The 141883-nt window shown below is 44.9% G+C and overlaps 5 protein-coding genes, 1 long non-coding RNA gene and 1 other non-coding gene across 17 annotated transcripts in view; 4 read left to right on the plus strand and 3 right to left on the minus strand.

Annotated features, from left to right (window-relative positions):
- Positions 1 to 8357, plus strand: part of KIF4A (kinesin family member 4A) — a 126524-nt gene extending 118167 nt beyond the window's left edge. For both annotated transcript variants that reach the window (XM_032255854.1, XM_032255855.1), the window contains 3 exons: positions 5693 to 5809; positions 7147 to 7269; positions 7546 to 8357. In XM_032255854.1, coding sequence (XP_032111745.1) covers positions 5693 to 5809; positions 7147 to 7269; positions 7546 to 7749 — 444 coding nt within the window. In that variant the 3' untranslated portion in view covers positions 7750 to 8357. The remainder of the gene's footprint in view (positions 1 to 5692; positions 5810 to 7146; positions 7270 to 7545) is intronic.
- Positions 8358 to 10516: 2159 nt separating this feature from the next.
- On the plus strand, positions 10517 to 21603 carry GDPD2 (glycerophosphodiester phosphodiesterase domain containing 2). Of its 5 annotated transcripts, XM_032255866.1 has the most exons (16): positions 10517 to 10868; positions 12467 to 12580; positions 12844 to 12947; positions 13223 to 13316; positions 13512 to 13571; positions 13832 to 13930; positions 14109 to 14202; positions 14326 to 14471; positions 14596 to 14678; positions 14773 to 14923; positions 17045 to 17266; positions 17468 to 17616; positions 20206 to 20353; positions 20474 to 20556; positions 20805 to 20833; positions 20927 to 21284. In XM_032255866.1, exons 2-16 carry the CDS (start codon positions 12476 to 12478, stop codon positions 20977 to 20979), a joined length of 1620 nt encoding a protein of 539 aa, XP_032111757.1. In that variant the 5' UTR covers positions 10517 to 10868; positions 12467 to 12475; the 3' UTR covers positions 20980 to 21284. The 5 variants fall into 5 exon arrangements, 4 of the variants coding, with proteins under 4 accessions (XP_032111757.1, XP_032111756.1, XP_032111758.1 ...); XM_032255865.1 differs by having other exon boundaries at positions 17045 to 17616; positions 20927 to 21603; XM_032255867.1 differs by lacking the exon at positions 12467 to 12580 and having other exon boundaries at positions 17045 to 17616; positions 20927 to 21603.
- A 32-nt stretch (positions 21604 to 21635) lies between these two features.
- On the minus strand, positions 21636 to 23246 carry LOC116535070. The gene is made up of 2 exons (XM_032255870.1): positions 22566 to 23246; positions 21636 to 22154 (listed from the first exon to the last, which is right to left on the minus strand). The coding sequence occupies exons 1-2, from the start codon at positions 22764 to 22766 to the stop codon at positions 21804 to 21806; spliced, it is 552 nt and encodes a 183-aa protein (XP_032111761.1). The 5' UTR covers positions 22767 to 23246; the 3' UTR covers positions 21636 to 21803.
- Positions 23247 to 32755: 9509 nt separating this feature from the next.
- DLG3 (discs large MAGUK scaffold protein 3) lies at positions 32756 to 92546 on the plus strand. Of its 6 annotated transcripts, none has more exons than XM_032255871.1 (20): positions 32764 to 33481; positions 36820 to 36870; positions 37259 to 37383; positions 37583 to 37752; positions 38063 to 38199; positions 38538 to 38682; positions 39450 to 39609; positions 41211 to 41367; positions 41698 to 41800; positions 66254 to 66368; positions 79148 to 79324; positions 79560 to 79635; positions 80391 to 80490; positions 84230 to 84271; positions 85572 to 85622; positions 86226 to 86327; positions 86917 to 87089; positions 87498 to 87607; positions 87941 to 88032; positions 89192 to 92546. In XM_032255871.1, the coding sequence occupies exons 1-20, from the start codon at positions 33125 to 33127 to the stop codon at positions 89296 to 89298; spliced, it is 2550 nt and encodes an 849-aa protein (XP_032111762.1). In that variant the 5' UTR covers positions 32764 to 33124; the 3' UTR covers positions 89299 to 92546. The 6 variants fall into 6 exon arrangements, with proteins under 6 accessions (XP_032111764.1, XP_032111762.1, XP_032111763.1 ...); XM_032255872.1 differs by lacking the exon at positions 80391 to 80490 and adding an exon at positions 82425 to 82470 and having other exon boundaries at positions 32765 to 33481; XM_032255873.1 differs by lacking the exons at positions 80391 to 80490; positions 84230 to 84271 and adding an exon at positions 82425 to 82470 and having other exon boundaries at positions 32756 to 33481.
- LOC116535107 lies at positions 38777 to 38919 on the plus strand. The gene has a single exon (XR_004262044.1). It is a non-coding gene; the product is annotated as a U4 spliceosomal RNA (small nuclear RNA).
- LOC116535072 lies at positions 40321 to 43539 on the minus strand. Its single transcript, XR_004262028.1, has 3 exons — positions 43436 to 43539; positions 41850 to 42054; positions 40321 to 40879 (listed from the first exon to the last, which is right to left on the minus strand). It is a non-coding gene; the product is annotated as an uncharacterized LOC116535072 (long non-coding RNA).
- Positions 92547 to 108421: 15875 nt separating the features above from the next.
- TEX11 (testis expressed 11) overlaps positions 108422 to 141883 on the minus strand; it is a 325387-nt gene continuing 291925 nt past the window's right edge. The window contains exons 26-30 of the mRNA XM_032255765.1: positions 141666 to 141815; positions 140308 to 140416; positions 139130 to 139250; positions 109250 to 109414; positions 108422 to 108662 (exon numbers count right to left, since the gene is read on the minus strand). Of these exons, the coding sequence (XP_032111656.1) occupies positions 108570 to 108662; positions 109250 to 109414; positions 139130 to 139250; positions 140308 to 140416; positions 141666 to 141815 (638 nt within the window). The 3' untranslated portion in view covers positions 108422 to 108569. The remainder of the gene's footprint in view (positions 108663 to 109249; positions 109415 to 139129; positions 139251 to 140307; positions 140417 to 141665; positions 141816 to 141883) is intronic.

Raw genomic sequence — 141883 nt, forward strand, 5'->3', positions numbered from 1 at the left:
GTGTTTGATTTTCTGTTCTTGTGTCAGTTTGCTGAGAATGATGGTTTCCTGGTTCATCCATGTCCCTACAAAGGACATGAACTCATCATTTTTGATGGCTGCATAGTATTCCATGGTGTATATGTGCCACATTTTCCCTGTCCAGTCTATCATTGATGGGCATTTGGGTTGGTTCCAGGTCTTTGCTATTGTAAACAGTGCTGCAATGAACATCCATGTGCATATGTCCTTATAGTAGAACGATTTATAATCCTTTGGCTATATACCCAGTAATGGGATTGCATGTAAATGAGTTTTAATAATAATGCTTTTATATGGTGTTATATGGTATCTGAGAAGTTAGGAGGAATATATGCAAAAGCACCTTGTGAAGGATATAATATTATGCAGGTATTGTTGTTAAAGCACTGTAAGCATTTTATAAATATTCTCATTTGTCATGTTTGGCAGAAAAGAGGGAGAGCAGGTATTCTTGCCTCTATGTTACTGATGAAGGAATGGCCTGGGCACGGTGGCTCATACCTGTAATCCTAATACTTTGGGAAGCCAAGGTGGGAGCATCACTTGAGCCCAGAGTTTGAGGCTGCAGTGAACTATGATTGTGCCCCTGCACTCCAGCCTTAGTGACAGAGTGAGACCCCATCTCTAAATTAAAAAAATTTTTTTAAAAAAAAGAATGGAGGTGAACTTGGATAAGTGACTTGTCCAAGGTCATGCCAAGCATTAAATATAGGACTAGAGTCTGAGTCTCCTAATCCCTGCACTCCAGCCTCGGTGACAGAGCGAGACCCCATCTGTAAATTTAAAAATTAAAAAAGAAAAAAAAGAATGGAGATGACCTTGGATGAAGTAATTTGTCCAAGGTCATGCCAAGCATGACACACACACACACACACTGCCCCACATACATGTATTAAATACATTTGTAGTTATGTCTGTGGTAAGGGCACTTTCTACCTTTGACATTCTAATCTGCTTCCTGGTGTGAGAGAGAATAGGGTGAAGTTACAGCTCATGTACCTGGCATTCATGTGACTGCATCTGTCATGTATGTCATGACTGTTCTGTAATACCACTGCCAGGTGTCTATCTAACCTCTTCTTGCTTGAAGACTTCTAGTAGGGGGAGGCTCACAGTCTTACAGGAGAACTCATGTTCTATCCTTTGACCCAGTAATTATACACATAGGAATTTATACTAAGGAAATAGACATTGATATGTAAATGTATTAATTCATTCAACAAATTTTTTTCTGAGCACCTATGTGCCAGGCACTGTTTCTAGATGCTGAGAAGACAAGAAACGAGATAGGTGAGATTCTTTGCCCTCATGAAACTGATATTCCTGTGGGAAAGACGCACAGTAACCAGAAAAATAAAATAATTTTAGATAGTGATGAGTGAAAAAGAAAAGAAAATACAGTGAAGTCATAGAGAATGTGGGATGGGAAAGAGCACTTTAGAAGAGTGCTTGCAGCCAGGTACGGTGGCTCATGCCTGTTATCCCAGCACTTTGGGAGGCTGAGGCAGGTGGATCACTTGAGGCCAGGATTTCAATACCAGCCTGGCCAATGTGGTAAAACCCCATCTCTACTAAAAATATAAGCCAGGCATGATGGTGCATGCCTGTAATCCCAACTACTCGGGAGGCTGAGGCACAAGAATTGCTTAAATCTGGGAGGCAGAGGTTCCAGTGAGCCAAGATGGTACCACTGCACTCCAGCCTGGGAGACAGAGCAAGACTCTGTCTTAAAAAGAGAGAGAGAGAGAGTGCTTGGGGAGGCCAGGCACAGTGGCTTGTCCCTGTAATCCCAACACTTTGGGAGGCTGAGGTAGGAGGATTGCTTGATGTCAAGAGCTAAATACTAGCCTTGGCAACTAGCCCATCTCATTTTTTAAATTAAGGAAGAGTGCTTGGGGAGGTCTCTCTGAGAAGGAAATATCTAAGCTGAAGGTCTGAACAGTGAAGAGCAAGTTAGGAAAAAAAGAATCAGAACATTTCAGGAAAGGTGAACAGAAAATGCAAAACCTCAGGGCAGGAATGAGCTTAGTATCTCAAGGAACAACTAAAATGGCCAGTGTAGCTAGAATGTATTGAGAAGTGGGAAAGTATAGCATAAGCTACAGACAGGGGATGGGTAGTCAAGGGCCAGATCATGGAGGGCCTTGTCAGTCATGGTACAGTTTAGATTGTATTTCTATACAAGGATATCCACTGCAACATGATTTATAATAGTGAACAATTTCTTTCAAAACAATCTTAATATTTAACGTTAGGGGACTGGTTAAATAAATCAACATTATCCCCATGATGAACTATTATACACAACTATTAAAAGTCAAGTTTTATGATTTTTCAGATTTTGTAAAGGGATATATATATTATTCTGCTAATCAGGAAAAAAACATTATTGTGGTTTCTACAGAGTAAAGGTGATGGTTCTTATATGAAAAAAACTTAAGGGCTTGAATTTGACTACAAGCTCAGTATGAATCCACAAAGATGTAATAAGAAAAAAAGCAACTGTGATTTTAGGCCTCATTAACAGGACTGTTGGTTCCATAACAAGGGAGGTGTTTGTCACAGTCCACTTCACAGTGGTCACACCACATTCAGAAAGTTGTACTCATTTCTGGATCTCACAATTAAAGATAACTTTGACAAACGGGTGTATAGTCAAGGTGGTGAGGATACGAGAGAACCATGTCATGTGGTGAATCATTGAGAGAACTAGGTATATTTAACTTTAAGAGAATTTGGGCAGAAGGGGACTAGGGAGTAAAAATTATGTTCAGGGTTTGAACAGTTATGCTATAAAAGTGGGGTTAAACTGATTCCATGTCATTTTAGATGACAGAATTGGGTCCTATGGTGAGAAGTTATATAGAAACTATTATCACCTCAGGACAAATAGAGCTTCAGATCATTAGACCAGGGATGCTAAGAGGGGCTTCATACATCAGATCAGTCTTTAGATGGTTGCTGAGGTCTCTTCTTACTCTTCCTTCATCCTGTGAGCTCGGCCACCTCTGTCTTTTCCAAGCCAAACTATCCCACTTTCTTCTACCGTTTTTCTTATAGCATGGCTTCCTATAATTCTGGTCACCCACCTCTTTTTTGTTTAACATCCTCTTTACACACTGAATTCCTGAATGTGTATACAAGAAAACATGCTTATTGATTATATTGATTTAATAAATGGTAAGTCCTTATAACAGTGCCTGGCACACATTAATGTTAGCTGTCACTATTGCAGCCTTATTTAAAAGAGTGGAAAATGGCACTATGAGGAGAATGGGCAAACTGTGGCAAGTTCATAGAGTGAAAATGAATGGAATTGAAGCTATATGTATCAACATATAATAAGATGTCATTTATACAAAGTTTAAAAATGTTTAAGACAATTTCTTGTTTGTTTTTGTTTTTGTTTTTGTTTTACAAAAACTCATATGTGTGGCCAGGCACTGTTCCTCTCACCTGTAATCTCAGTACTTCGGGAGGCTGAGGCAAGAGGATTGCTTGAGGCCAGGAGTTCAAGACCAGCCTCGGCAACATGGCGAGACCCTGTCTCTACAAAAACAAAAACAAAAAATTAGCCAGGCACGGTGGCATGTGCCCGTGGTCCCAACTACTCTGGAGCCTGAGGCAGGAGGATCACTTGTCCAAGAGGCTGAGGCTGCAGTAAGCTATGATTGTGCCACTGCACCCCAGCCTGGGTGACAGAGCAAGACCCTGTCTCAAAAAAAAAAAAACCTCATGTAATAAGATACATACACAGGAATGGCAAATACCTAATTCAGGAAACTGTATGTCCCTGGAAAGGGGGAGTCAAATGAGATCAGGAAGGAGTACATAGGAGACCTCGGTTATATCTGCATTTTACTTATTAAGGGTGGTTAGTGGGGGCATGAGTGAGGTTTTTTTATTACTAATGTCTATGCTTTTGTATGCATTAACAAAATTATGGTACCCTAAAATAGGATGTATTATTTCAAATGGGATCCAACCAAGCCAGGGTACAGTGAAATAATTACTCCCCATCTTTTCTGAACTCCAAATTTCTACCTGACTGCATTTGCTTTGGGACAGCCATTTCATGCTGTTGATTCACAGAGCTTGCTTACACCTCAAATCCCTAGGCCCTTTTCTGCACAGTCTTTTTTAAATTTTTTCTTTTGAGACGAGGTCTCACTCTGTCACCCAGGCTGGAGTGCAGTGGCATGCTCTGCCTCCCAGGCTCAAGTGATCCTCCCACCTCAGCCTCCCAAGTAACTGGAACCACAGGCACACACCACCAGGCCCAGCTAATTTTTGGCATTTTTGGTGGAGACAGGGTTTCACCATGTTGCCCAGGCTCGTCTCAAACTCCTGAGCTCAAGCAATCCACCCACCTTGACCTCCCAAAGTGCTGGGATTACTGGCATGAGCTACCTCACAGTCTACTTTTAAGCTAGGTCACTCCCCATGTTGTATTTATGTGGCTGATTTGGGGGTAACCTAAATACCAACCTTACAAACTTTCTTTCTTTCTACTTTCAGCCCTTAAGTCCAGCCTGTCAAAATATTTTTGAATTGTGATTCTTTTATCTTACATTTTACTGATCCTTCTAGCTAGAGCTGATAAATATGCCTACCTTATAGACTAGTTATGAGATTCAAATGAGATTTTGTATTTATGTACATGAAAGTAATCTGAAAAATGTAAAGTGCTATCAAATATAAATGATTTTATTTCATATCATCAGTGATTTATCAAAATGTGGTAAGGACAAAGCCCAGGCTAACACTGGACAAAATGTAGAAATGTGAGCTAGATGAAAGTACAGTTTGGTAATTATAAAAATACTGAGCAACTACACTCAGTTTTTAAATATACCTAACTATACCACCATCTAACTCACAGTTCTTCACTTTGCCCATAAAATGATCATAACACTCTTCGTCAGTTGCCTTGCATTATCATGCTAGCCCTCTGATCTGTTCTTCATGTATACTGTCCAAAAGAAAATGGATTTTTCAGCCAGGCACAGTGGCTCACGCTTGTAATCCCAGCACTTTGGGAAGCTGAGGCGGGCAGATCACCTGAGGTCAGGAGTTCAAGACCAGCCTGGGCAACATGGTGAAAACCTGTCTCTACTAAAAATACAAAAATTAGCTGAGCGTGGTGGCAGGCACCTGTAATCCCAGCTACTTGGGAAGCTGAGGTAGGAGAATCGCTTGAACCTAGAAGGTGGAAGTTGCAGTGAGCCGAGATCACGCCATTGCATTCCAGCCTAGACAACAGAGCAAGGCTGCATCTGAAAAACAAAAAAAAATTAGCCAGGTGTGGTGGCATGCACCAGTAATCCCAGCTACTCGGGAGGCTGAGGCAGGAGAATCACTTGAACCTGGGAGGCAGAGGTTGCAGTGAACTGAGATCGCGCCAGTACAGTCCAGCCTGGGCGACATAATACAACTCCGTCTCAAAAAGAAAAAGAAAATGAATTTGTCTGGCAAGACTTGTTCTCAATAAACCTATGATGGCTCTTGGTGATTACTATTTCACTAAAGAAGAGAGGACTAAGGAGATTGAAGCTTGGTATATAATAGTACTTTCCATTTTTCTAGAAAAGCTTGTGAATGAAGGGAAGTCATTGTAAACTAGTCTTCTAACCCTTTCAGTAATGTGTCTTTCTGCAAACGTGTTTTGCAGTGTTCCTGCAAGGGCTGGTGTGGAAACAAGCAGTGTGGGTGCAGGAAACAAAAGTCAGACTGTGGTGTGGACTGTAGCTGTGACCCTGCAAAGTGTCGGAACCGCCAGCAAGGCAAGGTAGGATCAGTACTGTTTCCTCTCCCCATCCTTTCAGACCTCCACTAGTTTCCACCCTCTTTTTCTGCATTCTGTCCTGAAACCTGGAGTCTCCTGCACAGTTCTTCCTACCCTTCTCCTTCCCTCCGCACCCAGAAAAAGAGATAGTTCACTTCTCAATCCTTTTTCCTTGCTGCTTGCCTGTTCACATACCCCTTTCAGAAACCACTGCACTTCCCAGGAGATTCCCAGGTATAGAGCTCCCTACCCCAAGCCTTGGCTGTAAAGTTTCTGTACTGTTGATGAGACAACAAGGACAAGAAAGCAGGCATTCACAGGCATATAGACATGTAGGATCAAACTAGTCCAGAGGTTTAACTGGAACTGTAAGAGCCACGTACTGAGGTAGCAGCTTCCAAGAAGTTAATCCTTCTGACATCTTGAGACATTCGTTACTTAGATTCTCTCCATGGGAACCAGCTAGCTATTTCTTAGCTCTAGGAAAAGATCCACAGGAACCAGGCCTTTCTAATAGTCATTGTTGTAAACTAAGTTAACCTAAATGTCCTCTTAATATTGCTCCCAGGAATAGCAAACTCAGGAAAATCAAATGTGCCCTGAGAAAAGCAGCACCAAGCAAGTCAGATCCCTATAACTGCCTTACACCTACCTGTGCCATAGCAAAAATGCATTACTCCAGCTCTCTGTGTGATACACAGTAATTCTAGCAAGCACAATCTAATGATGATTCATCATGCATTTCTTGAACATCTACATGTGAAGAGTTTCAGCCTGCGTGTTCTATTACAAAGTCTTCTAACATAGATAGGCAAGCCAGAGGCCAGGCTAAGACCTATAAAAGTAGCAGAGACCTTAAGGATTCTCTATCCCTGTGGTTTTTCAATTTGGGTTCAAGAGTCATGTAGTAGCTCCGTGAAAGGGCCTCCAGGCAGAGAGGCAGTCCTTCCCTCCTCACCTATCTCTATCTCTCTTGGACTCAGTTTCCTTAACTGAAAGGAATACTAATACAGGCAACACCCTATATGGATGCTAAAAGGGATATTGCAAATTATAGAGGGGGAGTTTAGTCAAACAAATGACCAAGGCTTGTCTTTGCTTTAAACCTGGCCTTGTGAGATGTCCCATGCCACTGCCTAGTCTTCGCCTTCAGAGGCTACATACAAGCATTGCTCCATTCCTTCAGGGACAGAGCATGTCAAATACTAAGACCTCCCCAAGCAGGGCCTCCCTAAGACTTGCTTCGACTGACTAATCAGGCACTTACCTCTTTGGTTGAATGGAAACAGACTGATTTTGTAACCTTAGTAGCCAAATTTATAATATGCCTGTATTTTCAGGATAGCTTGAGCACAATTGAACGGACCCAGGATTCCGAAGGCTCCTTCAAACTGGAGGATCCTACTGAGGTGACTCCAGGATTGAGCTTCTTTAACCCTGTCTGTGCCACCCCCAATAGCAAGGTAGGTGGGTTAAAAGGCAGACATTGGAAAACAGGATTAGCATCCTTCTCTGTATTATCTATGATAGACCAGTAGGAGAGAGGCAGATGGAGTAAACATATAATCAGCTTGCTGGGAACTAGGGATTGGGCATAAACTAGAGTCTAGTTTTTCCGCAGAACAATCTTAAAGAACACCTTATACTACTGGGAGTATGTCAAGCATCTATAGCAGCTCAGCTGGGCTGAGCTTCTGCCCTTTCTAAAGTCTATTCATACCTGTCTCTGTCCCTCCTAGATCCTGAAAGAGATGTGTGACGTGAAGCAAGTACTGTCAAAGAAGACTTCCCCACCTCCCTCCCCTTTTGACCTCCCAGAGTTGAAACCTGTAGCAGCAGAATACCAAGAAAATAAGGCTCCAGGGAAGAAAAAGAAACGAGCTCTGGCCAGCAACACCAGCTTCTTCTCTGGCTGCTCCCCTATTGAAGAAGAGGCCCGCTGAAGTTGGAGTCATCTTCTCTACCCCCAATCTGGCCTGGGAGATGCTTTCAGGTTGCAGCCAGAAGGGGTTTTTTAAATGACTTCTCTGGATTTCAGGTTTCTTGTTGTTGTAAAAAGGAACAAAGCATTACTGAAAAGAAGGTAACCTTTGTTGGATGTTGGCCCTCAGCCTCCAGCCCCAGACTACTGTTCTCTGTTCTCCAGAAGGGTACTAAGCCACCTACTAAAGAGAGAACCAACTGACTTTCCTAATGACTCATCAGGAACCAGCCCTTAGTATGGTCAAGTTCTTTCTTATTTGTGAGCAGTTCAGGCTATCTCCTGATGGCTTTCCTATCTTTTGGTTGTCTCTGTTTAATGGAGGAGCCTGGCCTAGGATGGAGGCCTGGCTTAGATCTTTCACTCCACCTCAGGAATGGGGTTGTGATCTTTTCTGTCCTGACCCTCTCTGAATTGTGTTTCAATAGTACTCTTGACTGTCTGCCATGTTGTTGAAGTAAATGAACTATTTTTAAATGTTAACTAAGTAAATAAACCTTAGCTCATCTACTGTTTGGGAAGATCCTTCTGTGCTCGAGGGAGAAATAAAATTTCAACCTGTGTTCCTCAGCCCCTGGGGTAGCTATTAAGGAGATTCATTTCAAGTACCTGAGCCTCCTTGCCTTATTGTAGCTGCCCTCTTTCCCAGAGGGTAGTGTGGAGTGTGACGGGTCTTTAAGTTGCTCTGCTACCCTAGGAAATTGGAATCGCGTTAGCAAGGCCAGTGGCCTGACCGCTGTAGAAACTGCCTGGCTTCCAGATTTGAGAGGAAGAAACCACATTTACTAACCATCTCCATGTTCTTGCCACAGTTTTATTTGTTTTTCACACACACAAAAAAAGTCAACACAGATAGATGTCCTTATTTTGCAGATGAGGAAACTAGTGTGCACAGAAGTTAAGTAACTTACCCAGAGTCACAAAGTTAGTGAGTAAAAGAGCTATCACCTGAACGCAGAGCCACCATCCAAGCTTCTTCATTCTAGCCAACTCTCTAGTAGAGTGCCAGCAGCGGCCACTTCTAATGCCCTACAGCCTGATTTCTTAGTGTAGGAGAAGCATTGCACTACACTGCTGTCCAGTCCCAGGACAGAACAGCACTGACTCCTTGCTTTTTCCTTTGAAAGATGCTTACACCTTACAATGCATCAGGATTCTCCATCTCTGCTTAAAGCTAAAAGGGGGCCAGCCCTGGAATGCCATGCACAGGCTACTGACCAGCCTTGTAGCCTTCTGAGGAGTTCAAAAGCCCTGGGCTTCATGTCCATGCATTCTGAATCCCAGAACCTTTCTCCCCAAAAAAGCTCCCAGATCATCCCCAAAAACTCAAAAGCCAAGACTCCTAGAATCCACCAGAGCCCAAGCAAAAGAATTGAGCAACAGTCTGCCTAGAATGAAGCCTGCAATGTACTAGGTGACCTGCTAGCCTTCCCTGGCATCCTGCCAGCAAGCAGCCCTGCTTCTCTTTGCATTTTAATGCCGAGGGAGCAAGGGAGCCTCTGCCATTGCCAACTAGAGCCTCTGGATACAATGGGAAGGCTAAGAGGGAGGGGGGCCGGCTCTTGGCATAAGAGAGCCAGTCTTCCTTCTCACTGTTTGAAATCCAGTGTGTGTGGGGGGAGGGGCAAGCAGGCTTATCCACAGAGAAAACATCCTTTCCCACCAACACTGCACTAATAACCCCCAGACCTCAAGTCACTGCATCAGGCGTAATGTAGAGGGAGAGGTCAATCAAGCCAGCCCCTGGCCCCCATCCCACCCAGACCCCTGTACTTTAAGCACTAAGCAAACCCTATAGCATGCTAGCCAGCCCTTCCCTGCTGATGCTGATGCTATAGTAACAGCATCTTTTGTATGTGTTGTTCATCTTCCAAAAGCCTGTGACCCCAGTATACTCTACACTCCTCAAAGGATTCTTGGAAAGAGACTCAGATGCCTTAGGGACAAGGCAGCAGAAATGACACAAGTCTCAGCAGCTCCTGAATGAGCATCTCCTGTCTGGGGTAATGAGGGAAAGGGAGAACTGCTAGTGTCACCCAGGATCCACAAGGCTCATGGGGACCTCCGGTCCAGAAAACGGCAACTTGCTGTCCAGAGTTCAGGAAGTAGCTTATAGCTTCTGTTGCCCAAGCTGGAGTGTAGTGGCACGATCTCAACTCACTACATCCTTGACCCCCTGGGCTCAAGCAATCTTCCCACATCAGCCTCCCAAGTAGCTGGGACTACAAGTCCACACCACCACGACTGGCTAATTTTTCTATTTTTTGTAGAGATGGGGTTTCATCAAGTTGGCCAGGCTGGTCTCAATCTCCTGACCTCAGGTGATCCGCCCACCTCCGCCTCCCAGAGTGCTGGGATTACAGGCGTGAGTTGCCGCGCCGGGCTGCAGCTTCTTATAGATGCACCTTACCTTACTGAATTAGAAGTAGAAGCTCAAGAGGGGAGGGAGCCTAATGAATAAAGGCTGTACTCCCAAGGAGCTTGAGATGAAGTTAGACACTCTCTCCCTCCCTCTCTCTCTCTCTCTCTCTCTCTCTCTCTCTCTCTCTCTCTCTCTCTCTTCTCTCTCTCTCTCTCTCTCTCTCACACACACACACACACACACACGCTTTTCCAGTGGGCTGGCTGGGCCCCTTCTCCTCACTGCCAAGTTGCAAAGTTGTGTGGTCACCTCCCCCCCAGCTTCCCGCCTGCCTGTGCCCTCAGCTCTCACCTCCCTGAGCCAGGACAAAGCTCCGGCAGTGACTGGGAGGGGAATAGGAGGAGGGATAGAGGGATGGGAAAAGCTGCACAAAGGAATTCCTCACCCCAAGCCCCCTGACCGCCAGCGAGTAAAGAAGCAGATTTGTTCTCCCTCCCCTTTCCTCCCTCCCATCTTCCCACCCGGGCTGTGCCCAGGCCACAGAGCAGCTGCAGGCCTTGGGAGAGGACCCACACAGCCTCCTGTAGGTGGCAACAGTGCCACCTGTTTGACTCAGAGGGCTGAACCGAAGACTGAAAAAGGGAGGAGGCAGACCACTCGGAGACGAGCTGGGAAGCAGTACAGAGAGCAGAGCGGAGTGGAGCTGCCGCTGAGCAAAGGTGTGAGGGTTTGGGAAGGCTGGGGGGGCTACAGGCGGGAGCTGTGGAGCAGAGACCAGCTCCATCTCGCAGGGATTAGGCCTGGGGATTGAATGGCACCTCTGTCAGCTCCCCTACTTGGGGTTTTCAGGCTGCTCAGACCCTGATCCCATCCTACAGACAGCTCCTGAAGGGAGGGGGACTCTGGAAGGCAGTGTCTGGGGTGCAGGGGTAGGACCCCAGGGGAGGCAAGAGCTTAGGGCAGGCTGTCAAAGTAGCTCCAAGATGGGCAGAGGCAAGGGCTTCCCTTTGGGTTGGCTTTTTACCGGGAAGGGTCTCGGAAGGGGAGAGGTTTCCTTCCCCCAGCTCCAGCTCCTCACCCCTACCCTAACCCTCCTTTCCCAAGGCAGCATAAAGAGGGCAGTTCAGAAGCAGCTACACCTTTCTCCTTACCAGACCCAGCCACTGTGCACCCCTGTAAGATTCCACAGCCTCGGGGGAGCTCTGAGGACAAGTGGTCCTGTCCCTCAGCCCACACACACAGAAGCTCACACACTTTGGATGTACCCAGGGGCTCCTTTACATACTTAAAGCCACCTAAAATCGTATTGTAATGAAAGCCAGTTGTGCAAACACACAAATGCTGACACAAATCACACACCCTCTCGTGTAGAATCAGTCACATATCCAGCCAAGTCTGGGATCAGCTCAGTCAGCCAAACCCAGAAGCATAAGGTACAGGGGTCCGCTGCCCTAAGGCAACCACACCCCGCATACACACCTTTGCCCTATGTTGGTTGTACTTTCACCAAAGCTAACTTAGAGGGTGGGGCTCCTGAAGGCGATTCTGGGCTTCTGGTTGGGGTGGGGGGGGTGACTGGGCAGGAAAGGGCAGGACTTGAGGGGGAGACTTTGTATTCTGAAAATTCAAAGATTCCTTTAGAAGGCTGGGAGTGACCCAGGCAACATATTCACCTAAAGTCTTCCTCTTTTTGGCAGTGCCCTCTGTCCCCTGGGAGGTGGGCACAGAGAATCTTTCAGTCAGGGATTTGTGATCTGAACAATCTCCATATCCATAGCAACTGGCCAAGTAGCTGGGTCTTCCATAGCCCCAGGTCAGAACTGGAAACTTTGCTTCAGGTTACTCCTGCTTCCTGGGCTGGAAAGCAATTCAACATGGGGCTGCCTCCAGCTTGGCCAAACCTGCTTTAACTTGCTGAACTTAGTTTGCCCCACCCTGAGCAGTTTCTCTTGAGTGCCTAACTCCAGGGCAAGCACTCCATCCCCAGAGGTGTGTGCTGTTAACTGGGGAGGAGCTGGAGAGTGTGGGTATGCAGCCTGCCCCAAAAGAGGCTGGACCTCTTGGGTGTCCCATGGACTCTCCAGATACCAAGATTACAGGGAAAGGAAGGCTCTGGAGATTGTCTCCCATTGCCAGGCTTGCAGCTAAGGCTGCTCGGCCTCATCCAGTCTGGCACTCTGGGCCTGCCCCGTGACCTCCGTTGCTGAGCAGCAGCCCAGGCCTCTGCCCCTCCCCCAGGCCCCTCAGATACACTGGGAGGGAGGCTGGGATCTGCCCTCTGCCAGGGTCCCTGATGGCCGAGTGTCCCTTCCCCCAGGCCTTCACCATGGCCGAGTCCCTCGGCTGCTGCTCCGTCTGGGCCCGCTGCCTCCACTGCCTGTATAGCTGCCACTGGAGGAAATGCCCCAGAGAGAGGATGCAAACCAGCAAGGTGGAGTAGGGGTGGAAGGGGGAGGCTGAAAGTCAGAAGGCAGACGCCCACTGGAGGGGATGAGAAGGCCAACTGTGCTCATAGACAGCTTGGGGGAAGGGGCTCTCTCTCCCAGGAAGAAAATCTCCCTCAAATATGGAAAGAGCTGCCCCCGAGCAGAGCAGCCCAACATGAGGCAGGCAGCTCGCTTCAGCTGCCACCCGTTGGGGACTCTGAGCTTGAAGTAGGTATTGGTTGTGAGCTTCTCTCCTGCCCCTTTACAGTGCGACTGTATCTGGTTTGGCCTGCTCTTCCTCACCTTCCTGCTCTCCCTGAGCTGGCTGTACATCGGGCTCGTCCTTCTCAATGACCTGCACAACTTCAATGAGTGTGTCATGGATTCCCTCCTGCTTCCCCAGCCTAGCTCTCAACCTGCTCCCCACCCTGGGACCCCTGGGTGCCCCATTGTCAGTCATCCCCCAGCCCTGCTTCTCCTTGGAAAATCCCTCTACAAAATCTCCTCAATCCTCGGAGCCCCTGGCCCCGTGAGGGGCTTTCTCCTCACTCCGTTCTAGTCCTCCTGGATCCACCCATCCCAACTCCCCTCAGGCCACTATTGATACCGCTTCCCCTGCTTGGACACCTCCCTCTCCCCTCCCACAGATTCCTCTTCCACCACTGGGGACACTGGTTGGACTGGTCCCTGGCATTCCTGCTGGTCATCTCTTTACTGGTCACATATGCATCCTTGCTATTGGTGGGTCCAGAGGCCACTGGCCTAACCCCCACCTCAGCCTTCCTTCCTGCTTAGTTCTAGCTCCCTATTCTCATCCTGGCTACTGAGGGGGGCGCTAATTCTTGCATAGGAGGGAGGTACCAGCCTGGGAAGCCCACCTCAGTAAACTTGCTCCCCTCTTGACACCCCTTAAGCCCCACCACCCTCTGCCTCCAGGTCCTGGCCCTGCTTCTGCAGCTTTGTAGACAGCCCCTGCATCTGCACAGCCTCCACAAGGTACAGTAGGGATGGGAGTGCATGGGAGAGGGAGCCACTGGGCCCAGCACTTGGCTATTTGCTGAGGACCTCACTTTTATACCCCCAGGGGGTCAAACCCAGGACCTGAAGCTCAGTAAATATTTATTGAGTGAAAGGAGGAAAGCAGATGTGTCAGGGGAAGGGAAGGGTCGGGTCCCGTCTCCATAGAGTGAAGGAGCAGCCCAGGCAACCATGAGCCCAGGTTGACCAAGAGGCCCTATTCATCCCTGGCCCCCCAGGTGCTGCTGCTCCTCATTATGCTTCTTGTGGCCGCTGGCCTTGTGGGATTGGACATCCAATGGCAGCAGGAGTGGCATAGTTTGCGTGTATCACTGCAGGTGAGTGGCCAATCTCCAGTGTCTAGGCGGGAGCCTTGGCTTGCAGCCAACCCTAGAACATATCTTGCTCCTGTTCCCCCAAGACTGCAGGTAGCTCTAAATTCCAATAGTCAGGCCCTAAGAGGAAAGCGGGGAGGGGCCTTGGAGAAGAGCCCACCTCACCAGCTCTTGTCCACAGGCCACAGCCCCATTCCTTCATGTTGGAGCAGTCGCTGGAATCACCCTCCTGGCCTGGCCTGTGGCTGATACCTTCTACCGTATCCACCGAAGAGGTGCCAACGCCGCCGCCTCACTCATCCTTGCTGGCCACTCATGCTCTGCCACCTGCACTCTGCCTCTGTCCCCAGAACTCTCCCCTTGTCCATTCTTAAAAGCCTGTCCCTCACTCCCCACAGGTCCCAAGATTCTGCTACTGCTCCTATTTTTTGGAGTGGTCCTGGTCATCTACTTGGCCCCCCTATGCATCTCCTCACCCTGCATCATGGAACCCAGGGACTTACCACCCAAGCCTGGGCTGGTGGGACACCGAGGGGCCCCCATGGTGAGTGTTGGACAGAAAGCTGGAAGGGTGGGAGGGTCTGCTCCCCCATGCTATAGAGGCCAGGCCTGTGAGTTCCCAGGCTCCCACCCTCCCCTGCTACCTCATCACTGATTCCCCTTCCCAGCTGGCTCCCGAGAACACCCTGATGTCCTTGAGGAAGACAGCTGAATGCGGAGCTACTGTGTTTGAGACTGATGTGATGATCAGGTGAGGGAAGCTGGGGCTTAGGGGACCAGGGGGAGCTGAAGGATATGATGATCAGCCCCAGAGCTTGGCCCTTTGACACCCCTTGTACCCTCAGCTCCGACGGTATCCCCTTCCTCATGCATGATGAGCACCTGAGCAGGACCACGAATGTAGCCTCTGTGTTCCCAACCCGAATCACAGCCCACAGCAGTGACTTCTCCTGGGCTGAACTGAAGAGACTCAATGCTGGGGCCTGGTTCCTAGAGGTGAGGACAGCCTCTGCAAAGAGGCAGTCACCTGCAGGGACACTCAGAGAGGGTAGAGTTCATTCTGTTGATAAGTGTTTGCTCAGCCCCATGCTAGGCAATGAGAACATAGTCTGTGCTCTCAAGTCCCTCCCACCTAGTAGAGAGTCTAGGCAGCAGACGATTCAGCAAACCTAGAGCAATAAAAACATTTTCCTGCCTGGGAGAGAATCAGGAGTGGATTCATACAGTAGAGGATGCATTGTGTGAGCAGCATGTGACATGAGAGTCTCCTCCTAAGATGCACAAAGCAGGGAATGGGAACTCGATCAGAGGGAAGAGGACATGTAAAGCCCAGAAGTCTGAAAAAGGGTGTTTCCAGGAACAAAATGTGGCCGAATGTAACTGACAGAGACAATTCATGAGAGTGGTAGGGAGCAGAAGCTTGGCCTTGAAGAGCTTCGAATGCCTGGCCCAAAAGTGTCAACTTCGATCCTGTAAGTGGTAGAAAATATTCAAAAGGATATCAAATTTTTTCAGTTCCTCTTTTCCTGATTGTAAAAGTAATACATGTTCATTGTAAAAAGTAAAATGTCAGAGAAATAAGAGAAATAACATAGAAATTAAGTCACCCATAATCCAATCCCTCTGAAATATTCACTGTTAACAGCTGGATACACCCCCCCCCCCCACACACACACACAGTTCCGACTTATGATGTTCCACTTAATGATTTTTTGACTTTATGATGATTTGAGATTCATACACATTCAGTAGAAACTACACTTCAAGTACCCATACACAAATGTTTTTCATTTTCAGTACAATATTCAATAAATCACATGAGATATTCAACACTTCATTATAAAACAGGCTTTGTTTAGATGAGTTTTGCCTAACTGCAGGCTAATGTAAGTTCTGAGCAAACTTAGGGTAGGCTAGACTAAACTAAGATTTCAGTAGGCTAGGTATATTAAATACATTTTTGACTTCCAATCTTTTCAGCTTAAAATGGGTTTATCAAGACATAACCCCATCATGTCAAGCTGCATCTGTATACATACATACACACATACACACACACACACACTCTCTCTCTCTCTATTTTGCACAATAGAATCATTATGCAGACTGTTTTGCAATTTGCTTTTTTTCCATTTAACTCTTTACATCATATTATACCAGAGTGATTAAGAGCAAAGGATGTCTGGGTTTGAACCCTGGCTCCACCACTTCCTGGCTGTGTGACCCCAGGCAGCATTTCTTAGTCTCTCTGTGCCTCAATTTTCTCATTTGTACAATGGGAATAATAACAGTACCTACCTTGTAGAATTATTGGGAGGATTATATCAGTTCATGCATATAAAGTACTTAGAACAGTACCCGGCACATAGTAAGTACTTAATAAGTGTTAGATAGCTAACTTTATCCATGTCAGCAATTAGGAAGTGAGGTCACTCATTGAGAATAAGGAGAGGAGAGTGGCAGGGGCTTGGAATAACACTAGGGGGAATGGAAGAGGGAGCAAATCAAGAGCAAGTAGAAGGATTGCTAAGCAGTGCTGAGAGCAAAAAATAAGGACTCCAGTGCCAACAGCCCACATTGTGTACTCTGCCCTTGGCGGTGCTCAGCCCCCAGTTCTACAGGTAGAAGAGGCAGAAAATTGTAGAACTGAATCAGAGTCTGGGAGATATAGGGCAAGTGGAACAAAAAGGAAGCTGAGAATGCTATGGAAAAGTCGTTCAAGCTGTGGATAGACCATGGGTAGGGGACGTAGGTGCAGCTAGAAAGGGGCTGATGAACTGGAAAGAAACCAAAGGGTCAAGATTGCAGAGGTCTCCTCAAGACCAAAGAGAAGGTGTAGTGAGAAGGAGGCGGAGGAGAAAAAAAAAGAAAAAAAAAATTAAGAAAAGAAAGGAGGTGTGGTGAAAGAGAGGAAGTTAGAAAACTGGAAGGGTAGGAGGTTGAGGTCCCAGAGTAAGATGTTAGATGGTCTGGAAGAAGGTCACAGTTTGGAGAAAGATGCTGGCTCAGAGGGGAAAGAAGCCGGACATCAAGTGGAAGATATGAGTGAAGATAATGAGGATGGGGGCAAAGCCTGGAGGCCTCTTCTGGTCTTGAAATAATTGTCTTTTCTTATAGAGGCGACCCTTCTGGGGGGCCAAACCGCTGGCAGGCCCTGATCAGAAAGAGGCTGAGAGTCAGACAGTACCAGCATTAGAAGAGCTATTGGAGGAAGCCGCAGCCCTCAACCTTTCCATCATGTTCGACTTGCGCCGACCCCCACAGAACCACACATACTATGACACTTTTGTGATTCAGACATTGGAGACTGTGCTGAATGCAAGGGTGCCCCAAGCCATGGTGATGTTGACAGGACACCCTCTCCCTACCCTGCCTTCCCTAGGCCATGATGATTATAATGATTTTGAGACTGGTCCCTGGCCCCAGGGCCCTGCCCCAGCTCACATATCCCATTCTGTGGTCAAACCTCTCTGCCCCTGTCCCTGCCCTTGGAATCCCAAGGTCTTCCCCAGCTTCACACCCATCCTTCCTGAACCACAGGTCTTCTGGCTACCCGATGAAGACCGGGCTAACGTCCAACGACGGGCACCTGGAATGCGCCAGATATATGGACATCAGGGAGGCAACAAAACTGAGAGGCCCCAGTTTCTCAACCTCCCCTATCAAGATCTGCCACTATTGGATATCAAGTAAGTGCTTGAGGAAAGGAACCAAGGGGATCACATGAGGCTTAATGGCAGGGAAGAACCAATCCAGGGAGAGCAAAGCTTCTTCATTCACTCATATAACAAGTATTTATAGAACATTTGCCGTGTATCAGATAGTATTGTAGGCTTTGGGGACACAATACGAATAAGACAGACAAGGTTCCTGCTTTTGTGGAATGCATGTGCTATGGAAAGAAACAGACAATAAACCACTTAACAAAATACATGCATATGGGAAAGTGCAAAGTGTTATGAAAACAAAACAGAGAGACGTACAAGAGTGGTTAGGTTTGGGAGTGATGGGCTGGGGCAGGGAGGTGGGTGCAACCACATTAGGAAGACTGGTTAAAGAAGTGATATCTAAGTTCAGACCTGAATGGTCACAAGGAGCTAACTATGAGCTGCAGAACGGAAACAGCAGCCTAATGAGCAAGGGGAAGGGGAAGCCAGATAAGCAGGCAAGGGCCAAATTGGGTAGTACCTTGCAGGCGATGAAAAGGATTTTATTCCACAGCAAAGAGTTCAGGGTAGGAGAGCATGAATGAGGAGAGAGCAGTGGGAGAGTCCCAGATGGGAGCTGAGCCCCAGAAGCTGACCCAGCTGAGCCATGACAGACTTCAAAGCATGTGGTTGCTAAAGCGTCTTATAAGTTCCTTGTGTTCAGAGAGAAAAATGTGAACTGAATGATAGCCCAGTTATTATACATATTTTTTTATTTGAATTTTAATTAAAAAAATTTTTTTAGAGATAGGGTTTCATTCTGTCACTGAGCCTGGAGTGCAGTGGTCTGATCACAGCTCACTGCAGCTTTGAACTCCTGGGCTCAAGTGATCCTCCCACCTCAGACTCCTGAGTAGCTAGGACTATAGGCACACACCACTATGCACGGCTAATTTTTTTTTTTAAAGAGACAGGTTCTTACTACGTGCCCAGGCTGGTCTCAAACTCCTGGCCTCAAGCAATCTTCCTGCCTTGGCCTCCCAAAGTGCTGGGATTACAGGCATGAGCCACTGCCCACCTCAGCCTCCCGATTATAAGCACGAGCCACCTCACCTAGCTACATAAATATTTCTTTCCCCAAGTTATCACCAAATAAGAAGACATGACATAGGGTTTGGCCCTCAGTCACCTTAGTCTTGTCCTGGTCAACATCAACTGCTAATCAACTGCTGATCATGTTTCCAAAAGATGTGAATTGGTAATGAATACACTGATGATGGAATCGAGACCCTGAAAGTTCTAGGTGCTGTAAAAAGATAGGTCAAATCTAGCAAGATGAAGCTGGGCATGGTGGCTCACAGTTGTAATCCCAGCACTTTGGGAGACCAAGGCAGGTAGATCACAAGGTTAGGAGTTCGAGACCAGCCTGACCAACATGGTGAAACTCTGTCTTTACTAAAAATACAAAAATTAGCCGGTGTGATGGCGTGTGCCTGTAATCCCAGCTACTCAGGAGGTTGAGGCAGGAGAATCACTTGAACCTGGGAGGCGGAGGTTGCAGTGAGCCGAGATCGAGCCACTGCACTCCAGCCTGAGTGACAGCATGACTATGTCTCAAAAAAAAAAAAAAAAAAAAAATCTAGCAAGGTGAAATACAGCAGGGACAGATTTAAAGACCTCTATTCGGGGCCCAAAAGAATTTCAGTTGCACAAAGACCAGAGAGGAGACACTGGTATCAACATGTGTGAAGAAAACCAGGGCTTTGAACAGTGTGCATAGTTAGTTATCAGTGGGATGTAACATTGCCAAAGGCTAACCTGACTCTGGGCTACCTGAATACAGGCATAGTGCCCAGAGGACAGGAGGAGATAGTTTTGCTCTATTCAAAGCTGACCCAAGCTGTCTGGGCATGGTGGCTCCCACCTGTAATCCCAGCACTTTGGAAGGCCAAGGCAGGAGAATCACTTGAGCCTAGGAGTTCAAGACCAGCCTGGGCAACATAGCAAAACCCCGTCTCTACAAAAAAAAAAAAAAAATACAAAAATCAGCTGAGCGTGGTGGTGCCCACCTATGGTCCCAGCTACTCTGGAGGCTGAGGCGGAAGGATCGCTTGAGCCCAGGAGATCGAGGTGGGAGTGAGCCAAGACTGTGCCACTGCACTCCAGAGCAAGACCCTGTCTCAAAAAAAAGGCTGGTGCAAGCCCATCTTGGATATTATTTTCAGAGACAGGCCCCATATTTTCAAAGGAACATTGATAAACTGGAATAATATCATATTAGAGAGGCTTGTACGGGGAACAAAATAATAAGAGTAATGGCTGAAGGAGCTGGGGCTGTGGGGCCTAGAGAAGAGAAGGCTCAGGGAGACAGCGCCTCTGCTCAGGACCCATGGGAGAGTCACATTGTGTGGCCCCAGATGGTAAAGCTAGGAGCCTTGGGTGGAATCCACCAGAAAACAAGAGTTCAGCTATGAAAGAAAAATCACTGTTGGTCAGGGGCTGCTATACAAAGGCAGAACTGATACCTCCCGGGCAGTGGCACTGTAGATGCAAGCACAGGCAGGGGGCTGCCTCCCATGGCCTGTGCACCATGATTCTGGGTGTTCCCTATTTTCTTTCCCACCTTCACAGGGCACTGCACAAGGATAATGTCTCAGTGAACCTATTTGTAGTGAACAAGCCCTGGCTCTTCTCCCTGCTTTGGTGTGCAGGGGTGGATTCGGTCACCACCAATGACTGCCAGCTGCTGCAGCAGATGCGTTACCCTATCTGGCTTATTGTAAGGGCTCTGGGATGTCACCTCTTCTCTTCTTCTCCCATCCTGGTTTTCCTTAACCCTGTTCCTCTCTTCTTATTTCCCCCGACATACTACCCTTGGGGCCTTTTCCTATTTTCACAGACCCCTCGAAACTACCTAATCATGTGGGCCATTATCAATTGTGTCTCCACCATGCTGCTTTTGTGGATCTTCCTCCTCCGAAGGTGAGTGCTTTGTGCCTCAGTTTTCTGGGTCCTTACCTTCTCCAGGGCCCTGGTGATGAGGCTGCTTCAGATTCATATATGCTCCCCGGGGCTTGGGGTCTGTTTAGTTCCTTTGAGATTCTTAGGCCCTTCCTTATACTATCAAATTGGCTTGAATGTGGGAAAGGTAGTTGGGGGACTGGGTGTGGGGCTGGAAGGGCCTGCTTGAAGCTAGCTGAATTCACAATGTGAAGCTTTTCTTCCCACAGGAGATTTGGTAAGAAGAGAGAGAAAACTGGTAAGAACTTTCTCCCCTCATCTCATGTTTCTCCTCCTGTAGCTTTTCCCTTGCTTAACTCTCTAGATGACCCACCATCCCCCTCCTCCCCAGGCTTAGAAACAGCAGTGCTGCTGACAAGGATCAACAATTTCATGATGGAATGAATGCCCTGCCCTGCCTCCCCACCCAAGCCAGTCTACATTGCCCAAACAGCAAGGGTTGGGAGACTGGCTGAAATGGAATCCTTCAGGGGTGGTGGGTTGCAGTCGGGGGAGCTTTGCCAACAGGAGGTTTTGAACCATGTGGGCCCTCTGCCCAGATGATGAGCATTCCCTAAACTGCTATGGAATCTGCTCCCCTTGGGGTTTTGACCTGAGGTGTTTGGGAAAACAGTGAGTCATGAGAAGTTTCTCCCCAAATGAAACTAGAACAGAGGAAGAAAAAGGGAGATTGCTCGGATAATGTCTCAGACTTGTGTGCACCTGTTTTTGCACAGAAGGCACAGGGTGTGTCGGGGTGGGATAGCTTGGAAGAGGGACTGAAGGAGATGACAAAATGGTCTTTCCCGAAGAACTATAAGAAGATAGAGACACCATCGCCACCCCACGATGTACTGTCTTCCCCGACCCTTGCAACTTAGCTGCTTTGCTGCCTAGAGGCTAGTTGCTGAAGAGCCCATCTAGCCACGTAATTCCGTGCTTACAGGTGGCTTTTTGCTGTGGGCAGCCTTTTCTTCAAGGCAAGTTGGTTGCTGTATTTCGTCTTAATCTATTACTCAATGAATGTAATCTCCATTTGGTCACAGCCTAATCTTTTCGGTTTAGGGGCTGGGGAGAGGAGGCACCTTCTATCTAGGGTTGGATGAGACACAACCTTGACGGGCCATCAGGGGAAGATGGGAGGAAGTGGGTTGGAGGTGGGAGGATGAATGACCTGCGGCAAAGAAGGACCGCGGGAGGCCCCTGGAGAGCAGCCGCCTCAGGGGGCGTCAGGAGGCCAGGCACGCGGTGCAGGGTTGCGCCGTAGCTCCACCTTGTGGCCACCCGCCCCAAGAGGCGGGCCGCATCCGTTGTCGCCGTGACGTATTTGCTGAATGCCACCTGTTTTCCGTGCCGCCTGGGGACTCGTGTCCTTGACTCAGGACTCCGAGGGCAAGGTCCGATTTCCACAAGTTTTCGCTCCTCTGGGCTATACGCAGGGTCCGATTTCCGGCCCAGCCTTCCCTTCGAGGAGCAAGTTCTCCAATGCGTTTGCGGCTCGGGAGTCCCTGGGCTCCGCGGCTGAGTTGGCCAGTGCGGAGCTGACCGAGGATGAAGAGTCTGGTAGAAGCAGGGAGGAGCTAAGGCAAAAACGGAGACAAGAGGGGGCTCTGTGGTAAACCCACAGTCTTCCGCCACACCCACATTCGACCTAGTTCGTATCTTCACACGGAGGGAATTCGAACTAAGGAGTTGGCCAGGTCGGGAGGTCCGGTTCTCGGTTCCTTCTCTCTCGCCAGACTGGGACCTGGGGCAGCACTGGCACCTCGGGATAAGATCCGCTCCCCAACCCTCGCTTGCGCGGCAGCCGTGGAAACTACAATTCCCAGTGAGCCCCCGGCCATTTCCGGTCTCCTGCCGGACGGAGGCGAGTTTGAATCCGTGTTCCCGCCCCCTTCTCCCAGGCCCACCCCTTCCCTTTCTGGCCGCCCCGCCCCCTCCATGCGCAGCTCTGCACATTCCGACTCCGGAGGCCGGCCGCGCCCACGTACCTGGCCTGCAGCTGGCGCAGTGGGCGGGGGTGCCAGCGTGCAACGCGCGGGGAGGCTGGAGGCGCGCAGGGAGCGAACGCCGCAATCGGTGCTCAGGTCCTGGTCTTCCTGGGGGTCCACACCGCTGTGTACCGGGCAGGTCTCTCCCACACTCGGCCTTTTTGAGCTGCGTTTCCTTACTTTTCCTGGTTCCGGAGCCATCCCGCTCTGTCAGGCTGGCTACCAGCTTTAGCCCTAGGTCCCCCAGTCTGCCCGATACTGCCAGGCTATCACCTCTCAGCATGTACCTCCTCCCCCATCCCTACTTTTCTGTCCCTTCCCAGTCTCCCAGCCTCTTCCTCCCCTCACTGCCCAACCTCACCCTGAAGACCTCCAACATCTCCATCCCTGCATCCCCAGGCTCTCGCCTCTCACACTCTCAGCTGCGGTCCTCTAACCTGAGCGTCCAGCCCCCCAACCGAAACGCCAGCACCTAGCCCCAGCCTCTAACCCCTTACTCCTAGCCCCTAGCCTTGGATATGCAGCCCTGAGCCTGCCACCGGAAATCCTCACTCTCTTCCCAGGAGAACTGGACAGCTATAGCGGCTTAACCTCTATGAGGCTCTGGGCTGGAGACTGACACTGACAAAAACTTAAGGGCGGAGGACCCGGGGGAGCTGCTCATTGGGGTTCGGATGTAGTTGCTCTTCGTTATTTTTAGCTGCTGACTCACAGCTCCTGGCATCCGGGTTTGGGGCTAGCAGGCTGGGCTAGGGGGCTATTAATAGAGCAGAATCACAGCCCCGACCCAGTTCAGTTTGGAAGCACAGAGAGCAAGAAGCGTCCCCTGCCACCATGCCCTGTGGAGATGTTGTGGACTGAGCAGTGGCTGGGCCAGATGCTCTCTGGCTGCCAGTTACCTCACCCTAGTATCTCTACCTTGAAACTCTTGAGGGAAAGCCCACGAAGAGACTCCTGGGCACAGCTCTCCCCTAAGCTTGCCATGGCTTGGGGCTTTGCCACAATCAAGCTTCTGTTGTACTAGCCAAGAGGGAATAGATGTGTCCCAAGTGGAAAGATTGTTTTGGTCATGGCCTTGGCCTGCCTGGGCCCACTCCTGGGCCAGAATGCTAGGTTTTTAGAAGGAAAAGCTGTGGATTTCTGGTCCCCCACAGCCTTCAGAAGGTTGGAGTGCTTCCACATGGTCCTAACACAGGGGGCACAGAGCTGGGGATCCCCAAACCAGACACAGCGCTCAGAAGCTGCCAGATTCTGTGTTTACCACACCCCCACCCCACCATTCTTTTTATTTCTTTACATTTTTGGGGGCTCTGTCCCTACTCGCAGGGATTCACAGACCTCATGATCTCTCCCTTGTCTGGAGAGAAACCGAATTGATGAAAGCCACTGAAAACTTGTCCCCAATGAGGTATGAATGATCCTTTATATATTGTCATTCCCATGGGACCTTTTTATTTTAATGGGCGAACGTAAGAGTTTCCTAATGTATACATTGAGAATCGTGGGGAAATCTTGATGGACTGATCAAAATTATTCCCACGCAAGCTCGATTTGCTAGAATTCCCATTGACTAAGGGTGCACACCCACGACAGTGCTCCTCCCCTCCTTGCAAATCAGAAACTCCCGCCCTCAGTCTCCAGCCCCCAGATGAAACCACATTTGGGGCAAGAGTGATCGTTTCGCCACACACAATACGGAGGTCTCCAGTGAGGCTCTGTTTTCAAGAATGAGCCCGGCTTATAAGACAGCAGCGGACCGCGCGATCCCAGCCCCGTCTATTTGCTGAAGGAGCAGGAGAGGCGGTGGAAGGAGAGAAATATTCTCTCTGCTTGAAAATCCCTTCCTGAAGTCCTCCATCGCCTGGTCGCCTAGCAACCAGAGCCGCCTGCAGCCGGTGTGGGGCTGCTTTTGGTCCGTAGGGGGCGACTGTCTCCCTGGGGTCTCAGGCTGGAGCCCTAGCAGTTGGAAGGGAGGTTCCCTAGTAAAGTGTCACAGTGTCTCAGCGTGGCTGACCTCCTCCCAGCCTTGTCAACCCAGTCCAGTCTGAGCGGCAGGGAGCCTATGGAATGGGGAGAAGCTCATTATGAATCCGAAGGGATTCTGCTCACAATTAAAAAATGAAAAGAGAGGAAGGGTGGGAGGAAGGGAGGAAGAAACCTGTTAAACAGGATAGGGCATAAAAGGGGGTGAGGGAGGATGGGGCCGGAAGAGGGTAGTTTGACCCTCTCCATTCAGTTCAGGCTTATCAATGCTATTTTTCAATCAGAGCAGTTCAGAGGTTGAAAGGAGCCGAGCAATCTCTGTTGACAAACTGTTGAGCATATAAAAGACTAAGCTCCTGGGTAACCAGCCTAGCCTAGATTTGGTCATTAAGGAAGATATTCATTCATTCATTCGACCATAATTAACACTAACCCACTATGTACCACACGGTGTACCAAGTGTTCTACATTTAATCCTCACAAGAACACTGTGATTATTTCCTTTTCATAGATCACAATACCGAGTCTCACAGAGGTTAAGTAATGTCCAAACTCTCAAAAATAATGACTAGATTGGGTCTGACTGAGCAATCACTATGTGCCAGGTTTAGGCGTACAGAAAACAATACCTTTCCTTTTTCTGCCTAATGAACAGTTTGGTCACCTTTTGGGACCAAACTGAAAATATCATCTCCTTTGTGAAACTTTTCTTAAGTCTCCTCCTCTCCAACAAGTAGAGTTGATAACTTGCTTTTCTATACACCCTTCTGAAATAGTATATTTCACAGGTATGGTCATGACCTGCTTCCATATTTCCATTTCTCTCATTTCGAGCATCTTGGTGGCAGGGTCTGTGTTCATCTCCAACTGGGTATCTAATAAACATCCCAAACTCAACATGTTCATTTCTGAACAGCTGGCCTTTTCCCCAAAAAATGACCCCTCCTAAAACTGTCCTCATCTCAATTGATGGCAATTTCACATTTCCAGTTGTCCAGGCAAAAAATCCTTGGAACCACACCTCGTATCCAGTCTGTCAGCAAATACCGTCAGCTCTCCCTTCAAAATACACCCAGAATCCAACCACTTGTCATCATGGTGGTCATCATGCTACCACGCTGGTCCAAGGCAAAACCACCTCTCAGCTGCATCACTTCAGCAGCCGCCTGACTAGTCTCACTGCTTCCACCCTTGCCCCTGTGGCCTATTCTCCGCAAAGAAGCTATACCAATCCTGCTAAACCCCAGTCACGTCATGCCAGTTCTCTGCACAAAACCCTCCAATGGTATTCCATCTCTCTGAGAGTAAAGCGAAAATCTTTACAATGGTCTACAAGATCCTCCACAATCTAGTCCCGTATTAAATCTCTGATCTCATCTCCTGGCATTCTCCCCCTCCCTTACTCTGTTAAAGCCACATGATTCACCTTGCTGTTCCTTGAGCAAGCCAGGCGCACTGCTTACTAGGACACTTTGCACTCCTTACCCAGGAACTTTGCACTGGCTTCCCCGTGCTAGGTTTACTCTTCTGCATGGGTCACTTCCTCACCTTCCTCAATTCTTTGCTCAAATGCCATGTTCTCGGTGAAGCCTACCCTGACCAACCTATTCCCTCTATTTTAATTTCCAGCTTACAGTAAATACAGGGTATAGTAGTCCTCCTTTATCCATGGAGAATATGTTCCAAGACCCCCAGTGGATGCCTGAAACAGCAGATAGTACCAAGCCCTATATATACTATATTTTTCTGAAGTGATAACCAAGATGGCTACTAAGTGATTTATAGGCGGGTAGTGTATGCAGTGTGGATACACTGGACAAAGGGATGATTCACATCCTGGGTGGGATGGAGCAGGACAGCACAAGATTTCATTACATAACAGCATACAATTTAAAACTTATGAATTGTTTATTTCTGGAATTTTCCAAGTAATATTTTCAGACTGCAGTTGTCCATGGGTAACTGAAACCATGGAAAGTGAAAACCATGAATAAGAGGTGGAGTCCTGTATAAAGGAACGAGATAAATGACACCATGAAGAAAAAGACAAATCCAAAGAAATTGATTGGTGCTCTTCAAAAACTCAATGTAGTTAATTTTTTTATGAAAGAGGGAAGACTTCCAGTTATGGACCCAGTTAGAATAGACACACTTCTCCCTATTCCTCAGACTAAGTACAGGTAGAACTCTGGACACTATGTATAAGACAAACATAAGAAGACTATGAAAGAAGAGGAAGGGGGCAGACTATGAACCCCAGTGACCTGAACTCAAGGTGATGAGCTCCCTGGGTTTTCTTCTTGCCTCAAATATTCCAGACCAGGTACTGCAGAAGCCAGCAGGCTGGAAATGCCAATGGACACAGACAAAAAAAAAAAAAAGCAAACACCAATAACTGGCCTGTTCTCTCTAGCCATAAGCCCAGGAAATGGACAATTTAGCCACACAGAAAACTCTTAGACAATAATCACCCACTGCAACCACACCCCACAGAAAAAAGACTGCAACTGCACCCAAGCCAGCAAAGGTCAAGTGGAGAACCCAGCTTTTCACTACGGCCAGGCTCCCCCATACTCTCTGGGGTAGTGTCAGAGAAGGCTGAGTAGAGAGCCTAAACTTCCATCCCTGTGGGATAACAAGTCCCCCTTCCTGTTGGGTGGTATCAGTGTCAGAGGAGGCCTGGGGTGAGTCAGGACTTTCACCGCAACGTATCATTTAATGAGGTTGCTAGCCTCCCTCTCCCCTCCCCAAATCGCTCCACCTCCTGACTGTGGTGTTAGTGGAAGCCCACCTGGGGAACAGTAAAAAGGTACTTCTGCCCCTTCCAGCTTGGGAGGCAACAGTGGAGGCCTGGTAGGGAGCTGGAATTTTCATCTCTGCACAGTAGAAAGGAGCCCCCACCTCACATATCAAACAAGGTCAAGGAGGGAACTAGAACTTAAACCTCTACCTGGCAGTAACCAGGCAGTGGCCCTTTCCTCTGATGAAAATGGCGTCAGAAGAAGCCTACCAAAAACAAAAGACTTAAATGAAATCCAGAGTCTCATACTATAATATCTAAAAATTCCCAGAATGCAATAAAAATCACTCCATATCTAAGCCCAGCACCTATAGTCCCAGTTACTCAGGAGGCTGAGTTGGGAATCACTTGAGCCCAGGTTAGCCTGGGCGGCATAGTGAGACCCTGTGTCTAAAAAAACAAAACAAAACAAAACAAAACAAAACACTCATTATACCAAGAACCAGGAGACCCTCAACTTGAACAAGAAAGAATCAAGATGACAGATTTCAACTATCTGACAAAGATTCTAAAGTGACCAACATAAAAAAAGAAAAAAATGCTTCTGTGAGCAATTACAAACAAGGTTAAAACAAATGAAAAAAATAGCAAGTTTTTCAAAGAAAAAGAAATGAGATATAATGAAGGATCAAATAAAATTTTAGTACAAACTATAATAACCAAACTAAAAAACGCAATGGATGGGCTCAAAAGGAGGATGGAGGGGATAGAGGAAACAATCAGTGAACGTAAAGATAGACCATTAGAAATTACCCAATCTGAACAACAGTGAGAAAATAATATACTTAAAAAGAAATAAACAGAGCTGGGTTCAGTGGCTCATGCCTGTAATCCTACCACTTTGGGAGGCCGAGGTGGGCAGATCACTTGAGCCCAGGAGTTCAAGACCAGCTTGGGCAACATGGTGAAACCCTGTCTCTACTAAAAATTCAAAAATTAACTGGAAGCGGTGGTGCACACCTGTAGTCCCATTTACTTGGGAGGCTGAGGTGGAAGGATCATCTGAGCCTGGGAGATCAGAGCTGCAATAAGCTGTGATTATGCCACTGCACCCTAGTTTGGGCGACAAAACGAAACCCAGTCTCCAAGAAAAAAAAATGAACAGAGCCTCAGGGATGCTTGGGACTATAACAAAGGACTTAACATTCAGGTAATTGGAGATGTGGAAGAAGAAGAGAAAGAGCATGGGGCTAAAAAAAATTACTCAAGAAATAATGGCTGAAAATTTGGCAAAAGACATAAACAAATAGGTTCAAGAAGTCGAACAAACCCCAAATAGGGTAAACCCAAATTCACCCCAAGACACATCATAATCAAACTTCTGAAAACTAAAGATGGGAAACTTGAAAGCAGCAAGAGAGAAACAACACCTTACCTGCAGAGGAAAGGAATTCAAATGTGGCCAGGCACAGTGGCTAACACCTGTAATCCCAATACTTTGGGAGGCCAAGGCAGGAGGATTACCAAAGGCCAGGAGTTTAAGACCAGCGGGCAACATAGTGAGACCTCGTCTCTACTAAAAATAAAAAATGTTAACCAGGCATGGTGTGCGCCTGTTGTCCCACCTACTCAGGAGCCTGCTTTGGAGGCTGATGTAGGAGAACCACTTTGAGCCCAGGAGATTTGAAGCTGCAATGAACTATGGTCACACCACAGCACTCTAGCATGCAATATCTGGTGAAAATAACTTTCAGAAATGAGGGGGAAATCAAGACATTCTCAGACAAAGGAAAGCTAAGAGAATTTGTCACCAGCAGACAAAGAATGGCTAAAGGAAGTTATCAAAACTTACAGATGAATAATGGAACCATTTACATGTAAGTTTCATTACTTACATGTAAATGGTTCCATTATTCATCTGTAAGTTTTGATGTAATGAAACTTACATGTAAATGGTTCAGAAAAAGGTATAGATAGGCAGACAGACAGATAGATAGATAGAGCATTAGCTGGACATGGGGGCACACAGCTGTGGTCCCAGCCACTTGTGAGACTGAGGTGGGAGGATCACTTGAGCCTGGGAGTTTGAGGTTGCAGTGAATCATGATCACGCCACTACACTCTAGCCTGAGTGAGTGAGCAAGACCTCTCTCCAAAAAATATAGATAGATGGATAGATAGATAGAGCAAATATAACAAAACAAGTCAAGACAAGTCAAATTGTTGACTTGATAAGGAAGGCATACAGTGGTGTCCATTGTACTATTGCTCCAATATTTTTGTATGTTTCTAAATTTTCATTTTCAAAAATGTTCGAGAGGATGTGTGGAGGATAGATGTGTGATAAAGCAAGCATAGCAAAATGCTAATGAGAATCCTAGGTGGTGGGTAATTGGGTGTTCACTGTAAAATTCTTTGAATTTTTCTGTATGTTTGAAAACTTTCATATTAAACTGTGGGGGTAAAAAACTTGAAAAAAAATCGCAACTTGATGTCCTCCCCTAGCATTCCAAATCCATCTTTACTGTGCTCTACTTTTTCTTTTTTTTCCACAGCACTTATCACCATATACACAGCAGGTCTTTGAATAATGTTGTTTTCTTCAACATCATTTTGTTATAACATTGATGAGGAAAAAAAAAAACCAAACAAATGATTCCTGGCCAGGACCACTGTTTGTGTGGAGTTTGCACTCTCCCCATTTATGTGTGGGTTTTCTCCGGGTACTCCAGGGTACTGTGCTTCCTCCCACATCCCAGTGCACATTAGGTGAATTGGCTTGTCTAAATAGTCCCAGGGTGAGTGAGTGTGGGTGTGTATGTGAGCGCATCCTGTGATAGAATGGCATCCTGTCCAGGATTGGTTCCTGCCTTGTACCCTGAGCTGCTATGATAGGCTCTCGCCACCCTTGACCCTGAACTGAAATAAGCAGATTGAAAAATGAATGAATAGATGGATGGATGGATGGATGGATGGATGGATGGATACAAATTATTGTAAAATAAAAATTTGTAAAGTAGTTGATAATCATACACATGCACAATAAACTATGAGGTAGGAAAGTGCTCCTTGACCCCACCATATTTGTGTTTGGTTTTCAACTGCATGGTGGTAGAGAGGTGCTCCTTACAATTTTCATTTTGCATATATTTATTCCTTGATTGAACCCACCACCACTTCCACTGCTGTCACTCACTGATTCACCAAAAATTGGGTAAATAATTACTTACTTGTTTTCATTAATCTTTCTATATGTATGCATAGCTCATATTTATTTCAATGTTTAATATTAGAAGTGTTTCGGATCTTTACTTAGAAGCTTGTGATGTTTTTGTGATCAGAAATATGCCAGAGGAACTTAGCTCTTGTTTATATTAATTAGCCTATGGTAAAGTTGGTCTTGTTATACATCGTTTTGCTTGAAGTCACAGTTTCCAAGGACCTACCAGTGATGTTAAATGAGGACTTACTGTACTACATAATTCGCTTGTTTATTGTGTTTATCTTTGTCTGTGTCCTCTCACTAGGAGGTAAGCTCCCCAAGGGCAGGGATTTGTTCTGTTTTGTTTGTTGCTATATCCCCATATCCTACAGCAGTGTCTGGCACATAGCAAGTGTTCCATGAATATTTGTTGAATTAAGACTGAATCTCTGGGCTGGGCGCGGTGGCTCATGCCTGTAATCCCAGCACTTTGGGAGGTTGGGATCATTTGAGGTCAGTAGTTCGAGACCAGCCTGGCCAACATGGTAAAACCCCGTCTCTACTAGATATACAAAAATTAGCCGGGTGTGGTGGCGCGTGCATGTAATCCCAGCTACTCAGGAGGCTGAGGCAGGAGAATCACTTGAGACCAGGAGGCAAGGGCTGCAGTGAGCCAAGATCGCTCCATTGCACTCCAGTCTGGGCAACGGAATGAGACCCTGTCTCAAAAAAAAAAAAAAAAATTTAGTAAAGAAGGAATGAATCCCTTAGGGCCAGGCGAGGTGGCTCACACTTGTAATCCCAGCACTTTGGGAGGCCAAGGTGGGTGGATCACTTTAGGTCGGGAGTTCAAGACCTGCCTGGCCAACATGATGAAACCTCATCTCTACTAAAAAATTACAAAAATTAGCCGGGTGTGGTGGCAGGAGCCTGTAGTCCTAGCTACTCGGGAGGCTGGGGCAGGAGAATCATTTGAACCCGGAAAGCTGAGGTTGCAGCAAGCCAAGATCACACCACTGCACTTCAGCCTGGGTGGCAGAATGAGAATCCATCTTAAAAAAAAAAAAAAAACTCTCTGTATCCTTAATACCTAGGTCAAGGTCTTGCACAGAGTAGGTGCTCAATGAATATTTGCTGAATTGAACTGAGATGTAAATTCTGCAGGAGAACTTAGAATAGACCTGTCATACTAGAGTGGTTCACAGCATGGACTCTGGAGTCAAATAATCAGGATTTGCATCCTGATTCTGTCACTTCCAGCTGTGTTACCTAGCCATGTTAACATCTCTGAGCCTCAATTTCTCATTGGTAAAATAAAGATAATAATAGCACCAGCTTGGTAGGATTTGAGTTTGCATGTTATGCACTTAGGACTTTGTAAAGACTCAATAATTGGTAGCTAAAAACAAAACAAGAGCTGCAAAAAAGATAGTCTTTCTTGTACATCATCCTTCCTCCATTCCCCCAACAAGCTGAGCCAGGAGAGGGTAAGGAGACATCCTTGGACAAGTATTCCTAAGCTCTATTCCAGACCCACAGAAGGGCTTCTCCCACTTCAAATCCCTTCTTACCTTTTCACCTGTCCTGGACTCTTGTCTTGATATCCTGAAATTCCTTCCCCCATCACAACCATGCGGGGGTGGAGTGGAGGAAATAGGGGTTTGTGGGCCAGGGACAAGGACTTAAGCTTTCTGTTAATCCCTGTTCTAGGGTTGAGTCCTTTACTGGTGATGGTAGAAGGTCAAGTGTGAGGTCACAGTAATTTCAGGGCCTAGAGATTGAGAGAACAATAGCCTTGTGGAGGAGGCATTGACAGGACAGTGGGCCTCCTATGCTGCCTTCTTCCTTGGTCCCCTGTAAGAGAAAGCACCTCCCTCAACCTGCTCCACCGTCCCTTCTGTCTATTCTGCTGCCTTGTCTTTACTTCTGGTAGCCCCAGCTCAGAGCAAGCCTGGGGACCCATTAAGCATCTCCCTGCAACTCCCTCTTGGAAGTGGGGTGGGGTGGAGTGGGCAGAGGACTGGCTAAAATTGGGGATGTAAGGGCACGAGATCGGGTGCCTGAGCTCTCTGGTGGCCCACGTCCTCTGCCTCCACCCTAGGGCCGACAGTTCCCCAAACATCGGGGGAGCTGGGGCTGAGCCTGGGGGCGCCACTGCCTCTGTTCCTTTAAGGAGCCGCTGTTTAGCATTCCTGCCGCTGCCGCTGCCGCTGCCTGCCTCTGCGCGCTGATTGGCTGGAATCTACTGAGAAGGGAGCCAGGGAGAGATGCTCTTGACTCCACTCAGATCCATCCTGGGGACCAGAGCAGAAGCGGTCCTCGCAGCACCCAGTCTCTGCTTGGGCTCCCGCTTTTTCTTTGCCGCTGGGCCTCGGCCCAGGAGCCACGACGGGCGACACGGAGCCGCCAGTGCTGGAGGGGGAGCCGTGGGTGCGGGGCAGCGTGGGGGCTGAGGCCCCGGGACGCCCGCCCGGCCCCAGGCCCCGCTCCGCCCGGGCGCCCCCACGGGTGCCCCCCCCTTCTTGGTCCGAGCAGTGTGAGTGTGCCCGGGAGCCCAGCGGCGGCGGCGGCGGTGGCGGCGGCGGCGTGGAAACCGGCGTGGGCTGGGGGGTCCGAGCTGCGGGGGGCAGTGCCATGCACAAGCACCAGCACTGCTGTAAGTGCCCTGAGTGCTATGAGGTGACCCGCCTGGCCGCCCTGCGGCGCCTCGAGCCTCCAGGCTACGGGGACTGGCAGGTCCCAGACCCCTATGGGCCAGGTGGGGGCAACGGGGCCAGCGCGGGCTATGGGGGCTACAGCTCCCAGACCTTGCCCTCGCAGGCGGGGGCCACCCCCACCCCTCGCACCAAGGCCAAGCTCATCCCCACCGGCCGGGATGTGGGGCCGGTGCCTCCTAAGCCGGTCCCGGGCAAAAGCACCCCCAAACTCAACGGCAGCGGCCCCAGTTGGTGGCCCGAGTGCACCTGCACCAACCGGGACTGGTATGAGCAGGTATGGACCAGCGGAGGTGGGAGCGGTGGGGCAACCCAGGAGGGCTGGGGAGTGGGGGACTAGGGGACCGGGGTGCAGTAGGGGTCGCTGGGGCTCCAAGCCTGTGGACCCCGAGCCCTAGCATTGCAACTGGGCAAAGAGAGGCGGTGGGAAATATGTGGTTCCCTGAGTATGTCTGTTTGGGGGTCTCCATTAGAAGGGGATTGGGAGGAGCCGTGTGTGTCAGGGGGTAAAGGCATGGCGGAGAAGCACATTTTCCTGTGTGGGGGAATTGGGTTTGTCTCAGTGTGGGGGTTTGGCAATGTCTCTGTGTCTGGCAGGGGGCGGGAGGTTCTGCGGGGGCTGTGTGTGGTGTGTGTCTCCACAGGAGGGGAGGAGGGGGCATGGTGCTCTGCGTAGGGGGGACATATGTGTGTGTATGTATGTTGGGGTGTGTGGAGGAAGGCCATGGAGCTGCTGTGAATCCGTGTGGAGGAGCCCATGTGCCCAGCTTGCTGAGCTTCATCCCTCGATGCCATGAGTCCCTCTCCGTCCCAGTCCCTTTGTGTGTGGATGTGCACATGGACGTGTGGAGATGTCTCTCTAAATGTGGAGATGTCTCTGTAGAGGAGGCTGCAGGGGTGGCTGTATTTGTGTGTGTGGCTGCATGTATATGTGTGTGAGCATGTGGCTGCAAGTGTGCACGCGTGTGTCTGGTGTGTGTGTGTGTGTGTGTGTGTGTGTGTGTGTGTCTGGTGAGAGGCGCTTGACAGGCAAGGGAGGGGAGGGGAAGGAGGCGAGAGACACGTCCCAAGCAAGGCTTAGAGGCTGCTGAGAAGGATGGACTCTTTTGTCCAAGCAGCTCTGAAGTGTGTGTGCAGGGGTTGGGGGGTGGATTTGAAGGAACTGAAGCAAGCTTCCTGGCTGTAGAGCAGGCATGGTGCCTGGACCCGGCAAGGGGCAGCTGCCCTGGTGCAGGGACTGGCCCCAGTGGGGCATGTCTCCCTTGGGTACCTCCAGATGTGAGAGAGCTTAGCCCCCCAGCCCTGACTTGGCACAGCTTGGGAGCCCCTGGGTGCTGGGCACAACTCCGGCTTCCACTCCCAGCCTAAACTGCCAGCTTAGAAAATGGAAGGAGCATCTGTGGGAGAAGCAGCAAAATGGAGGCTGGGCTGGCAGAGCCAGGTCCCTGGCACGAAAGGCGGAGGGCCTGTCTAGTTATCCAGCTCTGCAGCTCCCAGGGTGGGGAGAGAGGAAGAGGAGGCTTTGCTGTCGAGTGCAGGTGATGACTGCCCCAAGCTGGTGACCGTTCTGGCTGCCTCTGTCCTCTGGGGATAGGATGTGCTCTCACTCAGAGGCAAAGGTGGGGACTTCCTGGGGAGAAGAGCCCTCGGTTCTGGCTTTCTGTCTGTCCACACTTACTGCTTCCCCACATCCCTTGCCTTGGCCTCTTGCCCTCTCCAGCGAGTCCCTCTCTCTCCTTTGCCCTCTCTGTCCCGCAGGCCTTTCCCTTGCAAACACCCTCTTATGCTTGTCCTGCCTGGTTGGGAGACAGGTGCCAATCCCAAGCTGGGCCGGTTGGCCAAGGTTTATTTGCCAGGGCTGATCCCTGGATGGCTCCTGGGCCTGAGAGCAAGGTCCCTGAGTAGGGGCGGGGTGGCGGCTAGAGGGTGGACTGCTGGGAACTGGAAGCCTCTGGGTGCCAGTTGGGCTGGGCTTGAGGCATGGCTTGTCACATGTGGGAACATATGGTACACCGAATGCACACAAGAGCCACATGGGTGTCCTTTTGCTTGTGTGTCTGTCGCATGGTACTTAAGGCAGGTGTGTTGGTTTTCAGTCTCCAAAGAGCCTTCAGTTCTTCCTCCTGGGGTCACAGACCAGGGTAAGGCTGCAGCTGGAGTCCTCCCACCAACTCCCAGAGCTGCAGGGCCAGCCCAGAAATGGTGGAGGCATGACGAGCTAGTCCTCCCCCCTCCTCCTCTCTGCTTCTTCAAGCCAAAGCTGTGTGTGGTGGAGGTGGGATGGGGTGAGCAGAACAGGACATGTGGAGGAGCCCCAACCCTGGTTTCCAGCTCCCCCTGCTGAGGCGGAGGCCAGAGGTAAGGGAAGGGACAGCATAGCCAGAGAAAGGCGAGGGAGGGGTGCCAGGATACCTGAGGAGGTAGGCAAGAGGGCTTCTCCATTCTTGGAGATGAGAGTGGGAGCCAGCAAGCAGGTGCTACTTGTCTGTCCAGAATCACATTTTCACTTGACAAAGGGACACACACATGTCCTGTCTGGGAGGCCATCTCTGTGGGTTGGTCAAATCACCCCTATGTTTCTGAGCCTTTCCCTTGCCTCTTCTCTCATGGCTACTGCATACTAAAGACCATGGACTCTGCTGCCAATCAGTCTGTGGGTCACCGACTTCTCCCTCATGGGGAGTCTTGTCCACCCCACTCCAGTCCCACCCTTGGCTTTGGCTCTGACTCCTGACCAGATCCCACCCTCGCCCTTTCTGCTGGGAAACACAAAGGGCTCAAGACCAAAAGTCCCTTGGTAGAAAATGGATTAGGACTTTGACTGCTTCTGCCTATTTGAGGAATTGGGTTCCTGGAGTCCAAGAAGGAATTGTAAATGAAGATTCACGAGGTGCTCTAAAGGGGGGCAATTGTCCTTTTTCCCATGAGCTCTGCTGGGGGACGGGGATGAGTGATCAAAGCATCAGTTGCCCTAAGAGCGTACAGTAATGAACAGAACACCTAGAGATCCCATTGCTCTGCCACTAACTCCCAGTGTACCCTTAGGCACATCCCATGTCCTCTCTGGGCCTCAGTGTCACCTTCTGTCACATGAAGGGGGTTGGACAAGATGATGTCTGCTGTCCTTTCAGTTTGGACACAGTGGGAATCTATGATCCCCAAGTCAGAGAGAACTGTGGTTCAGAAAGGGAGGGGCTCTCTGTCTACGCCACTGGGTATCCCCTATGGACGCTGGGTGTGGCATGGTTTGCCCTCCATGCTCCATCTGTGCCATCCCCCTTAGGCCAACCCTGCATCCCTCCTAGTGAACCCTGAGGCCCTGAAGCCCAGCCTTTCGGTGAGTGCACCACTGGCTGGCTCAGTCTCAGACAATTGATCTGGGCTAAATGAGCGGCTGGGTTTGGCCTGATATGGTTGGAAGCAAAGCAGGGGTTGGGGGGTGAGTGGGGAGCGGCCTTTTCCAGATCAGCCTTTTCTCATCTGTGGCCAAGAGGTGACCTGGGGTGTACTCGGGCTCCTCTACTCTGTGGGAGTAGGGGAGGAGGCAGGTTGACCAAGGGGCAGATGGCTGGGAGGTCAGAGGGCACTAAGGGAACTGCCTGTGTCTCCCTCTAGGTGAATGGCAGCGATGGCATGTTCAAATATGAGGAAATTGTACTTGAGCGGGTGAGTCTGCCAGTGGGGAGAGGCAGAAAGGGGAGAGGGTTGGAGCCAGGAGAGGAGAGGCACCTGAATCATGATTTCAAGACCCATGGGGGGACTTGCATTAAGAGAATGGAGAAACAGTGGCCCTCAGAGGCTGCTTTGATGCATCAATCAATCAACCACTAACAAATAATTGACCTTGCTCACTGAGGCCTGGGGAAATGGGAAGGGGATGGGTTTCCCGGAATGGTTAGCAGAGCCTGGTTTTCTGACAAATGTGCCCAGCCTGCCATGACCCCTTCTGAGGCCTGGAGAACTCGCTCGGGGACATAAGGGGAGATAAGGTACCCGGAAGTCTCCTTTGTGCCTTCAGAGTGAACAGACTGTGCCTTTCCACCCACTTCTGCAGGGCAACTCTGGCTTGGGCTTCAGTATCGCAGGTGGCATCGACAATCCTCATGTCCCTGATGACCCTGGCATCTTTATTACCAAGATTATCCCTGGTGGAGCAGCTGCCATGGATGGGAGGCTGGGGTGAGATGGCCTGGAAGCAGGGTTGTGGGTGGCAGGGACAGGATAGAGATGAGAGGAGGGAGGAGGGCTGGCCTGGCAGGATGACCCTTCCATCAGATCTGAGAGGGGAGGGGAGAGAGAAGGGGAGGACAGAAAAGTGGGAGGAAGTGGGAGAGGGGGTGGGGGGCACAGTGTCATGCCTCTTGGGCTTCCCCCGCAGGGTGAATGACTGTGTGCTGCGGGTGAATGAGGTGGACGTGTCGGAAGTGGTGCACAGCCGGGCAGTGGAAGCGCTGAAGGAGGCAGGCCCTGTGGTGCGATTGGTGGTGCGGAGGCGACAGCCCCCACCTGAGACCGTCATGGAGGTCAATCTGCTCAAAGGGCCCAAAGGTGCGGCCCTCCAGGTTCCTGTGCTCTAGTCAGAGCCCTAGGCCCCAGATCCCACCAGCCCCCATTGGGAATTGGAAGGGAATGGCCTTGCTCCTTGTCTGACTTCCCCCTGTTCCAACTCACAGCCTGCTTTTTAGACCTCAGGCCTCACCCTTACTCATCTCGGGATGGCAGCTTAGCATTTGGGATTCCCTGGGGGAGCTCCTGTGGGGCCAGTGTGTTGGCTGGGGGAGGGGGCATAGATTTGGGATCAACAACACTTTAACCTCTCCTTGTGCCACTCTCCCACCCCCTACTGGCTCCCGCTTAGGCCTGGGTTTCAGCATTGCTGGGGGCATTGGCAACCAGCACATCCCAGGAGACAACAGCATCTACATCACCAAGATCATTGAGGGGGGTGCTGCTCAGAAGGATGGACGCCTACAGATTGGGGACCGGCTGCTGGCGGTGAGACAGATTTCACGGGGATGCCCAAATTGTAGGGTAGGGAGGAGGAGCTCCAGCACCCCTCACTCCGCCTAAACCTCACTCAGGGATGAGGCATCACGGGGGAATTTCAAGAGTTATTATCTGTGTTGTGTTTGCCCAGACTCAAAGACCCTACTTCTTTCTGTGGCCGGGGTCCCCTCACTTGCCCTATCCCCTACCTCCTGCCTCTGCTCCTCACAGCACTATACTTGGGCCTCTGTTAGCACTGTTGAATTTCACTGAAAGGGCATCCCTCAGATTCCCTGGAGAAGCCTCTCCCTCTCCCAAGTCCCAGCCTGAGGCTTTTCCTCTTCTAGGTGAACAACACCAATCTGCAGGATGTGAGGCACGAGGAAGCTGTGGCCTCACTGAAGAACACATCTGATATGGTGTATTTGAAGGTGGCCAAGCCAGGCAGCCTCCACCTCAATGACATGTACGCTCCCCCGGACTACGCCAGCAGTACGTACTCATCAACCCCTGTCCCTGAACTAAAGCTCTGTCCCCTGGTTTCTGGAGGGAAGTAGTTCATATCCCTTGTTAAGCGAGAGCAAGCAGCTTTGCTCAGTGGTGGCATCATAGCAGCCAATAAAGTTTATCTGAGTGCCATTATTGTTAATTGAAAACTTTGCTCAGTACCCCACCATGAAGACTTGCCATAGAGTTAGTATTTGCAATTTTTGACAATTTCTACAGAGAGTGAATTTTAAAAAGAGGAAAGAGAGAAGCTGCAGAGGATAGTGCTCAAAGCTGAGTCCAAATCCCAGCTCTGTCCCTTAGAGCTGGATGCCCTTGGACAAGTCCCTTTCACCGGTCTTTTGTTTCCTCTTTGGCAAAAGGGAGTTAACGATGTATGTGCTGCCTTCCTCATAGGACTGCTGCAAGGATCAAATGAGATCATGGACGAGAAAGCCCTTGGAAAACTGTATTAGGCTATAGAGATGTGAGGGATTATTATTAGTCACACTTCTAGTCATGTCTTTCTTTGTAGACTGCCTTGACTTCAGCTCTTTCTAAGACTCACAGGAGTGAGCCAAGGATTTAGAAAGGGACTGCGGAGGAGGAACCCTGGGTGGCGGGTGGATGGAGTGGGGAGGTGCGGCCTGAGGAATCAGCATCCCTTGGTCTCTTTTGCACCTGAATGGAGGTGTGGGGGAAAGTCCTTGGAGGGGTTTGGGGAACCTGCCTGGACCAGTCTCTGAACTTTTCTCTCCCTTTCTTGATTCCAGCTTTTACTGCCTTGGCTGACAACCACATAAGCCATAATTCCAGCCTGGGTTATCTCGGGGCTGTGGAGAGCAAGGTCAGCTACCCTGCTCCTCCTCAGGTTCCCCCCACCCGCTACTCTCCTATTCCCAGGCATATGCTGCCTGAGGAGGACTTCACCAGGTAAGACCACCCCCCCCAACACCCCATTCAATCTACCCAGGAGTGGGGGAGGGGAAGAATCCGTTTCTGGCCGGCCACAGCCTTCCTTGTAGTATGGCAAAGAGGATAAGGCCCTCATTACTCCCGGCTTTGGGATCCCAGGCCCTCTCTCAGGCCTTGGGGACCTAGAGAGGGACAGAGGTGGCTGCAGAGACAAGTTCTACCATCAGGGGGCGTGCCAAGTGAGTGGCCCCGGTCCAAAAGTGCAGATAGAGGATGGGGTGGAGCGTTTAGGGGGCTGAGGAGGTGAGGGCAGCAGAGTTTCCTGCCCTGAGATAGTTGCAGCCTTCTCTGCTGCAACCATTTCAAATTAGAAAAGAGAGCAGTTCAGTCGGTGGGGTTGGCGGAACTCTGACCGGCCTAGTGGCCTCGCCGGCAACTGCCCCGCCCCACTGGCGGCGGCGGCGGCGGCTGCGCGGGGCCTGGAACTGGTCGGGCCGGCCGGGGTTCCGGGGGACAGGTTTGCAGGGTGGGGCCCCGGAGGCTGGCGGGCAGGCAGCAGTGGAGCCGGAAGGGTAGGCGGCCGGGGGAAAATCAGAGGGGCCATGGAGCGGGCCCTCAAGTTCTCGGGCTCCGGCTTGGCCATGGGCTTGGGCTCCGCCTCGGCCACGGCCTGGAGGAGGGCTTCGCAGAGGTGGGCCTGGCCACTCCGCTCCCTGCGGCCCGGAGGGGATGCCAGGTAGGAGTGGAGGACTAGGAGCAAGAGCATCCGGGACTCAGGGAGGGAGCCTCACCCCTGAGACTGGGAGCAGAAAGGAGGAATCTTGCTTGGGGCTTTGGGCTTCTCTGAGGAAGGATGCTTGTAACAAGTGAAGGCAGTGGGCCGGGAATGTGCGCTGGGAGTTGGGCTGATGACACTGTGACCTTTTACGGAGGGCTTCCTTAGATGTGGTTAGTTTTGCTCGCATTTTTCATGTACTTGTCTGCTCTCTTCAGTTCGGCTTCTAAAATCCTTTTGGGGACCTGGGGTCCCCCTAAGAGCCCAGGTGCTGCAACCCCCGGTGGCTACATAGTGTTAGCTGCTGATTAAATATGTTGTTAGGGCAGCAGGTAGGAGGGGTCATAGCTGATGGGTGGAATTTTGAGACTGCAGAAGAGTATCTGTGAAGTAAGTGTGCACATCCTGTGGGTGGTGAGTGCAATCAACCCCAGGGTGACTGCACGCCCCTAACTGCTTCCTCTTCTTGTGGCCCACCAGGGTCCATCACACAGGTTGGTAGGATAGCAGAATCTGGGAAGGAAGAGGACCAGTGAGTGGGCTCTGAGATTTGGTCTCTGGAGTTCAGGTTAGGGATTTGTTGACCTGAGAGAGTAGGGGACTGTCCACTGGGAAGTTGACTGCAAGCCCTCAGGAAGGAGGGAGGGAAGAGGAACTGAAACTTGGCACCTGACAGAACAGCAGCCAAGCAGGTTTCAGGAGACAAAGGGAGGCTCAGGTTATCATACATAGGGAACCACGTCCTTACTCCCTACAGCAAGTATGGACCTTGTTCCAGGCTGGCCCTCAAAGTACAACAGCTCATGTCTACCTAGTCCTGACTCCTCCACTCCTTTCCCACCAGAGAGCCTCGCAAGATCATCCTGCACAAAGGCTCCACAGGCCTGGGCTTCAACATCGTAGGAGGAGAGGATGGAGAAGGCATTTTTGTCTCCTTCATCCTGGCAGGAGGCCCAGCTGACCTGAGTGGGGAGCTGCGCAGGGGAGACCGGATCTTATCGGTGAGGAGACAAAGGAGAGGTGGGAGTATGGGAACTGTGCCAGTCTAAAATGGAGACTGGGAGTCCTTCCTCCGAGGAATGCTTCTTGAGTTGAGGCGACAGCTAAGGACTGGAGAAAACTTACCTTGTTTTTATAGACATCCTGAGTGAGTGACAGGGTCCAGGACCAGACTTATCTTTGCGGAGGAATGGAATGCCTCTTAGATCTTAACGCTGATTGGACTTCGACCTTTATGAAGATAATTATTATAGTAGAGTTACTCCTCCTACTAGTGCAGAGGACCCCCTTTCTTGCTTTTGGGGTGGCTCACAGCTTCTCTCTTTGGACAGGTGAATGGAGTGAACCTGAGGAATGCAACTCATGAGCAGGCTGCAGCTGCTCTGAAACGGGCCGGCCAGTCAGTCACCATCGTGGCCCAGTACAGACCTGAAGGTAGGAGAAGGGAAGGTGGGAAGAGCTAATCTGGGGGAGTGAGACTTACCCTATTATGTGTTGGCTTTTTGCCATCCTAGGTAACAAAGCCACTTGACCGGGTCCCTTCTACTCTAGGGCAGTAACCTCTTCCTCTGTCCTTTTCCTTCTGGATAGGTGTTGGTTTGGGCGGCTTGGAAGCATCAATTAAGGCTGTGCTCAGAGCCTGCTGGTGTGGGCTGCAGTTCAGGAGAAGGCCAGTAGTGGGCAGCAGCCTACGGGAAGCAGCATCCCGAGATTAGGGCGACTGGAAAAAGGGGTGGGGGCGGAAGGCTCACAGGAGAAGACTGGGAACTGTGTACCCTGGAAGAGGAGAGCTGCTCTTGGTTACAAGGACCTCAAGTAGAAGAGATCCGACCTCTTAAGAGATCTTGAGCCAAACCTCTGTGATCCCCTACTCCACTCCCCTTATGTAAAAGACTGTGAAAGACCCATAAGCAAGCTGAAAAGGTGATACTAAGCCCTTGGGGTAGGCGATCTGAGGTCGACTCCCTCCCCTCCGGAGGGCCTTCTTTGTATTCTCTGTGAGCAGTCCTTGGCTGGGGCGAATGGGCGGGGCAGGTCAGACAAATAAAGGCATTTGATTGGCTGGGGCCAACCGAGGCCCAGGTGCCGAGGTGAGCCGCGGGAAGGCGCGCCCTAGCCTGCGGGCCGGCGGAGTGGCCATTGGCCGGCTGAGCGCGGCCTCCAGCCGCATGCCCCGCCCCCTGACCCAGGCGATGGGCGGCGGGCGCCCCTCCTTTCCCCACTCGCGCGCCTCAGGCGTCTCCTCCTCCTCCTCCCTCCTCCCCCTCCTCTCTCCTCCCCTCCTCCCGCGCGCCCCGCTTTGTGTCCGTGGTCTCCCGCGCGGGACAGAGGGACCGGCCGGAGCTGGCGCTTTCTCAGCACTAGACCTGGACTCTAACCCGGCGCCAGGTGAGGTGGGGCGGACGGGGGTCAGGCCCCCTCGCAGTCCCCCTAACCTCTCTACAGCTCTGTTCTCAGCCTCTTTTCCAACACTGCGTCCCCCAACTCTGCCCTCTCCCCCGAATGCCTTCGTCGCGTGCCCCCAACCTCCTTCTGAGACCCTCCTCAAGGCCCCTCGGAGCGCCGCGCGGGGCTCAGCCCCCGCTCACCCCACACTGGGCCCAGTCTGGCCTTCACCTCTTGGCCACCACCTCTCTCCCACCGCGAGCTGTGCCCCCTTCTCGCCCCAGGGCCTCCGTCCTGTCGCAGCCCCTTTCCTGCCGGCTGCTGCGCCCCCAAGCAGCTCCCTAATCCCTTGCGCCAGAGGAATTTTCTAAATCTTCCCCTCCCCTGACACGCATTTCTCCACCCAACCTGGCCACCTCGGAACAGCCGCGACCGGCTTGGTATTCAGCCCCCTCCCTTTTGTTTGCTAGGGATTCGTACCATTCCCGACTTCTTTCGCCTCCCCCTCCCCTTTGTCCCCTAGGGCTGCAGCGCCTGGGCTCCTGGGACACCAAGGCCCTATGGGCCGGTTACTAAGGTGGAGGAAGGGACTGACCTCTCCCTGGCAGGTGCTCTAGTTCCGCGATGAGAAGGGGAGCGGCTGGGAGCCCTGTAGCCAAGCCTACAGGGATTGAAAGCGCCTACCTTTGTCCTTTCCGTTCCCCTCCCCCCATGCTCCTTCACTGCCTCAAGAGCCTGAAGGGAAAGAAGAGAGGGCCTGCGACCTTTTCCGCGAGGCTCTTCTGATCGGGGACAAAAGTGTAGGGAGGTAACTCACCGGAGAAATGTTGTTGGTCTGAGGTAATGGGAAAGAGGGATGCAAATGGACACTTTGAGTCATTTCTCTCCTTGTTTGGTTTTCAGCTTACTGATGGGGAACGCACCTTAGGGTTATTGTTTTTTTATGATTTATGTATGTGCTGTTCGCTTTCCAGTACAGAGCTAACCGTCTGGTTTTTATTAGCAACTAATATTTATGCATTTCATGCCCACAACTTAGACAACACGGGTTCTGCAAAGAAATGGTTTTTCTTGCATATTCCTGTGTGTATGTTGTAGGAGAAATTGATGTTTCTTTCGGTTTTGCTCTCTGATGTTGGGCACATGGAAACAATACTGTGAAAGTGTGTGGTGGGGGTATGCTGGAAACTAGTGACTACGTATTTCTATGACTTGTTGGGGAATGCAACTGGTTTGCATAAAAAGCTGCAAGTTGTCCAGGGTAAGGGGATTCCTGCAGTGTTTATTGATCTCTGAGCATATTTCTGAGAGTTCATAACGTAGGTTAAGGTGCTGTCTTATGCTAATTCTTTCTACCACTTGCCAAAAAGGCCTTTCTTCTCTTAGGATTTAGGTGAACCACTGTTGTGAAGGCTCTGCCACCTCAATCAATCTTACTTCCTCCTTTGGTTTGGTAAATCCAGCAAGTCCCCAACACCCAAAAGGTTTTTTTTCCCTTTTGAAAACAGATCCCTGGAGACTGGTCCGGAGGGACTGTCAAGCATTCTGTGTTGGACTCTAAATTTTCTTTGAAAAAGTGCTAGTTTTTTAAAATAAGGACTCCATGTTGACCAATTTATAAATAAGTGTGGTTCTTCAGAGGATTTGCATCATGGTGGGTATTTACAAAATTAATAATCCAAATATATGTGTATGTGGGTTGGCAAGAGACTTTGCATGTGATTGGCCAAGTAAGTGTTCATTATTTGGATTTTTTTTTTCACATGAATGTGAGACCTGGAAAGTATTAAGTGGCCCAATTTCTCATTGGAAATACTGAAACAGTGACAAGAGAGCCAAGACATAACTTGCCTAAGAAGGGATAGTTGCCAAGGGTCAGCATCAGAGGGTCAGCAATTAGTTTAATCCTGAGGTCTACCAGTTGGGACAGACCATGCTGTGAACACCTGAGGAACCTAACACCTAGTTAACAGTAGAGGAGCAGCTGGGTGTGGTGGCTCATGACTGTAATCCCACCACTTTGGGAGGCCAGGCCGGTGGGTCACTAGGTCAGGAGTTCAAGACCAGCGTGGCCAACATAGTGAAACCCCGTCTCTACTAAAAAATACAAAAAATTAGCCAGGTGTGGTGGTGGGTGCCTATAATACCAGCTACTCTGAAGGCTGAGGCAGGAGAATCGCTTGAACCTGGGAATTGGAGGCTGCAGTGAGCCGAGATCATGCCATTGCACTTCAGCTAGGGCAACAGTGCAAGACTCCGTCACAAAAAAAAAAAAAAGTGGAGGAGCAATGGGAAGGAGACTAGGGAAATAACAGGAGAGACTAGGAAAAGTGTGATGGAAAGAAAGATGGATGTTAAAGGGAAGGTTAAAGTGATCTCCATGGTGGCCTCTGAGGTACCCTTGCCAAACCAGTGCAGTCTGTACCTAGATAGCCTTTAGCATGAGAGCTTAAAAAAATAGGTTTGACTAATTAGAACAATCAGAGTAAGACAATTTTTCTCCCTTTTAAAATGGTGTTATCGAGATATAAGTCATTTATCATGCAATTCTCTCATTGAGGTATATACTTCAGTGGCTTTTAGGTATAGTTGTGCCTCCATCACCACAGTAAGTTTTAGAACTTTTTTTGTGTGTGCGCAAGACAGGGTCAGGCTCTGTTGCCCAGGTTGGAGTGCAGTAGTGCAACCTCTGCCACTTAGGCTCAAGCCATCCTCCCACCTCAGCCTCCTAAGTAGCTGGGACTACAGACGTACACCATCACGCCTGGCTAATTTTTGTATTTTTTGTAGAGATGGGGTTTCACCATGTTGCCCAGGCTGGTCTTAAACTCCTATGCTCAAGCATTCTTACTGCCTTGGCCTCCCAAAGTGCTGGGATTACAGGTGTGAGCCACCATGTCCAGCCTAAATTTTGTATTTTTAGTAGAGACGGGGTTTCACCATGTTGCCCAGGCTGGTTTTAAACTCCTGAGCTCAAGTGATCCACCCTTCTCAGGCTCCCAAAGTGCTGGGATTGCAGGCATGAGCCATCGCTTCTGACCTAGAACATTTTCATTACCCCTCTTCTTTTAATACATAAAAGGTGTGCAAGCATTTGAAAGATGATGGGTTAGGACAATTGCTTCCTAATGTTTCTCCCCTGGACACTTAAAGGCTGGTGGCAACTTGAGAATGCTCTAACTGTGAGATTCTTTTTTTTATTTGTTAATTTATTTACAGAGAAAGGTCTCACTATGTTGCTCAGGCTGGCCTCGAACTCCTGGCTCAAGTGGTTCTCCCACCTTGACCTCCCAAAGCACTGGGATTATAGGCGTGAGCCATAGTGCCCAGCCAAGATTCTTTCATATATCTGGTTTGCTTAATGTGGGTTTAACCCATAATGAAGTTTAGGAACCGTGTCTTTCTATTTGAACTTTGTATTGTGCCTAGCATGGGTGCTTTACAGGTGTTTTTATGATGAGGCTTTGGAAAATATTAAAATAGAAATAGAATTGGTAAATGATAAGATACCACAGTGAGAGATGCTACTTAATGGTTTCACTCCTGATTGCTCCAAACGATTGTGGACACAGCAATCCTACCTATTAGCTAAAAATAGCATGATCTTCTTGGACATGTATAATACTGCTTAAAATTCAATTGAAAATTTAAACGACTGGCTCTCGGCAAAGGCTCTCTTACAATCTGTTCTAAAATGAAAAATATTTTTCTGTGACTGTGGAATTGCCCCATCAAGGGAAGGATGGGTTATGTGTTACAACATTTTGAGATCTCCTACATGTTCCCCATAGTGACTTTATGTCAACCTCTGTTTATAAACTGAGCTAGTATTTTTCTTGAAAACCCTTTTGTTTTTAGAGTAGAAACTGATCTCAAAATCAGGAGGTGAGCCAGAAATTGGTCATTAAGGTAGCTAAACTGGGAAATGATCCTTTGTGACCAGTCTTTTCAGGAATGTAAATTCAGGCAGGCTGGGGGTACAGGGAGTGAGAGAGAATGAGAGTTTTTCCGTAAGTTATTTTAAGGTGCTGAATAAGCATGCTTTTACCATGGAAACACCTTTTTGTAAAGCCTGCAAGAGTTAGAGATCAGTGGTAATAATAACTTGAAAGCATAAAAAAGATATTTTCCCTATAACATTTAAGTAACCATTCCATCTCCCCCTTTTTGAGAATGAAAGATGTAAACATAACTGCTATCCTCTCAGCATGATCTGTCTTGAAAGCACAAAGGTGACAGTATACACCAAGGCAGGGAATCAAAGTTCTGAAATTCCTATTGCCATCCTAAAAGAAGGCAAGGTAATGAAGAAAGAAAATGATTTCATATCATTAGCATTTGTATACTGGGAACAATTTGAAGGCAGCTAGTATTACATTTCTCTTTGTGTCTCCAGCATCTAGTATGGAGCCTGGAACATAGGATTTTGACCTGAATTATTATCTCTGTTTCAGATACTTTTATAAGCATTAGTCTTCAGAATATCCCTGTGGATTAGGTGGTATTATCCCCATTTTACAAATGACGAAAGTGAGGATCAGAGTGGTTGAGTGACTTGCTCAGGGTCACACAGTCTGTAAGGGACAGAATAAAAGTTTGAGTGCAGATTTCTAGATAACTTGAGTCCAGGGCTTTTGTCACTAGGCCACAACTATCTCCCTACCCAGATACATCTGGCTACAGCAGAAGATATCACTCTGAGACTCTTCAAGTGCCAGAAGCTGTCAACAAATGGATTAAAAACAGACTCCAAAATCTAAGCTTTTTAGTTTTCATGACCATAAATTCCTGCCCCAAAGGAAGAAATAACTTGAGGGTAGATGGCCTGCTGGGAAGCCTGAGGGGAGATCCCTTCTCCTGCAGAAGGAAAGTGGATTTAGGAAGACTACCAGGGGATGATACTGTTGAGGGAACCCCAGGAAGAGCCAAAAGATGGGAGTTGATTTGCCTCACTTAATAATAAATGTGTGTAGGCTTAAGAATATTAATGGAATAAGCAAGCATTTTTTAATTCTTCAAGTGAAATGGAGTTGTATTTGTCATTCATTTTTTATGACCCTATGTTCCACTCATTTAAGAGTATACTTCAGTGGTTTTTAGAGTGTTCACAGAGTTGTGCAACCATCACCACAATTGATTTTAGAATTTTAATCACCCCGGTACCCTTTAGCTGTCACCCTTCATCTCCCCATCCCCCTCCTGCCTAAGCAAGCACTAATCTATTATACTTTCTGTTTCTATGGATTTGCCCATTCTGGACATTGGATATAACTACATTTATATAATGTGGTCTTTTGTGACTGGCTTCTTTTACTTAGCATAATATTGTCAAGGTTCATCTGTGTTGTACATGTATCAATACTTCATTCCTTTTTATGGCCGAATAATATGGATTATTCATATATGCATTACCACATTTTGTTTATTATATGGATATATTACATATTATTTACCGGTTGATGGACATTTGGGTTATTTTCACTTTTTGGCTATTATGAATAATGCCCTGGGAACATCTGTGTGCAAGTTTTTGCATGGACATGTCTATATTTCTCTTGGGTATATATACTTATGAGTGGAACTGCTGGATCATAGGACAACTCTGACCTTTTGTGGAATGGCCAGGCTGCTTTCCACATTTAGGCTGCAACATTTCACATTCTCACCAGTAGTGTGTAAGGGTTCTAATTTCTCCACATCATCCCCAACACTTGTTATTGTCAGTCTTTTTGATTTTTGCCATCCTGGTAGGTGTGAAGTGGTATCTAATTGTGGTTCTGATTTGCATTTTCCCTGATGGTCAATGTTGTGCATTTTTTTCATGTGCTTATTATTTGCTGTTCACTTTTGTTTAGCTTGGTCGCCTGATTTGATTCTCTTGATTCTCTGTTTCCAAATTGACTTGAGAACAGAGCAAACCAACTATGCTATTAGGCAACTACAAAGAATCAGGAAGATAAGTACTTCTCACTCTGACTGCTTTGCGTGCTGGAGGGGTTTAAGGCTTTGGGCATAGATAATTTTAGCTTAGGAATGCTGATCTGATAAAAATGGTAGGGCCCTCCCCCTCCCTTTTTTTTTTTGAGACAGAGTCTTGCTCTGTCACCCAGGCTGGAGTGCAATGGCATGATCTTGGCTCACTGCAACCTCTGCCTCCTGGATTCAAGGGATTCTCCTCCCTCAGCCTCCCGAGTAGCTGAGATTACAGGCGCCTGCCATCATGCCTGGCTAATTTTTATATTTTTGTAGAGATGAGGTTTCATCATGTTGACCAGGCTGGTCTTGAACTCCTGACCTCAGGTGATCTGCCTGCCTTGGCCTCCCAAAGTGCTGAGATTACAGGCATGAGCCACTGTACCTGGCCAGGGACCTACCTTTTTAACAAAAAATTGCTGATTGAGATATAATTCACATGCTACAATGCACTCATTTAAAGTGTACAGCAATTTTTAGAATTTTTAGAGTTGCGCAACTGTCACTACAATGAATTTTAGAACATATGCATCACCCCAAAAAGGAGCCCAGACCCCATTAGCAATCACTCCTCATTCCCCCCACAGCCCTAGATAACTACTGATCTACTTTCTGTTTTCATAAAGTTGCCTATTTTGGGCAGTTCATATAAATGAAATCATGCAATATGTGGCCTTTTGTGTTTGGCTTCTTTAGCTTAGTGTAATATTTTCAAGATTCATGTGCGTTATAACATGTATGAGTACTTAGTTCCTTTTTCTTTCTTTCTTTTTGATTTTGAGACAAGAGTCTCACTCTGTCACCCAGGCTGGAGTGCAGTGGCGTGATCTCGCCTCACTGCAACCTCCACCTCCCAGGTTCAAGTGATTCTGCTGCCTCAGCCTCCTGAGTAGCTGGGACTACAGATGTGCGCCACCACACCTGTCTATTTCTTGTATTTTTGGTAGCAACAGAGTTTCACCGTGTTAGCCAGGCTGGTCTCGAGCTCCTGACCTCAGGTGATCCACCCACCTCGGCCTTCCAGCCTCCCAAAGTGCTGGGATTACAGGCATGAGCCACCACGTCCAGCCACTTCATTCCTTTTTATAGCTGAATAATATTTCATCCTATGGTTATGCCACATTTTGTCTATCCATTCTTGAGTTGATAGACATTTGGGTTGTTTCTACCTTTTGACTATTATGAACACTGCTGCTATGAACATTCATATACAAGTTTTTGTGTGAACATGTTTTCAGTTCTCTTGGATAATATATACCTAGGAGTATAATTGTTGGGTCATAAGGTAACTTAGTGTTTAACATTTTTGAGGAACTGCCAGGCTTTTTCTTAAAGTAGCTACGCCCTTTTAGGCCCAGCCCTGTTCTATATACTTAGAAGAGAAAAAAAATTAAGCTTTCTTTTCAGTTTTGCTCCCTGGAGCTGAACGTCATATGTTTGTGTTTGTTCTTGGCTTTTCTTTGTTCCATGTAACCCAAGGACGTGGTGGCTAGATTTAGTAAAGCACTCTGAATTTAGCTAGACAGGTGCTTTCTTGTCTTTGTTAGATGGTTTGAGGCAAAATCCTAGGAGCTTTGGTCCATAAAACATCAGTTCTTCCTGATAGGGTAGAATGATTAGAATAGCAATAATGAGAATGAGTTATTTGTTACTTAATTATAGCTTTTTAAGATTTTTTTTGTTTAATATGTTGCTTGTTGAAATCTTGACTCTGATATTGACACTGTTGCTTTGTTTAAAGCTTTAGTCATATATTCCACAATAGGGTAGTTGTTTTTTGTAAAACATATTGGTCTCACTCCTTTTATGTAAGATTGTATATATGTTTGAAATCTGTATGTATAAAAATCTTGGCAGAGGAGCCAAGGCCCTGGGTTCTGACTTAAAGTAGCTGAATGATCTTAGACTAGTCAACTTTCCTCTTAGGGACTCAGTTTTTTGATCTGTAAAATGAGGAGACTGTGCAAAATGGTCTCTAATGTTTTTTCTAACTCAAATTCTGTGTTAAATAAGTGGAAGTGAGTTGTGAATTCAGTTTACAAGTTCCTATTTGTACCTGGACTCTTTTATTTTTGAAATTTGGGATGGGGTCTTGCTATGTTGCCCAGGCTGATCTTGAACTCTTGGACTCAAGTGATCCACCCACGTTGGCCTCCCAAAGTGCTGGGATTACAGGAGTGGGCCACTGCACTCAGCCTCTTTTTTTAATTTTAATTTTATTTTTTTGTATAGAGACAGGGTCTCACTATGTTGCCCAGGCTGATCTTGAACTCCTGGGCTCAAGGAGTCCTTCAGCCTCCACTTCCCAAAGTGCTGAGGTTACAGACACCGCACCCAGTAAAGACTTTTATTTTCTTTTTTTTTTTTTTTTTTTTTTTTAACACGGAGTTTCACTCTAGTTACCAAGCCGGGAGGGCAATGGCGCGATCTCGGCTCACCGCAACCTCCGCCTCCTGGGTTCAGGCAATTCTCCTGCCTCAGCCTCCTGAGTAGCTGGGATTACAGGCACGCGCCACCATGCCCAGCTAATTTTTTGTATTTTTAGTAGTGACGAGGTTTCTCCATGTTGGTCAGGCTAGTCTCAAACTCCCGACCTCAGGTGATCCGTCCACCTCGGCCTCCCAAAGTGCTGGGATTACAGGCATGAGCCACTGCGCCCGGCCTAAATTTTGTATTTTCAGTAGAGACTGGGTTTTGTCATGTTGCCGAGGCTGGTCTTGAACTCCTGAGCTCAAGTGATTTCCCACCTCAGCCTCCAACAGTGCTGGAATTATAGGCTTTGAGCCACCACCCCCAGCCAAGACTCAGAGAGTCTTGAGCTAGTAACGGCCTTGCTTTTATGAGGGACTTGTCTTCCCCTCTTGAAATGGACTTTTGTTTATTTTTTGCTGAATTTAGGTATCTTTAAAAAAGCAGGCCGGGCTCAGTGGCTCATGCCTTTAATTACAGCACTTGGGGAGGCCGAGGCGAGTGAATCACTTGAGGCCAGGAGTTCGAGACTGGCCTGGCCAACACGGTGAAACCCTATCTCTACTGAAAATACAAAATTTAGGCCGGGCGCAGTGGCTCATGCCTGTAATCCCAGCACTTTGGGAGGCCGAGGTGGACGGATCACCTGAGGTCGGGAGTTTGAGACTAGCCTGACCAACATGGAGAAACCTCGTCACTACTAAAAATACAAAATTAGCCGGGCATGGTGGTAATCTTTGCTACTCGGGAGGCTGAGGCAGGAGAATCTCTTAAATCCAGGAGGCAGAGATTGCATTGAACTGAGATGGTTCCACTGTGCTAAAAAAGCAAAGGCCCTAGAGATTTTGTGATTTTTCTACTTGATGAAGTTAAGTGATAAAAAAATTTGAATAGACCAAAAGAAGAAAATTAACATACTTTGTATAAATATGTACATTAGGGATCTAAATAAATGTCCTTTGGATTTTCAAAAAGGAGAGAATTTTTCAATTTTTGGGTTAAATTCCAGGCTAGATTAAGAGTTGTTTTGTAAATATTCAGAAAAAGAAGTGGTGAGCACTAGGAAGTAGTATTGCTTCACCAAGGACAAAAAATGTTTTGTCAGCCTCACCAAATTTTCTTGATGGACAGGGTTACTGGGCTGTAGATTAGGGAAATATGGTAGATGCACTATATCTAGATTTCTTCAAGGCATTCACAAAACTTCTTTGGTCTACTTTTGGGTACGATGGCTGGGTGATAACAGTGATAATATGTTTAACTGCACTTGTCTTAAACTGGTTGAATGAATAGTCCCAGAGGAAAATGATTAATGAAGCCAGGAGCAGCATGGAGAGAAGTTTCTAGTGCATGTGTGTCCTGGCTTTGTCCTTGAGCCTGTCCTGGTCAGTCTGCTTTCCTATTCTCTTCAAATTATATTTTTCTCCTGGATTTAAAAGCGTATTACATTTAGATTTGTAGAAAATTAGAAAATACAGAAAAATACAAAGTAAATTCAAATCATCTGTAAATCTATATCCAGAGATAACCACTGTTGTATGTGTATATTTCTGTGTGTGTGTGTTTCCCTCTAAACTTTTATATATTTATATTATATATCATACAATATATTTGTATCTATCTGTTTCAAGAATGAGATTATTGACTTTAAGCAGTTTTATGTTCTTCCCATTAACGTAACACGTGTCATGAAAATTTTCCTAGATCACATATATTTTTTGAAAAAATGGTTTTTAATAGTTAAATAATATTTCATCATATGTGTGCCATAATTTGTATAATCATTCCCCTGTTGGTGAACATTTAGATTATTTCCAATGTTTTGATATTATGGAATGATTGATATCCTTGTATATGGTTTTTGTGAATCTCTGATTATGCTCTGAATATTTTTTTTAGATGGAATTATTGAATCAAAGGGTATGAATGTGCTTAAGGCTTTTGATATATTTTGCCAAATTAGCTTCCATTTCTACTGACAGTATATGAATGTCTATTTCAAGATCCTCGCTGACATGGAATAATATTTTTTAAAACAATTTCTGCAAATTTGATAAGTTAAAATGTTATTCTTTAATTTGTATTTCTGTTGTTAATAATAGAGTTGAACATTTGTGTGCAATTGTTTCTTGGTCATTTTTGTCTGTGTGTGGATTGCCTGTTCATACCCATTTCCCTGGTGGGCTGTGTTCATCAGTTCTTATTGATATAGAAAAGCTTTAATATAGTTAGAATATTAATTCTTTGTCATATATATTGCAAAGACTTCTCCCAAGTTTGTCGTTTGCCTTTTTTTCTTTCTTTCTTTCTTTTTTTTTTTTTTTTTTTTTTTTTGATGGAGTCTTGCTCTGTTGCCCAGGCTGGAGTGCAGTGGTACGATCTCAGCTCACTGCAGCCTTCGCCTCCCAGGTTCAAGCAATTCTCCTGCCTCAGCCTCCCGCGTAGCTGGGACTACAGGCGCCCGCCACCAGACCCAACTAATTTTTGTGTTTTTCAGTAGAGACAGGGTTTCACCATGTTGGCCGGGCTAGTCTTAAACTCCTGGCCTCAAGTAATCTGCCCGCTTCAGCCTCCCAAAGTACTGGGATTACAGGTGTGAGCCACCGTGCCCATACTTTTAAAAAAATTTTATCTTGATGTACAGATGTTTTATATGTTTTTATGTGGTCAAATATATTAGTGTTTTGTGTATTTTGCCTGTGCCCAGAGGTTTAGAAGGGCCTTCCCTACCCAAAGGAAAGAAATACCTTCTGAGTTTTATTCTAGTTTTTTTTTTTGTTTGTTTTGAGACGGAGTTTCACTCTTGTTACCCAGGCTGGAGTGCAATGGCACAATCTCGGCTCACCGCAACCTCCGCGTCCTGGGTTCAGGCAATTCTCCTGCCTCAGCCTCCTGAGTAGCTGGGATTACAGGCACGCGCCACCATGCCCAGCTGATTTTTTGTATTTTTAGTAGAGACGGGGTTTCACCATGTTGACCAGGATGGTCTCGATCTGTTGACCTCATGATCCACCCACCTCAGCCTCCCAAAGTACTGGGATTACAGGCGTGAGCCACCGCGCCCGGCCAATTATTCTAGTTATTTAATAGTTTTCTTTTTATATTTGTTTGTTATTTTTTTTAGAGACAGGGTCTGGCTTTGTCACCGAGGCTGGAGTGCAGTGGCATAATCATAGATCACTGCAACCTTAAACTCCTAGGCTCATGTGATCCTCCTGCCTCAGCTTCCCAAGTAGCTGGGACTACAGGCACATGCTACCACGCATGGCTAATTTTTGTAGTTTTTTGTAGAGATGGGGTCTCGCTGTGTTGCCCAGGCTAGTCTCAAACTCCTGGCCTCAAGTGATCTTCCTGCCTTGGCCTCTCAAAGCACTGGGATTGCAGGCATGAGCGTTTAAAACCTTAACTTGCCTGGAGTTGATTTATGATGTAAAGTAGCATACGAACTTAATTTCTTCCAAATGTTAAAGTACCATTTGTTAGATAATCCATCATTTCCCCACATTTTTGAAGTACCACCTTTATTATAAATAAAATTTTTTATACACACACACAATTTGGATTTTAATATTTTACTCTGGGATTATCAGTTACTGAAAAATGACCATAGGTGTTTTGACAACTTAGATGAAAGGAGTATTTCTCTAGGTCCCATTTTCTGAGTTTTTTCCACAGAAACTTGACCTAAAGGAGATTCAGTTGAGTTTGTGATCCTGTGGGTGTGACAGCTGTGAAGAACATTTGAATCAAGACTCTCCATTGACCTGGTAAAACATAGAAATTGGTTACATTAACTCATAAAATGTGTGTGTTTCAGTTACTGTGTTGTAGCATCTTTGTTAAGTGGAAAAGATTCTTAACAAGTATACCCATCACCTGGAGAACAGGGAAAAAGGTACAAATCTGTGTTCATTCTCATGTGTTTTGGATGAGTTATTTTGTCTTGGTTGTCTTTACATATACTTTGGCTTATGGGTTGCAGGAGCCAAAGACTCTGTTAATCTTTCATTTGAATATGTTATATGAAATTCCTTTAAGGTATAGAGAAGGCCCTTTTTACCCTGATCTGATGGGTGATCCGGAATAGGCGAGAACGACTAATGGCAAGGTCTTGTGAATACTTCTTAGTTTGATGTGAGAGCAAGGAATTTTTCATTCCAATCATTTTAGACTAGGTAGCTTTTTTGGGGGGGTGGTGGTGGAGTCTCAGTCACTCTGTTGCCCAGTCTGGAGTGCAGCAGCATGATCTCGGCTTACTGCAACCTGTTGGGTTCAAGCGATTCTTGTGCCTTAGGCTTCTGAGTAGCTGGGATTACAGGTGCCTGCCACCATGCCCAGCTAATTTTTGTATTTTTTAGTAGAGTTGGGGTTTTACCATGTTGGCCAGGCTGGTCTTGAACTCCTGACCTCAGGTGATCCGCCCGCTTCAGCCTCCCAAAATGCTGGGATTACAGGCATGAGCCACTGCACCTGCCTAGTATCGCACTTTCACTCAGTAGCTCTTCTTGCATCCTCACTAAGCTCTTTCGGGGATAAAAACATCCAGTCAATAGGGATGAACTGGAAATTTGTATGGCATGCTGATCTGGCATGTTTTGTTTTCTGTTTTCTTCTCAGTATCTTTCAGGATGCTCTCTGGAACCCTGGCTATGTGTGTGTATGGCTGAGGAAACATACACAGTGACAGTGCAGGGACCAGAACAATGACACCCAGGTTTCTGAGTTAGTCATAGTTCCAAACCATTATTCTAAAAGTAGAGCTGAAATTATTTTTCCTCAAGCAGTATTTGCCCATTGAAACCTATTTGCCATTTTTCTGCTGTCTCACATAGCCTTGAGACATTTTTTTGGTAATTTATGTTTATTGATTTTGTATTTTTACCCAAACACTTTAGGATTATTTGTAGATTTGAAGATTTCCCTCTTCTAAATTATATTTAAAAATTAAATTAGACTAGTTCTAAGTTTGAGTCTTTATGGACTTCATTGATTTGGTCATAAAATCATAATTATATCATAATTAGAAGAGACCTTAGAACTTAATCTAGTTTTAGAGGTGTTAGACAACACCTTTAAACAATGGACCAATCATTAGAAACTAACCCAAGTAATAGGCTTTGTTATTATTATTGTCAGACAGGGTCTTACTCTGTCACCCAGGCTGGAGTGCAGTGGTGTGATCATATCTCCCTGCAGCCTTGAACTCCTGAGCTGAAGCGATTCTCCTGCCTCAGTCTCCCGAGTAGCCGGGACTACAGGCATACACCACCACATCTGGCTAATTCTCTTATTTTTTTTGTAAAGATCGGGGTCTCAATATGTTGTGCAGGTTGGCTGCAAAATCCTGGCCTCAAGCAATCCTCATAAAAGAGGTGTGAGCCACTGCATCCAGCCCCATAACTATTTCATAAAGACAAGTTTGTGATTCCTAGAAGCGGTTTGATATTTGGTAATTTATATATTTACTCCATATAACAAGTATCTTCTTGATGGGCTTATTTTACTTTCACCTCCATCTATTTCTTTTTTTTTTTAAGACAGCATCTTCCCTCTGTCACCCAGGCTGGAGTGCAGTGGCGCAATCTCAGCTCACTGCAGCATTCACCTCCCAGGTTCAAGTGATTCTCCTGCCTCAACTTCCTGAGTAGCTGGGATTACAGGTGCCTGCCACCATACCTGGCTAATTTTTTGTATTTTTAGTAGAGATAGGGTTTCACCATGTTGGCCAGGCTGGTCTCGAACTGCTGACCTCAAGTAGTCCACCCGCCTCAGCCTCCCAAAGTGCTGGGATTACTGGCCCATCCATTTATTTTAAAAATGTGAACCATAGTGTTAGGACAGAGACATAATTCTGACACATCCTGAATTGTACTCCAAAGGCAACAATAGGAACCTAAACCACAATTCATACACATCAAGTTCTGTGACTCTCTTCTGAGGCTGTAACTTCACCTCCACCAGAGTTCTGTTATTTTTTACAATTGGTGACTTACTTCTTTCAGCCTCAGGGCAGCTCAGCAATGGCAAATGAGGGCTATATGAGTTTGAGATTTGAATGCCTGCACTTCCGTAAGATGGAAAGGATATTTTGGGCAGTGTTGATTTATTTTGAAGTTATAGGCAACCAAAACATGAGCCATTATTCAGCCATGTCTTCCCTAGTCAATATTTGTGTGGGGACTCAAGGTCAAGAAGATACAGTTCTCTATTTTGCGTTAGCTTTATTTGCATCTTCTATTTCTTTGTACCTATCACATTTTGCATTAGATTTATTTGCATCTTCTATTTCTTTGTACCTATCACAATCTGTGTGTTTGAAGTCGGTCATCCAGTTGCTCCCCCTGTGTCATCATCATTTCTAATTTTTTTTTTTTTTAGATGGAGTCTCGCTCTGTTGCCCAGGCTGGAGTGCAGTGGTGCTGTCTCAGCTCACTGCAACCTCCGCCTCCTGCGTTCAAGTGATTCTCGTGCCTAAGCCTCCTGAGTAGCTGGGATTACAGGTGCATGCCACCACACCCGGCTAATTTTTATATTTTAGTAGAGATGGGGTTTCACCATGTTGGCCAGGCTGGTCTCGAACTCCTCACCTCCAGTGATCTGCCCGCCTCAGCCCACCCAAATTGCTGGGATTACAGGAGTGAGCCACTGCACCTAGCATCATTTCTAAATTTGATAGACAGGACTTTTATTTTGTAGCATTTCCCTTTTATATCTTCATTTGAGTTGTTGGTAGTCTGTACTACATGTAGAATAAATATTCTCTGTTACTACCACTTGTTTTCCTGTCTCTACAATATTTTTCTGCCTATAATCAAATAGAACCAAATAAACTTAATGCACGTTGAGAAACTGAGCACCTCGCAGCTTTTCCAAATTAATAAAAAATGTCATTTTTAATTTTTGACAATTTTCCTGTCATTAGGGAGGTAGATGGATTTGGAAGCAGAGGCCTAGAGGAGAGATGGACTTGGAAGTTTGGGTGTGTGTCCAGTTTGTGATAGTGAACCTTGTAGTTTCAGTCCCCTTTGGTGCTTTATTGGGCTGTTAACTATATCTGGAAACCTCTGACATGTCAGTGTTTTGCAGAAGTGGTTCGTGGTTTTGTCGGTCAGTTTTTAGCATGTTTGAGCGGGTGGAAGGAGAAAATTTGTATTCTTTCTTTCTTACATTTGTTCCTGAGGAGCCAAAATTTGAGAATTACAGAGTCCAGGTTAGTCCTGTCAGACCTCTATATCAAGCTAGCAGATTCAATAAATGTTAACTTAATAGGGTTGCAGATTGCCACACTAAACCTTGAGAAGGAAGCAAAAACCATATCAAGGAGCTTATATTTTAGTAAATTACATCACTACTAATTCCGAGCACTAGATTTTAAAAGGGAGAGGCAGAGGAGGGTCTGGAAACTATGTTGGTTGAAGAATGGTTAAGGAAATAACAGCATCTAGCCTGAAGAAGACATAACTTTTTGAGGACATGATGGTCATTCTTCATTATGGATGATATTATCCCACCTTTTCCATGTCTCCCAGGGAAAAAACTGAGATTCTTTGCCTTTGATCCTTCCTTTCTACATCCAATCAGATGTCAAATTTTCTCCCTTTAGGCTCCAATATATTTCTTTTTTGTCTTTCTCCACTTTTGAAGGATCCAACGTATTTCTTGATTTCCATCTCTTCTTTCTGTTTTCATTCCCCTTATACTATGTCAGGCTTTTGTAATTATTGTCTGTAGTAGTAGAGTAGCTTCCTGGTCTCTGTTATCTCTCTCTCTGTCCTCCATTCTGTATTACACTAGCAGAATAATTTTCCCTCAAACCTAGTTCTAATTGTATTACTTGTCTGTTTTTCTTACTAGGCAGAGGGAACACTTACACGGAGTTCCCTCTGCCTAGTAAGAAAAGTCCTATCTCAAGCAGTTATAATCTGGGTTGCAACCTACCATTACTTCCCCTTCCCCTGTTTTCACTCTGCCTTCTACTCCCATCTTATTCAGTAGTGTTGTTCCAGGCTTTTCCAACTCTTTGACCTTCTTTAAACTATTCCTTCACACTGTTTTGAAGGAAGGAACCCATCATGTCTTATACTGTTTTAGACACAAAAATTAGGACTAGCTGGCAGAAGGGATGGCGCTAAACCAAAGACTTTTCTCGGCCGGGCACGGTGGCTCACGCCTGTAATCCCAACACTTTGGGAGGCTGAGGTGGGTGGATCACTTGAGGCCAGGGGTTTGAAACCAGCCCGGCCAATGTGGTGAAACCCCCTTTCTACTAAAAATACAAAAAAATTAGCTGGATGTGGTGGTGGGCGCTTGTAATCCCAGCTTCTCAGGAGGCTGAGGCACAATAATTCCTTGAACCTGGAAGGCGGAGGTTGCAGTGAGCTGAGATCACACCACTGTACTCTGACCTGGTTGACAGAGCCAGACTCCTGTCTCAAAAAAAAAAAATAAATAAATAAAAAAGAATTAGAGAGCTTCCCAGTATTGGACATGTTTGAGCAGAGGCTGAAAGGCTAGCTGGTTTGGATGCTGTAAAAGCAGGGGCTACTTATACTAGGGGCTGTGGAGGATACACAAAAATAGAAAGCATGATCCTCGTCTGTCAAGAAACTTAAATGTAGATAGAAGACACCGCACTTATTCTCTCCACAATAGCGAAGTGACACACATACCTGATCCTGTTGTTCCTTTCCTTAACATCATTCAATGGCTTCTTTTCAGTAGGAAAGAATTTATCTTAGGATAAAAGCAAATAACCTGTATGGATGCAGTAGCTCACGCCTGTAATCCTAGCACTTTGGGAGGCTGAGAGGGGCAGATCAACTGAGGTCAAGAGTTCGAGACCAGTCTGGCCAACATGGTGAAACCCTGTCTCTACTATAAGTATAAAAATTGGCTGGGCGTGGTAACAGGCACCTGTAATCCCAGCTACTTGGGAGGCTGAGGCAGGAGAAGTGCCTGAACCCAGGAGGTAGAGGTTGCAGTGAGCAGAGATCATGCCATTGCACTCCAGCCTGGGCGACAAGAGCGAAAATCCATCTCAAAAAAAAAAAAAAAAAAAAGCAACCTTACCATAGTCTACAAGGCCTTGTATGATCTGACCCCTGCCTACCTCTTAGTCTGATATCTTGCCAGTATCCCCTTACATTCCTGTGTTCCATACATTTTGTATCCTTACATAATGTTCCTTCTGCCTGGCATGCTTTCTTCACCACCTTTCCCTGGACTCAGCTTAAATGTCACCTCCTCAGGGAAACCTTTGTTGAACCCCACCCCCCTTCCACAGGCAGGTTAAGTCACCTATTAGTCTCTCTCTTAGCATTTTCTTCATAGCAGTTTTCACAATTGTATATTGTTTGTTTTGTAACTGTAATTTCTAGGGACCATTTTGATTATCATTATATTCTCAGCAGCTAGCACAATGCCTGACACACAAGAGACATTTAGTAAAATTTTGTTTATTTTTAGAGACAGCGTCTTGCTCTGTCACCTAGGCTGGAGTCCAGAGGTGTGATCATAGCTCACTGCAGCCTCAAACTCCTGACCTCAAGTGATCCTCCTACCTCAGCTTCTCAAATAGCTAGGACTATAGGCGGACACCACCATGCCCAGCTAATTTTTAAATTTTTTGTAGAAATGTTGTATCATTATGTTGCCCAGGCTGGTCTTGAACTCCTGGTTTCAAGCAATACTTCTACCTTGGCCTCCCAAAGCATTGGGATTACAGGTATGAGCCACTGTGGCCAAGCTTAGAAAATATTTGAATAAATAAATGAATGAATAAAACTTATTGGGATGAAGTAGGAAAGATGGTGAAGGAAGTAAAGGTTGTTCAGTGTCAGGCAGGGGAGAAATGTTTCAGAAGCGGAGAATAACAGGTAGCACTGAACAAGTTGTATTCATGGGGTCCAGGCAGGCTAGCTCAAAAGAAGACCTGTGTAATTGAAATGTGGGATAGATAGGCTGGGTGCGATGGGAGGATGGTTGTAGCAGTCTCTGAAAGTTTAGTTGACATATTAAAAGTAAAATTTTTTAGTGGCCATTGAGTTATTATAGATACTTGGACGGGGGACTACAAATTAATGCTTTAGGAAAGCTTTTCAAATAAGAATCTAAACTGGATTTCAGTTTATAAAGCCTTGGAGCAGAAGACGATCAGTTAGGGAGATATAGCAGTGGCCCAGAGATAATAAAATAGTCAAGGGAAAATTAAGACACGAAATCAACAGTAGGGCAATGACAATGAAAGGTATAAAGAAATAGATTGAGGAAGCAATTAGGAAGAAACATTAGCAAAATTTGAGGAAACACTGGTTGTATGCAGGGAAAAGGGGGTGTCATTTACAGTAATGGGGGTTTGGCATGAGGGAAAAAAAGGCTTGGTTTTCAAGTTGGAGGTGGATGTAATCTGGTCAAGTTAGGCAGATAATTCTAGAGGTAGATATATAGTGTCATGTAGGTGGAACAGCATCTTAACTCATGGTTAAAAAGGGCCAGGAAAGAGGAAGAGAAAGACCTGTGGACTGAGGCCTAACCTAGAGAACCGGCAACTCCACTCACCAGGAGGACACCTTTTCCATTATGATGCAGAGAGCATTTTAGCTCCTCTTTGTCCATTCCAGAATAAACTCTTTACTTTTGCATAACCAAAAGGCTCATTAAAGTGTTTTTCTCCAAACAAAAGATCAGTTTGTCCTCAAAGGTAAATTCTACCTTTACTTCAGAAACAGAAAAAGTGCAAGAAGCTTTGGAAATAGCAGTTTATCCTCAGTCAGAAAGGTTTCAGAATGTTGGGGTTCAATTTGGTAGTGCCAATCAAAAATTTTAATTTGAATATACTTTGAGCCTGTAGTTTTACTTCTAGAATATATGCAACAGAAATGCTCAAACAAATGTACAGTGCAGGCTGGGCACAGTGGCTCATGCCTGTAATCCCTGCACTTTGGGAGCCTGAGGTGGGTAGATTCCTTGACGTCAAGAGTTCCAGACCAGTCTGGTAACTTAGTGAAACCCCCATCTCTACAAAAAAATAATAAAATAAAAAAGAAACCCACAAATTTACAATGTAGCAGTGATTGTAATATTAAGAATTGTAAATAAATGTGTATCAATTGGAATATGATTGAATAAATTATGGTCTATCCACAGTACTAAATCTTATGCAGCTATTAAAATGAGGTCTGTTTACTGACATGGATGGTTTTTTGTTTGTTTGAGACAGAGTCTTGCTCTATCACCCAGGCTGGAGCGCAGTGGCACCATCTCAGCTCACTGCAACCTCTGCCTCCTGGGTTCAAGCGGTTCTCCTGCCTCAGCCTCATGAGTAGCTGGGATTACAGGTGTGTGCTACCATGCCTGGCTGATTTTTTATTTTTGTAGAGAATGGGTTTCACCATGTTGGCTACACTGGTCTCGAACTCCTGACCTCGAGTGATCTGCCTGCCTCTGCCTCCCAAAGTGCTGGGATTACAGGTGTGAGCCACCATGCCTGGCCAACATAGATGGGTTTTCATGATGTATCAGAAAATGAGAAAAGCATGTGTGTGAATTGTAAGTGAATGTATATAAACCATATATGCATGGAAGCAAGTCTGGGTGGACACATACTAAAAATACCAACAGTAGTATCTTCTGAGTAGTGGGTTGGAGAAGTGATACAGAATTTTTAAAAAGTGTAAACTCATCAGCTTTCTTCACAGGCACATAGGACTGTGGCATTTTTAGGGCTTTCCTTTCCTGAAGGATTTGCAATTGTATTGCCAAATTTTATTTTTGAGAGCTTATCCACTCTCTGGCCCCACCTTCCTTTTGAGAGATACTGCAGGATCCAATTCTGCAGCTTAAGACCAGCAGCTCCAAACTTTATCAGAATCACGTTGATGCTTATTAAAATGCAGATTCCTGGGCCCCGGCTCAGTAGGTTCTGATTCTGTGTATCTGGGATGGGGCACCAAATCCTGATCTTTTATAGGCCTCCCAGGTGGTCAGTGACTAGGGCGAAACCATTCTTTGGTACTGACTTCGATTATGCCCCCTCCCATTTGTTTCTCTGTGATTAGCAACTGGGAAAGGGAAAGAGGGCGATGACTGTATGGATATCTTTGTGGGTCACAAACAGTTGGGTTCACCTGAATCGGAAAAAATAAAGAGCAGTTTAGTAGACTTGAGATTTTAGTATACTATTAACTTGCTTCTTTGAAGTGGGCCCTCTGGGTTAGAGGCTGGTCAGGTGGGCTTCCTAGGCAGTGACTTTGGCCTAGGAGATGCTCTCCAGCATTGGCTGCGAAGGCTCTGTTAGTGACAAATGGGAGGGAAGGAGGGAGCTTGGCGAGTCCTGAAGTCTTAGAATTGAGATGCTTTTCAAGGGAAGCTTTTTTCCTGGGAAAATGATACCTCTAATATTTAAGATGAGATAGTATCTAAGTCTATTATAAATAGTTTTTTGTTAGAATGATTTTTCTTTGTTGTATACAAAGTCTGTTAATCAGCTGCCCATAGTTCATTGTTAACATCTCAAAAGGGTGTTTAAAAATAATAAACCTCAATTGCTCCCAACAGTTAACCTTGGGAACAAAAGTAAATGTGAATGCTTCTTAACTACGTTTCTAAGCCCTCAATGAAGCTGGCAGCCATCAGTTAAACCATTAGATTTATTAGTTTAAGAATAGAAGTGTCAACTTGGACATAGTTTTCTAATTTGCTCCTCATTTACCCAACAATTATTTATTCAAAGGCTGCTCCGCCTAGTATACTTTGGATAACTCTACAAATAGAAGCCAGAGACTGATGGGCAGGTGGAACTCTAAAGGGATCATCCAAATGGAAAAAAAAAAAAGTGAATAAAACACAATTTAATAAACTTGAAATTTTAGTAGCACATGCGAAAACAAAAAGTGGATGCCTTAAAGCAATAGCTTTGTTCTCTTTCTGTAGTCTATTTTAAGTGGAGCCTCTGGCCCAGAATTATCAGCCTTGGATTAGGAGCTTTGAGGAAATGGTGGTTTGGTGGTTGTTTTTTAAAGGATTTTTAAAGAAATGTAGTTACTAAGCAACTGCCATGACCTGCTGCTAAGTTGGAGTTCAGTGGGCAGTCAATTCCAAAGAAGGGAATATATAAACAAGTTTCAAGAAGGGGAAAACATGATAGATTGGGTGTACTTTTTTGTTCTCAGTTCGATGCATAGTTCTCTCTTTTATTTATCTTCCCCTAATAAAGCGCTGCTTGGTCAGAAATCTTTGTCTCACATGGTTCTGCCCAATAGCTGGTGAGCTCAGAGGAGGGCCAGAAAGGAACAGATGAGAAACAATCCCCAGCCAGTGCACAGGGCCGAGCCCTGGGGTGGGGCCAGTACCCAGGGGGTCTCTAGAGGTGGACTGGCCTGCTGCTGTGCTCTAGGACAGTCCAGGGCTTCTGTGACAAATTGGTCACTACCCCCTACCTTTAGATTGGGGCACCTCATTGATATTGAGGGGTTGCCGTGTAACCCTTAGAACAGGAACATTGTCCAGCTGTTGTTTCTCTTACCCCCCGCTGCAACATTTAATGGGTGAGTCAGTGACTTAACTGCTTCCTCCAGGATTTCAGGAACAGGAGTATGTAATGAGGACAAATCACCATAACACCGGTGTGTGATGAATGAAAGAGCACACTAATTTAACCAGTTGCTTAAATTGATACCACAGTGAACAAAAGAAGCTTTGTTGAGAAGAGGTTATTTGCCTGACTTAGGGCTCCATTTCTTCCCCTTTAGGCTTTAGCATTTCCCCTTACACACAGTTGAAGGTCAGTTCGGTTGCTTTGCCGGGGGAAGGGGAGTGTCAGGTGCTGGAACAGGTGTTTTGTTTTCTCCTGTAGAGTCATATAGACTAGGTGGAGATGCTTCTTGCCAGCCCTCTATGGTGCACGAAATTGCTTTTGTGGAATTTTTTCCCCTGGAAGTGTGTTTTTTAAAGCAGTTTCCCAACCTTCAACCCCTAGTATAAATTTTGACTTCCTTTAAAGCCAGCTTGTCATAGTGAAGTGTGGCTGTTTTCTAGCATTTCCACAGCCTGTGGCCTTAGATATACCCCATTTTATGCGGCAATTATAGGCCTGAAAGATGTGTAATTGTGTGTGGTAAGTGTGAATATAGTATTTTAAATGTCCTAGGAGAATGTCACAGCAAAGCAGCCATATGAAAAGCCTTTTATAATAATTGTACAGCTAGGGTTAATTTTCTTATATCAGGTTTTCTTAAATTGGGGATAAACCCGTATTACATTTCCAGAGTGATAAGGCTGTTTCAGGCTGTTGTGATGGTCTCAATGGGGTATAAGGTTAGGAATGGACTTATGACCTCACTGACTAGATGATTTTGGATGTGAGAGTTGTCAGCTGACTTCTCAGTTTGGGAGAATTTATGTTTTAATGTATGTTACTGAGGCCAAAGAGGCTATTGGTTAAAAGGGAAATAACTCAGTAGAGCTTTAATTCTCCTCATATTGTAGTTACAGTTGTGAGGTTTGTTTTTACCTCTGTACTGGGTTCCAATATCACCCCCCTTCACCCCGGCCAAAAAAGTCATCCTGAAAAAATTGTCTTCTTGCCTAACAATGATATAATGGCCTCAGGTCCTTTCCAGCCCCTCTGCTCTGCGTCTCAGGACCATCTGTTCTCTGTAATCCGCTTTTTGGGAAAGTCTCCTTTCCCATCTGCTCTCCTTGGGCCTTAGTGTCGGCTCTAAGGATTTATAAAGGGTTGTACTGGAACCTCTTTCCAGTTGTTATTTTTTTAAAGGATCAGCAAGATTTTTGAGGCAGATAAGAGCTTTTTGCATTTGACATGCCCAAATGCAACTCCCTTTCAGGTGCATTCTTTACTTCTGTTAGTTTGGGGATGAAGGGAAGTTTGTCTTTCTGTGCTTAGGAGGAGGGACTTTGTTTATCAAAGCAAAGACTGAGTGGGCTGGCTCTGGCTGCTTTTAAGCCAAGGGGCCCTCTGGCTTTTTTGGCTACTGGCATGCAAACTCAGGGAAGCTCCTTGAGTTCATTCTTTTCCTGTCTTTTCCCTTGTTTCCTTGACAGAATACAGTCGCTTTGAATCGAAGATACATGACTTGCGAGAACAAATGATGAACAGCAGCATGAGCTCTGGGTCTGGGTCCCTCCGAACAAGTGAGAAGAGGTCCTTGTATGTCAGGTAAGTTGCCCTTCAGAGCACTAGGCCTTGTGCTAGATGAGGAGAGCTCCATGCCAACCCAGCCCTTCTTATTTAACTAGTGGGCTAGGGAGTATGTACTCCCAGTACTAAAATAACACTCTTCACTGTATGCTCAGGTTGTGTATTTTATGGTCAGTATCTCCTCCCTTTTGTGAGCTGGCTTCTTCCTTTTTGCTCATGAATGACTCAGTATGGGAAAATTTCAGTTTGCTCTAATTGTAAAAGACTGTTGGGTGATTGTTGCTAGTCAGCATTCAAATATCAGTCAAATGTTCAAACTACTTTGCTTGCAATCTGTGCTTTGAGGGGAAACTTGCCACCCCCCCATCCCCTTCCATGTATGCATAATAGACATCAGGATTTCTGTCTCAGCATAGCAACTATCGCAGTGTTCTGGTACAAGGGTCTCTTTTAAAAAACCAAAGAACTGACAGGTTGCTGCATTCTGGATGTTTTATTGTGATTCCATTCCCCCCTCACCACCCGCTGCACTGGTCTGCTGTATCTATGAATCATGGGATGAATAGTGTATGTGACCTAGGAAGAAGGAGGGCTGGAGGGAACAGATAGTGGCACAGAGTGTATTGCTGCTGAAAGCTATTCCGAGATATTTTCGAGGTTGAGCTTCTCTGACCCTTGAGGCATAGTATAATACTTTGTCAGGTCAAAGTACAAACCTCCTGGGGCGTTGGAGTGCCAAGAGAATACTGTGGACTCCTCACAGAATTAGGGATAGCTTCCTTCTTCCTGCTTTGGCATCTTGGTAAAACTCCAAAATCTGGTGCCAAGTACATTGTATCTCTCCAAGGTTAAAGCCCTTAGAGAAAGGTGGTGGGGATTGCTTTCCATTGTGTTTAATGCTTAGGTATGGGGCCGTAGCAAACTCTTGGGCTGAACTTTCTTCTAGTGGCCTCTGATACCTGGCCAGGAAGTTGTACTTGCTGGTTACTTGGCAATGTGACAACTGCTCTGTCCTTGGGGTGTGAGTTGACAATAGCGAAGGGATGTCAATGCTAACTGAAGTTTTTTTCTCATGGTGTTTGCTTTTCTTTTTCCCCAGTTGGTGGTCCCTGACTCTACTGCAGGGAGTGGAGCTGAGGGAGCCCATCTCTGAGCCTGAAGCCCACTAGAAACCTCCACGATCTTGTCTAGTGTGAATCCTCAACTCCACTCCTTGTGTGTTGAAAGCATTTGCTATGCTTACCTCCCACTGTGAAGGGAGAATGGTAGGAAGGCAGGACTGGTCATTTTTCCAATCCCCTCAAAAAGAAAGTTTTGTTTTCTGTCACTAAAGCCCTTGCTCCCAGTCTGCAGCTTGGATACTGGGGTGCTGATGGGAAAAATCAGAGATTCGCTGTCTACCCCCCAAAATGGGTAATGCTTATATGACTTGGTCAGGATTGTTCCGTTCCATGCTTCCAGCCCCCGCAGATGTGGCACTCCAGTGTGCGTGGGAAGCTGCTCTTTAGGCAAGACAGTTTCTTTGGAGAGCTTTATTTTTAGATTTCCCCTCTCTGCCTATCCTGTGCTACAGTTCTCTCTGCCTGGGCAGGGGGAGTGGGACATTGGCTCCAGATCTGGAACACCCTTCTCTGGCCCAGGCAAGGGATACATTCAGCTTACCTCTGGGGAGGAGGGTGGAGACCAAGACTGCTTCTAGTGAATCAGTTTATATAATCTGCCCGTAACCTTCTCTAGATAAATATCTGTATCCTCTGAGGAAAGTAGATGTGGTTAGGAAAATAGTAACGATTTGTGATCACTAGATTTAATCAGGGGACTTAATGTCTTATGGCCAAAGCATTGAGCTGAGGTCCTTTGCTAAGCTAACCCTTTTATTGGAACCTGGCTTGCTCGCTTCCCTTTTGTTCCTGTTTTTGGCCTTTCACTCTACACTTGGTTCCTTTTCTTCAGCATGTAAACATATTTAAGCTTCTTTTATTCTTTTTTTTTTTTTTTTTTAGACAGAGTCTCGCCCTGTCACCCAGGCTATAGTGCAATGGCACGCTCTCTGCTCACTGCAACCTCCACCTCCCGGGTTCAAGCGATTCTCCTGCCTCAGCCTCCCGAGTAGCTGGGATTACAGGCGCAGCACCACACCCGGCTAATTTTTGTATTTTTAGTAGAGACGGGGTTTCACCATATTGGTCAGGCTGGTCTCAAACTCCTGATCTCGTGATCTGCCCACCTCGGCCTCCTAAAGTGCTGGGATTATAGGCTTGAACCACCACACCCGGCCAGCTTCTTTTATTCTTAAACATAAAAAAGAAAATCCCTTGATACCAATAGTCTCATAAACTATTGTCTTATATCTTTTTGCTTACTGCATTTGCCAAATTATTTGCCAGAAAACACTAGCTCCTCAAGATACTAATCAGTATTGTGTGAAAAATCAGTGGTTTAGTAAGTTGCGCAAATGCGGGCTTAAACAGAGGAAAACGGCGCTCTTTCCTGTGATTGATCTCCAGGAAGGACTGTACTAGGCAGTGTTTCCCCAAAAGATAGAGCATGGGAGCCTTATTTGAGAAACATATCTCAACATCAGGTTGGAAAATGTTGGAGTACTTGCTGCTGCATCAAATCACCTGTCTTTCACTAGCTCGAAAGGAACCATGCATCTGCTCTTCGGTGTGGTAGTTTGACTCTGAGCAGCTCTGGAAGGCTCCAGGGGAGCAGAAGCCTGACTCTCTGTCAGGGATCAGTGGGTGACCTCTTAGTCTTCAAATTTAGTGACTGGTTCACTGGTTCTCTGACATTGTTCTGACCTCTTCACCACATTTGTTTCCATGAATTACCTGCTTTCTTCTTTAAAGGTTCTCTTCCTACCCTGCTTACCATTCCTTAATATCTTTCATTAGCTCTGCTCCCCTAAATGGCAATGTCATTTATTTTCACAGTTTCAAATCCTGTCATTCCTGATCTCTTTACTGAGCTACACACCTGCATATCAACTACTTGCTAGATGTGCGCATAAATAAAACTGCCCTCTCAGTTCCTCAAACAAGCGCATGTACTTTCCTTATCTAAGTTAATTGCCTCACCCTATCATGTGGAAAAGGGATTAGATTTGTTCTGTCACCCAAGGCAGATCCCTGCTCAACATAAGAAAGGAAGAGCTAATGATTAAAACTGTCAGAAAATGGAAAGGACTGCTTCCGGATATAGTAAATTCGATCTTTTGTCACTCAGGGTGTTACAGAAGAGGCTGGGCAACCATTTGGCTGGGTGTTGCAGAGGGGGTTGAAACTGAAGCAATAATCTGGACATGATCTGCTCAAAAGCTTTCACTAGTTCCTCAGTGTCTTCAGGATAAAGGGAAACAAACATTTAGGAACACCTATTGTACATCAAGACCTTCATTATTCTCTTTAAATGGCTTTTCATATCCCTTTAATAATGCTACAGAGTAGATATTATGATTCCCATTTTGCAGATGAGAACACTGTAACTCCAGTTAGACAGCCAAGAAGTTCCAAAACTGGAACTTGAACCTGGTTGCTCTGACTATAAAGTGTGGTTCTTTCAGTGTTTCCCCAACTTCCTGATAGGAATCAGCTGGAATGCTAGTCAAAATACAGATTCCCAGGCTGCTTTTCTAGTGTTTTGGATTCACCAGGTTTGGGAAAATATACCTTTTTAACAAGCAGTCAAGGTTGGGTGCGGCAGCTCACATCAGTAATCCCAGAACTTTGGGAGGCCAAGATGGGAGGATTGCTTGAGCCCAGGAGTTTGAGACCAGCCTGCACAACATAGCGAGCACCACTTTTAAAAAGTAGAAAGTTTTTAATTAGCTAGGTATGGTGGCATATACCTGTAGTCCCAGCTACTCAGGGGTCTGAGTAGGATCAAGTGAGCAGGAGGATCACTTGAGCCCAGGAGGTTGTGACTTCAGTAAGCTATGATCATGACACTGTATTCCAGTCTGGGTGACAGAGCAAGACTGTCTCTATAAAAAAATTATAAAAAATAAAACATCACACTTACTTTACCTCCTACTATGTGGAAAGCAGTAAAGCACAAGGCTGAGAATTTGGGTACAATTGCAGGGTTGGATTCAAGGAAACAGCAGATGTGGTCCCTTCCCTCTGGCTGTTCACCATCTACCCAGAAAAGATTAAGCAGCAGGTGGTTAAACTGAGGGAACCCTTTTTCAGTTTGGGTTTCACCTCTGATTCTTTTGCTGTTGCTTCCCCTATGACATAATTATTTGCTTTCCTTCCCCTCCCCTGAGTATCTATCCCCCTTTGGTGTGCATGGGTTTACAAAGCTAGTTTGAAGTAAATAACACCCTCTTAGAGCTGCAATAGAGGCTGTAACAGGTAAAACCCTAGGGAGCTGCAGCTGTACTAACCACAGGGGACATGGGATTTATAGAGCAGGGAGCAGGAGGAAGAAGGAAAGAGAGCAGTATTTGGAAAATGAAACTTGATTTTAAAGTCATCAGTAACTTATTTGCAAGGCCCTTCCTCACACTTCACTATGCTAGAATCATCTCTTAAGTAAATGACCAGGATAAGCACAGCACCTGAGTCTGCCCAGCCTAGGGCTTTTGCTCTGCTGGAGAATTTGCCTTGTCCCCTGGAAAAGTCCATAGAAATAAACCTCTCTTGAACTTCTTGCTCGAGGTTGGCATGGTTAGGTGTTTAACTCAGGCCATTCTGATGTGAAGGCAGTACAAAGACACTAGGTTAGAGTTCCAGGGATGACCTTGTTCTATACTTGTATTTAGTTTATTTATTGAATGAATAAAGGAAAGACCATGTGCTCCAAAGGTTGTCAAGAGGCTAAAGAGTACAGTTGTAGAAATAGCTTTTGAAAGTTTGTTCAGGCTAACCTGGCTGCATTGTTTGCAGCCACAGGGCAGCATTCAGGCAGTTTGGGAGTCCTGGCTTCCCGACTGGCCATCTGCCATCTCAGTCGTCTTCCCACTCTAGGAAGGAAATCATGTTGGAGCATCTGTAGTCTTGATTCAAGAAACAATGTCAGACATATTGGCTTGGTCATCAAAGAAGGCTAGAGAATGCTCATTCCTCTCAACAAGCAGACATTAATTGTGCAAATACTCTGCTTTGCCCAGGGTGGTGCTTGGTGGAGCCTGACTTGGTCTTGTTTATTGTAATAGAGTTTCAATAGTGGATTAAGATGCCAATGGGGAAATGTTGGCAGGCTTCACTATCTGATAGAATTTGGGGGTGATGATAATATGCATTTTAAAAAGCAACAACAACGTATGTAAGTGTTCAGGGCTACCAGAGGATGGGACAGAGCTTCCTGCACCAGTGATTTTTAGAACTGCCTGTTCCCAAACACTAGTCCTGGGCCTGCATTCATAGCCCTCAGCTCATCCTATCATCTGCAAGTGCCATGAGCTCCAAACATCAGTCATTGAGGGCTAAATGGTACTTGGATGCCTCTTCAACATCATAATTGCCGTAAGGCCTGACATTTGGAGACAGATAAAGGAGAAAGGTGCTCTTAACCTGCTCTCCATTCACCTTTCTTCAAGATATACCAGGGAGGCCTGGTTCACTCCTTTTGTGTTGACCCATAGTGTGCCTGTCTGAGGACTTGGGTTTGTGCTGTTAGGCTGCTCTTCAGAGGCTGCTGGAAATTAACTCTCACTAAGGTCAAGGGCTGATGAGTGACTGTTGCTTTATAACTTTCTGTGCATGGTTTATACAGACTGGGCAAGGGATTGACTGCCTAGTCGTCAAATAATGTGTGCCCTTTATCCAGTACTTTCTGGCCACAGGAATAAAGTGATATATTAGACCCCAGTTACTATGGGAAAGAACACTCAGGGTTAGTAACTAGGGAGTAGCTGGGAGGGCCTTCTGTGGACTCTCCATCCCCTATAGCCAGGTCTCACCCACCATTCACAAGCATTCAGAATCCCACATGGAGCATAAGACATGGTCTCAGTTTTTAAAGGGCTTTACTTTTGCAGTATAATATGAAACATTAAAAAAAAAAAAAACCTTGCAAGAATTAAATAGCAATAAGTAGAAAATATAAAGAAAGGTTGCTGCCAAATGTGGTAGCAAATATGGTATGGATTTGGAAGAAAGAAATTTGGAGTGGGCAGGATCACAAAGCTGGGAGAGACTTGGGCTGGGCCTCGCAGGAGTAGCTGAGCGGGGTGAGGGGACTTACAGAGCATCTCAGGCTATAGACAGATGACCCGAGCCATAGGTAGAGAGGTGGGCACAATACTAGGTTATTTTAGCAGAAGCAACTCCTTGCCTTTGAGGTGATAGCGCTAAAATGCTCATTTGCTTTGCACCGAGAAACCTACTTGACCAGTTTTCTTTGTAGTTACCATTTGCTTTGCGTTCTGGTTCACTAAGACAGCACAGTGGCCGTGCCAAGTGCTTATAATTTCTCTCAATCTTTCCAACTCAAACCTCACCATTTAGGATCTCAACTGCAAAGACTTTTGCCTGATAATCCGTTCACTTTGAGCTGGTTATATTCTTGCTTTCTCATCCAGCAGAAAGGACCCAGCTGAAAGGAAGGCTAGACAAAATCCTCTAGAGCACATGCATTATCCCTGTGGGTGGGTGGGGGGGGGGCACATGCATCCCTTTGAGGATGTTTTTAAAGGTCACCTCTTAAGCAACATTGTCTTTCAAGACCTTTGGAAACACTTTCTCCTTAGGGAGACAGGCAGTAGCCTTGAAAGCTAGAGTGTTGAAGATTAGCTCAAGAACTCTGCAGATCCCCCAGAAGTTGCATCTCTCTTTATGGTGGTATGATGGCTCTGAAAAGCTGCTTTGTAGCCTATTGTCACTTTGTTTTTATGTGTCACATTTTCCCTGAGCGACACTATTTACCTTGCTCTTAAATAACGTAATATTTTTCTGGCCTGGTGTTGCTGTTTGAAAAGTTGCAGGAATATCCAGGGTCTGGCTCTCCCTGGCTTCGTAGAGGTACATGGCCATAACTAAGGAGTAACATATTCAGGGGCAGATCATCTTTTTTGTATGTAAAGCACTGTGACTTCGGGCTGGGGATGGTAATATTTCCATGAGTTTTTTTCTCTCATGGCACAGTGTTTCCCTCTGGTGCGACTGTCCCTAACTTGGAGGTCTCAGTGAAAATCTTTTTATCTAAGTGCAGAAGGAATAAGGAGTTTCTGAGACTTCCTTCTACTCTCCCATTTTCTTGTCAGATAAGCTGAAACATGCGTGCGCACGTACACACACACACACACACACACACACACACACACACACACACACACACACAGTGAGACCAGGGTGGCAGTTGGTTAATTACAGCCTTTCTTTAGGTATTGAGAGACAAATATGTTTTCCTTTTTTTTCCCCCATGATCACTCTATTTTTGAGTCAGTTTGAAATGGTTGGTTGCTATGTCATGTGAGGGATTTCCGTCCTGGGACAGTGGTTCAGCCTGATTTGAAAGGGGAATATCTGCCTTGACTTTCTCTAGTGCCTGCCCTAAGAATAAAAAGAGGAGGAAGAGGATATATCAGTGTTGTGGAGAAAGGTATTCCTTCTTCCTCTCATCAGGCCTACCATGAGGCATTTATTTGTAAGAAAGTGCCAGCCCCCGTCACTTCATTAGGATTCCAGGGTGTTCCTAAGACAGACTATCACTGCTAGATGGCCACAGTTTAGCTACTTCTTAAAGATCTTGGGTAAGTAGTCAATATTAAAAAAAAAAAAAAAATTAAGGTCTAGTTTGCATACCTTTTTTGATTACATGAAATATATCTCATGGGAGAAGTTGTTTGACTTTAGTATGCATGTTCTCTTTTACTGGTTTAATTTCCACATGAAAGTTTAGCCTGATAATGGGATAAGAAAGCTGAAGTAATGAAGTTGGTCCCATAAGGCATACTAAATGAATGTCAAACTCCTTAGCTGGATAGTGCAGGCTGTTCACAGTCAGGCCCCAACCTGCCATTCTCTGAGGCCCAGCCAGACTTGGATGCACAGCTGATCCCTGAAAATACCCTGGTCTTCTTGCCTCCAGACGTTTGCTTACACTGTTCCCTTAAGCCGGAAGGACCTCTCCTCAGCTCTACCTTTTGAAATCCTAAATCTTCATTGAGAAGCAACTCAAAAAGCAGTATCTCCTTGCAGCTTCCCCAAACTAGATGTGATTTGTAGTCTCTGTGAATCCTTTTAGGCCTTGGTTTGTCCTCCTTTTGGGCTTCTTGCTACAGCATCCTTAGTATACTGTACCCTCTGTCAGCTAGTAAGTTCCACAAGACCATCAACTTTTCTTTTGTATCTCCCATGTGTCTAACACATACTCCACATAAAGAAGACTAAGTATTTAAATAGTGGAAGAATGATATGTTTTCTACACGCATAGCAGAGTGGAGAATTAGTTTTTGTTTTTTTTTTTTTTTTTTTTTTTTTTTTTTTTAAAGATGGAGTCTCACTCTGTTGTCAGGCTAGAGTACAGTGGCGTCCTCAGCTCACTGCAACCTCTGCCTCCTGGGTTCAAGCGATTCTCCTGTCTCAGCCTCCCAAGTAGCTGGGACTACAGGTGCGTGGCACCATACCCAGCTAATTTTTGTATTTTTTTTTTTTGAGACGGAGTTTTGCTCTTGTTACCCAGGCTGGAGTGCAATGGCGCGATCTCGGCTCACCGCAACCTCTGCCTCCTGGGTTCAGGCAATTCTCCTGCCTCAGCCTCGTGAGTAGCTGGGATTACAGGCACGCGCCACCATGCCCAGCTGATTTTTTGTATTTTTAGTAGAGACGGGGTTTCACCATGTTGACCAGGATGGTCTTGATCTGTTGACCTCGTGATCCACCCGCCTCGGCCTCCCAAAGTACTGGGATTACAGGTGTGAGCCACCGCGCCCAGCCTAATTTTTGTATTTTTAGTAAAGATGAGGTTTCACCATGTTGGCCAGGATGGTCTTGATCTCTTGACCCCGTGATCCACCCACCTTGGCCTCCCAAAGTGCTGGGATTACAGGCGTAAGCCACCGTGCCTGGCCAAGAATTGGCTTTTTAAAAAAAACACATGTGACTGTGACTTAGGCTTTATGAAATGTTCTGAGATAAAAGAGCCCTGGTCTGAGAGTCACTCACTATGCAGCTCTAGATGAGGCCATGTGCATATCTGGGCCTGGCTTTCATTGACTTTGAGGAAGTTTTCTAGTTCTTAGTCAAACAAAATTTCAGCAGGAAAAAAGGGGCAAAGTAGATTTAGAGAAAATCCACATCATGGGTTTGGGAAACAAATCAAAGTTATGACAAAGGAAGGGATTGTTGAGGGAATTGGGAATGTTTAGCCTGGTAGAGAAGATGTAGGAAAGACCCAGACTCATTAAATACTACAGCTGGAAAGAAACAGAGTATCTAAGGGATTTCCTGTACTAAATAGAAAGTTGGACAAAATGACTTCTGAGGCTCCAGCATTCTGCAAAATTCTTTTTCTATTTGCAGTTCTGACTGATAGAAAACGAAATTCTTGTTCATTTTTTTGCATTCTCAACTGCAAATAATAGTCTAGTTCAGAATCTCAAACTTCAGATACTACATTTCTATGTCTTTTACAAAACTATAGCTTAAAAAAGCATTGTCTATCCTTTTCATATTTCTTGTTCATTGAGCATTCATAAATTCATCAAACAAAATCCAGGTAGACTTGGGAACCATTTTTTAAATTGGGAAATTGGAGTTAGACAACTTCCTTTTTTGCCTTGTTTGCCAGGGAACTTAGAGCCAAACGTGGTTCTTCGTCTGAAGTAAATGACTCAAACCAGTGCTTATTATATCTGTTTTCCCACTTTTTTTTTTTTTATTGACTTAATGTTTTTTGAAAATTGTGAAAGGAACACATGCTGTGGTTAAAAAAACAAGTCCGAATAGTACAATTCCCAATGTGCAGAGTTAACTACTGGCAAAATCTTTTTGACTTTGATCTGTGTTTATTTTGGTTTTTACTTTGCTTGTGCTATATGTGTTTTAATTATTTTGTTTTGTTTTGTTTTTGAGATGGAGTCTCGCTCTATCACCCAGGCTGGAGTGCAATGGCACAATCTCGGCTTACTGCAACCTCCGCCCCCTGGGTTCAAGCGATTCTCCTGCCTCAGCCTCTCAAGTAGCTGGGACTATAGGCACCCAACATCACACCCGGCAATTTTTTATATTTTTAGTAGAGATGGGGTTTTGCAATGTTGGCCAGGCAGGTCTCGAACTCCTGACCTCAATTGATCTGCCTGCCTCGGCCTCCCAAAGTGCTGGGATTACAGGCCTGAGCCACCACACCTGGCCAGAAGTAAACTGTTACATTAATTTTATTTGAAACTCAGATATTTAAAAAATTACAAACAATTGGATTCCAGGCATGGAGAAAACATGTTTACATCAACTGTACCTTATACACTTCAGCTTGTTACTGCTGTTGCCAAAGGTCAAACATAGTTCTGGAAAGTGCTAAAATGTATCTTGTGTTTTAAACTTAGAACTAGTAAACTCTGCCTTCTAATCTTATACAAATTCATCCTAACTCTCCTAATTCATTTTATTTATTTTTTTTAGATAGAGTCTCGCTCTGTCACCCAGGCTGGAGTACAGTGGCGCAATCTTGGCTCACTGCAACCTCTGCCTCCCAAATTGAAGTGATTCTCCTGCCTCAGCCTCCCAAGTAGCTGGGATTACAGGCGCATGCCATCACACCAGGCTAAATTTTGTATTTTTAGCAGAGACTGGGTTTTGCCATGTTGGCCAGGCTGGTCTCAAACTCCTGACCTCAAGTGATCTGCCTGCCTCAGTCTCCCAAAATGCTAGGATTACAGGCGTGAGCCACTGCACCCAGCCTCCTAATTCATTTTAACATCTTCCTTCCTTCCCTCACCAAACTAATTTGTGTTTAATTCAAGTTCTGTTCTTTTCCTTACTATATTTGTTCTAATCTTTGAAACCCATAATGACATCCGGTGTTTCTCATTGTCACTGAGAATGAGGTTGCTTCATGACGCTCTTCTTAGTAGGAGTGACTGACAATGTCTTCCTTACTTTAGGAAATGCAGGACTCAGGCAGTGAGAATACATTCAGTTTTGATTCTGTCACACAGACCCTGGAATGCACCTTTCAGACAGCACCTCCTTATCTGCTGGCCTCTGCCATTCTCCTTACTGCTTTGAGTGTGTAAATTGAGAGAAATAAAGGACTTTTTGTTAGAGTTTAAGTATTTTCATTTTCAAATCGTCTGACTCTGATTTTTAAGAACTCTGTTTCAAGAATTTTAAGCAGTAGATGGGCATTTCACTCTTCATGGCTTTACTACATCCTATCTCATTTGGGCTTGCATATGGTAAAATAGTGTGTTTTACTTGCAGCATCCAACTTAGCCAAAGGTCACAGTATTGCAGGTAGAAGTCGAAGTCTTAGAACTAGATTTTGGGCTGTGTGTGCAAAGGTGTGAAAACACCTCTATTAACAGAGATTATGAAGAAGACAGCCTAGATTGCAGGTAGAAAAATACAAATTTCTCACTGAAGTCACCCATTTGTGGTGAACCCATATGAAGACAGGTTCCACTGGATGTGAAAAGTAGAAACTTTTTTTTTTTTTTTTTTTTGAGATGGAATCTCACTCTGTTGCCCAGGCTGGAGTGCAGTGACGCAATCTCGGCTCACTGCAACCTCTGCCTCCCAGGCTCAAGTGATTCTCCTGCCTCAGCCTCCCAAGTAGCTGGGAATACAGGCGTGTGCCACCATACCCAACTACTTTTTGTATTTTTAGTAGAGTTGGGGTTTCATAATATTGGTTGGCTGGTCTTTGAATTCCTGACCTCAGGTAATCCACCCACCTCGGCCTCCCAAAGTGCTGGGATTATAGGCATGAGTCACTGCACCCGGCCTCCTGAGGCTCTTGATGTGTCACTCCTCTCAGATTTCCAGGGGCCACTGGATCGGGTCTATTCAAGGGCTTCCAAAATTTGCCCCACAGCTTTATTTCCAATACCATTTCCTAGGACTTCTTGCAGCAGCCAAGCTGGTATCCGTTTCCACAAGCTTGGATGGTATAGCTCTCTCCCCATCTTCTCCCACTTTCCCTTTTGTGTCTTTACTCTGCATCATTTATAGCATGTCACAACAGCATGTCTTGTCAGAGGACCTGGGTTCTGTCCCAGGTTGGTTAGATGTGTGACCTAGGTCAAACTATTTTTCTTCCCTGAGCCTCTGTTTCCCCATATGTAAGAGGAAGAGACTGCATTAGGTGACTTCTAGGGTTCCATTGGTTCTTTTCAACCCTACCATTGTGTGGGTCAACGTCAGTGTTAGCTTTTTCTTTGGCTGCCCGAAGAAACAGGGCCCTTTCTTTTGTGTTTCAGCAGTGTTTACCAGTCATTGTTTGCGATTGAAGTTAACATTTTCGTCCTGTCTTTAGCTACTTTTTGAAGATATGTTTGTAAACTGAGAAAGCTCCCTGCTAGAGCTAGTTTCCTATGTGGGTGAGAGAGGGCTACTGAGCAGATTCTACTTTGGACTTTTATTTTGCATCCAGGAGCCAAGAGGAGATGGGGTTTGCAAAATATTTTCTTTTATGCTTCTTATTGGGAGAATGAGATGTTTCTTTGAAAGGGGGCGCATATTTACCACTTTGGCACAGAAAGAAGGATTTGTTCTCCTGGAGACATCCTTCTAGTATGCTGTGAGGCTGCTATATCTGTGCTGTTTGGGTTGGCCTTCCGTCTTTTCAAGGTGCCAGTGTCTTGCCATTTAGGATTGGATGATTATTTCATCTTTCACTGTGCCTTTCAGGGCCCTGTTTGATTATGATCGGACTCGGGACAGCTGCCTGCCAAGCCAGGGGCTCAGCTTCTCTTATGGTGACATTCTGCATGTCATTAATGCCTCTGATGATGAGTGGTGGCAGGCAAGGCTGGTGACCCCACACGGAGAAAGTGAGCAGATCGGTGTGATCCCCAGTAAGAAGAGGTGAGTCGTCATGATCATGAGCAAGGCCTTTCCTGCCTCTTGCTGGTATTTCTTTCTTGTTTTCCTATTAGAAGGTGCTTGAGAGCAACATTTGTGCCTTGATTCCTTTTTGGTAGAGTTGGTACTCAACATGGTTTTCACTCAGTGAGCCAAAAAATGGCTGCTGTGCCTGCTGCAGCCCACTGCTGAGACCATTTACTGGCAGTAACAGGACTTCTTTCTGACTCCAAAACAGGGTGGAAAAAAAAGAAAGAGCTCGATTGAAAACTGTGAAGTTTCATGCCAGGACGGGAATGATTGAGTCTAACAGGGTAAGTGAGGATCCCCAAGGAAGTCAGCCAGTAGGTGAAGAAGGGTGAGAAGCTTGGAGTTTAGTCTGATGTGTAAGAGAACTGGGGAACACAAAAGAAAATCTCTTTTTCAGGGGGCTGGCTCTGTCCTATCAGAACATTGACTGCTTTTCAGAAAGCAGAGAGGGAGCTCTTAAAGTCCACGGCTAGTCTGTGCTCCTTCCCCCTGGGCACCGGCTCTTGAAGATATGTTGGATTTGGACTGTCTGGAAGGCTGATTTGCTTGGGAAAATGAAGCCACTTGTGGGTGTCTCCCTGGCTATAGAACCTGTCACAGCATCCAGCCAAGAAGCCCAGCCCCAGGCCTCCCACCTCCCTTCAGACCACCTGAGGCAAGAGGGCCCTCTATTCACCCCTTTTCTTCTATGAGCTTCACAGGCCAAAGAACTTCTGGAGCAGTAGAGGGAAGAGAGACGTGGAGTAGATGACTCTGTGTATGTCAATGGTACCTTAGGGCATGTGTCCAGGAAGTGCCAGTGAGTGTTATGAGTCTGGGTTAGATAGAAACCTCTACCATCCCTACAACATTTTCTTGTAAACATAATTTTCCTCTTACATCAACTTTCATTTAATCTCATAGACTCCGTTTGTGAGAGATGGTCTTTTATTTAGCTCACCGTTGTCTCCATTTTAGTTTTTCTTGCATGCTTTAAAATCCATTGTTCTGTTTTTTTTTTTCTTCTGTCCTTCCCCTCCATCTTCATGTTCTTTCACAGTCGATCAAAACGAAACGTAAAAAGAGTTTCCGCCTCTCTCGAAAGTTTCCATTTTACAAGAGCAAAGAAAACATGGCCCAGGAGAGCAGCATACAGGAACGTAAGTAGCAGCAGAGTCCAGAGAGCAGGCCGTCTGCAGCCCTGTCCCCTCATCCTCAGTTGCACCTTCCCTCAGGAGAAGCCAGAGGAGGGCCATGTGTGGCCCCATGCACACCTGTGTGTGCATGCACCTGCTTATCTGCAGAGTCAGGGCAGAAATTGGTCTGTATAAGGAAGATGTTGGGTTTTATTTGTCCAGCTCCTCAGTTAGAATGAATGTTGGAGGCACTGAGGTGGGACTGGTCCCAGGGTCAGTCTCTAGGAAGTGCCTGGCACTAGCAATGGAAATGCCAGAGCTCTGCTGTGGTGCTGAGGAGTGGTTTTTCAGCTAGCATCAGGGTCAGGAAAATGGTTTTTCAAGAGAACAAGTTCTAGGGGCTCAGTGTTGCTCTCCTGGCTTCTTCCTCTTATGTTTTCTTTCCCTTAACTTCACTCATGTATGTCAAGAGAAGAGCCTTTTCTTCCCAGGATCCCTGGAGTTGGGGCTACTTCCGGAATCCCACGCACGTGCATAAGCATACAGGATATCCACATGACTCCCAGCAGACTTGCTGTTATCCTAACGTGCCTACAGAGCCAGTTTTCCCAGGAGAATCCTTCCTGCCTAAATGAGTTGACATGGAAGGAGTGTTGCTGCACTTTGTTCAAATAAAGATTTATTGAGAAACACAAAGTTGGTTCAGTAGGAAGAACAATCACCCTGAGCTAAATTAACCTGAAGAAGAAATTTAACCCTGATAAATCTTCTTGCTCTGCCATGTGCCTCAGAAATTAACTGCTCCAACCCTAACCTTAAACACCAGGCCTGCCTTGAAAAATGTTTTCTCATTTGTCTCATCATGAATGGTAAACATCTCTCATTTACCAGTGACTCCTCTGTCTTACATGGAGGGATCTTGGGGTCTTGGGCTGTTGGGACTGGCAGGGGACTGACTGGTTCTGATAGGAAATGTCCTTTTGTCAGGCCAGTCTGGTCCACGGTCATGGTATGTGGAAGTTATTGCTGTCTGGGGTGGTATCTGGTAGACAGAAGGGTGCCCTCATCCAGATGGCGGCCACGGCTCATCATCCTGGGGTAGTTCAATGAGAAGCCATAGATGAGGTGGCTCTGCTCATGAGCAGTTAGGAGACAGTCTGAGACAGAGGTCTGAGCTGATGTCACCATAGTTTCATCTAATGGGTCCTAGAGTCCCTCCATGCCAAGCGCAGCCTGGGGAGGTGTTCATTGCTCAGTGGCCCTGCCTGGTGGGTGAGGGGGGTACCTGTTGGACGACAGAGTTGAAAGTGCCTAGTGCTGCCTCTCCAGAAGCTGAGCTCATCCCCCAAGGTCTGCCCGGCTCAGGGCAGCTTTGGAAGCGACACCCCACACCATGCAAAACTTTTCCTGAAGGATTTGAACAGAGTGGGTCAGTATTGGGCGAAAGCTTCTTGAGGTGATGGCAGTTCTGTCTGCCTACCTGGCACATGTGGACATTTGCTCTTTCATGCGCTGTGGAGGGAAATGGTGAGGGCAAACAGAGACCTGGGCTCCACAACTACCAATTTGGTCAAAGCAGGTGCTCTAAGCCTTGGTGTATCACCTGTCCTGTCCCATAGGCCTATAGCTGTAGACACTTAAGAAAGCTAGTCTACTCCAAGACCCTCTGGCAACCAACTGGGTAGCATGAAGTCTAGATGTCTTATCTGCCCTGGGATGTTCTTTCTGTGGCAGAGCTCCTGGCCTCACTATAGTGCTAGGTCTTCATGGTGTTTCATAATTCTGTCACTAGTGCTCACCTGCCTCTGTATTCTTCCTCCCCCTTGTCTTTTTCTCTATTTTTTTCTCTTCTCCCCAAATCTCTCCCTCTCTTCCATTCCCTCCCATCCCTTCCCCTTCCCCTTCTTCTTCTCCACCCCCCCTTGTCCTCTCTCCATCCTTGCTGTCTGTGAAATCAGGACTTCCCGGGGTTAAGTGACGATTATTATGGAGCAAAGAACCTGAGTAAGTGCAACTTACACACCGTTCACTGTGTTTGTGGCATGAATGGAGATAGTGGGGGTGGGGCTATTGGGGACATGGGTGAGGGTGAAGGGTGAGGGGAGGGCAGTGTTCACAGCAGGAAGAAGTGCATGTGGCTCCAAATGTTACACATTTGCTCTGGATCCCTAGTGCCCTAGTAAGTCCCCATCGTTCATGCTCTGGATCCCTAGTGCCCTAGTAAGTCCCCATCGTTCATGCCTTTATTTACCTTTTGCCACTCAAAGTGGGAGGGTGTGAGCTTGGCATTCCCCCTTAGAAGTGAGGTGGGCCTCAAATGTTTCTCCAAGAGAACCACTGAGCTCATCTCTAGCCTATTGTCAAAGGAGGGGTGCCTGCTGGTTGGATTCTTCTCCCAGTGATACCACGCTAAAGAATTGGGTGTAGGAATTGCAGCTCTTACAGTCCCTCTAACTAGGGGCCAGGGTACTGTGACCCCCTTTGCCCAACCTGCATCTGGGATGTCTCAGAAGATCCAGGGCCTCAGCAAACAGCTGCCAGTTGGCTTCCCACAGAGTGCCTGTAAGGGGTTGAGCTGGTCTGCTGGGGGCCTTGGCACCATTTATGGACCATATATAGTTAGTGCTTTATCTCAGGAAAACTCTGACCTCATTTTCCATTCTGGAAAAGAATCCTAGAGTGGAAAATGAAAAAGACCTAGATGACGAGGCCTTAGCGGCCATCCTGCTGCGTGCAAGGGTGCACAGGCATGCAGCCCTGCCGGGTGGGTTCTGTCAGCATATACTCTCCTTCCATAAATAATAAAGGCCAAAGGCAAAGGAGCTGCAGTTGGGGATTGTTCAGGAACTAGCCGTGCGTGGCAACTCAGCCAGTCCTTTCCAGGGGGGGGCCACAGCATATCATGGTCTGAAACAGTGTGGTCTTGGCTGAAATGAGCAGCATCTCTCTCCATAGTTTGATGTGTCCATATCTCATCTTCATTCGCCTGTCATCCTGGGTGGGTGGGCTTTGTTTGTGCTTCTTGTGAACACTGCTTCTCTGCTTGAGCTTTCTTTTCCCTCACCACTAAGAGATGGGCAGATCCCAGCTGTGTGAGACAGGAGGGCTGTCTTGTCCTCAAGGTGTTTTGTTGGTTTTGTTGTCTGTGTTTTGACATGTCTGTCTGGTGGTAGATGGAGGTGCTTCCCTTGTCACCACTGAAGCCAAGCTTTTCTGCTTTGGAGTGGTGGCAGGAAGGCTGGGGATCCCACCGAATGGTCAGAGCAGCACTCCTTGGTGTCTGCTTAACCCATACAGTGTTTGGCCTCTTAGTTGTGGAGTGCCACATGGTTGTGTACTTCCAGGGCTCTGTCGGGCGGGGGATACCCATGGGCAGCCTGGTCCCTGGACTTCTCTTTGCTCCTGTCACTGTCTTTTCTTTCCTGTTGTTAACCTTGGGAGATGCATTTTGAAATAGGACTTGGAAACCATCCAGGTCAATTTGTTTGATTCAGATGAAGAGGATGCTGCTGAAGGAAGTGTGGCTTGTAGTACATAGGGAGGGACTTAGCAGACCAAGAGGGCTCTGGGGAAAAGTATGAGAGGCTGGCCAGGGGCTCAGGATTGGAGCTGTGTCTCCCATTTGGTAGCCTGGATGAGGCCTCCTGTGGCCTGACTCGGTTGGCAGCTCAGTGTCTTGCTCCTGGAGCATTTGAGTTTTGTGCTGTATGTGACCTCTCAGTGGTGTGTTCTGAATTGGAGTCTCTTTCTTGTTGGCTTGCAGAGGGAGTGACATCCAACACCAGTGACAGCGAAAGCAGTTCCAGTAAGTGTGTGTCATTCCTTCCATGTCGTGTAGCTCCACCGTGTATCCCAGCCATCCTCATTCCAGTGTTGCACAGCTGCCATTGCTGCTCAGAGGCTGGTGCTTCTTTTAGCCATGTACACTTTGAGATCCTGGAAATGCTGTGGCCGGTTCATTCTCCTTATGGGTTGGGGTTCACCCTGTGGATTAAAGGAGAGTGTAAACACTATAGTTCTGGCCAGGACCTGAATTAAAAGCATCCCTGGCACTGGGAAGGGTGACCTGCCAAAGAGTAAATTCCTGCCATGGGTACTGTGGGCCATAGGTGTTGCCAGGTTTAGATTTGCTCAGAGACCAAAAGAAAACTGGCTCCTATAGGATGCTGCCCTGAATCTGCCTTTCCGGGTCATTAGGATCCCTTTGCCTTTGGGGCTGGTTAAAGGATCAGGTAATTGCCCAGTTCTCCTTGGGAGATCCTGTGAGCAGACCAGAGAAACCATAATTCAAACCTCATGAACTTTGGGAGCACTGGTCTTTCAGGAGCTATGGTGGCTAGAGGCCTTGTAAAATCTGCCCAGGAGTCTTAGGCTCAGAAGAAGCCTTTTAGCAAGCATTGTGTGCCTCGATGCAAATATCACTGTCTTCCCTGGGACTGCCATCAGCCACTTTGGGAACTCCAGGCACCCAGCACTGAGTGGCTTGCCGACTGTTTTAGGAAAACCTCAACATTGCTAGGCTCAACATGGAGCTCCACCAGGAAAAGACAGCAGGTTCAGCATTGCTCTTAAGGGGTACTGGGGACCTTAGCAGAGCCATGTGCCACTTTTCTGGATGCTTCTTCCAATGCAGGAGGTGGGTAGGTAGACCCTTAAAGGACAAAGTTAGGCCGCAGCTTCGGGGACCTGCATGTGTGCCCTGACTCCCCTGCATGCAGATGAAGGGGACTTGGGCAAGCGTCTCAACTGGTCAAAGCGTCCCTGTCATTCTTACCAGAACAAGGGGGCTGCTGTGCACACTTGTTACCTATAAGAAGAGTTCCTCAGAAATTGGGGTGGTTTGGAGTGGAGGCTTCATGGCTTCTGGGCCTTGGCCCTTTGCCCAGTGATATTTCACTGAACAAGAGAACTGCTGACTCCTGTCTGGGAGCCAGTGAAGGATTTCCTGTGCTTTCTCACCACCAGAAAACAGAAAGGATAACAGGTGGTAGGTGGTAGCAAGGACCACCCAATATGGCTGTATCCTGGCAGGGGAGGGTGTGGGGAGTGTTGCACAGAAGGAGGCAGATCATACGGTGCTAACTTAGCTCCCTTTTTTGTTGCAGAAGGACAAGAGGATGCTATTTTGTCATATGAGCCAGTGACACGGCAAGAAAGTAAGCCCCCTTTTGAGAGCCTTGTCTTTGTGCTCGTGTCCTGTCATGGGGCTCAATATGATGGGTGGCTGTGGCAGCAGAGGGAGGGACCTGGAGGAGGAGGAAGGTTCCACTCATGGCACATCCAGCCCCAGGGCTCCTCCTTCTCTTCTGCTTCTCCCCAGTGTCATAGGGAAGGGGGTGCCTCCAGCGTGCACTTCTCTCTATGCCTCTGCCTGCTGACAGGACACCTTCCAAAGGAGGGGCAAATTTACGATGAAGGTCTATTTCAGTAGATGTAGCCACTGCTAAAAGAGAGGTCCAGGTTGTTCCCTTCAGTGGCTGCTCTGTGAAAATCTTGCTCAGCTACTGGTGTCAGTGCAGGGATTTTTTCTTACTCTGTTAGAAGGGGAGCAGCTTCTGGTTTCAGATTTGCCTTGAACTTAGATATTCTCAAATTAAAGGCTCTTTGATGCCTTTGTGTTTAAAAGCCAGACAATGGCCGAGGATGCTTCACCCTGTCTGAGTCTCTGCTGCAGAGCGTCTGTTCCAGCCAGACTCGGGGGTAGGACAGGCTGTCTGGTGGGGGACTCTGTTCACTGTCTCGATGCTCTCCCTCTCTAGTTCACTATGCAAGGCCTGTGATCATCCTGGGCCCAATGAAGGACCGAGTCAATGACGACCTGATCTCTGAATTTCCACATAAATTTGGATCCTGTGTGCCACGTAAGAGTCCAGGAAGGCCCAAAGGAGTGAGGCTTGGTGCCCTGGGAATTGTTGCTCTAATGTTTTATGGAAAAGGTCTGGGATCAGATTCTAGGGCTATTTGGGGACAGGGTACATTTGACACCCTGGAAAAGAGTGGGTGGCAATATATTCCCCAAAAGCTGATGGGGTTGGAGAGATTAAGCCATCAGGCTTGGCTGCTCACTCCCTTGGGGGAAAGGTTCAGTGGTGATGGTCGGGAATGATTGGACAAATAGGGAGGTCCAGCCAGAGTGGTGTTGATGTGACTCCATGAACAGTTTGTTAGGCTCACTGTCTCCTCTACCAAGTATGGCACCCTCTGCCATGCCTTAGCTCAGGAAACCCCACCTTTCTGGTACAGTTTAAGCTAAAGCAAATAGCCCCCTGTGTGAGACCTAGAGATTGGAAGAGAAATAGGTAAGGCAAACTCCTTCCCAACTGCTTTTTTCTCCCACTTAAAGTGGAGTGGCCCAGTGACCAACCCAGATGAGAATGGACTAGTCAGTATTTTTTGGCTCGGGGTAGATCATTGACCCTGGGCCACAAAGTGTTCCCTTCCTTCCTTCAGATACTACCCGGCCTCGGCGTGACAATGAGGTGGATGGACAAGACTACCACTTTGTGGTGTCTCGAGAACAAATGGAGAAAGATATTCAGGACAACAAGTTCATTGAAGCGGGTCAATTTAATGATAATCTCTATGGGACCAGCATCCAGTCAGTGCGGGCAGTTGCAGAGAGGGTAAGTGTAGAGGAGATGGCCTCAAAAGGAAGGCCAGTGCTCGTGTCAAGGCTCCACTTGAATCCTTATCCTTTCACCACAGGGGCTGCCCAACAGTGCTGCTGACCAAAGCCATGGTACCTCTGCGTATTCCCAGCCCCTTGACAAAGCTATCTGTCTCCTTCGTACAACTCATTCAGAGCATCACCCAAAAGGGAATAGGGGGCCCTGGACAGATGTGGCCTTTTCTGGGTAATAGCAAAAAGTAGGGTCTGTCTACTTCAGGCATTGAATTTTTTAGGCCACTTTGGGTGGCCCTGGTGCCCCTCCCCTCACCCCCACCTCCAGCCAAGATGGATGTTTAGAATGTCACTGGATTTCTGCCTGGGGCTTAGTGAATAGGGACTGATACAATCTCTGCTTTTTCAGGGCAAGCACTGCATCTTAGATGTTTCCGGCAATGCTATCAAGAGACTGCAGCAAGCACAACTTTACCCCATTGCCATTTTCATCAAGCCCAAGTCCATTGAAGCCCTTATGTAAGTGTTTAACTGAGGACTCAGACATACCAAGCTAAGATTGGGCTTGGAAGGGAACTGGAGAACAAACTGATTTGTTGGGCAGGGGTAGGAACATCAGAAACTTGAAAGAAACTCTGGGTCCCAGCTCTGGTCACTGGGTGCTCCTGTTTTAAGGGCTTTTGTCTGTGTTCTTGGTTGGACTTTTGAACCCAGAAGGTTTGAGGAGTTAGCCATGGGCCACTGCTGCTCTGAGAGGACAGCTTAGCAGATTTTTAGGAATCCTGGAATAATCCTTGGATGAATCAGAACATAAGATCTGGTTCGGAACTATTTTTCTTCTGTCTTTGGCAGGGAAATGAACCGAAGGCAGACATATGAACAAGCAAATAAGATCTATGACAAAGCCATGAAACTGGAGCAGGAGTTTGGAGAGTACTTTACGGGTAAGACTCCTGCCACCCTGTGGGGGGTACTGTGGGACTAGCCAGGCACCTGTTTCTATAAGTGTCTCAAAGAGGTGTAGACAGAATGTAGAAATCTTGCATGGAGTTTCCAGTTGCTTTTAAGCTTTTGAGCACAAACCTTTCCAAAGCACTCAGGTTCCCTGTGTCCAGCCATAGCAGTTCAGCCAGTTGATAACATACACCGCTCACCAAATGCTTCCTTGAATTGTTGGTTTGTTCATTTTGTCTTGTCCCTACTAGATTGTAGGCTTCCTGTATTACTCTGTCTCCTTCCGTTTCTGCTCCACTCCCCCACCCCAGTATTTGACTTTGCATGTTTAGGTGCTGAATAAACGTTTGTTGATGATGATGATTCCTCGGTGTGGTGTTCAAGTTGTCTGTCGGTGTGTGTTTGTGTTGTGTGTATGATCGTCTACTTTAGAAGGTCAGTTCCTGAAACATTGGGAAGGTTTCTATGTAATATGTTCTTCACCTTTTGAAGTACAGTGACATATATATATATATGTGTGCAGGGCAGTGCTGAGTACATTTTAGCTGGTGGTGCCACTAGGTTAACTGGGTAAAGAATTCATACATGTCCTCACACACCTTGGGTCTTCAGAACTCCCTTTACCATCAGCATCCATGTCCTTGTTTGCTGGGCTGACCTCTGACATATAGCAGATGTGAAGGGCCCAGGAGCACTGCCTCTTGCCAGAAATTGTGGCTTTCAGTTCTTACTGTGGAGACCTGGGATTTTCCACGTCTTTTAAGTCTGCTTTAGAATTACAAGCTGCTGGCTTTATGGCACCCAAGAGTAACATGAACTGCATGGTCTGGGATGTAGTGGGTGCTCAGTAAACGTCTTTTGAATAAACACATTTTTCTGGTCATTGCTACTTAGTCTCACTGTCTCAGTGAGTTGACTTCAAGTCCTGAGCTTAGGGCACCTAGTTGGTTGCCCTTACTGCCCTGACCACACAGGCAGCCGGCCAGTGAACCTAAGCCCAACCCATACTCCTGGAAACATGTCTTTCATTTGAGGGGCAGGGGGTGGGGGAGAGGAGGTCTTGTAGGATTGTTGGGAGAGACAGGATTGCTGGGTTTGGGGGATGTGCTGTGGACCACAGTAATAATTTTGTTTTCCTCTTCACTTTAGCCATTGTACAGGGTGACTCACTGGAAGAGATTTATAACAAAATCAAACAAATCATTGAGGACCAGTCTGGGCACTACATTTGGGTCCCATCCCCTGAAAAACTCTGAAGAATCCCCTCCAACCATTCTCTTGTGAACAGAAGAAATCAAGTCCCTCTTCCCTCCTCCCTCTTCATTCCTGTCCCCTTGGGGGAAAAAATGCTATGTTCTTGTCCCCTTTTTTAGATATGTCAAAAAAATTGAGTTTTCTAGTCCTGTTTTTTTTTTTTTTTTTTTTTTTAATTTTTTTGTTTGTTTTAGTTTATTTTTTGGGATGATGCCATCTCACTCATCATGTGACTGTGCCCATTCCTGCATGGACCTTTCCCAAGCGCTAGCACAGGTGCAAAATCCATCAGAGCCATTGTTTTCATAAAAACCAAGCAGAAGTGAAGAGAAAAGAGGAGGACTGATGGAAAGACAGACTCTGGACAGCTGCACGGCTTGTGAAGTGAGCTAAATGCACCACATGATGAGATGCTCCTGGGCATTTCTCCCTATCCGTACTGCTGTCTTGCAGCTCTGAACGGTGCAACGTAATGGCGACAGAAAGTATCTTATTTATATATAGATATATATATGTAATTTATATAAAATATATAGAAATTATTATATATATATATTATACACTCTCATATAATATATATATATATTCACACACATTTGGGTTAGAAAATCTATGGAGACTTCATCAATGGTACTATGTTATTAGAGAAATGCTTTAATTTTCATATTCCAATCAGATGGCATCTTCTATCCCAGCTGGTTGGGAAGGGATTGAAGATGGTAGCAAGTGCTGCACTAAGGGCACTCTCATTTGGTCATTCTCTTGAGAGCTAGGGGGGGGTCAGCCTGAGGCCTGAGAGAAAGGGCTTTTGCCTGGGGCGAGAGGGTTAGAGACTTGACCTGAAAGCAGCTGCTGCCCCTGAGGTGCAGCCAGTCCTATGTGTGGAGGGAGAGAATGGCTAATGATGCTCCCCGTGGAATTGCCTATTGTTTTATGCCACCTGATGTGTCTGCATGAGAGGTTTCCTTTTTGTTCCTTTTTAAGCTGCTGTTAAACCAAAACCATGTTGTGCTACTGTGTCAGCCTTTTCATTATTGCAAATTTTACTTTTACTATTTAAGTGAATGCGTACAATCCAATTTGCCAAGGTTCAAAAGGCTTATGAGGTCCTGAAGGAGCCAGGCCTTGTGATGGAGTAGGCGACCCAGGCCTGGTTGTCCTGTCAGCAGAAGGGAGAGCAGGGGCTAGGCTGAGAGGAGGACATGCAGGGCTCTGCTGAGCTTCCTCCCTGGGTTCCACCAACAGGGACAGGAAGTCACTTGCCTTCCAGTTCTATGCTGGGATGGCAGAACAGCACTTGGCTTGCTTGGCCAGCCGTGTCATGAGTTTGATTTGGTTTTTTTTTTGTTTTGTTTTGTTTTGTTTTGCAGCTGCTTCATATGCTCTGCTCCAGCCCCTCCCCAAAAGCTGGTAGCTTACAGTTTCTTCAAGAGGAAAGTAGACTTTATGCTGTATATTTGAGCTGTAGAGCTAAGATTCGCTTACTGGTGAGCTGTGAAACCTTGTTGCTTTTTCTCAGAGTTGGATGGCAGTGACTGTGGTCAAGGGAGTCTTCACCACCACAAGTGCAGGCAGCAGCTGCAGTTCAGGTCCTCCCCCACCCCACTGTGCTCCTTTGAAGCCAATGTGCCTCCCTCGCCTCCATACTGGAGGGACGACACGGGAGAATGGAGAAGCACTTGGCCCTAGGGTTGAGTCCGTTGTTTTCTAGCCCGCTGGATTAGGGCTGTTGCCCGTGAGGCGATGTTGAGGATGCTTTAAGCACTACCAGCCGAATCCCAGAACTCTGTTAACAATTATCTGACCAGCAGAATGAGACTAACTGTATAAAGCATGGGACCCAGAATGAGGATGAGGAAAGGGCAGCAGTTTTCCCTGGGCAGTACACTGGCTTGAAGGCAAAGAGGGATACAGTGACAGCCAACTGTGACTGGTGAGGAGGGGGTGAACAGGGAGTGTTGATTGTCTGATGTTAACTAAGTGGTGAAGTCTGAACCATGCTCAGCCCTCCCCCCTCCCAGGGAAGAGAAACAAAGATTCAAAGTAAGCATGACACTAGCTGGTTTACCAGTGTTCCTTCCAAGGAGACATATATTTTTTAATAAACGATAGTTGCAATGAACTATGGCTCAGAGACCTTCTTGAAGTAGTTGAGAAGGGAGGGCGTGGGCAAAGCAGTGGGAAGAACGTCCCAAACTTTTGGGGGCCAGAGGGCTGAATCCTTACTGACGATCAGCTAGCCGAGCTGGGCCGTCCTGGGGATCGGTACAGCTCCCTGGGGTGGTGACAGGCCCTTTGTGAAAGGTATGTGCCGAGTCTTCCACCCCACTCCCAGACACTGCTTCAAACAGCACCAGCCAGATGGGAGTCCACATCTGTGGTGGCAAAATGCTGACATTTTCCCAAGAGGTACACAAGGTGGGAGAGGCCTGCTGCAGCAAAGGTGTGAATTAGCGAAAGCAAGGCAAGGGACTGATTTAGTAGCAGAGAACTGGGTGAGAAAAATGGCCAGACAAAGTGACCTGCAAGCTACCAGTGTTTCCAAAAATGAGGGTGGGACGGGCCCAGTTTGCAGAGCAGGGCAGCAGTTATCCCTACAACCCTCTGAGGAGGGGAGGGGTGCTTAGAGTGGGCAGTTCTGGCTGTTCTGATGTGGCAGACACCATTGCAACTTGTGTGGAGGAGTCTGAGGAAGTGCTGTCATAATTCATAAGGTCAAGAGCAACATCTGGATGAATGAGCCACTTGAAATGTGTGTGGTCTGAGCCACAGGAAGGGTGAATCCTCTTGCTTGTGGTGCTTTATGGTGTGTAGGTTGCTTGCTTTCCCACATGCTCTCATTTGCTAGAAGGCAGCCCAACAAAAAGGAGTCCCCAAAGAGCTCCATGAGAGCTCAAGAAAATTCATCTCCTGAGGGCAAAGAACAAAGATCTGGCTTATCGCCACACTGCTGAGGCTCTGTCTTCACAGCTGATGTTCTCCTAGTGGGGGTACAGCTGAAGAACATCCAGCCCCAGCACGAGAAGATACAGAGCAACTTGGAAACCCCAAAGGGAGCCACACCCTTAACACTGTGCCATGCCGTGCTGTGCTGTGTCCTGAAGGAGGAGAGAGCCCTGTCTCCTCCTGGTTTTGTTGCTGACATTGCAAGGATCATGCCTTGACTCCTTCATCTCTAACAGAGGAAGAACTGTATTATCAAACCTTATGGTCTACCCATGACTAAATAAAATATTTGTTCAATCACAAATGACCAGCTTTGTCTTAAGTTGAAAGTGCTTCTAGAAATCAGGTAATGAAAACAAAATCCTTACTTGAAGCAAGTGTGGAAGTCGAGTGGCTCAAGGACAGAGCTAATACAGATGCAGAAGCAGGTGGGAGTTGAGCTACAGGTTTGGGAGGAGCCTAGAGGGGAAGTATCCTAAGCAGGCCAAGGCCAAGCCAAAAAGGGTGGGACTGAGAAGGGGTGCAGCTAGAGCAGAAAGGCCAGCACTCAAGGCCAGTGGAGCCCTTTCTGCAAGGATAATCCTTGCTTAATACCAACTGTGACAATTAGGTGAGAAAGTGTTCACAGAGCTGGTGATGTTCTCCAGGGAAGCTGACGAATTAGCGCTGAAGTCAAAAGCAATCCTGGATGCCCAGCAACCTCAGCCTGGGCCTTGGCAGTGTTCATTCAGTCTCAGCATTCCCAAGTTGTGTATTTCATCCCTGTTCCCACCTAGGATTTCATGGCCTTGATTCCACTAATCCTTTTATCCAACCAGCCATTTCCTTGGCACCTCTAGGACATTTTATTATCATTGCAAATAACATTCTGAAGCTCGAATTTGTTTCCTCAAAAGCCTCTTCCCCTGTCACTTCCAAGAAATAGTACTGGCTCCTATATACCTCCGTTCCTCCCCAGTGAACAGGGTGTCGATTCCTCATGCTTTGCCAGAAAATAGCAGAGCTTTAACAATGAAGCCCCAACTAGATTTTATCTGCAGAGCTGTTCCCACTGTGCACAATGAGATGCCCACTGGCTTTTTCCATGTTACATTGAACTACCTCTGTGGCCATCTCTCCCTGACTACTGGTAGTCTAAGCACACGTACCTAGTGCTTCGAAGAACTGGAAAGTGGCTGGTTTGAAAACAGGCTTCAGACTGCGTTCTTCCAGTGAAGAGCATGTGTGAGAGGATGCTCTGTCACCTGGCCTTCCTGTCTGCCTACAGCCAGTCCTGCCCAGGCTGTCAGAATCATCTGTATCACGCTCCCTACCCCTCCCGTGGGTCCTGCCACCCACGGAGAAGTCAAAATCCCAGCTCCTTAGCATGGCCCTTCCACCATCAGGCCCCAGGCTTTCTCTCCTGTCTCTTCTGCTGTGGCCCATTCTGTTCTAGGCATTTGAGTTCCCTGGATGCACCACAGCCCTGAGTCTTGGCTCATCCTTTTTGCGTGTGCCCATAAATGCCCTAATTGCTACCCCATCCTGCTTAACCTGGAAGATTCCCCTTGAGAGAGAGATGGGAAGGGAGAGAGACAGAGAGACAAGTTCTCATCTGTCTCACAGGCTGGAGTGCAGTGGTGTGATCATAGCTCACTGCAGCCAGCCTCTACCTCCCAGGCTCAAGTGATCCTCCAACCTCAGCCTCATGAGTAGCTGGGACCCCAGGCATGTGCCACCAGGCCCAGCTAATTTTTGTATTTTCTGTAGAAACAGAGTTTCACCATCTTGTCCAGACTGGTCTCTGACTCCTGGGTTCAAGCAACCCCCACCCCACCGCCTTGGGCTCCCAAAGTGCTGGCATTACAGGCATGAGCCGCCATGCCCAGCCTCCTCTTAATATTTTGAGACTCAATTCAAGAATTCCTCTCTCAGTGCTCCCTTTCCTGAACCACCACCTCTTCTTCCCTATCACTCCCTAGGTAGAACTGACCCTCCCACCCTGAGTCCTGTAAGGACTTTGGTCATCACTGTAGCAGCTCACATTTATTTCCTGCTTACTATGTGCTGGGCATTGTACCAAGTGCTATACGAATACTAATTCACCTGTTGCTCAAAACAGCCCTAGAAGGTAGAAGGCAGTTACTGCTTTTTTTTTTTTTTTTTTTGAGCTGCAGTCTTGCTGTGTCACCCAAGCTGGAGTGCAGTGGTACGATCTCAGCTCATTGCAACCTCTGCCTCCTGGGTTGAAGCGATTCTCCTGCCTCAGCCTCCTGAGTAGCTGGGACTACAGATGCGTCACCACATCCAGCTGATTTTTGTATTTTTGGTAGAGATGGAGTCTCACCATATTGGCCAGGCTGGTCTCAATCTCCTGACCTCAAGTAATCCACCCGCCTCGGCCTCCCAAAGTGCTGGGATTACAGGTGTGAGCCACGTGCCCGGCCCAGGTACTCTTATTATCCCTGTTTTCCAGATGGGGAAACTGAGGCATACAGCTAATAAGTAGCAGAGCTACGAGCGCAACACAGGGCTGTCTGGCTGTAGCAGCTGTGCTCTTCAGTACACCAGGCCCAGGCTGAATCTCACTTTGCTCTGCTTAGAACATTTTCTTGCCCCATCTCTGCATCTGTCTTCTTCTCCTAGACTCCTCTTTGAGAGCAGAGACTACGTCCCATTCATCTTTATGCCCCCAGCACTTAGTACAGTATCTGGCACATAGTAGATGATCAGTAAAAGAAAAGAGCTGTGCTGGTCTTTGGCTCAAGCTTGGAGGGAAGTGATTTGACCAGGTCCAAACCTGTGGCGAGTGTGAATTCTTTTGGTTTGTTTTTTTGGAGAGCTTCCTTTCTGGAGCCACTGCTGCTTCCTCTGGCATCTCACTCCAACATTAGGACTCCTCTCTTTTTCATCTTCATTCATTTCTGATCCTTTATTGCTCCTTCCCTTTCTTTTCACTCTGCTGTCTTCTCACCCAGGGCTGAACCTTCTACCTGCCCTGCTCCCCTTTACTAATCATCACTCGTTCATGCAACACAAGTTGATCAAGCATCTAGAAGCCCTCAAAGACCAGCCATTACCTCCGAAGTGAAAGAAATTCCAAGACCCTAGATGGGAAAATGCTATGCCCCTGCTCTCCCTGATGACTTCATTTCTCTCCAATCCTGCCCCACCCCTTCCATGGGCTCCTCCCACCTACAGCTCTGATCCCTTTGCTCTCTCTCTTCCCCAACCCAAAGTGCTGCTGTTGCCCTTGTCATCCAGTTCAAGCCCTGATCTACCCCTTCTGGTCATCGCATCCAATCTGCTACTAAAACGTGGATTATTTACAATGTCTTTTCAGTCCAGTCCTTTGTTGTCATCACCGCCCCTACCCTTGTAGTGACAAGAGCTACTGATTGGTGAGCACCTGCCGATAAGGATTGTGCTTTGATGCTGGAAAGACAATGGCAAATAAAGCCTGTTTTCAAGAGGCCTATCAGCTAGTTGGGGGCAGGGGACAGCAAAGCAGGAAATGACTAAATACATAAGTACACATTTGAGTGAATGCCATGAAGGAAACACACAGGATGCAATGATAGAAAAGGTGTGCAGGACGGCTTCTCTGAGGTCAGACCTGTGAGATAAGCAGGACCAGCCTGTTAGGGGAGGGGACATGGGGTGTCGGGGAGGGAAGTATTTAACACTCCACTGGCCCAAATCTGCTTGTCCAGCATTATCTCCTGATACTTCTCTACAAACCAATCTAGGCTCCGACTTTTTACCCATGAGCAAGACCTCTGTCTGGAGTGTTTCTAGTCTCCATCTCTTATTTAATGAAACGCTTCAAGCTCCAGCTCAAATGTCACCTTCCATGATCATGTCGCTGATCACTGTGGAGGAGCTGCCCCTTCCCTCCTTTGGAACCTCTCTAGCAGCTGGCACTGAACACACTTTGTTCCTGCAGGGTAGCGATTTGTCAATAATACACTCTCCAACCAGTCAAAAAGCTTCTAGAAGGCTGGGATTGCATCTGGTCTATCTTTCTATCCCTCACAGCACATGCCTTGCACATGACAGATACTCAATAAATGATTTGTGAATGAACTTCCCCTTTCTGAGCCTCACTATCTTACTCTAAAACATGAGGAAGCTAGACAGATAATCTCCAAAGACTCTCCCAGCTCCCACACTTAATGATCATGATAAAATAGTAGAATTCTAAAGGGTATGTGCTAGCTGAATCCCTCACAAAAAGCCAGTTCACACTTTTTGTGAATTTGCAATTAAAAAAACCAAATGGTGACACAGATGACATAAAAGGCTTAAACAGAGTTGTCAAAGAACATGGCGCTTGAGCACATTCGGTTTATACACAATCAGACATGACAGACCGACAGGTTTGGTGCCTGCTGCGAAGAGGCAAAGGACCCCTGGGAGATGCATGGACTCGGACCAGGGGAAATGGCCTTTTTCTAGCTGGGCAGAAGGGTCACATTCCAGGACACCTGAACAAAATGGAAAACTTTGTGATAGAATCACTTCTTCCAGTCGGGCAAAGAAATGGTGTTAGGGAAATATGGGAATGGAGGTGCTCAAAGTACCACAAAATGGATGCCCTCCTAAGTAGAGTGGACGTGGCCTAGTGGCTCTCGCTGAGAGCCATTTGAGGTGGGTGGGAGGGTGGTGTGGGGGCTGGGCACATGGGGGCATAGTCACACGTAGGAGCCATAACCAGGAGGTGTAGAAACTGCCCCTGTGCCCTGCAAGGAGTGAAGTAACCAGGTTTGTCTTTTAGTTGAAGCAATTGCTGGCTTTGTGGCTGTTAGAGTCAATGGAAGCTTTTCAACTTTCAACTTTTCTTGAAAAAATAAAAAGCGTGGCAAACTAGGTTTGCAAACTGCCACTCTCTTCTGGCTTATCAGAGAGATTGGGAGAAATGCAACAAAGGGAAAAAAATGGGGTAAAAGTAAACAGATCGTGCCGTTGAGTAGAGGAATGTTAAAGGGGGAAATGACAGACACCCACTTCAGGGTCTACTAGACTTCACGTCACTAAGGGTGAATTAGGTCATTCTAGAGAAGAAATAACAAGAAACAATAGAGAAGGTAAAGGGGAATAAAAGCCGGAGGCAAAAGTATGAGCAGAAGACTAGAAAAAAGAGAGAGAGAAACGCCTGCAGCACTGGAGCCGGCCTGTAATGACAGGTCAGAAGCCTTTCCAGGAGGCAGTAAATACAGATCTGGAGAATGAGAGAACGACAAGAGAGATGTCAAGATTTAGTGGTTGCAGGTGACCCTGCCAGACAGCAGGAACAGAATAACGACAGCAAACATTAGAAAGCACGTGTTCTGTGTCAGGTGTTACTCTATAAGAGCTTCGTATGTATTTACTCACTTGTTCTTTATAACTCTGTGAGGATGGTTGTGTACATCTTATAGATGAGGAAACTGAGGTCTACAGACATTTAATAACTTGCCCGAAGTCATATAACTCCTAAGTGGGAAAGCAAGGATTTGAACCCAGACAATTTGGTTCCAGGGTGGGTGCCTGTGCTCTGCTGCCTCACCCAGTTCTGCTACCGCTTTCCACCTCATACTTCTTTGTCGTCCGACTTCTGCTCTCTCATCACCCCACTGAAACTGCGCTTAAAAGTCAATATGACTTCCAAGTCACCAGATCTTTTTTTTTTTTTTTTTTTGAGATTGTCTCACTCTATCACCCAGGCTGGCGTGCAGTGGTGTGATCTCGGCTCACTGCAACCTCTGCCTCCCAGGTTCAAGTGATTCTCCTGCATCTGCCTCCCAGGTAGCTGGGATTACAGGCCCCTGCCACCACGGACAGCTAATTTTCGTATTTTTAGTAGAAACGGGGTTTCACCATGTTGACCCGGCTGGTCTCGAACTCCTGACCTCAGGTGATCCACCCGCCACAGCCTCACAATGTGCTGGGATCACAGGCATGAGCCACCGCGCCCGGCCCCAAGTCACCAGATCTCATACCTTCACAGACCTCATACCTATCAGCTTTTCTGTTATATTTGGCACTGTTAATTATTCTCTCCTTCTAAAAATTTCCCCTTGGTTTCAGGGACATTACCTTCTTAGTTCTTCTACATCTCTCCTATTTCTCCTCCTCTGCCCCTTGCAGTTCCTTTTTTTCTCCTTCCCTCTGAAATGTTTGTTCTTGGCCCTTTTCTTTCTCCATATTCAAGACATTGGAGATTTCCTGGCTAAAACATTCAAATAACTCCAAAAACATTCTCTTCACCCAGGGTTGACATTTTTACACCATCTCTGATTATGTGTACCAGTCCTCACATTCCCCTTCACTGTTTCGCTGCAGTTGCTCCAATTCAATTCTTCATTGTTTCTATTCATTCAACAGATGCATAATTCTATGCGTCAGGCCCTGTGGATACAATAGTGAGCAAAACAGATACAGCCTTTGCCCTTATGGAGTTTACTGTCTTGGAGCTAGTCTGACAATAAATAAATAATTACACAAACTGGTAAGTGCTATTAATGAAAACTGTGGACCTTTATGAAAAGGTGACAGAGGACCGGGAGCAGTAGCTCATGCCTGTAATTCCAGCACTTTTTGGAGGCTGAGGCAGGTGGATCACGAGGTCAGGAGTTTGAGACCAGCCTGGCCAACATAGTGAAACCCCATCTCTACTAAAAATACAAAAAATTAGCCGGGTGTGGTGGCAAGTGACTGTAGGTCCAGTTACTTGGGAGGCTCAGGCAGGAGAATTGCTTGAACCTGGGAGGTGGAGGTTGCAGTGAGCCAAGACCACACCATTGCACTCCAGCCTGGGTGACAGAGTGAGACTTCATCTCAAAAAAAAAAAAAAAAAAAAAAAAAGTGACATAGGGAGATTATAGTGGCCTCCAAAATAGTCTTCCCTCCTCTACCCTCTCCCTTCTCTAATCCAATTTACCTAGTGTTGCCCAGGTTAATATTCCTGGGGTCCATTTCTGACCCTGACACTCCCCAGCTCAAACGCTTTCACCGGTTTACACAATAAAGTCCAAACTCCTTAGGCAGATGTTCCAGAGTCTCCATAGTCAGCTTCCAACCTGCCTTGAAACTCTTCCCACTATTCCCCTTTAAGCGCACTCTATGCTGCAAATACAGTAAACCCACTGTCCCTCACACAAAGCTATGCACCTTTGTTATGCTTTTCCTTTTGCCTGGAATATCCCTCCTCCATTCCTTCCTTATATGCAAATCCTATACATCTTTAAAGCCCAGTTCAACCTCCTTTACAAAGCATTTCCTTATTATTATTATTTGAGATGGAGCCTTGCTCTGTTGCCCAGGCTGGAGTGCAGTGGTATGATCTTGGCTCACTGCAACCTCCACCTCCTGAGTTCAAGCGATTCTCATGCCCCAGTCTCCCGAATAACTGGGATTATGGATGCACACCACCATGCCCAGGTAATTTTTGTATTTTTAGTACAAAATGGCCAGGCTGGTCTCAAACTCCTGGCCTCAAGTGGTCCTCCTGCGTCAGCTGCCCAAAGTGCTGGGATCACAGGCATGAGCGGTGGCTCTGTGCCCAGTCCACAAAGCATTTCCTTATTCTCTCCTTTGGGATCTCAGTACTTTCCTCTACTTTCATAGCACCCACCCTCTATCTTTAATGTTGCAATCATTCTGATACAATAAATGGAAGCTTAACCCCTTCCCCTATCAGACTATAAGCTCACTGAGGATCTAAACCACAGTCATTTACTGGCTGGATGGACAATGAATGAATGAATGAATGAATATAGTTGGTGGCTTCTTGATTGATGGTATGGAGGAAGTTGTAAATATATAGACACACCATGACTATTGCATTTGATCATGTATTTTCATTGCCATTTAACAAAGAGCTGCGGGAAAGCCATCAAGTCAAATAAATGCTGCCCATCTCCACCTTCCTCCACCTCTTATTCTAACGCTTGTCCCTTTTGTAGGGATGACTGGCTACACCAACGGGACATGGAAATCATCTTCAAGGATTATAAAGTTGTGGGCAGAAAACTCAAGGACTTGGGGGACCAGGTGGTGTTTTATTTTCCTCTTACAAAAGAAAACTGGTACTTTGGAATAGAAAAGAGTACATAGAAGATGAAATTGCTGCCTTTTGAGATGGAATTTTATTTATTTATTTATTTTTGAGATGGCTACTTCCTATGTTGCCTCAGCTGAAGTACAGTGGCTATTCACAGGCAGGATCATAGCTCACTGCAGCCTTCAACTCCTGGCCTCAAGCAATCCTCCCGCCTCAGCCTCCTGAGTAGCTGGGATACTGGCAACAAAAATTCCATCTCAGCTGGAGATGGAATTTTAGAAAAGAATTTGTTTTGTCTGGAGCATGGCTTAAAATACTGGATTGCTGAGCTTTTGGCTAAGGACGGAGTTCTCTATGATAACCGGGAAAAATGTGTTTACCGAGAGCCTTGCTGATCTGATAATGAGAACTTCAAACTGAAAATGGAAAGGAAAGGAAAAAACGTGTCCTGATAATATTATAAAATCAATTGCTCTGGAATGATTTCAGATATGACAGTAAGAACAGCACTGGGGGAGGTGCCTACTAAGGCACAGAAAAATATATCTTGGAAAAGAGTCATAAATAGAACTTACAGCTTCGGCGCTCTTGGTATCAATACACAGCATATGCATTAGTTTGAGCCATACAAAATTGCCATTATTCAACTGTTTTTGACCTACAAAAATGGTGACCTCAGATGGTTCAACTTACTATAGAGTGAACTTGAAATTTTAACTCATGGTAATAAATACCAGCCAAGAGCTCACTGCAGCCTTGAACTCCTGGCCTTAAGCAATCCTCCCGCCTCAGCCTCCTGAGTAGCTGATATACTGGATACTAAGACTTGGGGGAATGAAACTTACAACTGGAATTTGGCATTTGAAGAAGCATAAGAAGGTTGCTTTTAGAATGGGAGATGACATTGTGCTATATGCATAGAAATCCACGAAGGTGGGGACATAGCCCTCTACAGAGTTTTGGTGAAGTTAAAAGGAGAAAGGAAGAGGGGTTATATAGTGTAACATATCATTGCCCTGCAAAATGGAGGAAATGGGTGACATACTCCTGATGCACACCACAAAAATGGCAAAGGGCAAGATACAGCAGCAATGAGGGGCTTTGCTCAGAGTTGCTCTAAGTTTCCTTTGCTTAAAAGCAGGACATTTGGCTGGGTGCGATGGCTCACACTTGTAATCCCAGCACTTTGGGAGGCCGAGGTTGTCGGATCACCTGAAGTCAGGAGCGCAATACCAGCCTGGCCAAACATGGTGAAACCCTGTCTCTATTAAAAATACAAAAATTAGCCAGGCGTGGTGGCACACGCCTGTAATCCCAGCTACCTGAGTCGCTGAAGCAGGAGAATCGCTTGAATCTCAGAGGCAGAGGTTGCAGTGAGCTGAGGTCACACCATTGCACTCCGGCCTGGGTGACAAGAGTGAAAGTCTGTCTCAGACAAAAAAAAAAAAAAAAAAAAGAGCAGGACATTTAGAAATTCTTTTTATTTTTGAGACAAAGTCTCAAAGTCTGTTGCCCAGGCTGGAGTGCAATGGTGCAATCTCAGTCTCCCAGGTTCACACAATTCTCCTGTCTCAGCCTCCCATAGCTGGGATTACAGGCGTGCTCCACCACGCCCAGCTAATTTTAGTGTTTCTAGCAGAGACGGCGTTTCTCTATGTTGGCCAGGTTGGTCTCAAACTCCTGACCTCATGTGATCCGCCCTCCCTGGTCTCCCAAAGTGTTGGAATTACAGGCGTGAGCCACCTTGTCTGGCCTAGAAATTCTTTACTTGTCTTGCTGACAATATTACCCCTCAGAAAGTAAAGAAATAAACAAGAGAAACTGTTTGCTGTTTATTACCTAATTCTGACCAATTAACGAAGAACTGATGGGTGAAGTGGAAACCTGAGGAACCACATGATGCCAGTTTGTGAGGGCATAAGGCTAGATATAGTAAGGTATTTTGCCTAAGAATTTAAGAGGGCAGACTTCAAAGTCCAGAAAAAAGAAAGGTAGCATAAGGCAAAAGAGTGAGGACAGGTCCAATAGATGTGATTTAAATTTTTTTTTTTTTTTTTGAGGCAGGGTCTCACTCTGTTGCCCAGGCTGGTGTGCAGTGGTGTGATCTCAGCTCACTGCAACCTCTGCTTCCCAAGCTCAAGGGATCCTCCCACCTCAGCCTCCTGAGTAGCTGGGACTACAGACACATGTCACCACACCTGGCTAAGTTTTGTATTTTTTTTGGTAGAGTCTGGGTTTCACTATGTTGCCCAGGCTGGTCTTAAACTCCTGGGCTCAAGCAATCCACCTGCCTCTGCCTCCTAAAATGCTGGGATTAGAAGTATAAACCACTGCCCCTGGCCAGATGTGACTTTAAATGATGGCTATGCCATTTACCAGCTGTGTTACTTTGGTTAAACTACTTAAACTCTTTGAGTTTCACTTTCCCACAGGAATGATCAAGAAGAAAAGGAAGAGAGAGAGTGAAAGGAGGGAATGAAGTGGAATCACCTACTTCACAGGGTTGTTATCCAGTTAAATGAGATAGCACATGTGTAAGTGCTTAGTACTTGGTTGTTATGCATTAATTGTTAGTTTTCTTGCACTTTCTACCTGGCTGCCTTCCCAAAAAGTTGAAAGGTTCTTAAAAACTAAATTTTGGCCTTATATGTATGAATTATTTTGATGAACAAGTAAAAGGAGAGGTATCTAAAGAAAATGATGCAAATATACAGAGAGTTCTTTGATGATGAGACATTAAAAAGGTAGAAAGAAGAGTATCTGACCAAGGAAAAATAGAAGACAGTAACATGGAACTGCCAAAATCATGTCACGAAGGCCCGTCCCCAAATGAACTAATTCTAGGAGTTAAAAAAAAAAAAGGCTGTTTACAGTTTCATTTTCTTCAAAACACAAATCAAGGAAGTCTTCAAGTCCATTTGGGGCAGAGAGTATGTTTTAATTATAATTAGTTTTTTAAATTATTAAGTAATATAAGCACATGTAAAAAGATTCCAATAGCACCACAGGGTGTAAAATGAAAAAGAAAATGATGCAATGCTTACCAAACAACAAAGATAAATATCACCCTGTAATTCCTGCTTTGCCTTGGTCTTCTCTGCTATCCAAACTCTGAACATTAGATTGGAAAGGGTCACGTAGACATTAGCAAGAGGGAACTGAGGATCATGGTAAGAAAGCACCAAGGTGCTTTAAATGAGTTTCTTGACCCAGACAAATTGTATGTCAGGATGTTGAGAGAAACTATAGTGCGATCGCTAAACTGGTGTTTGTAACCTTTGGGGAATCATGGGTAATGAGATGCACCAAAGCCTAAAGAAGGATATGCCCCCCTTTTATTTATTTATTTATTTATTTTTGAGACAGAGTCTTGCTCTGCTGCCCAGGCTGGAGTGCAATGGTGCGGTCTCGGCTCACTGCAACCTCTGCCTTCCGGGTTCAAGCGATTCTCCTGCCTCAGCCTCCTGAGTACCCAGGACTACAGGCATGCACCACCACACCCCGCTAATTTTTGTATTTTTAGTAGAGACGGGGGCCAGGCTGGTCTTGAACTCCTGACCTTGTTATTTGCCCGCCTTGGCCTCCCAAAGTGTTGGATTACAGGCGTGAGCCGCAGCCCCCGGCTTTTTTTTTTTTTTTTTTTTTTTTTTTTAAGGAAAGAAGATAGATTTCACAAGCTTTAGACAAGAAGGTTTCATTTTAATCCCAAGCAAGTTTCTGGAACACATTATTGGAAGGGATGGTTTGCATGAGAGTCTTTCGAGGGGAGCTAGTGATCACAAAGAGTTTATAAAACCCTTTACCTAAGAATTGCTTAAGACAGACTAAGCTCGTTTTCTTTTCTGAAATGAGCTTAGTAAATCAACATAAATGGGCAAAGCTTTGAAAATGGGTAAAGTGTAGCTGGGTTCCAGCAAGGCATTGACAAAAATCACTCATGATATTCTTGTGAAAAGGCTGGAAACAATGTAGATAGTACAATTACTGAGCAGGCAAATGCTCATCCCAAAGTCTGCTAATTAATGGATCAATGTTTAAGTTATTATTACCTAATTCTGACCAATTAATACTAGTTTATTATCTATTGCCCCCACTAGAATGTAAGCTCTTTGAAGGAGAGACTTGGTCTTCTATTTTGTTCACCACTTTATCCCTTGTACCACAAAGTGTCCAGGCCATTAGCAGGAAGTGTTCAGGAAATATTTGTTGCATGAATGAAATAACCCAGAAGTAAGACTACAAAGCACGTCACAAAGCTCTGTCTCAGCCCTCTCCTGTTCACTGTTTTATCATATACTTGGTTAAAGCATTAGCTGGCTTACTTATCAAATGTGCAGATGATGTTAGCCTGAGAGGGATGACTAACATACTTAAAGACAGACTCTGCATCCAAAAAGATTTGCTGGCAAGAGCAATTTAATAGTGATACAGTCAATTAGATGTTTTAAAAACTGGAAGTAGGCCAGATACAGTGGCTTATGCCTGCAATCCCAGCATTTTGGGAAGCTGAAGCAGGAAGATCACTTGAGCTCTGGAGTTTGAGACCAGTCTAGACAACATAGTGAGACTTTGTCTCTACTAAAAATTAAAAATTAGCTAGGCATGGTGGTGCATGCCTGTGGTCCCAGCTACACTGGAGGCTAAGGCAGGAGATCTCTTGAGTCTGGGAGTTTGAAGCTGCAGTGATCTATGATTGTGCCACTGCACTGTGGCCTGGGTGACAGAGCAAGACCCTGTCTCGAAAACAAACACAAAAACCCGGAAGTACAAGCAGAGACATTAATTAATGGTCGTATGTGTAGAAAAAAAGACTTAGAAGTTTCCATTCATTTGTTCAACAAATATTTATTGGAAGTACCAGGTAGGCTGGACGTGGTGGCTTATGCCTGTAATCCTAGCACTCTGGGAGGCAGAGGTGGGCAGATCATTTGAGCTCAGGAGTTCAAGACCAGCCTGGGCAACATGGTGAAACCTTGTCTCTACAAAAAACACAAAAATTAGTTGATTGTGGTGGCATGCATCTGTAATCCCAGTTACTTGGAAGGCTGAGATGGGAGGATTTTGTTTGAGCCCAGGAGGCAGAGGCTGCGGTCAGCTGAGATTGCGCCACTGTGCTCTAGCCTGGGCAACAGAGCAGTAACCTATCTCAAAAAAAAAAAGAAAAGAAACGTAAAGAAAAGTGCCAGGCACAGTGCCAGACCCCGGAACTATACAATGGTAAGGAAAACACACCATCTTCTCTCATGGAGCTTAAAGACTATTGGGGGAAATAAGACATTAGTCAAATTATTCCATAAACAAATGTATTTCTTTTAAGCTGTGAAAAATAAAATGATGCTGAAAGCATAGAATAAGAGAACCTGACTTAGGGAAAGTTTTTCTGAGGAACTGACACATGAGCTGGCTTCTCAAAGGTAAGTAGAAGCAAGCTAAGGTGAAGGCAAGGAAGAGCAAACAGTAAGCCCGGTGAGTCAACATAAAGGGCCTGCTGCAATGCCATGTGGTCCCTTTCCCTTATCCTTCGCAGGGCTGGGGTCAGGCTCAGGGCCTGGTTGCGGGTTCAGCTAGGGACTCAGCTTGCTTGCTCTCTAGGCTAGAGGCTCCCTTGAGAAGTTGGCCAGAGTGTTCACTGCAGCTTGGGCCAAAGTGCCAGCATCTTGGTCACGTTAGTGGGGTTAGGGCTGGGGAGACAGCCCACGACTGGGAGATTGGGATCATACAGAGAGAATGAGCCAATAAGTGAATATTGGCGGTTAATCAGCCAGCCTTCTCAATGTTGAAGGAGTTACAAATAGGGAAAGGGGAGAAAGCTAGAATAAGCCCACTGATGTTGGATTGAAAATGGAGCTATCAGTATTAACTCATGATTTTATATATGTGTGTGTGTGTGCATGTAAATGCATACATTCATCTATGTGTATGTACACATATATGCATTTATTTTCCAGTTCTGTCCACTGAGAGGACCTAGAAATAATGTCACCCACGTAACAATGAGTACACCTCTAGGACCCAGATCATGGACACTATCTCTCTGTTCTAAGGCAACAGGGCTCCTTGGACAAATGACTAATTACGGGTCTGGCACAGGGAAAGTACAAGATGAGCCCTGAAACATCTTACTGTGTCACAAAATAAGGAAGTGCTGCAAGAATGTTGGGGACATGTCAAATGGGGGTAGGACCCAGCTTTGGGCAGCAAAATAAATAACGATAATAGTGGCTTATAACCCATTGAATAAAATAGAAATCCATTAGTCTGTACTAAAATGTATTTTAAAAATAAGAATAAATAAATGGGGGAGAAGAAAAACCTCTACTTTACTAATGCCAACTAATAAATGAGGAAGTGATGGGAGCAGAAAAATCAACACTTAGCAACCATCACAGGACAAGTGTTCAGGCAAGAATCACTAATGGATGCTAAAACTAGTGGTGAAAGTGTAATGAGGAACATATTTACTTAGTCTCAAACTATCTTCCACCGGGTACTTCATGATTATTAACCACTAAGTACAAAATATTTATCAATTAACTTTACATTGGAGAGACCTGGCAGATACCTTCTTAACTTTAGTAACAGGGCAAATTGACATTGTGTGCTTGCTGGTATGACGGCTGAGAACACATCATTTTTTGTGGTATGCCTCTCCAAAATACATACACTGAACGTAATCATTAGAAAACATCTGATCCACCTAAACTGATGTGCATGGTACAAAATCATTAGCCTGTACCCTTCAAAAATGTCAAGGTCATAAAAGATAAGGAAAGATAGAGGAAGCATTTCAGTTTGCAGATGGCAGAGACATGACAACTAAATACAGCCTATGATCCTGAACTTAGGAAGGACTTTACTAGGATAATCAGTGAAATTTGAATGGGGTCTGTGGATTAGATGGTAGAATTGAATCATGGTTAATTTCCTAATTTTGATGGTTGTACTGTGGTTATGTAGGAGAGTATCCCTGTTTTTATGAAATACTCACTGAGGCATTAAGGGGAAATGGGGCAGGATAACTGCAATTTAATCTTAACCAGTTCAGAAACAAACTGAGAGAGTGACAGGAAGGCAATGTGACAGAAAAATAAACAGGGAAGCTGGATAAAGGGTGTATGTCAATTCTTTGTATTTGCTTACAACTTTTCTTAAGTCTGAAACTAGGTCAAAATCAAAAATTTAAAAATGTTAATACAAATCAACTGGCAGAAAAAGGCGGTGTCATCTTATTGTACATTAATGCCAGTCTAGCCAGAAAGAGACTGCTCAACTGTATGGGTCAGACCTCACTGGAACACGGTACTTGGCTTTTGGAAGGTGAGGAGACCAGATCACATGAGGAATAACTAAGGGGTCTGAGGATGTTTACCCTGAAGGAGAAAAAGCCTGGAGGACAGAGATGGGCCTGGCTTCTATCTTCAGGGATATCTCCAAGGAGCATCTGTGACACAGGAAGCAGATTTGTTATGGGGAGACAGACTTTTGTTTAGTATGAGGAAGGACTTTTTACCAATTAGAGAGCAAAAATAGGTGGGTTGAGCTATCTCAGGAGTTCCCCATTATGGGATAAGTTCTTGTTTTTTTTTTTTGTTTGTTTGTTTTTGAGATGGAGTCTTGCTCTGTCCCCTAGGCTGGAGTATAGTGGCTAGATCTCAGCTCACTGCAACTACAGGCACGCACTGCCAGGCCTAGCTTTTTTTTTTTTTTTTTTTTTTGTATTTTTAGTAGAGATGGGGTTTTGCTATGTTGGCCAGGCTGCTCTTGAACCCCTGGCCTCAAGTGATCTGCCCACCTTGGCCTCCCAAATTGCTAGGATTACAGGCATGAGCCACCATGACTGGCCTGGGATAAGTTCTATTAGAAACTGGGCAACAGATTCTCAAGGATGTTAGAGAGAGATTTCATGAATCAGATAAATGCTGGCCCTGGTGACCACTAAGATCCTTCCAAAGAAGAGTCTAGGATTCTTTGCTATTTTCAGGGATTGGGAATTTGAGCACTTTGGGAATAAAATGGATCCTGTGTTGGGCTGAGATGAACATTCTCTTTTGTTCACATGGAGTATAAACCATCTTGCTCTCACATGGTCTATTTCACTATCATCCTTAGCACTTTGGAAAATTCATTTGTGCCCCAGAAATGATCTGGTCACCAAGGTAAATTCAGTATGCTTCACTTAAAGTTTATTCAACAACATGAAAACAGGGTCTGAGAAAACAGAAACAAAAGTTCAAGAGAAACTCTGGCAAAAATTTAAACAGTCAGCATCTGAGAACAATATACTTCATGTGGCCATGAGCTTGCCTAATCTGTCTTGCTCCAGTAGCCATGTTCATGAAACACTGGGCCCTTGTTGCTATTCAGTGCCTCCACAAGCTGACTATATAGCATATTCATCTGGAAAAGAGAACAACAAACAGATTTCTTGAAGGGAAAAGGAAATGTGGGAAAGCTTCCCAGATCCACGGTGATGGCAGGAAGCTAACCCTTACCTTCAGAGATCTAAGGGATCTCCGATTTGGGGAGAACATACAGTCCTCTCTTGAGGAAAAATTAGTCTTGAGGACAAGGAATCCTCTATTATAAGGGAGAAGATACTTAAATATAAAAGATCCTTTGCTCTTATTTTGTAGCAAGGCTTTTTCTCCATCAAACCTCTCCTGGTTAGCCAATGGCCCAGAAGTCTGCAACTGAGAATATAGTTCCTGGAAAAAACGCCTTTTTCAACAGTCATTGCTTTGAGCAGAGGCCAGTCCTTCCCCGCGACATGCACTGGCACTGACAGTGATGCATCTTTCCAGAGCTCACTCTTGGCATTCCTCTTCATTAGATTCTATTTGCTATCCTTATGTTTCCCCCTGTACTCTGTCCTTCTTGGTTTTTGCTCCTAGCCAAGGTGGATGGGGTTGAGTCCTCGTGGAGAGCCCAGCGGTAACCTTTTGCCCCCAGGTCATGTCATCCACCCTAGCCCTCTCCCTCCTCACCTGAGTTTCATAGCTTCCCTTGAAGGAGGTAAGGTGGTCAAGAAAACGCAAGGCCAGACCACACCACTTTTCAGCAGATACATACTTGCTCTTGCTAAACATAAGTACTCCAGTATTCCAGGACTTGATCATCAGCCAGAGAATCTCCATTTCTGGGTAGTCTTTCTGAAATCCAAGGACAGAAATTTTGCAGTTATTACTGTCACAGTTCATTGTAGCACTGCCTGTATCCACACTATGTCCCATTATTACTAAACAATGTGAGCTCTTCTGACATTTAGGAAGGTCTGTCCTCCTAGAAAGCATAGGAGGAGAGCACCTTGAAGATCTGTCATCTGTAGAATGTTCCATAGCAAGATCTCATGAAGAGACAAAAACCTAGGTCCCCTCTGACTGAAGGAAAGAATTAGATAGATTCCTAGTCTCCCTGAAGCAGGAGAAAAACCTGTGTCCTGTTTGGGGCTTCCCTTGATTCTGTCTTCAGTCAATTACTTCCTTAATATCTACCTCTACTTTGTGGAGAAGGTTGTCAAGAAGCAGTTTTACTGAATTTCTTAATTTCTGTCACCAGAATTAGTCCGTATTTGGAGAAGAAATTATATTCATCTTCAGAGTTAACAATATCTCCCTAACTATGAAGACAGCACATATTTCTAAGATGGCCCCTTAGCCTTATCAGTGATCTTTAACATGACTAATCACGAGATTATATTTGCTTCTTCACAATAGTTTGCAATAGTGAAAAGTATCAGTCTAAGAAGCTACTTTCTCGGATCTTGTATAAGAGATGGAACACAAAGCATTCATGTTAAAGCCCCAGAAGGGAGAAATGTGATAGGAGACACATTGGGCAGCAGCTTTTAGCAAGTGTCGAGGATGCCGTCTCAGCTGTCATCCTTTCATTCATTTGGATCCAAGAAGAAATGATCATACATAAAACACTGTGATAATGAGGGCACTAAGAGGGAAAAGACAAAGCTTTTATTCTAAAGGTTGTGCAATGCTTTTGGGGACATGAGGCATCCACATGTAAAGATGACTTGACAAGTTTTGTGATTAAGAGACACAAACATTAGGTGGTCTTGTTCAGGAAAAGAAATGAGCACTAGGATATCACAGTCAGAGGCAGTCTAGTCTCTGCCTGAAACACTACCCCTCATCCTTGTCCACTTCACAGACTTCTACTTTTTCTTCAAATTCACAAGCAGAGTTAGTTGTCTGTTCCCACAGTGAGCTTCCCCTTCCTCTATATAACATATCATACTGTTTTGAAATGCTATATATTTATCTCCTCCAGACTACTGAGTTCCTTGAGGAACAGGGAACTTTTCTTGTGCATTTTTGTCTCTTCAGAGTCCAGCACTGTGACTGGAACATAAGAGAGGCACAACAGATGTTTGCTGAATGAATGAATGAACGAACAAATAAATCAATATCCAGTCAGATGCCACCTCCTCAGTGAGGATTTCCCTGGCTCTCTATAATTTCTTGCTCAAACCTCTTGGCCCCTCTGGCACTTTGTTCACAGCACCATAATAGTACTTTGAACACTCTGCTGCCTGTCTCCCCCACTAGGCAGGGAGCCCCCTGAAGGTAAAATGGCATTTGCCTTTGTATGTTCACAGCTTGGCCAGTGTCTGATACAGGGTATGAGTGTTGTGATCTTAATGTTATGAATGAAAAAAATGACTGAACAAACATACATGATCTTAGGGTAGATGAGTAGGATCTAGATTATATGAAATGTCCAGAATAGGCAAAGCCATAGAGACAGAAAGGAGATTTGTGGTTGCCAGGGGCTGGGGAAGGGAGGTATGGGGAGGGACTGCTAATGGGTATAGAGTTTCTTTTGGAGATGATGAAAATGTTCTAGAATTAAATAATGGTGATGGTTGCACAATCTTGTGAATATACTAAAACCCACTGAGCTGTATACCTTAAAGTGGTGAGTTTTATGATATATGAACTAAATCTCAATAAAAAGAAAAATATAGATATTCAGAGAAAGAGAAGGGCATTCCATATGGGTAGAACAGAATAAATGAAGACTTGGATTGTACTTGAGAACAAGCACGTCTTAGGAAGACCAAGAGTTGTTTGGCCTAAGCAGACAATTTATGTAGAGGAGTTAATGGGAAATAAGACTGGAAATGTAGGATGGGGCTTCCTGAGCCTTTCCTCAATATTCTTCCTCAGAACACTAGTGTCATGAGAAATGTTAACAGATGGTCTATGAAAATAGAGTTCTTTAGTCAAATACATTTTGGAAATGCTGCATTCTATATATCACCATTTTGGAGCATTATAATGCACATTAGCTCACCGAAAGTTTAAGGAAGTTTTACAGTAAAGAAACCATGGAACTTTGTCTAATCCAGGGTATGTGGAATGTTTGCTAACATCTTGTGAGCTGGAGTGTTAAGGGTTTTTGCATTACAGGCTTCAGACTTTGAAATTTATCCTCCTGGCAATGGGAAGGCAATGAAACTTTTGGAGAAAGAGAGTGATACGATAAAAGTGTAGTTTTAATGAGATAGAAATGCCAGTGGTGTTTAGAACAGACCTGAGTGTGGGAAAACACAGACAGGGAGACTTGTTTAAAGGGAGTTGTGTGAGTCTAAGAATGAAGTGATGAGGGTCAGAATGAAAATAGTAACAATGGAGATGAAAAGATGTAAGAATCATTTGAAGAAAGAATCAATATAACTTGGTAACTGATTTGATAAGGGGAATGAAAGGTCAAGTGAAAATGGCTCTAAGGTATGCAGTTTGAATGGGTGAAAGAATGCTGGTATCATTGAAAGAAAAATTTCTGGGGATAAGGAATAAAGGTAACAATAAGTTCTATTTTAAACATGTTGGCTTGAGGTAACTCTGGAGGTAAGCAGGCTGTTGCAGATATAGACTGGAACTCAGGTAATAAAGTGTATCAATTCACTTAAAGGACAGAGTATGGAATACAGAATAGCAAAGAGTAGAGAATATTGGAAATGTTCATAGTTGGGTGGTAAGAGGGAAAAGAACGCAGAGGAGTGGCAAGAAAATAAAGGACAAAGGAAGAGAATTTCAATAAGGAGGTAGTGGTCAATAATGAAGGCCAGAGAAAAGAGACCATCATATTTGCCTAGAAGGTGGTAATTTGTGGTCTTGAAAAGTGTGGCTGACAGTGCAGAGTGTGAGGGAAAGAGTGACTGAAGATGAGGGCAGATAGGTTAGCAGGGCCTTGTAGACCACATTCAGGAGTTTGGTCTTTAAAAGCAACGGGAAACTACTAAAGAGGATTTCAAAAGGTCATGAATACTCAAAAATGTAAAAGATCACCTTGGTTGCTGGGCAAATAAGGGAAGGAAGGAAGCAAGAGTAGATGCGAGACCAATTAAAAGGTTCCTGAGATCACTAAAGTAACTGAGATAAAAGGAGACAACTTGAACTAGGTTACTGACGGTGAAAGACAGGAGGAAGTAGATGAATTTGAAGGACACTTGGGAGGTCAAATTGATAGATTAGAAGTGGGAGTGAGGGAGGTGCTGAGGATAACTCCTAGATGTCTGGCTTGGCAACTAGAAGAATGACGTGCCATTCAATGAGTTAGGGAACCCTTGAGTTTTAATTTGCATTAGTTGCCTTCACGCCCAGCATTGCTTATGAAAATCATTGCTCTTCAATAAAGAAACGTATCCACACAGCTACTGATTGTAAAGCCACATGGACTTGCCTACATGTAATACAAATCAATGCCAGCAAACTGAGGTGATTGCTCTGATGGTTTTTGGGGGCTCATATTTGAAACCAGGTTTCTCTGTCCTTAACATCTTAATACATACGGCAGCCACACAGATCTCTAAGTGAATTGCAGGTATTCTGGAGCACAAATACCTGTCTTTTTAGGGTCTCCTTAGATTACCAAAGTAAATATTATGTGCATCAGGTTTATTAAGATACAATTCAAATACTATAGCTTACCAAAAGTGCACAATGCAGTCGTTTGTAGTATATTCACGGTATTCACTGAGTTCTGCCACCATGACCACAATCAATTATGGAATATTTTCATCCCTCCGAAAGGAAAGTCCACGCCCGTTAGCTCCACATTCCCACTGCCCCCAGCCAATCCTTCCATTTCCTCCCAATACCTGCCCCCCTACAGCACTAATCCCTGGGCAACCACTACTCTCATTTCTGTCTCTTATAGAGTGGCCTTTTCTGAACGTTTAAGATACATGGGGTCAGCAGTATGTGGGCCCTTGTGACTGGCATCTTTCACTCACCATGTTTTCAAGGTTTATCCATGTTATAGCATGTGTCAGTACTTCATTCCTTTTAATGGCCAAATAGTATTCCATTGAATGGAAATACCACATTTTGCTTACCCATTCATCGGTTGACAGGCATTAGGGTTGTTTCCATTTTGGGTTATATGAATAACTTTGCTATGAACATTTGTGTATGAGTCTTTGGACACATATTTTCATTTCTCTTGGTATACACCTACCAGTGGAATTTCTGGGTCATAGGGTAACTATGTTTAACCTTCTGAGAAGTTGCCAGACTTTTTCATAGCTAGAACAAACAATATAAACAATAAAATAAAGTAATATTGTATTATAACTCAAAGTATAAAAAACATATCTGCCTGGGTGCGGTGGCTCATGCCTATAATCCCAGCACTTTGGGAGGCCACAGAGGGCAAACTGCTTGAGCTCAGAAGGTTGAGACCAGCCTGGGAAACATGGTGAAACCACATCTCTACCAAAAATACAAAAAAATTAGCTCGGTGTAGTGTCATGAGCCTGTTGTCTCAGCTACTTGCGAGGCGGAGGTGAGCAGATCTCTTGAGCCCAGGAGGTCAAGGCTGCAGTGAGGCATTATCATGCCATTGCACTCCAGCCTGGGTGACAAAGTGAGACTCCATTTCAAAAAAACCCACAAAACTTATATTTTTTGGCCAGGTGTGGTGGCTCATGCCTGTAATCCCAGAACTTTGGGAGGCTGAGGCAGGGGTATCACCTGAGTTCGGGAGTTCAAGACCAGCCTGACCAACATGGAGAAACTCTGTCTCTACTAAAAATACAAAAGTAGCTGGGTGTGGTGGCACATGCCTGTAATCCCAGCTACTTGGGAGGCTGAGGAAGGAGAATCGCTTGAACCCAGGAGGTAAGATTGCAGTGAGTCGAGATAGTGCCGTTGCACTCCAGCCTGGGCAACAAGAGCGAAACTCTGTCTCAAAAAAAGAAAAAAAAAAAACTTGCTTTTTTTTTTTCATAGAGACAGAGTGTAACTTTTTTGCCCAGGCTGCTCTCAAACGTCTGGCTTCAAGCGAAACTTCCACCTTGGCCTCCCAAAGTGCTGGGATTACATGCATGAGCCAGTGCACCTGGTCTAAAATGTTTTGTGGTATCTCGTGTTAATTTATGTAACCAAATACATTTGTTTCTTGTACAGCTTGTGAGTGGATCCTCTCTATTCCATGATTTTAAAAAATGCTTTCCTCTATTTTTTCCTAATGCTTTTATAGCTTTGATTTTATGTTTAGCTCTTTATCTGGATTTTCTTTATTTCTTCCTTTTGGACTTTATTTTTGTGCATGGTATAAGGTAAAAAAATAATACTATCACTTATATCATACTATGTGCTGCTGTAAGTACTTTTTATATATTAACTTATTTAATACTAATAATACTGTAACGTAGGCACTATTTTTTTTAGCTTTTATTTTTATTTTTCACATAGACAAGGTCTCACTATGTTGGCCAGGCTGGTCTTGAACTCCTGGCCTCAAGCTAGAACAAACAAACTTCTGCCTTTGCCTCCCAAAGTGCTGAGATTACTATTATATTTATTTTACAGATGAGCATACAGAGGTATAAAGAATTAATTAATAAGACTAAAATTATACAGCGAATAGATGGTGTAGCCAGAATTTATTTGAACTGGCTATGTGGCTCCAAAGTCTGTTCTCTTAACCACTATGCTATAATACCCCTCAGTTTAAAAATAATGATTTGACTTTGCTTTTTAAATTGCCCCAATAGCATTTTGCCAGTTGTTCCATCTGTGGAACAACTGGTAAAATGGTATTGGGGCAATTTAAAAAGTTAAAGCATCTGTCCCTCAGTGATGCGATAAACCTCCTCTGTTGCATACAAAATTCTCATAGATATGTGGATCTCCTTCTGGGCTCGGTTCTATTCTATTAATCTATTTGTAGATTTTTGCACTAATGCCATACTGTTAAAATTAATATCATTTTATAGTTTTAAAAGTATTTGATGGGGCAAGTCCTTCCTTGTTCTTTTTCAAAAAGTGTTTTGGTTCATTTCCTTTTAGGGAAGAATTTTAGAATCACCTTATCAAGTTTCATTAAAAATCCTATTGAGATTTTAATTTCGATTGAATTTATTGTACTAAATCTAGGGAAACTGACTATATTGTTAAGGCTTTCCTGTCCAAGAACATGGTATATACTTCCATTTGTTTGAGACTTATGCATTCTTGAAAGCAAAATGGAATGATCTGTAAACAAGAGAGTAAAAATGATGGACAGGAAATAAAATGCCTCAGGAAGTAGAAGGGGATTGAACTGAAAGTGCAAGGTTGAGAAAATTTCTTTTGGGAAAAGGGGAAAGGTGAGTAGATAGGTACAGTGGTAGAATGTTATGTTTGAGACATGGGCCAATGAGGGATCTCATATGTGATGCGCTTGATCTTCTCAACTGGAATGATATGATGAGATCATCTAATGGAGAATGAGGTAGGTCTAAGTTTTCATAAGGTTAGAAAAGGTATGAAGCAGCCACTTTACTTGAGTTTGCCAAAAAGTTGACAGGAATAAAAGTATTTCTGAGCAGCAATGAGAACCCATTGAAAGCTTAACAGCATGAATCTGTACTGGGCCAGATCTAGATGGTCTGTGCCTTTCTTTAGTGATTCTGCTGCTCAAGATCAGGAGCAGAAGAACTGATGGTGGCAAGGTACCAGGTTTGGAAAAAAATGAAACAGCAGGCGTAATCAAAAGAAGAGAGTAAGAGAGAAGGAAGGAAAGAGAGGAAGGGAAGGAAAGGAAGGGAAGGAAGGAAAAGAAAGAAGGAAGGGAGGGAGGGAAGGAGGGAGGGAGGAAGTAAAGAAATAAAGAAAAGAGAAAAAAAAGGTAGTTAGACTGGACTATACTAGAGTGGGAAGAGACGAGTGACTTAAAGTTCAAGTGAGAAAGGAGAATAGATATGGGGAAGTAAGGGAGATTCTACTTAATAGAAAAGCATTGCCATTAGCTAGCAATCTTGAAGGTGGAGCAGTGCCACAGTGGGTGGTTTATATGTGATGTAGACAGTGGCTAAAGGGTAAAAAAATGAAACTGTGAAGTATAAGAATTGCTAACATGGATGCCAAAGTCACTTAGGATAATAAATAACAATGAAGTTACCAAGGAAGGAAAAGGTGGGTCCAGGAAGTGCCAGTTCATGACAACATTGGTGATTAAGAGATACATGTTTTAAGTGAAGAGAAGGAAAAGGAAGGTGGTGTGTAAATAGTACAAAGTGCCACCATGGAGCAAAGATCCAGGTAATTTAGTCCCTTTTGCTGAGAAAAAGGGAGTTGGAGAAGATGAGACCTCCATAAAAATTGGTAGTGAGGGACACGTTTTCTTCAGGAAAGATTCTGCTTTGTTCTAAGAAGAAGGGAGAGAAAGAGGTAAACGTTGATTTTAAAGAGAATATTGACTATTGCCTGGGAAAAACTCTATCTTGTTTTTAGGGTTGGATGAGGCTATGGATGGATAGCCTTAAGGATCTAGATAAGGATTTGGAAAATACAGAGTTGTTAAAATATTTGAGGGAAAGGGAGTGACATAGTTCTAGGGAGATATATTTTGATAGGGATGCACAGGAAAAACTGGAGAAAAGAAGAAAGAGCCAGAGACCAATTAGGAAACTACAAAGCTGTAGGAGAGACACAATATCAAAGTCTGACTCAAAGATGCCTTTGTGTGAACCTCAATTCCAGTCTCAGAGAGATGTGGAGTTTGGAAGAAGGAAGATTTCGATTAAAGAAGGCTGGATGCAGGGGCTCACATCCATAATCCCAGCACTTTGAGAGGACACGGCAGGAGGAATGCTTGAGCCCAGGAGTTTGAGCCAGCCTGGGTAACATGGCAAAACCTCCTCTCAATTAAAAAAAATTTCTTAAAAAAACAGATGAAAGAAAACTCAAAGACCATTGTCCTATGAAGAAAGAGCATGGGGTAAAATTTTCAGCTTTGCCAGTATTTGGTGGTATGATCTTACATAAGATATTTAACCTTTCAATGCCTCAATCTGCAAAATAATGAGCTTAAATTAGGTAACTGCAAAGATCATTAGTTTCCAGTTCTAAATTTTCTCAGTCATTGAATAAAGCTTTACCTTATATTTCTATTAGATCCCAATTGCCTAATTAATTAACTTATATAAGATTGGAAGAAGGAACTGAGATGAAATTGAACTAGAAGTCCACACAAGAGACAAATGATACTGATAAATGACCTTCTCAAACCTTAGTGTGCAAACAAATCACTTGGAAATACTGCTTTTTGTTTTGAAATGGAGTCTCACTCTGTCGCCCAGGCTGGAGTGCAGTGGTGTGATCTCGGCTCACTACAATCTCCACCTCCTGGGTTCAAGGGATTCTTCTGCCTCAGCCTCCCGAGTAGATGGGATTACAGGTACCTGCCACCATACCCAGCTAATTTTTGTAATTTTAGTAGAGACGGGGTTTCACCATGATGGCCAGGCTGGTTTTAAACTCCTGATCTCAGGTAATCTGCCCGCCTCAGTCTCCCAAAGTGCTAGGATTACAGGCGTGAGCCACCGTGCCCAGCTGGAAATACTGTTAAAATGCAGACTGATTTAGTAAATCCGGGTTGGGGCCTAAGATTCTATACTTCTAACAAACCTCCTAGGGGATGCTGATCACACTTTGAGAAGCAAACTCTTAGAGAATATAGCTCAGTAGTTTGAATCACCTTAGTTTCCTTTGTAAAAGGAAAGAGTCTGTTCTTCTGGGCTTCTTGGTTACAAAACAGGCCTTTGTGACTGTGTGACTCTGACATCAGCTGTGAGGATTTGGTTCGTCCCTTCTCTTTAAGTTTAGGTTTTCCCCCCACCATTATTTAAGTTTTTGTATATTCTTAAAAATGAACCAAGAAATTTTCACCTCCATGAGATAGAATAGGTGTACTTATCCTTATTCTTCCTGGTAAACAGAACTAACTCCTGAAAATTTTACATAAAACGAACATAAGAAATCTCTGAAAGATGTAGAGGAAGACCTTGGAGCCAAGGATTGGCATAGTGCTAAGTTCCCTGGGTTTTCTTTTTGCTTCATATACTCCAAACCTGGTGCTAGAGATGCCGATAGACAGACAAAAAAAAAAAAAGAAAAGAAGAAAAACCCCCAAGAAAAGCCTGCTGTCTCTAGACAAGGGACCAGTAGTAAAAAGGAGTCCTCTACCTTGAGTATCAATGATGGAGGCCAAGTTAGAAACTTAGGCTTGTTTCTACCTCTACCTGGATGTAACAAGGCTGGGCCCACTCCCTTGCTAAAGCAGTGTCAGAGAAACCCAGTTAAAACAGAAGGTTTAAATGGGATCCAGAGTCTCGGAACAAAATATGAAAATGTCCATGTTTAACGAATTTACTCATTATACCAATAACCAGGAAGATCTCCAACAAGGAAAAAAGACAATCAATTGATGCCAACAATGAGATGACAGAAATGTTATACTACCAAAGATTTTTTTCTATGACTTAAACAAATGGGGTAAAATACACATAGCACAAAATTTAGCCATCTTAACCATTTTAAGTGAACAGTTCAGTGGCATTAAGTACATTCACATTGTTGTCCTACCATCACTACCATCCATCTCCAGAAACAGTTTCATCTTGAAAAGGTAAAGGTCTGTACCTAAGTCCTCGGCAACCACCACTTTATCTTTTTAAAAAAAATGTTTATTAAATATTTCTTTCATTATGGAGATAATTAAATCACATGTTTATTGTATGGAAGAGATAGGCACTTTTGCTTTTTGGTGGACATATAAAACATCAATGCCTTACTATTTTATTCCCTTCCATAAACACTGAGTTTGAGTAATTTTGCTGGATTCTTCAAACACTGAGTATTTTCTCATGTAAAACTAAGTGAACAACCATGACTGGGAAATAGAAGCCCAAGCCCAGTGACTCCAAGCTAAGACCAATCTTGAGCCTGCAAGAAGAGGCCGTTGAACACCCAGTCAGTTCTTCCTGGGGAGCCTCTCCTGCAGGTGTCCCAGCCCCTGTACTTTCCATCTCTATGAATTTGACCACTCTGGGTACTTCACATATATAGAAGGATATATTTGTCCTTTTGTGACAAACAATGATTTGATGAATCTCTAGAGAATTATGCTAAGTGAAAAGAACCAATCTTGGCCAGGCGTGGTAGCTCACCCCTATAAATCACTTTGGGAGGCCAAGGTGGGAGGATCGCTTGCATCCAGGAGTTTGAGAACAACTTGGGCAACATGGTGAGGCCCCCCATCTCTATAAAAAAATTAAAAAATTAGCTGGGCATGGTGGTGTATGTCTGTGGTCCCAGCCACTTGGGGAGTTGAGGTGGGAGGATCACTTGAGCCTGGAGGACTGAGGCTGAGCTGTGATCAGCCTCACTGCACTTTAGCCTGGATGACAGAGCAAAATCCTTTCTCAAAAAAAAGCCAATCTCAAAAAGTTATATACTCCATGATTCCAAATCTCAAAAGCTATATATTGTATGATCCCATTTATATGGCATGCTTGAAATGACAAAATTATAGAAACTGGTAATAGATTTGTGGTTATTAGGGTTTAAGGAGGAGCTGAGAGTGGGAGAGAAGACCATGGGGGCTATAAAAAGGCAACATGAGGAATCCTTGCTCTATGTCTTGATTGTGATAATGCCAACATCTTGGTTGTGATATTGTACTATAGTTTTGTTAGTATTGGGGGAAACTGGGTAGAGTACATGCGCACTTTGGGAGGCCAAGGCAGGCAGATCACTTGAGGCCAGAAGTTCGAGACCAGCCTGGCAAACATGGTGAAGCCCTGTCTCTACTAAAGAGACAAACATTAGCCAGGCGTGGTGGTGCGCGCCTGTAATTCCAGCTACTCGGGAGGCTGAAGCATGGGAATCACTTGAACCTGGGAGGCGGAGGTGGCAGTGAGCCGAGATGGCACCACTGCACTCCAGCTTGGGTGACAGAGTGAGACTCTGTTTCAAAAACAAACAAAAGACTACATGAGATCTCTCTGTGTTATTTCTTACAATGGCATGTAAATCTACAATTATTTCAAAATAAAATTTTGATTAAAAAAACCTGAACAATCGACTTCCTCTTAAAAATTATCTAGAATATGAACCTACTATAGAACACATAGGCTTGTCTGCTTATGCCTGGGAGTCATCTCCCTGCTTTTTCATTGCCACTAGCTTCTAAATACCAACTTGAGCCTCTCCTTTAAGCTAAAATTTCCTAGCAAAAACTGGTAAAGAAGCTATGCACTTCTACAGGAAACAGCCCTGTAGCTGATGTGCAATGGACTAAACGTCTGTGTCCCCTCAAAGTTCATATGTTAAAATCCTAACCTCCAAGGTGGTGATATTAGGAGGTGGGGCTGTTGGGAGGTGATAAGGTCATAAGAGCAGTGCTCTCATGAATAAGATTAGTGCCCTTGTAAAAGAGACCCTAGAAAGATCCTTTACCCCTTCTGCCATGTGAGCTTACAGTCAGAAAGGACCGTCTATGGGGAAGTGGACCCTCACCAGGCACTGAAACTGCCAGTGTCTTGATCTTGGACTTTCTAGCCTCCCAAAATGTGAGAAATTTCTGTTGCACTCTATGGTATTTTTGTTATAATAGCCCAAATTGACTAAGACAGAAGCTCAGAAGACCTGAATTCTGGTCCTGACTCTCATTCATTAGTCATGAATGACCTTAGGTAAATGGGTAACTTGACTTTTTGAATCTTAAAGTTCCTTCATTGATAAATTAGGGGTAACAATAGCAGCATTGTCTACTTCATAGAATTGCTGTTGGGGGTTGTACGAGAGAGTGAATGTAAGAGTGCTCTGCTCAGTCTAAAGCATAACACTGTGAAGCATGAGGTTTTATATTTGTATAATAGCCATTTTGCCAATGTGTGGAGGCACTTGATAAAGGTTTTCTGCTTAGTAAATAATGAATGAGTGACTGCTTATTTAAAAAGTCAATCAAACAAAGGCAGAATTTTCTCCCAAGAATTTAAAACAAAGGAGATGCACAGCACATTCAATCAAACAGGATAAAACAACATATACAATATAAAGAACCAAGAGGGTAATTAAATTAATCACTGGATTAAAAAGCTAACTATCCAGTCATGTTTCAGGGGATGAGCAATAAATGGATAGGAAACTCGTGAGAAAAGTAGAAAAACATTAAGCTAACGGGTAACCCAAGAGTCAAAGAATTGGAACTGCAATATATTAGACAGAATGAAAGTGGCAAAAACAAAATGCACAGATAAGTTTCGGCCTTACACAGAGACTATGGAAATCAATAAACTTAGAGTTATAGTACAATCTAATTTCAGTTTGTATTGGTTACTATGGCAAACACACCTGAAAGGTCCAGATGAGGTTCATGGCTTAGAAATAGAATTTCCTATCCTTCCCAGAAGACAGTAAAATAAATAATCCAAATGTCCAATGTTGAAGTTTTTATTTTTAAACTTAAATTCACACAGGCCATAATTACACAGCTCCAGGAGAATTCTAGGCTTTGGTAAGTCAATGCTAGTTTGTATCAGATTGTCACCCTGCTATAATGTTCCACCATCTGTCATGATTTGCAGAGAGTCATGTCTCGCTTCACAATGGGGACACAAGCTGAGAAATGTATCATTAGGTGATTTCGTCATTGTGTGAATATCACAGAGTGTCCTTACACAAACTTATATGTTATAGCCTCCTACACACCTAGGAGATATGGTAAAGGCCATTGCTCCTAGGCTACAAACCCATACAACATGTGACTGTACTGAATACTGCAGGCAACTGTAACCCAATGGTAAGTATTTTTGTATCTAAACATATAAATGGTAGAGGAAACGTATGGTATGAAAGATAAAAAATGGTATGCCTGTATAGGGCACTTACCATGAATAGAGGCTGCAAGACTAGAAGTTGCTCTGGGTGAGTCAGTGAGTGAGTGGTGAGTGAACACGAAGGTGTAGGACATTCTTGTACACTACTGTAGACTTTATAAACACTGTATACCTAAGCTGCACTCAATTTATAAAAGGATATTTTTCTGTCTTAACAATATATATATATTTTTGAGACAGAGTCTCACTCTGTCGCCCAAGCTGGAGTGCAACGATGTGATCCTGGCTCACTGCAACCTCTGCCTCCTGGGTTTGAGCAATTCTCCTGCCTCAGCTTCCTGAGTAGCTGGGATTACAGGCATGTGCCACCATGTCCAGCAAATTAACCTTTGGCCAGGCATGGTGGCTCACACCTGTATTCTCAGCACTTTGGGAGGCCAAGGCGGGCGGATTACTTGAGCCCATGAGTTTGAGACCAGCCTGGGAAACATGGTGAAATCCCCATCTCTACTAAATATACAAATAAATTAGCTGGGTGTGGTGGTGCACACATGTGATCCCAGCTATTTGGGAGACTGAGGTGGGAGGATTGATTGTGCCTGGGAAGTCAAAGGTACAGTGAGCTGAGATTGTGCCATTGCACTCCAGCCTGGGTGACAGAGAGAGACCTTGTCTCAAAAAATATAAAATAGACACCCTATCGTCAAAATTGAAAGAGCTAGAGGAACAAGATCAAAAAAACTCAAAAGCTAGCCCAAGACAAGAAATAACTAAGATGAGAGCAGAACTGAAGGAGACCGGGACAGAAAAAAAACCTTCAAAAAAAATCAATAAATCCAGGAGCTGGTTTTTTGAAAAGTTCAACAAAATAGACCGCTAGCCAGATTAATAAAAAAGAAAAGGGAGAAGAATCAAATAGATGCAATAAAAAACGATAAAGGGGATATCACCACTGACTCCACAGAAATACAAACTACAAGCAGAGATTACTACAAACAACCCTATGCACATAAATCAGTAAACCTGGAAGAAATGGCTAAATTCCTGGACACTTGAACCCTCCCAAGCCTAAACCAGGAAGAAGTTAAAACCTTGAACAGACCAGTAACAAGGGCTGAAGTTGAAGCAGCAATTAAGAGTTTACCAACCAAAAAAAGTCCAGGTCCAGACGGGTTCACAGCTGAATTCTACCAGACATACAAGGAGGAGCTGGTGCCATTCCTTCTGAAGCTATTCCAAACAATTTAAAAAGAGGGAATCCTTCCCAAATCATTTTATGAGACCAACATCATCCTGATATCAAAACCAGGCAGAGGCTCAAAATAAAACAAAACTTCAGGTCAATATCCATGATGAACATAGATGCAAAAATCTTCAATAAAATACTGGCAAACCAACTGCAACAGCACATCAAAAAGCTTATGCATTACCATCAAGTAGGCTTCATTCTGGGGATGCAAGGCTGGTTCAACATATGCAAGTCTATAAATGTAATCCACCACATAAACAGAACCAAAGACAAAACCCACATGATTATCTTAATAGATGCAGAGAAGGCCTTCGACAAAATTCAACAGCTCTTTATGCTAAAAAACTCTCAATAAACTAGGTATCAGAAGAACATATCCAAAATAATAAAAGCTATTTATGACAAACCTACAGCCAATATCATACTGAATGGGCAAAAACTGGAAGCATTCCCTTTGAAATCCAACGCTAGACAAGGATGCCCTCTGTCACCACTTCTATTCAATATAGTATTGGAAGTTCTAGCCCCAGCAATTAGGCTAGAAAAAAAAAATAAAGGGTATTCAATTAGGAAAAGAGGAAGTCAAATTGTCTCTATCTGCAGATGACATGATTGTATATTTAGAAGACCCTATCATCTCAGCCCAAAATCTCCTTAAAGATCTTGAAGATGGCCGTTTAGGAACAGCTCAGGATTGCAGCTCCGAGTGAAGGCGCAGAGGGTGAGTGGACGCCGCATTTTTATTGCCCACAAACAAGGAAATTCCCAGGCGGAGGAGCTCCATGGGGTTGCCAGCGTGGCTGTGCCAGCTGGCGCTGCTGCTTTGCCCCACGTGGCTGCTTTGCTGGGGCCCTGGAGCAGCAGTTCTCCGTACAAAATACACCAGTCCGGGTGCCCTTTTGGCTGGCGATTGGAGCCACGGGAAGTCACCCATTCATCTGTTTAAAAAGGGGACTGAGCAGGGAACCAGGACAGCAGATTCCAGGGCAAAAAAAGCACCACGAATCTCAGTGCCGCTGTTTAAGCCAGCGCAGTGACCTGCCACAGGGGAAAACACTCAGGTCCGGCGTCTCTTCAACAGGCGACTGGAGCACCAACTTAAAAAAAAAAAAAAAAAAAAGGCTCTGAGGCAGGGAGCCAGTGATCAGGCTCGGCTGGTCCCAACCCCACAAAAGAACAGCAAACAGAAACTCTCTGGATTGAGAGTTTCACAGCAAGCACAGCTGAACCCGGGACGGTCCAGCTCTGTGGGGGAGGGGCATCCGACATTACTGAGGCAGCCCACCACTACGGAGGTAGTCAGCCAATGCTGAGGCAGCCTGCCGTTGCCAAGGCAACCCACCATTGCTGAGGCAGCCCGCCGTTGCCAAGGCAACCCGCCACTGCAGAGAGACTCCGCCTCCACAGTGGCGGGCCACCATTGCCCACGCAGCTCAAACTATACCCATATAAACAGGACTGGAGGGAAGTTCACTTGGCAGCTGGGTGGAGCCTACAGGAGCTCAGCAAAGCCTCTACAGACAGACAGTGACTAGGCTGCCTCCTTGCTGGGCAGGGCAGCTCTGAAGGAAAAAAAAAGAAGTCAGCAGCATAACGGAAACTCATAAAGCCCTAAATCTCTGGGACAGAGCACCTGGGAACAAAAAGTGGTTTATGAGTTCTGCTGCAGCAGACCTAAACGTACCTGCCCAGCAGCTCTGAATGAACAATGGAGCTCACAGCTCAGGATTTGAGCTCCTATAAAGAAGAGACTGTCTCCTCAAGCAGCTCCCTGACCCCTGTGTATCCAAAGAGCCACCTCACAAAGGAGAGATCAGATTGACACTTGGCGGGTATCCTTCTGGGACAAAGATAGCAGAAGAAGAAAACTGGTAACAACCCTTACTGTTCAGCAGCTGCTGCAGGTGATCCCCAGGCAAGGAGGGCCTGCAGTGGACCTCAGCAGACCTACAGCAGAGGGGCCAGACTGTCAGAAGGAAAACCAAGAAACAGATATAACTGCATCATCAACAAACAGAACGTCCACTCAGAGACCCAATCTGAAAGCCAGCAACTACAAAGACGACAGGTGGATAAATCCATAAAGATGGGAAGAAACCAGCGCAAAAAGGATGAAAACACCTGACACCAGAACACCTTTCCTCCTAAAAGGGATCACAACTCCTCACCAGCAAGGGAACAAGGTTGGAGGGAGAATGAGTGTGATGAAATGACAGAATCAGACTTCAGAAGGTGGGTAGTAAGAAATCTCTGTGAACTAAAAGAACATGTTCTAACTCAATGCAAAGAAACTAAGAACCTTGAAAAAAGATTTGACGAAATGCTAACGAGAATGGACAAAATAGAAAGGAATATAAGTGAATTGATGAAGCTGAAAAACACAACACGAGAACTTTGTGAAGCATGCACAAGTATCAACAGCCGAATTGACCAAGCAGAAGAAAGGATATCAGAGGTCGAAGATCAACTCAATGAAATAAAACGGGAAGGCAAGAATAGAGAAAAAAGGGTAAAAAGGAATGAATAAAGTCTCCAAGAAATGTGGGACTATGTGAAAAGACCTAATCTATGTTTGATAGGTGTACCTGAATGCGACGAAGAGAATGAATCCAAGCTGGAGAATACTCTTCAGGATATTATCCAGGAAAACTTCCCCAACCTAGCAAGGCAGGCAAATATTCAAGCCCAGGAAATACAGAGAACACCACAAAGATATTCGTCAAGAAGAGCAACCCCAAGGCACATAATCGTCAGATTCACCAGGGTCGAAATGAAGGAGAAAATACTAAGGGTAGCTAGAGAGAAAGGTCGGGTTACCCACAAAGGGAAGCCCAGCAGACTCACAGCAGATCTCTCAGCAGAAACCCTACAGGCCAGAAGAGAGTAGGAGCCGATATTCAACATCCTTAAAGAAAAGAACTTTCAACCCAGAATCTCCCATCCAGCCAAACTAAGCTTCATAAGTGAAGGAAAAATAAAATCCTTTGGGAACATGCAAGCACTCAGAGATTTCGTCACCACCAGGCCACCTTTACAAGAGCTCCTGAAAGAGGCTCTACACATATAAAGGAACAACCAGTACCAGTCACTCCAAAAACATGCCAAATGGTAAAGACAATCAACACAATAAAGAATCTGCATCAACTATTGGGCAAAACAGCCAGCTAGCACCAAAATGGCAGTATCAAATTCACACATAACAATATGAATCCTAAATGTAAATGAACTAAATGCCACAATCAAAAGACACAGACTGGCAAATTGTATAAAAAGACAAAACCCATCGGTGTGCTGTATCCAGGAAACCCATCTCACATGCAAGGATACACAAAGGTTCAAAATAAAGGGATGGAGGAAGATTTACCAAGCAAATGGAGAGCAAAAAAAAAGCAGGAGTTGCAATTCTCCCTGATAAATTAGACTTTAAAGCAACAAAGATCAAAAGAGACAAAGAAGGACATTACATAATGGTAAAAGGATCAATGCAACAAGAAGAGCTAACGATACTAAATATATATGCACCCAATACAGGAGCACCCAGATACATAAGGCAAGTTCTTAATGACTTACAAAGAGACTTAGACTCCCACACAATTATAGTACGAGACTTTAACACCCCATTGTCAACATTAGACAGATCAACCGGACAGAAAATTAACAAGGATATCCAGGACTTGAACTCAGACCTGGACCAAGCAAACCTAATAGACATTTACAGAACTCTCCACCCCAAATCCACAGAATATACATTCTTCTCAGCACCACATCACACCTACTCTAAAATTGACCACATAATTGGGAGTAAATCACTCCTCAGCAAATGCAAAAGAATGGAAATCGTAACAAACAGTCTCTCACACAACACTGCTATCAAGTTAGAACTCAGAATTCAAAAACTAACCCAGAACCGCACAGCTTCATGGAAACTGAACAACTTGCTCTTGAATGATGACTGGATAAACAATGAAATGAAGACAGAAATAAAGATGTTCTTTGAAACCAACGAGAATGAAGACACAACATACCAGAATCTCTGGGACACATTTAAAGCAGTCTCTAGAGGAAAATATATAGCAATAAGTGCCCACATGAGAAGCAAGGAGAGATCAAAAATTGACACCCTATCATCAAAACTGAAAGAGTTAGAGGAGCAAGATCAAAAAAACTCAAAGTCTAGCAGAAGACAAGAAATAGCTAAGATCAGAGCAGAACTGAAGGAGATAGAGACACAAAAAACCCTTCAAAAAATCAATAAATCCAGGAGCTGGTTTTTTGAAAAGATCAACAAAATAGACCGACCACTAGCCAGATTAACGAAAAACAAAAGAAAAAATAACCAAATTGATGCAATAAAAACGATAAAGGGGATATCACCACAGATTCCACAGAAATTCAAACCATCATCAGAGATTATTACAAACAACTCTATGCACACAAACTAATAAACCTGGAAGAAACGGATAAATTCCTGGACACTTGCCTCCTGCCAAGCCTAAACCAGGAAGAAGCCGAAACCCTGAACAGACCCATAACGAGGTCTGAAGTTGAGGCAGCAATTAAGAGCTTACCACCCAAAAAAAGCCCAGGTCCAGACGGGTACACAGCCGAATTCTACCAGACATACAAAGAGGAGCTGGTACCATTCCTTCTGAAACTATTCCAGACAATACAAAAAGAGGGAATTATTCCCAAACCATTTTATGAGACCAACATCATCCTGATTCCAAAACCCGGCAGAGACTCAACAAGAAAAGAAAACTTCAGGCCAATATCCATGATGAACATAGATGCAAAAATCTTCAAAAAAATACTGACAAGCCGATTGCAACAGCACATCAAAAAGCTTATCCACCATGATCAAGGAGGCTTCATCCCGGGGATGCAAGGCTGGTTCAACATACGTAAGTCTATAAATGTAATTCACCACATAAACAGAAAGAAAGACAAAAACCACATGATTATCTCAATTGATGCAGAGAAGGCCTTTGACAAAATTCAAAGGCCCTTTATGCTAAAAACCCTCAATAAGCTAGGTATTGACGGAACGTATCTCAAAATAATAAAAGCTATTTATGACAAACCAACAGCCAATATCATACTGAATGGGCAAAAACTGGAAGCATTCCCCTTGAAATGTGGTGCTAGACAAGGATGCCCTCTCTCACCACTCCTATTCAATATAGTCCTAGAAGTTCTAGCCAGAGCAATCAGGCAAGAAAAAGAAATAAAGGGCATTCAAATAGGAAAGGAGGAAGTCAAATTGTCTCTATTTGCAGATGACATGACTGTATATCTAGAAGACCCCATCGTCTCAGCCCCAAATCTCCTGAAACTGATAAGCAACTTCAGCAAAGTCTCAGGATACAAAATCAATGTGCAAAAATCACATGCATTCCTATACACCAATAACAGACTTAAAGAGAGCCAAATCAAGAACAAACTTGCATTCACAATAGCCACAAAGAGAATAAAATACCTAGGAATACAAGTAACAAGGAACGTAAAGGACCTCTTCAAGGAGAACTACAAGCCGCTGCTCAACGAAATAAGAGAGGACACAAACAGATGGAGAAACATTCCATGTTCATGGTTAGGAAGAATCAATATCGTGAAAATGGCCATACTGCCCAAAGTAATTTACAGATTCAATGCTATCCCCATCAAGCTACCAATGACCCTCTTTGCAGAGCTGGAAAAAACCACCTTAAATTTCATAGGGAACCAAAAGAGAGGCCGCATAGCCAAGTCAATTCTAAGCAAAAAGAACAAAGCAGGAGCCATCATACTACCAGACTTCAAACAATACTACAAGGCTACAGTAATCAAAACAGCATGGTACTGGTACCAAAACAGAGATATAGACCAATGGAACAGAACAGAGGTCTCGGAGGCAACCTAACATATCTACAACCATCCGATCTTTGACAAACCAGACAAAAACAAGCAATGGGGAAAGGATTCCCTGTTTAATAAATGGTGTTGGGAAAGCTGGCTAGCCATGTGCAGAAAGCAGAAACTGGACCCCTTCCTGACAACTTACACTAAAATTAACTCCAGATGGATTAAAGACTTAAACATAAGACCTAACACCATAAAAACCCTAGAAGAAAATCTAGGCAAAACCTTTCAGGACGTAGGTGTAGGCAAGGACTTCATGATCAAAACACCAAAAGCATTCACAACAAAAGCCAAAATAGACAAATGGGAACTTATCAAACTCCACAGCTTCTGCACAGCAAAAGAAACAGTCATTAGAGTGAATTGGCAACCAACAGAATGGGAACAAAGTTTTTCAGTTTACCCATCTGACAATGGGCTGATATCCAGAATTTACAAAGAACTAAAACAGACTTACTGTTTTAGTAAAAAAACAGTAAGTAAAAAAACTAACAAGCCCATTCAAAAGTGGGCAAAGGATATGAACAGATACTTTACAAAACAAGACATACATGAGGCCAACAAACATATGAAAGAATGCTCATCATCACTGGTCATCAGAGAAGAAATAGGAACACTTTTACACTGTTGGTGGGAGTGTAAATTAGTTCAACCATTGTGGAAGACAGTGTGGCGATTCCTCAAGGACCTAGAAATAGAACTTCCATTTGACCCAGCAATCCCATTACTGGGTATATATCCAAAGGATTATAAATCGTTGTACTATAAGGACACGTGCACATGAATGTTCATTGCAGCACTGTTTACAATAGCAAAGACCTGGAACCAACCCAAATGCCCATCGATGATAGACTGGACAGGGAAAATGTGGTACACGTACACCATGGAATATTATGCAGCCATCAAAAATGATGAGTTTGTGTCCTTTGTAGGGACATGGATGAACCTGGAAACCATCATTCTCAGCAAACTGACAGAAGAGCAGAAGATCAAACACCGCATGTTCTCACTCATAGGCGGGTGTTGAACAATGAGAACACATGGACACAGGGAGGGGAGCACTATACACTGGGGTCAGTTGGGGGGAAACAGGGGAGGGACAGTAGGGGGTGGGGAGCTGGGGAGAGATAGCAAGGGGAGAGATGGCAGATGTAGGTGATGGGCAGGAAGGCAGCAAATCACACTGCCACGTGTGTAGCTATGAACAAATTACATGTTCTTCACATGTACCCCAAAACCTAAAATGCAATAAAATAAATAAATGGGGAAAAAAATCTCCTTAAACTGATAAACAACTTCAGCAAAGTCTCAGGATACAAAATCAATGTGCAGAAATCACAAGCATTTCTATACACCAATAACAGACTAACAGAAAGCCAAATCATGAGTGAAATGCAATTCACAATTGCTAGAAAGAGAATAAAATACCTAGGAATACAACTAACAAAGGATGTAAAGGACCTCTTCAAGGAGAATTACAAACCACTGCTTAAGGAAATAAGAGAGGACACAAACAAATGGAGAAACATTCCATGCTCATGGTTAGGAAGAATCAATATCGTGAAAATGGCTACACTGCCCAAAGTAATTTATAGAGTCAATGCTATCCTCACCAAGCTACCAATGACCTTCTTCATGGAACTGGAAAAAACCACCTTAAACCTCATATGGAACCAGAAGAGTGCCCGCATAGCCAAGACAATCCTAAGGAAAAAGAACAAAGCCGGAGGCATCAAGCTATCTGATTTCAAAGTATACTGCAAAGCTACAGTAATCAAATGGTACTGGTACCAAAAAAGAGATATAGACCAATGGAACAGGACAGAGGCCTTGGAGGCAACGCCACACATCTACAACCATTGGATCTTTGACTAACCTCACAAAAACAAGCAATGGGGAAAGGATTCCCTGTTTAATAAATGGTGTTGGGAAAACTGGCTAGCAGTGTGCAGAAAGCAGAAACTGGACCCTTCTTGACATCTTACACTAAAATTAACTGCAGATGGATGAAATACTTAAACATAAGACCTATCCCCATAAAAATCCTAGAAGACAACCTAGGCAAAACTATTCAGGACATAGGCATAGGCAAGGACTTCATGACTAAAGCACCAAAAGCACTGGCAACGAAAACCAAAATAGACAAATGGGACCTAATTAAACTCCAGAGCTTCTGTACAGCAAAAGAAACAATCATTAGAGTGAGCTGGCAACCAACAGAATGGGAAAAAATTTTTGCAATCTACCCATCTCACAAATGGCTAATATGCAGAAACTACAAAGAACTAAAACAGATTTACAAGAAAAAAAAAAAAAACAAACTAACCCATCCAAAAGTGGGTGAAAGATATGAACAGACACTTTCCAAAAGAAGACATATATGAGGCCAACAAACATATGAAAAAATACTCATCATCACTGATTATTAGAGAAATGCAAATCAAAACCACATTGAGATACCACCTCACACCAGTTAGAATGGCAATCATTAAAAAATCTGGAGACAACAGATACTGGAGAGGATGTGGAGAAATAGGAACACTTTCACACTGTTGGTGGGAGTGTAAACTAGTTCAACCATTGTGGAAGACAGTGTGGTAAAGCGCTCAAGGACCTAGAAATAGAAATTCCATTTGACCCAGCAATCCCATTACTGGGTATATACCCAAAGGATTATAAATCATTCTATTATAAAGACACATGCACATGTATGTTCATAGTGGCACTGTTTATAATAGCAAAGATCTGGAACCAACCCAAATGCCCATTGATGATAGACTGGACAAGGAACATGTGGCACATATACACCATGGAATACTATGCAGCCATAAGAAATGATGAGTTCGTATCCTTTGTAGGGACATGGATGAATCTGGAAACCATCATTCTCAGCAAACTGACCCAAGAACAGAAAATCAAACACTGCATGTTCTCACTCATAGGCAGGTGTTGAACAATGAGAACATGGACACAGGGAGGGGAGCATCACACACTGGAGTCTGTTGGGGGGCCCAAGGGAGGGACAGCAGGGGGGTGGGGAGGTCGGGGAGGGATAACATGGGGAGAAATGCCAGATATAGGTGATAGGGGGATGAAGGCAGCAAACCACATTGCCATGTATTTACCTGTGCCACAGTCCTGCATGATCTGCACATGTACCCCAGAACCTAAAATACAACTAAAAAAAAAGTCATGAAAAAAAAAAAAATATATATATATATATATATATATATATATATATATATATATCGACCTTGTCTTACTGGAATGCTTTTTTCCTTTATAAGCTGTAATCCCAGCACTTTGGGAGGCCGAGGTGGGTGGATCACTTGAGGTCAGGAGTTAAAGACCAGCCTGACCAACATGGTGAAACCCTGTCTCTACTAAAAATACAAAATTAGTCAAACGTGGTAGCACACGCCTCTAATCCCAGCTACTTGGGTGGCTGAGGCAAGAGAATCACTTGAACCTGGGAGGTGGAGGTTGCAGTGAGCTGAGATTGCACCACAGCACTCCAGCCTGGTGACAGAGTGAGACTCTGTCTCAAAATAAAACAATGTTGAACAATGAGAACACATGGACACAGGGAGGGGAGCACTACACACTGGGGTCTGTTGGGGTGAAATAGGGGAGGGACAGTGGGGGGTGGGGAGAAATGCCAGATATAGGTGATGGGGAGGAAGGCAGCAAATCACACTGCCACGTGTGTACCTATGCAACAATCTTGCATGTTCTTCACATGTACCCCAAAACCTAAAATGCAATAAAATAAATTAAAACAAAAACAAAACAAAAACCCCAAAAAACCAACTTTTTGACTCTTTTGTAATTACATTTAGCTTAAAACACAAACACATTATACAGTTGTACAAAAATATTTTCTTTGTATTCTTATTCTATAAGCTTTTTCCTATTTTTAAACTTTAAAAATTTTTTGTTAAAAACTAAGACGCAAACATATACATTAGCCTAGGCCCACCCAGGGCCAGGATCATCAGTATCGTGGTCTTCCACCTCCACATCTTGTCCTGCTGGAGAGTCTTCTTAGGCAAAACACACATGGAGCTGTCATTTCCTAGGCTGACAATGCCATTTTCTATAATATCTCCTGAAGGACCTGCCTGAGGCTGCCTAACAGTTAACTTTCTTTTATAAGTAAAAGGAGTACATTCTAAAATCATGATAAAAGTATAGTAAACACATGAAACAGTAACATAGTAATTTATTACATCATTAACAAGAATTATGGACTGTATCTAATTGTATATGCTATACTTTTATATGAGTGGCAGTGCAGTAGGTTTTGTTAACACGGGCATCACCACAAACATGTGAGTAATGTGCTGCATTGCAATTGCTATGATGTCCCTAGGCGACAGGAATTTTTCAGCTCCATTATAATCTTACAGGACCACCATTATATATTATGACATGTCATTATGTGGTACATGACTGTATTTGTATATTAAGAAGTAGTTGAGTCAAGAGCAGTCAGGATCCTCAGATATTAACATGGACTCAAATAATGACTTTCTGTGTAACTTTAAGCAAGGCATGTAGTGTTCCTAATGTTGTAGAGCTCTTTTATAATAACAATACTAACATGTGTATGAGCTGTTAAAGTTTACAAAACATACATTAATTCTATCAATCCTTACAACCCCAGTGTAGGAGAGTCAGATCAGGTATTATTCCAATTTTACAAATGAGAAAAGTGAAGTCAAACAGCAGAGGAGTGATACCCATATGCAACAGTAAACAAACAAAAAAATCTTTTAGACCCTTACCTCACACTATAACAATATTTAAAATGATTCATAGAGCTACATGTCAGAGATAAAAGTAGAAAACTTCTACAAAAACTCATAGGAAAATATCTTTCTAAATGGGTTGGGCAAAGATTTCTCAGCATGATAAAAAACACGACCCACAAAAAAATTGATAAATTGGACTTAATCAAAATTAAAACCTTTGATTCTTCAAATGATGCCCTTAAGAAAATGAAAAGATAAGCCAGAGACTAGGAGAAAATACTTACAAATAATATATCTGATAAAGGACTTGTATCCAGAAAACATAAAGAACTCTTACAGCTCAATAAAAAATCCCATTTTAAAAATGGTAAAATAATTGAATAGACATTTATACAAACACAACATGCAAACAGTCAATAAGTACATGAAAAAAATGATCAACACCATTAGCCATCAAGGAAATATAAATCAAAACCACAATGAGCTACCACTCCACACCCACTGGGATGGCTATAACAAAAAAAGAAAAGATGAACAATAAAAAGTGATGAGAATGTAGAGAAATTGGAATACTCATACATTGCTAGTAGAAAAGTAAAATGGTATGGCCACTTTGGAAAACAGACTGAAGCGCCTCCAAAAGTTAAACATAGCATTACCAGATGACCCAAGAATTTCACTCTTAGGTATATATTCAAGAGAATTAAACACATATGTCCACAAAAACACTTGTACATGAATGTTTACAGTTGCATTATTCATAATAGCCAAAAAGTGGAAACAACTCAAATATGTATCAACTGATGAATGGATAAACAAAGTGTGTTACATCCATTCACTAGAATATTATTCAGCAAACAAAAAAGCAATGGAATACTGATAATGTCACAACATGGATGAACCTCAAAAATGTTATGCTCAATGAAATAAGCCCGACACAAGAGGATACGCATTATATAATTCCATTTATATGAGCGTCCAGAAAGAGAAAATCTACAGAGATAGAAAGTGGATCTGTGGTTGACTGGAGCTGAAAGTGGGAGCAAGGACTGTTTGCAAATGGGCAAGGGGAAATTTTCTAGGGTAATGGGAATGTTCTACAACTGGATTGTGGGAGGAAGGATAGAGCAAGATGGCTGAATAGAAGCCTCCACCAATCATCCTCCCTGTAGGAACACCAAATTTAACAACTATCTACACAAAAAAGAAGAATAAAAAATCAGGTAAGTGATCACAGCACCTGGTTTTAACTTCATATCGCTGAAAGAGCCACTGAAGAGAGTAGGAAAGACAATCTTGAATTGCCAATGCCACCATTCTCCTATGCATGTGATGGCGAATCTGTGTGCTTGGGGAAGGGAGAGCACAGTGATTGTAGGACCTTGCTTGGAACTAAGTGCTGCCCTGTCACAGCAGAAAGCAACACTGGGCAGAACAAGGCTGATGCCCATGGAGGGAGTATTTAGACCAGCCTTAGCGAGAGAGCAATTGTCCATCTCAGTGGTTGGAACTTGAATTGTAACAAGCCTTGCCACTGAGAGCTAAAGTGCTCTGGTGTTCCAAATAAATTTGAGAGGCAGCCTAGGCCACAAGGACTGCAACTCCTGGGCAAGTCCTAGAGCTGTGCTGCGCTTGGAGCCAGTGTATCTGGGGCTGGGGGTGGGGTGTGTGAGAGACTAGCCAGGGCAGTCAAGGGAGTGATTGCACCACCCCTCCTTCAACCCCAGGCAGTGCAATTTGCAGCTCCCAAAGAGACCCCTTCCTTCCACTAGAGGAGAGGAGAGGGAAGAATAAAGAGGCCTTTGTCTTGCATCTTGGATACCAGCTCAGCCACAGTAGAACAGGGCACTTGGCAGAGTCATGAGGACCCCATTCCAGGCCCTAGTTCCCAGATAACATTTTGAGACATACCTTGGGCCAGAAGGGAACCCACTGCCTTGAAGGGAAGGACCCAGTCCTGACAAGGTTCATTACCCACTGAATAAATAGCACTTTGGCCCTCAATGATCAGCAGCAGTAGCCAGGTAGTACATACTGTGGGCCTTAGGTGACATTCTGAGACATGCTGGCTTCAGGTGTGACCCAGTACATTCCCAGCTATGATGGCTATGAGGAGAGACTCCTTCTGCTTAAGAAAAGGGGACTTTATATTGCAGCGTAGATACAGTTGGGTAGAGAACCAAGTGGGTTCCTGGGGTCCCCGGTTCCAGGCCTCGGCTCTTGGATGGCATTTCTGTATCTGCCCTGGGCCAGAGAGGAGCTCACTCCTCTGAATCATGAGTCCCAGGTCTGGCAGCATTCACCACAAGCTGACTGCAGAGCCCTTGGGCCTTAAGTGGATACTGGCAGTAGCCTGGCAGAACTCCCCATACCACCTGGTGGTGGTGGCCACGGGGAGAGGCTCTTCTGCATGAAGAAAGAGGAAAGAGTGGGAAGGACTTTGTCTTGTGGTTTGGGTACTAGCTAAGTTGCAGTAGAATAGAGCACTAGGTAGATTTCTAGGGTTTCTGACTCCAGGCCCTGGCTGCTGCATGTCATCTCTGGGACCAGGGAGAAGTCGCTGCCCTGAAGGGAAGGACACAGCCAGGCTGGCTTCATTACCTGCTGATTGTAGAGCCCTAAGCCTTTGAGCAAACATAGGTGGTAGCCAGGTAGTGGTTACAGTGGGCCTTAGGTGAAACCCAGTGCTGTGCTGGCTTCAGGTCTGACCAGCACAGTCACAGTGGTAGTGGTAACAAGGGTGCTTGTATCACCCCTCCTCCAGCTTCAGGCAGCTGAACACTGGAACAGAATAGTAAACCCAGAAATAAATCCATACATCTACAGTGAACTCATTTTTGACAAAGGTGCCAAGAACATACTTTGGGGAAAAGGAGAGTCTCTTCAATAAATGGTTCTGGGAAAACTGGATATCCATATGCAGAAGGAGGAAACTTGATCCCTATGTCTTGTCTCATACAAAGATCAAATCAAAATGAATTAAAGACTTAAATCTAACACCTCAAACTATGAAACTACTATAAGAAAATCAGGAAAACTCTCCAGGATATTGGAGTAGGCAAAGATTCCTTGAGCAATACCCCACAAGGTATTATGGGTAACCAAAGCAAAAATGGACAAATGGGATCACCTTAAGTTAAAAAGCTTCTGCAGAGCAAAGGAAACAATCAACAAAGCAAAGAGACAACCTACAGAATGAGAGAAAATAATTGCATACTACCCCTCTGGTAAGGGATTAATAACCAGAATATATACAGAGTTCAAACAATTCTATAGGGAAAAAAATCTAATAATCAAGTTTTAAAATAAGCAAAAGATCTGAAGAGACAGTTCTCAAAAGAAGACATACAAATGTTAAACAGGCATATGAAAAGGTACTTGCTATCACTGATCATCAGAGCAATGCAAATCAAAACTATAATGAGACAGCATCTCACCCCAGTTAAAATGGCTTATATCCAAAAGACAGGCAATAGCAAACGCTGGTAAGGATGTGGCGAAAAGGAAACCCTCATACACTGTTGGAAAATAAATTAGTACAACCACTATGGAGAACAGTTTGAAGGTTCCTAAAAAACTAAAAATTGAGTTACCATATGATCCAACAATCCCACTGCTGGGTATATACCCAAAGAAAGGAAATCAGTATATTAAAGAGGTATCTGTACTCCTATGTTTGTTGTAGCACTGTTTACAATAGTTAAGATTTGGAAGCAACCTAAGTGTCCATCAACAGATGAATGGATAGAGAAAATGTGGTACTTATACACAACGGAACACTATTCAACCATAAAAAAGAATGAGATCCAGTCACTTGCAACAACATGGATCGAACTGGAGGTCAGTATGTTGAATGAAATAAGCCCAACACACACACACACACACACACACAAACAAACTTCACATGTTCTCACTTATTTGTGAAAGCTAAAAATTAAAATAATTGAACTGTTGGGGAGACAAAGAGTATAAAGATGGTTACCAGAGGAGGGGAGGGGGAAATGTGGGAATGGTTAATGGGTACAAAAATTAGAATGAATAAGATCTGTACTTAACAGCACAACAGGGTGATTATAATCAACAATAATTTAACTGTACATTTTTAAAAACTAAAAATATAATTGAATTGCTTTTAACATAAAGGATAAATGCCTAAGGCGATGGATAACCCATTTATCCTGATGTGATTATTATGCATTATATGCCTGTACCAAAATATCTCATGTACCCCATAAATATATATACCACTATGTACCCACAAAAATTAAAAACATTTTTTTAAATAAAAAAAAATGGATTGTAGTGTTAATTGCACAACTCCATAAATTTACTGAATTGTGCACAAGCCAGGGGTGAATTTTATGATATGTAAATTATACCTCAGGAAAGCTAACTTTAAAACCACTGAATAAACCTGCATGGAAAAGAAAAAGAAATCAGCAGAGGAGGGACTAGAATACAGGTTTTCAATGTCCCTTCTACTCTATCACCTGCCTCTGAGAAAGGATGGGAATAGCAATAACCTTTTCAAAAGGTTCATATCATCACAGAGGAAGTAATCATCCCACCATGATTTGAAAATATAAAATAATTCAAAATGCCTGGTAGTACTGCTATTTTGACCTAATCCATAATACACTTGTGTTAGAAAATATCTACTTTCAACAATTAATATTTCAGAAACCTAGGAAAATTCTGTAGTGTGTAACTACAAAATTATAATATGAATTTATCCTAAAACTCATATCAGAAAGCATTATTGTATATAATTTGTAGTACACAAGACAGTTCAGTTCTTTAAAATTAACCGAAAGTTCAATATTACTATTTGACTTACAGTGCGGCTAATGTGGCTCAGAGCATCTTCAAAAAAGCCCCAAACTTCTTCCAGCGGACAGAGCTCTATACTCGACGCCCCATCTGGCACTGAGAGGTTAATCAAGTTGTGCATACATTTGCTAAAAATCAAAAAGAGAAAACTCATCCCATAAGGAAAGAAATCATTGGCTTCATGGCTAAGATAAGTAAAATCTGGATCTCATCCCAGACTAACAGCTTCAAAACACTTCTGTTCTTCCCTTGATTGTATCTGGCCTCCAACCTCAGAAGACAGATTTTTGAAGCCGTAAAACAGGTTGACCAATCCTTTCTTTTTTCATGCCTATGGTTGTCTTTCATTCTTTTTTTAGCTTCCTGCACGAAGGAGTTGTGGCTGTCTATTATATTTTATGAGCTGGTTCAATTTACAGGCATTTTAAATCATCTTGGTACTTCCTCAAATGGGCAAGGGAACTGGCATTTAAAGTGGAATGATTCCACAAGAACTGTCTTTCATGTCTTAAAACAGGAAGACTGTAATGATGTTTTCCAGACAAAAAAGTCACACAACATCTATTTTTCCCTGTGTCTGGACGTAGAAAACAAAAAAGTCCCCAATAGATAATATTTTCTATAGCACTTATTGGTGCTCGAAGTGCTTAAAAAATGAGGCAAACAGGAAAATGTTAACATTTGTTAAATTTGGGTGCTGTGTGCCTGTAATTGCAGGTACTCGTGAAACTGAGAAGGAGGATCATTTGAGCCCAGGAGTTCAAATCCAGCCTGGGCAAAATCATGAGACTCCATCTGTAAAATAAAACAAATAAATCCGGGTGGTGGATACATTGGTGTTTGCTATATTAACCTCTGTACTTTTCCATACATTTGGAATATTATTTAGTAATGAAACAAAGAAAGGTACTTAGCAGTTTTATTATATATACAGATTCACACAAAGAAGAAACTTTTCCCCTTTTATTCTCATTTCGGAAACCCAAGCTCCTTGACTTTGCTGAATAATTATTGGTCTATAATACAACTCTCAGTATGGAGCTGTTCACAAGAGTGCCCTCAGATCATCCCCATGTCATTTTTTAAGTTGGGTCCGTTAAGAATGATTGGTTACTTATGAGACATTGACTATAGTTCTTTTGGCTATCAAAAAACTGGATTAAGTTTTGAATTATATTTACTCACCTGTATTGTGAAATATCAATTGATTCTTCCTTTTTGTAGAGCAATAAAGCCTTTTTCAAGGCCTTGAGAGCAATGGAAGGGTAGTGTGCAGGTGTTTCCATTGCTATTACTAGAGGAAGAAAAGGAAAAAGGTTGTGAACATCATAATGTCATCCATCACAGTTTTCATCCCAGGCTACCACTTGCTTTCTCTGATGAAACTTGGCTGAAACAGATGAACAAAAAACAAACAAACAACAATACATTTTATAAATGATGAATCTACAACCAGTTTTGTAAATAGCTTCTACTTTCTTGGCAGAGCAGCATGGTGGGATTACCAGGTAACATCCTTTTTTCAGCAAACATCAACAGAAAACCTATTGTTTCTATGACCTTGCACACAGTCATACAGGTGAAGCAGTATCTTATGAATGAGAGTCAAGGAAGGACACACTAAGAAGGAAATAGAAAGCAGATCAGTAAAAGGGCACTAATCAAAACAGGTTTGTACTAAAATGTCCTATTTTTATCTGATACTAAAAATAGGAAACACTTGACAAGGGAGTATCAGAGGTAACTAACCCTAAGACTTCCAGATGCATTTAACAGATTTTTAGAATTGGAGTTCCATTACACAAGGAGCACTGGTAATTTTCACATTCCCATAAAGTATATATCATCTGCTCCATGGCTCTAGGAATTATGTCTTGGCAAGATCAAGGAAAGGCAAATGTGATTCTTGTGCACTTGGAGTTACCTAATATTTTTATTAACCACACTCACACTCCTGAAGAAGGTGTGGGATAAAAAGGGAAGATAATGAGGCTGTTTCCTGCAGTGTATGCCCAAAAAGGCTCTAAGTTCCTAAACCCACTTAAAGTTCATCCTGAAATTTGAGAGTGGCAGTTGTGTTAAAAAATATATATTACCAGTATTTCTCTGTACATTTCAACAAATTGCTGAGATTGTATCACTTTTGATCATTGAATCACTGTTAGTTCTAGCTATCTCAGAAAAATTTTCTCAAGTTTGAGCTCCCCTTATTATGTAGTTACGTAATTAAATTCCACACAGAAAAAATTTGATCACCTACTAGGAACAATGAACTTCGTCAGGGTTTGTAAGTACATTAAATAACTATTGTTTATGACCCTAAGGAGATTATAATCTCATAGAGTGAAGAAGATAAATGCACAAATGATTGTAATACAAAATAGTCTAAGACTGGCATTAGAGAAGGAGAAACAAAGTTCTAAGAAGAAAAACTTCTTCCTACCTGGAGGTAAGAAAGAAGAATAAAGAGAAGAAAGAAAAAAAGTCATACGATACGATCTAAATGGGCACCAGGCTTACAAAAGCATAAATATATCTCTTACTTGCAATTGTTTCAAATGTTTTACATTCTAAATGAGGCAGCTCCCACACTGGTTCCAGGAAGCTTTCCAGTGATGGATCATTCAATTTGGCTCTAACTTCAAACTCATACAGCAGAAGCAATTTCTCACATGAATCATTTGAGAAGTCCCCTAAGAAAGAGGCAAAAATGCAACATTCTTTGTGATTATATTTTATTATTCTCTTTGGTTGTAATCTC

Source organism: Sapajus apella, unplaced genomic scaffold, assembly GCF_009761245.1.
Source record: "Sapajus apella isolate SASKATOON/1434 unplaced genomic scaffold, GSC_monkey_1.0 scaffold91, whole genome shotgun sequence".
Taxonomy (NCBI): domain Eukaryota; kingdom Metazoa; phylum Chordata; class Mammalia; order Primates; family Cebidae; genus Sapajus; species Sapajus apella.

Coding starts and splice junctions, on each gene's coding strand:
- GDPD2 (XM_032255865.1), top strand. CDS start 12,476: ATGGCCGAGTCCCTCGGCTGCTGCTCCGTCTGGGCCCGCTGCCTCCAC. Junction 14,472..14,595: donor GACACCGAGGGGCCCCCATG/GTGAGTGTTGGA, acceptor TCCCCTTCCCAG/CTGGCTCCCGAGAACACCCT. Junction 17,617..20,205: donor CTGCCACTATTGGATATCAA/GTAAGTGCTTGA, acceptor CCACCTTCACAG/GGCACTGCACAAGGATAATG.
- LOC116535070 (XM_032255870.1), bottom strand. CDS start 22,766: ATGGCTCCGGAACCAGGAAAAGTAAGGAAACGCAGCTCAAAAAGGCCG. Junction 22,155..22,565: donor CTGCGCCAGCTGCAGGCCAG/GTACGTGGGCGC, acceptor TTTTTGCCTTAG/CTCCTCCCTGCTTCTACCAG.
- DLG3 (XM_032255871.1), top strand. CDS start 33,125: ATGCACAAGCACCAGCACTGCTGTAAGTGCCCTGAGTGCTATGAGGTG. Junction 39,610..41,210: donor CCTGAGGAGGACTTCACCAG/GTAAGACCACCC, acceptor CTTTCCCACCAG/AGAGCCTCGCAAGATCATCC. Junction 87,608..87,940: donor AAGTCCATTGAAGCCCTTAT/GTAAGTGTTTAA, acceptor TGTCTTTGGCAG/GGAAATGAACCGAAGGCAGA.